General features: G+C 38.3%; 4 protein-coding genes across 7 annotated transcripts; 2 read left to right on the top strand and 2 right to left on the bottom strand.

Moving 5' to 3' along the window:
* Positions 1-19519: 19519 nt before the first annotated feature.
* Positions 19520-20453, bottom strand: Or5b21 (olfactory receptor family 5 subfamily B member 21). Its single transcript, XM_026406517.2, is given in 3 exon segments — positions 19520-19695; positions 19698-19884; positions 19887-20453. Coding segments are annotated over 3 exon segments (930 nt in total).
* Positions 20454-38347: 17894 nt separating this feature from the next.
* Lpxn (leupaxin) lies at positions 38348-72040 on the bottom strand. Of its 3 annotated transcripts, XM_026406504.2 has the most exons (9): positions 71939-72040; positions 66997-67154; positions 63289-63335; positions 53722-53821; positions 50311-50478; positions 49265-49438; positions 49067-49148; positions 39448-39596; positions 38348-39121 (listed from the first exon to the last, which is right to left on the bottom strand). In XM_026406504.2, the coding sequence occupies exons 1-9, from the start codon at positions 71949-71951 to the stop codon at positions 38852-38854; spliced, it is 1161 nt and encodes a 386-aa protein (XP_026262289.2). In that variant the 5' UTR covers positions 71952-72040; the 3' UTR covers positions 38348-38851. The 3 variants fall into 3 exon arrangements, with proteins under 3 accessions (XP_026262289.2, XP_077653566.1, XP_026262290.1); XM_077797440.1 differs by lacking the exon at positions 63289-63335; XM_026406505.2 differs by lacking the exon at positions 71939-72040 and having other exon boundaries at positions 67017-67045.
* A 2897-nt stretch (positions 72041-74937) lies between these two features.
* Zfp91 (ZFP91 zinc finger protein, atypical E3 ubiquitin ligase) lies at positions 74938-107012 on the top strand. 2 transcript variants are annotated; one of them, XM_026406501.2, is made up of 11 exons: positions 74938-75411; positions 81722-81750; positions 96028-96240; positions 96466-96502; positions 97061-97162; positions 97763-97897; positions 98647-98697; positions 99102-99180; positions 100481-100595; positions 102849-102948; positions 103283-107012. In XM_026406501.2, the coding sequence occupies exons 1-11, from the start codon at positions 75065-75067 to the stop codon at positions 103791-103793; spliced, it is 1719 nt and encodes a 572-aa protein (XP_026262286.2). In that variant the 5' UTR covers positions 74938-75064; the 3' UTR covers positions 103794-107012. The 2 variants fall into 2 exon arrangements, with proteins under 2 accessions (XP_026262286.2, XP_026262285.2); XM_026406500.2 differs by having other exon boundaries at positions 97058-97162.
* An 86-nt stretch (positions 107013-107098) lies between these two features.
* Positions 107099-114169, top strand: Cntf (ciliary neurotrophic factor). The gene is made up of 2 exons (XM_026406502.2): positions 107099-108913; positions 110108-114169. Exons 1-2 carry the CDS (start codon positions 108800-108802, stop codon positions 110591-110593), a joined length of 600 nt encoding a protein of 199 aa, XP_026262287.1. The 5' UTR covers positions 107099-108799; the 3' UTR covers positions 110594-114169.
* Positions 114170-144179: the final 30010 nt, after the last annotated feature.

Here is a 144179-nt window from a genome sequence, read left to right as displayed (position 1 = left end):
CCCAATCTGAGCCATTCTGTCATAGCAGCAGGAAACATAGATAAAGGCACAGCAGCATCTGAAAGAAGCCTTTCACTGACAGTTTTCAGTTAAGCATTCTCCCCAAACAAACTGAAACAGAAATAGTGCAGCATCAGCAAGATGGCAGAGTATGAGATACAAATCTTCTTCCCCCAACAAAAACAACAAGTAAACAATTACCCATGAATGGCAATAGCCTTAGGAGGACTCAGAGGACCATTAAAGAACCAGGAGCAAGACACAGGAGAGCCAAAACAATGGGGAATAACCATATAGAAAAGGACCACTGGGAATATGGGCATAACTGAAATGTCTGGAGATGGCTGGGAACAGAGCTGAAGAGTAGAAGCTGATCAGTATCAGCCATGTAATGGGTGCCACAGTGGTCCCCAGGAATCCGCTATGATGAGAACACTATCCTTTGTCACCACGGTAGCCAACATTCATCCCTACCACAGTACCCCCAGAGAAGGAGACAGTGCTTCACCACCTCACACCCCACCCACAAATAAGGAACCACGATTGTACTCTTCTATGACTGGCACTATTGATACAGCTTTGACTGTTAATAATCTCTGCAATCTTCACCAACACCCACCTAATCTAATACAACTACGCAAAGACTATGCCATTGCACCCTCATAAGAGTCAAAACTGCCACACCCCTCCTAGTCAGTGCTCTACAATCCCCAAAAGAGAGAGCCTTTCATCACCATAACCAGCCCATAACATCTAGAAGAGATCATTGATACACCATTTGTACAGACATAAACTCAAGTCAACAAAACCATGAAAAACCAAGTAAACACATCACCACCAATAGAACACCAAAAACTGGAGTTCCCAGTTTAAAAAAAAAAAAAAACTTCAAAGAAACAGAGATCAACAAATCAAGAATTCAAAATAATTATTTGAGCAGAAACAAATGAATTGGAGATTACAAAAACAAAGAGAAGATCAATTAATATAAGGATTGGTTTTGTTAAAAGATAAGCAAAACTGACAAAACTTTAGCTAGACTCAAATACATAAAACAATACAGAAATACAAGAGTTAATAAAAGACTTCCATTAACAATTATATACCAACAAACTCAGTAACTTAAAAAAATATATATGATTTACTAAAACTGTGTAACTTACAGAGACAGATCATATAGAAAATATGGACTGGCAAAACCAAGTAAGGACATTGAATCAGTAATCAAAAACTTGCCAACATGAAAAGGCCTAGCACCAGAGCTTCACTGATGAATTCCACCAATTACTTTATAGAAAAATTAATGCCAGTTATTCTCAAATTGAAGAATCAATTATTTAAAGAAAAATTAATGGCAATTTTTCTTAAATGCTTCCAAAACATTGAAGACAAAGGAACACTTTGAAATTTATTTTATGAGGTCATCATTACCTCCATGCCAAAAACAAAAAATGACTTTATAAGAAAAGAAAATTACAAGTGGATATAAATAAAATGTTAATATAATATAAATAAAATGTTCTCAACAAAATAATAAAAACTGAATTCAGAAGCATATTAAAAGGCTCTTACATGATGATCAAATAAGATTGGACTGCACAGATGTTTCAATATATGAAAAATATTAAAAATGGCATGTCACAGTAACAGAGTGAAAACATATTATCATCTCAAAGTAGAAAAGGAATTTGACATTCATTGTCTTTTTATGATGAAATTAATAAAAGGACACAAAAAATGTATCTCAACATAATAAAAGCTATATGTGACAAGCCCACAGCTAAAATCATTAGAATCAATAATTCAATAAAGTTATAGAATGAAAAATCAACATACCAAGATTAGTAGCATTTATATACATTAAGAAAAACTCCCTAAATAAAAAGTTTTTTAAAAAATCATAGTTAAAATAGCATGAAACACAATAAAAATACCTGGAAACGTGTTTAAACAAGTAGGTGAAAATCCTGGACACTGACATTGTGTAAGTACTGTCTGTGAATTAATTGCCAGTTGCATTTCTCAGAATGTTTCTCCAGCATTAACTGATGTATGGCTATGTGTTACAAAGCTTTAGATGCCAACACAGTATGATGTTAACATGAAAATGTGCATATCAGCCAAACAAACCAAACAAATAGCCCAAATATAGGCCTCTTCTCAGACAATCCATAGTTGGCATGGGCACCAAGAACACACAATAAAGGATAGACTCTTTAATACACAGTGCTGGGAAAACTGGATACACATATGCGACCACTTCTTCTCTTACACCACTCACAAGAAAAAACTCAAACCAACCAAAGATTTAAAGATCTGAAATTTAAAACAAAAATCCTAAAACACGGGGGAAATCTCCTTTATATAGATTTCGTGAATGATGAATTTTTGTTAACTTTTTATTTTATTTTATTTGGTTTTTTTAGATATGTATGACAGTGGAGTGTATTTTGACATATCACACATATTATACATATTACACATACATTAGACCTGTTACACATAAAGCATAACTTACTCTAATTAGGATCCCAGTCTTGTGGTTGTACATGATGTGGAGTTTCACTGGTGGTGTATTCATAGGAAAATTATGTCCAATTCATTCTACTTTCTTTCCTATTCCCATCCCCCCCCTCAATTATGTTTTTGCTATGGCACCGAAAACTAAAGTCAAAACAAGTGCAACTGTGTCAAACTAAAAGTGTCTACCTGGCAAACAAAACAATCAACAAAATGAAAAGACCACCTATGGAACGGGAGATAATATTTGCAAGCCATATATCTGGTAATGGGTTCATATCCAAAAACTTACAAGAAATTCATACAACTCAATTGCAAAAAATAAATAAATAAACCAATTTAAAACTGGGCATAGGACTTGAATAGACATCTTTCCAGAGAAGACATACAGAAGGTCAATCAGCATGTGAAAAATGTTCAAAATCACTAATCATCAGGGAAATGCAAATTAAAATCACAATGAAATATCTTACAACTGTTAGAATGGCTAAACAAAAATTCAAAACACAGAAAGTACTGGTCAGGATATGAAGCAAAGGGAACCTTTTTACACTATTGGTGGGAATGAGGTCTTCTTGTGGGAATCCTCATAGACTTGAAAGAAATTGTGTGTGCAGGGTCCTAAATAAAGTTCTCAAGGAGCTATTTCAAATATAGCCACCCCAAGACTGACACCTGTCAATCATAATTGGCACTTGGTCTTCTATTTCATCTTTTCAGACTTTCCATTCATTTATTGATCGCCCATTGCTCTTTGGCTAGAGATCTTCCTTTTATCTGGCTGGAGCCATCTTTTCTAATTAAAACTAAATAAAAAATAAATTTCCTTAAGTATTACTCTCACTGGATGGAGCAGGTTATATTTAAAGTTTTGGGTTTTGTGTTGTTTTTGTTTTTGTTTTTCTAGATCTGAAGCATGCTTCAGGTAGACCTACCTTGAAAACAGCAAAGCATTTTTGTTAGCAACTAGGCTTTCCCCAACATGTGTCTTAACCTGTATGATGACCCTAAGATCTCAATGACTTTCCCAGAACCTCTTTCAAACCCAGGGCTCCATTTTTCTCTACTTGTCAAAATGATCTTTTTCTACTTCATAACTTGAGATATTAGAAAGATTTATAACATAAATATATTATGCATAAATATTTTAAACTAATAAATGAATAGCTTCTTGCTTTATGGCCTCTATTTAACAAAAACTTGTTCTTAAATACCCCCATGTCTTTTCTTAACATAAGCTAAATTCATCACAAAATGTCTGGGAGATTAAAACAAGTTCCTAAGACATAAAGTCAAACAGCAAGAACCTGCTCTCTCTCTCTTTTAAAAAAAAAAACAAGGCTAAAAATGACAGAGAACTGAGAAGGAAATTGACAGAGTCTAGAATGTAATACAAAATCTCTGAGAGAAAGCTGGACACGGCAGCTCACAGCAACTTGGGACAGTGATGCAGGAGGATTACAAGTTCAAAGTCAGCCTCAGCAATTTATCAAACAAGGAACAAAGGGAGGGAGGTACTGAGGGAAAAAGGGGAAGGAACAACCCCTAGAAAAACCCTAGCTGCTTTTCTTCAAAAATAAAATTGCAAACTAATCTTAAAATTCATAAAGACATTCAAGGAATCCAAAATCGCCAAAACAATCTTGAAAAAGAAATAATTGGAGAACTTAAACTTCCTAATTTTAAAACTCACTCTGATGAGAAATCACTTTACTAAAGTCAAAGAGACACATAATAACCAGTTGAAGATTTGTAATATTGGAGACCTCATTCATTTCTGAGTATAACTCCTATGTATATGGCAAAAAGAATTAAAATACTTACCCATAACACAAACTTATACACAAATGTGTATAGAAACATCAGAGCCAAAAGTGCAAAAAAACCAAATGTCCATCAATTGATGAAAGTATACCCAAATTGAGGTACATTATGTATTTGAATATTATCCAGTTATAAAAAAAGAAATAAAGGGCTTTCAGACATGATAGCATAAAAACAGAAAATGGATTTGTGATTTTCAGGGTTTATGTGGGGGAGAATGGAAAGTTACTGCCGCCAATAAGCCTCCTTTCAGGTGACAGATTTAGATAGTGGTACTGGTTGCATTACTTTGTAAATATAATAAAATCTACTGGGTTTTACATTTTGATGCATGAATTTTGAAGCATCTAAGATATTGGTAAAACTGTTAAAAGAAGAAAAGAATGAAGAAAGAAAGGAGGGAAGGAAGGAAGGAAGGAAGGAAGGAAGGAAGGAAGGAAGGAAGGAAGGAAGGAAGGAAGGAAGGAAGGAAAGAAAGAAAAAAGAAAGTCTGTGCTGTAGTCTGAAGCAATTCAGTAGAATTCAGTACAGTACATGGATAGTTCCCTAAAGCAAATCAGTAAGTGAACATGTTATAAAAAGAATGAGATGGATAGCTTACCACCTATGTAAGTTTAAAGTTTATTTATAAAATAACTCTATCATTTTCAAGGAAATGCATATGCCTAAATATATTAGAGCTAATGTCTTTGCCACAGAAGGAATTGAGGCAGGGTTGGGAAGTAACATTAAGGTGAAATGTAGATAAATAATAAGATAGAGGGGCAGAGACCAAAGAAGGCCATCAGCTGTGGAGCATGACTAGCTGCACTTTATGACCCTGTGTTCTTCATCCCCACAAACAGTGCTTGACACTCAATAAGTACCTGAGTGCCCACACCACATAATTCTTTAGGCAGAAAGCAGTTCTCTCAAAAAAATGGAAAAAATTACGAAGTGAAACAAGTGTTTTATTCTCAAATGAAATTAAGTTGGCTCAATATAAATCTGACAGTGAACATGAAAGAAATTCCCTAACACAAGATCCACTCAGTTACCCAAGATATTCCATGGAATAGAATTTATCCATTCTGTCCAAAAGTAAAGGCCAATAGCAAATTTTGGAGGGTTTTCTTTCATCTCTCAGGAATTTTTATAAGTTTAGGTTTTATTTACACTACAGAAATGTGTCATTGGAAACAGCCACACATCTTTGCCTTGGCAGACATTCGTAGACCTGGCTACAGGAATGCTCCAAAACGTCTCAAATAAGAGCTGAAGTTTCCTAGAGTGATAAGTAACTCCGTACCCTCATTCCAACACTTAGCCCCTTCTTCATCCAGCTAGATGATAGCATTGCAGAAGTTAATTTGATTGTTTCTTAACATCAAGGACTTACAGGCTCAGCTGGTGAGTACCATTCAGAAGAAATGGAAGAGTATGGTTCAGGGAACACAGTTTTCATGGAATATAAACTTTCAAGCCAGCCAGCAAGTTTCAATAACAAATATACTTCTATCAGATATTTAGAAAGTTGTGTGGTACCTTTAAATGTTGGTTTCCATCTTAAAATAATAGAAATTATAGCATAAGCTTAATAAGTATTTTATGAAAATTAAATAAAACAAAAAATATAAAGCATGCTTATAATCCCAGCTACTTGGGGGCTAAAGCAGAAGGATCACAAGTTCAAGTCCAGCCTTGGCAACTTGGAAAAATCAAGCCTCAAATAAAGGTCTGAGAATGCACCTCAGAGGTAGACACTAGCATGTGCTACATATATAAAGCACCAAAAATAATGCTTGGCCAGAGAAAATGATTGGCCAATGTGAGACTCCTTCTCCTGTTTTTCCTTTTCTTTAAGAAGTAAATGGTGTGTAAGCCTTGAAGGACATGCAATTGTATTGGGAAGATTTGGAAAAGTGAAATGAATATTCTGATTCTTGTATGATAAGAAGTGAAAATATATATTGTATAATTTGAATTACATGCCAATGGACAATCTTCCAGTTGCAATCTGGGTAAATTTATATATGAGATAATGAAGTTTAAATCAATATGACTTTGTATAAAGTGATTTTATTATATTTATATAGAAGTAACTTTTTTTTCCATGCAGCAAGAAGTAACTATGGGAGAGAGGCGGCCTGGTAGGGCTGAAAATTTAAGAGCTACTTGAATCCTCAGACCAGTAGGCAGGGAGTTTAGGGTATAAATACTTCAGCATCTCTTTCCTCCTTCCTTTTGATCACCTGCTGGCCAAATACATCAAGGGGCCACAAAAAAAAAGAGTCTAGATAATGTGGTTCATGAATTGAACCTCCTGTGACATGGAGGACCAGAGAGAGAAGCACAACAGAAATAAAGAGGCACAAACAGAAAAAGCAGCATGACTTCAGTGAACTACATAAAATTTAACCTTCACATATCAATTCATCAATGATGTCAATCATAGGATAGTCAATATGCATGCTAGGGTCTAGAACATATTAGGTGCTCCACACATGTATGTTGAAAGAACATACCTGTCAATCATTCAATCAATGAACATCAGAAGTTTGGGGGGAATATATTGTCTTTATTATTTTTATATAGTAATGGTACACATTTATAAGGTACAATGTGATATTTTGACTCAAGAATATACTGTGTAATGATCAAATTAGGGTAATTATGATATCCACCTTAAATTTTTATCATTTTTATACTCAGTACATTTAAAATCGTGTCTTCTATTTTGAGACATACAATGAATTATTGTTAACTATCGTCATCCTGCTGTGCAATAGAGCAGCAGAACTCATTCTTCCTATCTAACTATAACATGAAGGGCCTGCCTAGAATAGTCAAGCTAGTGCCACCCCACCTCCCACAGTGAAGGCTGTGCTTCACTTATAATCTGAAGTGTTCTTTAAAAGAGTTTTCTTGGATGTGGACTGACAAAAACACTCCCTGAATGAACCAACACTGGTGAGCAAATAATTATAGACATTCCATGGGTTTTTTAGGGTATTTTTCTGTTTTACTTAAAAATATATAAATTATTCACTTCTGACTTACCAAATAGTTGCAGAATTACAGAGTGTTTCTGTTTCAGAACTCCCCCTGCCTTTCTCTCCCTCTATCTCCCCTCCTGGTCTTCTTGTTTGTCTACCTCTTTCTTTCTCTCTCTCATTCTCATTCTCATTCTCAATCTCTCCCTCCTGTCTTGTAGGTGGGATAGAGGACAGATTACAGGAAGCTGCAACCTGTAAGAAATGTTAGTCTTTACGAAGGAAGAAATTCTACCACGTACAACAACGAGAATGGACCCAGAGGAGGTTATGCTGAGTCAAATCAGCCAGGCACAGGAGGCCAAAGACCACTGGATCCCACATGCATGAGCTGTCTATCACGGTCAGACCCTTAGAAAGGAAAGCAGAGTGGTGGTGGAGTTGCCCAACAGAAATGAAGTTTCAGTTATGCAAGTTCGATAAGTTCTAGAGATCTGCTATGTACGCTGTGCCTAGAGTTAACAACACTGAATTGGACACCTAAAAATACATTAGGAGTGTAGATCTCATGTTAAAGAAGAAAGAAAGAAAGATGTTTACTTCTGACCTAAAAGACAATGACAGAACATTTATGCTTAAATTTGCTTTCTCTCTCTCTCTCTCCTCTTCCCTCTCCTTTCACTCCTGCTGTTGTGTAGGATGAGGACAGATCAGGGGGACTTTAAGCCTGTGAAGAATGACTTCAGCAGCAGGTCCTGGAAATAGGAGAACGCCTCCTAAATCAGAAGAGAGCATCTTAAGGTTCTGTACCTCTTGCTAACATCTCTGTTGAGACATGTTTAAAACACCTCACAGCCAAGGAGAGAACTCACCAAGCCTGGTGTGATACACAAAGGTAAAAATACAAGTGATGGCTCAGACAAAAATAATTTAGAATGAGACCAAGGACGTTAAAAACTAGGCTGAAATGTATGACACTGGTTTCCAATTCCTCCTCCCTCATAAACTATGGTAGTCTCTGGGGGTAAATGACGTTACTAGATTAAGTCTATTACAGATCACTGCTGTCCTCAGTTAACTCCTCAGTAAAAAAAAAAAAAACAAAATGATATGATAATACCCATCAACTAAAACACTAAAAACATTTGCTAGTGTGTACTAAGCTTTACTATGAATTAGAAAATGGTCTATAACAATTAGGTCATGAGACTTCTATAAGCTTCGTGAAAAAGATACTATTATGATTGCCACTTTAAATATGGAAATTATAAGAGAGGAATTTTAGTAGTTTCCCCAGGATTGTACCACTGGTAAATGATAAAATCATATTTGAAACCTTGGAGTTTTATTTCAGGAGCCACAGCCTTAACTACCATGATTAAGTAAGATAACACATGTTATAGAAAGCACTCAACACATAGAAGTGATTACTATTATTTCATCCAACTATTGCTTTCATGCATTCTACGCTATTCTGATCCCATGATAGTCCACAATAGTATATTTCTTTTTTGCATCAAAATTTATTTCAGTCTTGGTTGACTTTATCTATCTCTGCTCATATGAAGGCTCAAAATTCACTCAGAGAATGTGATTTTCTCAATTCCTAAGAAGACTTAGCATCTCTCCACTATGCTCTGAAAAGTTCAAGCTTCTGGATTGAAGCCTCTTGTCTTCTGTGCATTCATGTGTTCATCATTCTAAGAGGAGGTTCATGAGAAAAAAAAAATTAAGACAACAGCTTTGGCCTTCCTAATTGAAACATGGCTTCTCCATTTATGAGAAATTGGGGTTTGACACTTTTCTCCCTGATCTGAACTTTCTATATCCAATGCCAGGTATCACTTAGATTTTCTTTCCATAAAAAACCTGTGAAATATTGGTCTCAAAATAAGTTTGTTGCCAGGAAATATTTAAAATTTGAAAATAACCTTAAAATACTCCCCTCCTGGGGAGTCACATGCCCATCAATCTATTAAAAATGCTGAGAAGATCCATTATAAAGCAATAGGAATGCTTTTTCCTAAGTAACCTAACTTACTCCCCATAATGCTAATGCTTGGGAAAATATCCAATATTAGACAGATGAATATAATCCATGAAATTCCTGAAGTGTGCCCCTCTGGGAGCATTGCATCTCACAATTACTTATACTCTTTTAGCATTTCATACCAACTTTCAGGAGAGCTCATATATAATTTGTCCATTTTCATGATGCCCTTTCATTCACTGGAATGTCCAAAAGGTCATGTGGTTTGTTTTTTGTTTGTTTGTTTGTTTGTTTGTTTGTTTGTTTTGTTTTCCATGTTTACCTTAAAATACTGTCAAAGTTTCTGGAATGTAATAATTATCAATAAATAATTCTTGAACAAGTGAATAACACAGAACCTCTTGTTTGTTTCACTGATAGTGAGTAAAGTAATCATTAAATATTCCAGTTAGTCCAGGATTAAGGGTCCTGGATGTGAGACTCTTAGTGCTGAAACCAGAAAGTTCTGGGGAAACCAAGACAAGCTGGTCATGCTAGGTGGCGGTGACTTTTTATAGTTGTTGATTTGGGATTTTAGTTACACTCTTTGTTCCCCATCTCTCTATGTTTACAAAACACTAAACAATGACCATGAGCTACTTGGTTTAATCCTCACAACACTCCCAGGAAACAGGTATATGCTTTTGCCCCCATTTCACGGATGAGGAGATTAAGACCAAGGTCTCACGTCTTGCCCAGGATCCCAGCCTTATCTCACTGTCTGGCTGTACAGCCTACACCCCCTAACCTCTTCACTCCCCTGCTTTCCAAAATGAATTCTGAAGGTGCAACAAATTGTGTAACATTGTGAAATCCGTCTTTAAAAAATAAGAGCTCAGTTATTCCTGTGGAAAGCACCGTGGACAAGCATAATCCACTCCCCGCTGGGTGAGATAGAAGTGGGAGAAAAGAGCCTGGGAAGCCATCCTCTTAACACTAATCCAAGAAGCGAGAGAATTTGAATATGAGCTTTCAATATGTTCTACACAGGGCCAGCAAGCTGAGCGCTATTTTTAGCTCTAAGTTATGAAATACAATCACATGGGCAGGTGGCCTACATTCTCAGTCTTATATGTGGCGAGTGTCACAATCTAAGTGAGAATGCTGCTCCACCAGCCGGGCTTGGATAAGGCAGCTGGAGTCCTCCAGACAGACTCTGGTCCTGCTGAGCAGGAGAGCTAGCTGATGCTGGGGAGTGGAACACAGAAAAGTTAAGGTCAGACTCAGTGCTGTCACTCGGGCTACGTGGTGTGGGGACAGCCGCAAGGTTCTTTTTGTTTTGCCTCAGTTTCTTCCTCTGAAAACCAGGTGATGATAGGGAGGTCAGGATAAAGTCGGAGCCTTCCAGAGTCAACCAAGGAGTGGACTAGAAGCCTGGTTCTACCACTTCACACCTATGTGTCTGTCTCAGCTTCACTCTCTGTAAAATGGGAAATTCGATTCACAAATCACAGGTTATCATTTAGTAGAAGTTGGAGACATTTCTCCAGCTGTTTGGTCGTCGTCTGTCAGTCACTTCATATCTCTGAGCCTTGGTTTTACCAACTGTAAAGGTAGGATAATAAACGACACCAGGGTGATTGTGAGAAACAACTAAAGTGAGAGGCTTAGCTGAGATCACATCACACAAGCAACCCTCAGGAAATGGTTGGGGATAGGGTGGTCTCTAGAGTTCTTTACAGGAAATGGCAATTTTGAGCACACTAACCTCAAAACCTTCTTACTTCAAAAAACAAGCCTGGAGATTGAGAATTGTATCCCTGAAATAGTTAGAAGCACAAATCACAAAACCTAAGGAGGTAAAACAAAATTTATTTATTTATTTATTTATTTATTTATTTATTTATTTAGTACCAGGGATTGAACTCAGGGGCACTCAACCACTGAGCCACATCCCCAGCCCTATTTTGTATTTTATTTAGAGACAGGGTCTCACTGAATTGCTTAGCACCTCGCTGTTGCTGGGGCTGGCTTTGAACTCACCATCTTCCTGTCTCAGCCGCCTGAGCTGCTGGGATTACAGGCATGTGCCACCGCTTCCAGCTAAAACAAAATTATTTGAACATCAGATGTTCTCATAGAACTGGGTGTGAGGGAGGAAACCTCACAGATTGGCTGAAAGAGACCCCGAGGATGTGATCCAAGGTGGCTTACCAGGGTGTGCACTCAGGATCAGCACCTGTGATACTAGCAGCAGCTGCAGACAGGAGCAGAAATCCAGCTGAGGTGCAATTGCAACAAAGACACAGCCAACCTTCCAGGGACCTGGGGAGCTAGGACAGCCCTCAGGCTGTCTCAACAAAACAGGACGAAGGAGCCAGATCTCTGTACCCCTTCATGACCAGTCCTGGATGCCATTAACCTGAGGAAGGGATCACAGCCTGGGAGAGGTGGCAATTCCTGGAAGGAGTTTGACTGTGAGAGCCAGCAGGCTCACCTTGCTTCCCCATGGGAAACGCTATTATTGACATAAGAGGTGCTTGGAATTGAAGAAGGGACGTGTGAAGATATAACAATCAACTAGGAATCTACAGAGAAGAGGCCGCTGCCATTTACTTGAAAAGCAACTTATGGGCTCCCAGACATGTCCGTCCTCTTGCTTTGGCTACACTCACATATGACTCAGATAGAAAGTGGCCATAATCTGAACAGGGAACAAAGGGTGACGGTATTGAAAACATCCAGTGAGAAGCAAACCAAATGGGTGCTCACAAGCACGGAAGGGGGTTGTGGCTACCCGCCAGAGCAGCTGTGTTATGTGAGGCAATGTGCAATGGCAGAATGCAGTTCAAAATCTGGCTCAGCCACTTCCTGGACAGGAAACTTTAGGAGACCACTTCCTCCCCCCATGCTATTTCCTTGGTAGCATATGATGGTAGAACAAATAGCCCAAAGGTCTCTTTCACCATTTATGAAACAAGTGTGAATCTTTGTTATAACTGTTAGCAAAAAAAAAAAAAAAAAAGGACTACAAAATGGATGCCTTTATAATTAATTCATTTTCTGCTAAGTTAAATTTTATGGTGATACTTTCTCTGCATTATTTATTTTCCTGCTGATTTTCCACCTGTGATAATTATAGACTTCTCTGGTATTATCCAGGGCTTTTTTTGCCCTAGTCTTTAACATTGTACATTTCTGCTTTTTCAGCCTCACGAGGTTAATGACTTATCTCTTGTTCACTGTAGAGTGTCTGGGAGACTACTTCTTACATGCTAGAGACATTGGTCTTGTTTTATTAAAGAAATCAACTCCCATTACTTTAAAAGGGGGAGGGGGAGGAGGTGATTGAAAGGATACTAAGAGGTTCATAGAATCAAAGGAAAACTGGAAAATGTGAGGAAATAAGAGCATTTCAGTGCGGCTAAGGAACAGAAGTCAGAAGCAAAGAAACTGTCTTCTGTCTGGAAGGATCTGGACAGAATCCAGATTGGAGGACATGAGCTCCAGTCCTCCATGCTGTCCTGGCACGACCTTTCAGATCCAAGTTTAGGGAAGTGATAACTTTCATGACCTGAGTGCAGAACTGGTGTCTGCCAGTCCATCTGCCTCCACGTATTTCCCTATCGGAAGCTCTCTCCAGAGGGCGGGGTAGGGAAGTTCTCCTTGCCTTGGCAAGACGAACTTGAGAGCTCTTCTCCCACCAACCCATAGAGTTTGAGATCAGTCCCCAAGAAAGTCAGGATGTTTTTAAGAAGGAAAGTGAATTCTGGATGCACAAAATAATGACCAATGTCTGCTGCTAGACCAGGTCCTCGAATAAGTTTTTAGATGGATGCGTGATCACACATAAGCTGACCAGTTCCCCTGACGGGAACAAGTGTTTCATTTTAACACAGGTGCATAGGCAACTCTTCTAAATATTCTCCCACAGTAGTTGGGATCCTCCCTTTAACTCTGATGTCTGTCTGCATGATATCCACGATTTCTTTAGTTTAAATCTGTGGCTTAAATTTGAAAACCTTAATCTGAAAGAGAATACCTGCTACAGTCAGGCTCCATCACATCGTTCCAAACTTATTTTCTAGCGCTTCTTTTCACAGATGTTATGTAACACTCTCTGCTAATGCAGCTGCCTGGCTTCCTTCCCATTTTGCTCTATCATTTTTTGTCTAAAACAAAATACTCTCTTCTTTAATTTCCTCCCACCCTGAGATTTATCTTTCATTACTTACCATATTATATGTATCTTTCTTTGGGGTTTATGTAATTTACTATATATATAATTAAAGTTACTTATGTGCAGGTCTTATCTCCCCCTTTCATTTATACTATAAACTTCTTGAATATAGGAACTCTGTTGCATGTAATTTTTGAACTGAGAGATATGTGTAGAAACACGTGTAGCAGAAATTTATATGAACTTTTTGAATATAGGAGTTATGTATGGTATACCTTCTAGAAAATTTTTACTGTGATGCATTTTTAAATAAATATATGTACATCTATATAAATATTCAGTATATGTGCGTGTACTATGGGTGTTTGTGTACATATGTGCACTAAACTTTTGCTGGTTTAATATATTAAAAATATCTTCTCTCTCTCTCTCTCTCTCTCTCTCTCTCACACACACACACACACACACACACACACACACACACACACACCTTGTGAAATATAGAGTGGCAACTGAGAAATTCTACATCATGAACAGGGAGTGAGATCCTTGGGCTTGGAGCTGGAAAGCTCAGTGGTAGGATCCTACAGAAATTCCTCTATGGAAGTATGTTTCTCTGTGGGGATGTTTTTATTCTCAGACTCTACATCTAATCTCATGGAAAAGAGTCCCAATCACCTGTAGAAGTAATGGATTGAGGAATTAGTGGTCCACTCACTTAATCTGAATGGTCTACTTTCTTTCAAGTTCCTGCCAACATGCTGTGTCCAATCCCATTTCCATACCCAAGTTCCAGTGTTTGCTTAAGAACACCCCGTTCAGCTCTGCTTATAATTGCACTACCAACAGCACTACTGTAAGATAGGGTAGCAATTTTGCAAATGCTTTCCTGCCAGTTATTTCATTCGAGTCTCAGAAGAGCTTGAGGAGGGTAGGGCTGGGGCTTTGATGTCCACTCTGATGGTGAAGAAATTGGCTCCGAGACAAGAGGTTATATGAAACAGAGAAGCTGTCTCTTATCTTGGAATTCTGTGGCTCAAGTCCTGCCTCCTCCTAGGAACCTGCCCTGTTCAGATGTTTCTTTTTCTTTTTTCTTTCTTTTTTTTTTTTTGTTGTAGATGGACACAATATTTTTATTTATTTATTCATATTTCTTTTTTTATCCTTAAAGAGCTCTAGTTATTATTCTCTATATTACTCACTTGACAATGGACACGAATGCTGTGAACTGTTATCTATCTAGAAATAGGTGCCTTGTCCCACTGCATTATTTATAAGCTGCTCTTGAAGGAGGCACGATTGTATATCATTTGGTTTCCCCACAGACCTCACACCACGCCTTTACTGCAGCTTGTGCCAGTGAAGAGTGGCTGGAGTTTGGCCCCTTCTGTGGGCTGCAGCATTCAAAGAGCCAACTCCAACCACGGAGACTGAGCACAAATATTCCCTCATCCATTCCTGTTCTGTGGAGTACAGGGAAAATTCCTGCTGGCAAGGTTATTGAACACTTGAGTCATTAACCTCAAAGTGCATTACATCAGCCAACACATATTCAGGAAGCTTTGTTTTGCTGAAGTGGGAATTACATCTTAGACTTTGACATTTCTTTGTGTTCTCCAGAGCACCTTCCACATGATAAGGATTCATCACGAAAGACAGTAAGCAATTTGAACATCAAATATGACCTCTTTTGAAATTCACCAAATAGATGGCTGCTTTTCTTTTCTCAGCAGATGAGGTAGGGAAGACAAAGAGGTACAAATCTTCACTCCTCTTTTTAACAGTAGTCAGGTAAGTAATTTCTCAAAGTTTTGGTTTCCTCAACTGCAAAACTGAAACCCCAAAACCGATTGTATGGTGAACAAATGAAAAACTTAGACATTTTTAAAAATTAGCATACTACAGTGATACATGCCTAGTCATGTATATAGCAGTATACAATTCACAATAGCTGAACTATGGAACCAACCTAGGTTCCATGAATACATGAATGGATAAAGAAAATGTAGTATATATGTGCAATGGAGTTTTATACAGCCTTAAAAAATGAAATTATGTCATTTTCAGAAAAATGGGTGGAACTTTAGGACATTATGTTAAGTGAAATAAACCAAAGTCAAAAGGTCAAGAGTTCTGTGTTTACTTTCATAGTTGAAACTATGAAAACTAGAGAAGAAGAAAAAGCGGAAAAGTGAAAATTTTTTTAAAAAATCAGCAGAATAGAGGAAAAAAGACCAAGGGGTGGGAGGAGGGGATAGAGAGGAAAGGACTGGGGAATTATTTTGATCAGATTATAATGTTATATTATGTGTATGTATGAATACCTAATAACAAATCACACCACTGAGTATAAATATAATGCACCCAAAAAATGTGCAAAAAAAAATAAGGATGTCTTTTGACTCATCAGTACTGCACAGAATACAGAGTATCAAAAAGAGTCAAGCAAGATTTGCTTCTCTGTGAGTTTAACAAGCACGTTAAACTGTGGGGCTCAGGCTTTCAATTGTAAAATGTGAGAGTTGATTTAGGTTGTTTTGTTTATTTTCATTAATTTTCTTTTTAATTGACACATAGTGTACTATTTGGATTATTTTTAAAGATTCTACAAGGATTAAGGAGTCCATGACTCTGCAATTTCAGCATCAATTGTCAAGGAATTCTAACGTTTTAATTTTTTCACTCCTTATACCAAAAGCCAAACAAGTCATCTAATGCACAGAGACTCATATTATTTTTTCCAAAAGAATAATCCAACCTGATATATGTAATTGCCCGGATGTATGAGTTTTCACGGTTCTGCTTTGGATGTTTCAAATAGGAAGTACCTTGTAGCATGGCCTGGAGTGGCAGGTCTTTCTCACAGCTCCTCTCCTTCATTCCTGCAAGGAGAGGGAGAGTTGTTAATCACCACGTGGGCATCCAGTCTCGGTTGACAGATCTCCCATGTGGAAGTGGAAAGCTCCCCACTGTAATGTGTGCTCTGCCTACCGACACCTTGCTAGTGACAAGACATCTCCTTCTGAGAGCTTCTGTAAGTGAGCACTCATGTCATGCCAGCTTGAAATGAGTCCACTGTAGAACTGGGAGATTCAAAGACAGAAAGTTGAACAAGGGTTGAAAGTAAAGGCTTGGGCTTGGATGGGATGGTGGGAGTGAGGGAGCTGAGAATCAAACGGGGAAGTGCAAGGTCAGCTCAGTGAAGGGCTAGCATAGGGCTCTCGGCCCTGCTATTGAACTTTTATCTTTGTTATTTTATTTAATTATCACACCTAAAGATTGGGGATAAATTTTGAACTTTTCACTTCTTTGTTCCTCAGGCTAAACCCAGGTTCCTCATGATGGGCATGTTCACATACTCATTTCATGCTATCGTCACAGTTTACCCTGTGTGTTGGGTGCAGAGAGGCTAAATGACATCTCTGAAGCCAGACAACTGATGAGAAGAATAAGGATCTTGGTCCAGCTCTTGATACTAAAACTAGTATTGTTGTATACCCACTTGCACTCAAATATTATCCTTTTCTGAGGTGATTTCAACAGAAAATAGACCTATGTAGGCATCAGGTCTTTAACTCTTAGAAGATGCACACCTTTCGGCCTCACCTGGAATGTAGGGGCATAAAGAAACACACCCAGAAACTCACCTTCCTGTGTCTTATAACAGTTATGACATATGGATTCCAAACCTCTGTCTTTCATCCACATCTAGAGGCTTAGCTATGAGGAAAGTTTTTGCTCGGGGTAAGCATAGAAGAAGGAAGAGAAGATGAGGATGAAAAGGAGGAAGAGAAAACAGAGAGGGGAGAACAGGAAGAGGAGGAAATGTCAACCACATCAAGTGGGGGACACAGCTGAATGGAGTGGAATGCACTTGGTGCTATGGGAGAGCTGCTCCCAGCTCATCTCCAACTCTAGCACTCCGGAGCCATGGAACCTCCCCTAAGTCCTGGAAGGACGCCTATGTACAGAACATCCTGGTCTTTAGAGGCTGTTCTTCTGTGTGCTGCTGCATGAGGCTACCTGCTAAAGAGGAGGGGAGGCAGGAGAGACAAGGCAGCTACAGGTTGTCCGGACCATGGAGTCAGAAGCTCCTGATCTTTCCAGGTGATGGTGGCCATGTGCCAGGGAAAACTTTTCCTACAGGTTGGCCACCTGTTCCAAAAGTCCTTCTTTGTTCCTTTCTCCACCCGACCTATGATTTACCCTCCCCAGAAAGAGTCTGCCCTGTGAGTGATAGTGTCCGAGAGTCTCAAAACTAAGTTGATCTTCTAAGCCACCTGATTTAGACAAGGACGATTTCTGGGCTTCACATTTAAACTAAAAAAATTAATTTGTTTGCTTTGGGAGAGTTTTTGTTTTTCTTTTTACATGCCGAAGTCCTGAACTGCATGGAGACTTAGATTAATTATAGCTAAAAACACCATCAAGCAGTTGATATGTGAGAAGCAAAATGAATCGCTCTCTACCCACGCACACACATTTGCTCACACCATTTAGCACATGAAACAAGACCTAAAGGTGGACTAGCACTGTGCATTATCACATCACCCATCTTAAGAAGTAAGTTTCCAGGCAGATTGTTTTTCTGGGCAGATTTTTTAACATTCTGATAGCACCTAATTACAGAGCATTAGAAGGCAACAAGAATCCAAAAGTGAGATGAATTACTAAAAAACAAATAATGATAATAATAAGTAAAAGCAAAGAGGGCCTAGAAAACTATTATGTGTATCCATAATAGACTTATCGAACTTAAAGGTAATGTGAAATGTAATAATTTAATTCAGAAGACAAATATCTTCTTTCACAGCCCTTGGAAAAACTGCTTTTATTCTCCAAATCTTTTTCGAGCTTTGGTAATTAAGCTAGACAGAAACCAAATGCGTAGAACAGAGCACAGTTTCTCTAAAGAAAGGTATGTTTCTTCAGGTTAAATTATGAGTAATTCACCTACTGAAACTGCTTCATCCTTCCATATAAAAGGCAGTTTGTTTTTAAATAATAGTTATTATTATTATATAATAACATAATGATATAATATAATAATAGTGATTTACCAGAATGACCTCAGAACTTCAGTTGAAGGAGATGTAGGATAGTGTGGCACAGAACCTGTGAGAGAGTGGAAATGTAAGTGGGGCTGAAGTGTGGAAGGATTTAACCCCAGATCATCTGTCTTTTGGTCCAGTGCCCTCTCCTTGAAATTGCCACCTTTGCTGAAACCTTAAAGCCACTGAAGCGGGGCACATAACTGTAATCCTAGTAACTCAGGAGGCTGAGGCAGGAGGACCATAATTTTGAGGTCAGTTTTAGTAACTTAGGAGGACTCTATCTCAACATGAAAAATTAAAAAGTGTGGGGATATAGCTCAGTGGAAAAAGTGTCCCTGGGTTCAATCCCCGGTACCATAAAACTAAATAAATAACATGATCACTGAAGCATCTTTTGTCAGCATTAAACAATTACATGTTAATCAGAAATTTGACCAAAAAATAGTTTAAGGAAATGGAAGTGCTAATTATCCTAATTGGATCTTTACCTATTGTTTAAGTGTATTAAATTATCACACGATAATCCATAAATATATATAATTGAAATAATCATTAATTAAAAAAAGAAACTAACTTTCAAATCCATAGGCCAAAGAATTTCAAAACACAATACTGTGCATTGTGGTTGACAAATATTACAAATGAAGATATGATCCTTATTCCGAATTTAATAGTGAATGGAAATTATCTTACAGTTAAAAATAGGGAGGGGAAATTCAGTACATTCAGCTATAGCCTTTAATCTTCTGCTTTAAACCACATCAAGAAGCTAACGAGGAAGGGTCTGAATGTCCCAGGTAGTTGTTCTCTAAACCTAAGATTATCTTCCTGAGTGAGACATTTCGAGGTGCTGCTTTTCACAACTTCTCTTCACTGAGGAAATAACCACTGTTCTTGGGGAAGAAAGAACCGAAATCGCCCAGACCTCAAAAGCCATGAAGGCATTTGGGTCTGAGAGACGGTTTATCCCTTAGTTTCCTGACTTCTTCCTGCTCACACTTCAAGATTGGGGATTAATTTTGCTGAATATTTTCCAGAGTGCCCTTTTCACTTCTTTGTTCCTCAGGCTGTAGATCAAGGGGTTCAACATGGGAATCACTACAGAGTAGAACACAGAGGCGACTTTGTCTGTGTCCATGAACTGGTCAGAGGTGGGCTGTAAGTACATGAAGATGATGTGCCGTAGAAGATGGAGACGGCGGTGAGGTGGGAAGCACAGGTGGAGAAGGCCTTCTTCCGTCCTTCAGAAGAATGCATGTTTCGAATGGCCACGTAGATGAAGAGGTAAGAGATGAGGATGACCAGGAGGGTGAACAAGACATTGAAACCCACAACAATTAAGACATCCAACTGGCTGGTGTGTGTGTGTCAGAGCACGCGAGAGCCAGGAGCAGGGGCTTGTCGCAGAAAAAATGATTAATTTCATGAGGCCCACAGAAGGAGAGACTGAAGGTGTCTGCTGTGTGGGTGGAGGCATTGAAGAAGCCACAGACGTAGGAACCAAGAGTCAAGAGTGGGCACACACCCGCTGTCATGGTGGTGGTGTATTGAAGAGGCCTACACACTGCTGCATAGCGGTCATAGGCCATGGAGGCCAGGAGGTAGCACTCTACAGTGGCAAAACCCACAAAGAAGAAGAACTGAGCGGCGTATCCATTATAGGAGATGACCTTGTTCCCTGTGTGCATTGCAGCCACCATCTTGGGAGCCACAGCTGATGAGTAACTCAGATCTACAAAGGAGAGGTTACTGAGGAAGAAGTACATGGGAGTGTGGAGACGGGAGTCTAAGAGGATGATCACCATCATACCGCCATTCCCAACCAGAGTGATGAGGTAGATGAATAAAAATACCAAGAGGAGCAGCACCTGAAGCTTGGGGTCATCTGTTAATCCTAACAGGATGAACTCTGTCACTTCTGTGTTGTTCTCCATTGAAGTCAGCTTGAATTCACCTGGTGATTAAAGAAAAAAAAAAAGGCAAGGAAACTCAAATAAAATTATAAGAAAGGATGATAGAACAATATAAAAATAGAAAACTGGGCTGGGGATGTAGCTCAGTGGTAGAGTGCTTGCCTGGTGTGCTGGATTTTATCCCCAGCATCGCAAAAAGAAAAACTAATATATACCGAGAATGTACTCAAGTAAGATACAGGCTACATCAGTCTATTTTACTATAGTGTTTAATCCAGTGAGATAGGTGCTATTCTGCCTGCTTCATAGATAAGAAAATTGAGATTAGGTGAGTTTACTATTGGGAAAGTTTATCTAAGAAGTAAAAGTCAAAATCAGTTTATCCTTTTATGTTTCTCAATCCAAAGTCCATGAACTCGAAGGTTGAATTCTTCTACATACTCACATGATAAAAATACAAATTATGATTTGGATGTGTCTGACAGCATAGTACTTAAAATTTTACTGAGTTTTTTAAAATCCAAAAGAGAAAACTATGAAGTAGAAGTCCATTGTTCTGAGTCTTTTTCATTCCACTTCAAAGTATAGATTCACTAAAGAGTCTCTGAAATTTTCTGCGTCTTATGATTGATAGTATTAATTATAGAAGTCTTAATATCTGTATGACAGATACTGCTCCAAGGTCTCTGCCTGCATTTAACCCATTTAACCCTCATTCCAACAAGTTGGAAAGAAACTTATTATTTTCCACAATTTACACAAGGAAAAAAAAACTGTATTTATGATAATCTTCCACCTTTAATTTGTAATTTATACTTTACCTTTATAAACAATGCTCCATGATTGAAAACATGTAAACAGAGTACTTTTCCTTCTTACTTTAGTCTATTTCCTGTTGACAGTCTATTTTATATCTAGTTTCCTTTTCCCAACTACTATCTTCTCCTGAAATTGAGAATCTTTTCATTGGAACTCCATGGAGTGATATTATTATATAACAACAACAAAAGTAATCACTAATAATCACAGTGATACTACTACAAATAATAATAATAATAGTTAAGTGAATAATAATCAAATTCACATAAGTGAATAAGTGTTGGAGGTAGAATTAAAACACTTCCCAAGCATAGTGGCATTCACCTTCAATCTCAGCTACTTGGGAGCCTGAGGTAGGAGAATCACAAGATCAAGAACAGCCTGTGCAAATTAATAAGATCCTATCACAAAATAAAAAGGGCTGGAAATGTAACTCAGTGGTGGAGAGCCCAAATTCAATCCCCAACACTAAAAAAAAAATTTTAAAAACACAACTGCCGCAGTCCGGCTGCAGCAAAATAACCAGGGGGTGACGAGGAACTTGTGTAGATTGATACAGCAGGAGTGGGAGCCGTTTATTGTAGGACAGGAGGGGTATATATACATTCCACACAGCTTATCTTAATTAACATAAACTAGATACAGCAGTCAATCAATAAGGAATCTCCACACTTAATGGCTCCCTGGCTTTATTTCACAAACCACTCCCTCTGCAAAATGCCAGGCGCCATCCTGACTTGTTTACAGACTCTAACACACAACAAAACAAAACAAAACTAAAACCCTGGAGTGTTTGATACTAAATCCAGAGATTTTAAGGTTTTGTTTAAGGTCTTTGTGTGTTTATTCCTCAATTAAAACTGAGTGTAGGGGCTGGGGATGTGGCTCAGCGGTATTGCGCTCGCCTGGCATGTGTGCGGCCCGGGTTCGATCCTCAGCACCACATACCAACAAAGATGTTCTGTCCGCCGAGAACTAAAAAATAAATATTAAAAATTCTCTCTCTCTCTCTCTCTCTCTCTCTCTCTCTCTCTCTCTCTTAAAAAAAAAAAAAAACTGAGTGTAGCTGGGCACGTTGGTACATACTTGTCATCCTAGTGACTCAGGAGGCTGAGGCAAGAGGATCATGAGTTCATTGCCAGCCTCAGCAACTTATCAAGGCCCTAAGCTACTCAGTGAGACTCTAATAAAATATAAAAAAGGGCTGAGGATCTGGCTCGGTGGTTAAAGTTCAATCCCTGGTGCCAAAAAACAAACAAAAAACTGAGTTTATTCCCTCAGTTGAAACTAAACTCCTATACAATATATTGCTGTTAGGTAGTAATATACACTTACTACATAAATACCCATTTAATAAATATAAATATATGTATATATGAATTCATATATTTATGTGTATATATATCCACCTTGTATCAGAAGCCTTCGTAGTTGATCCTGCTTACATTTAAGTCCTCCCTTCCCTGAACCCTCAGAGCTCTTGATTTTAGCTGATTATTACACAATTAGTTGGGCAACCACCCAGCTCCTCAGCATGCTCTGCACTCCTGTATTCATCTCTTCTGGGCTCACACAGCCTACCCCTTAGGCACATAAATAAATATTTGCTGAATTAAATAGACCATCAATGGCAAAGTATTGAAATATTTTTTCAGACTATTTAATCTCATATCAAACAGGCTATTGTTCTCTTGTCTAGCTGGGTGCACACTTCCTGCCAAAATATTAGCTTAGACTTATGGAATGAAAAATATTCAGAAAGAACAGTTTGTTTGGAGACAGCAGGGCTTGGAGAAAGGCTTATGTGCTAATTTTAGAGCATTGTCTCCCCCCCCACCCCACCCCATTGTTTTTCCTCATCCTGAGTTGTTCACAAGCTTTCCCTGCCCCTGGTAGCAGAATGGGCAGGAGTGAGCTTACAAAAGGGAAGAGAGGAAAGAAAGAGAGAAAATGGAATAGAAGGGGAAAAAAGTGCTTTGGTTCTGCTTGGCCTCAACTGGTCTTGGAGAACAGCTACAATCAGATTGGTGAAGAAAGATTTTCTATAACACATAAAGAAGAGGACAATCCAGCTTGTCCTGTTTGGACAATCATGCAAGCCGTGTGGCTGGTTTCCCAAGACCTGGCTCAGCCAGCCTGGGAGGGCACTGAGACAGAGACCCTGATAATACTCCGCACCCTCCCTTTCACCTTTGTGAGGAATGCTACAGTAGAAACCCCGCAGGTGTCATCTCGCGCCTTCTTTTTTTTTCCTCCTTCGAACAACTTCTTAGAATATCATGTTTTCATCCTTCTTTCACTTTGTAGATTTCCATCCGCCAGTAAGCACTGTCCGTTACATCTATCCAGCCCTTTTAACTTTTTGACAGGTACAATATTTTGTCACCTGTGGTAGGCAGTGTCCTGATCTTACATATGTAGTGTCCTCTAGATCACACGACTACCTCATTGTAAATCTGCACACTTTTCCAGGACCAGATTTCTCAACATCAGCACTATTGTCATGATGGACTGGATAATTCTTGGGTGCAGAGGAGCCGTCCTGTGTATTATAAAATATTGAGCAGTTTCTCTGGCCATTAGCCACCAGATTCTAGAAACACCACCCACTGCCACCAATTTGTAATAACCAAAATGTCTTCAGACATTGCAAAATGCCCTAAATGTCTCCTGAGGGGTAACATTTCCCTTGGTTGAGAACCAAGTTTTAGAGTGTGTGTGTGTGTGGGGGGGTGGGGATTAAAGAAGTTCTAGAGTTTCTAAAACATTTGTATTCATATCTTCATTCAATAATTATATGATTGAATAGATAGATAGAGATATGGATGTGAAGAATCTGACACATTGAAAGATGAAGTGAATAGTTCAAGGTCTAAAGCTCCATCCAGATCTTTCCACTCATTTGTAGGGGGAGTCCAGGAAGAAATAACTTCTGGCAAACTATTGTGATTCTTTGACTAAGGAGATATCAACCCTTTCATATCACAACCAACCTCTTTTCCCTGACACATGATAAGATTTAAAAACACAGAAAAAAACTCCAAGAATGAAATGTAGCTGACTTGAAGTAAATTCCAATTTTTTTTTCCAAAACACCTCAAGGACTTAAACAATCATTAAAGGAAGGAAAGAAGGAAGGAAGGAAGGAAGGAAGAAAGGAAGGAAGGGAGGGAGGAAGGAGAAAATATTACTGACCATCTGAGTAATACAACATGTTCCCCATATTGAACTGTACCAGATTGCTATCTTTATCTAATATGAATTAATACCCAAAGTTCTTTCTGGATTCTCTTTATGAGCAACCCTTTCCTTGATGCATTATAGTTTCTGTTAATAAACCTGACCAGATCCAGAGCAGCAAGAAAAATTTTATATTCAGAGGAGAGAGGAAAGGCCTCTTATACCCAGCACCACCCCTAAAGGATTGTGAGGCCTACATCCAAATCCTAGTGTCGCTGCTCTGTATCCTCCAACCCAAGTTCTGTAGAGACCAGGCTTTTTTCATTGAGCCTCAAATAAATATCAAAAGAATTCTTGAAAGAAAAAAAATCATTGGAAAAAATCTAAGGAAAGTGTATTTAAAACTGAAAAAGCATTTATAATTTAAGAGATTATTATCATTAGAAAGGAGGAGTCTAAGCCATCCAGATAGTTTAGAATAAAAAGTCTCATTCAAAATTGCTTATTGGGCTGGGGCTGGGGCTCAGTGGTAGAGCACTTGCCTAGCATGGGTAAGGCACTGGGTTTGATTCTCAGAATCATATATAAATAAATGAATAAAATAAAGTTCCATTAATATCTAAAAATATATTTTAAAAAAAATGGTTGTAAAGGGGGTTGAAGAATCGCTCCCAGTCATCACACCCCATTTGGCAAGTTCCAAAGATTTTCTACAGAATGACTAAACTCCAGGAAGGAAGAGACAAGGGCTGTGTTCTTTGTCACTGCTTTGTCTGTTATCATCACTGCCTAGACGGGTTGCTGGTACACAGTGGACTTAAATACCTGTTAAGTGAATTAATGGAGTAGAATTTCAGCAGTGGAGTTAGATCTTTAATGTTTTCTGGTTTGGGATTATAAACAAGTCAATTTCCCCCCTGTCCAGGAGGATGAAGTAAGATAAAGTAAGGGAGAATCCAGTCACTGCCTAGCCTATGGTAGGTGCTCAGCACAAACTAACTTATTAACAACAATATGTCGATGTCTAAGTGAATGTGTTTACATAGTAAGCTCCTTTTGTCTCCATTCTTGTGACACAAGGCAGAGGAGCTTAGCAAAAATAGAATTGAGAGTCTTGTACCTAATTGTGATCCCTTTTCTCCCAGAAAAACCCATTACTTCTACCTACAATGTGAAGAGTGCTGCTTTTGAAAAAACGGAAAACATACCTATGTCCTCAGGAATTATTAGATCTGAATTCAGAGTTACCTTCAACAACTGAAGTCTGACAAAAAAAAAAAAAAAAAAGAAAGAAAGAAAGAAAAGCTGGTTGGGTTCTGAGGAGCTTGGATTTGAAGTTCAAAAGATTTTCTGAGGAGACGTGGTAATGGTGTAAATGCACATCAGCTGCTGTTGCAGTTTGCCTGAGACCCTGAGTGAGTCCCACCCAGCTGTGTGAGAGGTCTGAGAGCAACCAGAACTTGGTGCCTGTGTAGATTTAGGATCCTCTGGAGAGAAGTTCCCAAAGGTCTCCACTCCAATCTAGGGCTCAATGACATGCAAACCAATAGTCAAAACAACCTTTCCTGAGGGAACATTACTGGGATACCAGGGATCCTCAAAGACTCCTCAAGGGATAAAGGGGAGCCCCAGTTCTTTTGGTCACAGGCTATGATTATTGATGAGAAATTCCCATCAGAAATATCCTCAAGGACTGGGGTTGTGGCTCAGCGCTCGCCTCGCATGAGTGAGGCACTGGGTTCGATCCTCAGCACCACATAAAAATAAAATAAAGATATTAAAAATACGTATATATCCTCAAAAGAGTGTGCGGGAATACGTACTCTGCACTCAGCCCAACGAAAATTTCCTACATTGGAAGTTGGCTCTTCCTCTAAGACAACATGGGGAGGAATTTTTAAAACTTCATGAACAAAAATGTTTATCAAAATCTCCATTTTGCCTAAACCTTTCTCTGACTACAGAACTTCGAGTTCAAAGTGCTCTGTGAATCATAACACTTTCGGGAAAACTGTTTTTCAACCAACTTGGTTTTCAATGAGTTTAAACATGGAGCTTACAAGAAGCAAAGAATCTTATTTACTTAAAAAAAAATGTTAATCTACTTGACTAATATCCATGGGATGCCTCCTACATTTCAAGTCCTCATATGTATGCATAACTCACTTGGTGTGAAATTTCACACAACTCTATGAAAAGTGGATTATCTTTCCAATTTCACAGGTGTGAAAACTTTGGTCTATACCAAGCACATAGATCTTTTTCTAATGTTGTTCTCCAGTGAAAGGAATCAGGGCTTTTAGGGAAGATGGCTAGTTGTAGGATTGCTGAAGGGAACACACCAAACAAGACTGAAGCAGCTGGCGGTTCCAGAAAGTAAGAATGTGGGCAAGTCTGTCTGTCCCAGAGTCCCTACACTTTCACATTGTGCTCTCCTGCTCCTTTTAGGAGTCTATTTAGAAAAGCAAGATGCTCTCAGCTTCTAGAAAAGTGTCCCCCTTCTCCTAGCTTCTACACAAGTGTGTGTTTCAGTATGGTCAGTTGCAAAACGTGAAACCTATCTACCAACTTTTTTCTTTACTCTCATGAAAATATTCTCTTGCAAAAATTTGCTGCTAGAATAAGCTGAATTTTTGGATAAAAGAAGAAATGAGAAGTGATCAAGTAGGAGTCAAGCTAGGTGATGAGGAACCCAAGGGTATTTTTTTGTACCAGTCCTAGGATTTTGTAGTGTCCTGACTCATGTGTGCAACTCCAAAGACTTAGATTTCCTCCTTGTTATCTAATGTGGCTAACACAAAACTTATAGAAAGAAAAGAAAGAGAGAGAGGTGATTGGTATTCACCTTTATTAGTACTTAATATTCTAAAAAATTAAACAGCGTAAACTGAAGTTTATTAATACTGTGAAGTACAATGGCCCTGGGCTTTGGCATGTGAGAATCTGCCCCTTACTGAATGTACAACTTAGGTAAGTTGTCATTAATCTGTTTACAGCTTATCAGTGCCCTGTGGTGTGAAATGATATATCCTCTTATTTTTCCCTCCTAAAGAAAGTTCTCAATTCCCAGGGGGTAGGAAGCTGATTTGACTCTTACCTCCAAACAGTTAGACCTTTGAGTTTTAGGGGGGAAAGGTAAGGGAAGAGCCAGTTATTCTGACTTTTGGATTACTTCAAAACCAGGTGACAGATTCTGTCCATCCATCTTTGAGTTAATGCTGCCACCTTGAGGTCATCTCGGGTTTTTCATGCAATGAGCTGTTCCCAGTGGTGGGGCTGGCAAAAGAAAGACATCTTGCAGTGCTACTTAGAAAGGTCTTAAAGGAAAAGTGCCTTAGAATTACAAAAAGAATCAAAAAGCTACCTGTATGGCTAAACACTTAATTTTATGCCACATAGTACACTGCACACTTAGGACCTTACCGATCACCTAGAAGTTACGGTTCACAGGGCACCATAGGCCAGAGGGGACACCTACAGTCCTGGAGCCATAATGCCGTGCATAGTTCAAATCCCTGCTCCCTCCTGATGCCTTGAGGGCACATACAAGTTACTCAACTTCTCCATTCCTTCCCCACTATGAATTCCTAAGAGAATTCATAAAGCTACTAGGTGTGAAGAACTGGAATCCTGAGCTTTGCCATTGTAAATATCTAATATTTTGCTAAATGCACAACTGATCAGCAGTGCAATTGAAACTGTGGCTCCAAAAATGACGTACTTCTTTCTGTCCATCAGCTTCTCCAGAATTTCCTGGGTGTCTGTCGACTCCTTGGTCCCATTCAGGTATCTGCATTCTGGCATCCTCCTCTCCATTAACTAAAATGAGCACTGTCTAAAGTTAGCTCCACTTCAGGCTTTCCACCTGAATCCATCCTGTCTTCTTCCAACTTCCCATCTCGGAACTTCCTGTGCTCCTTTCTGTAGAGTGCTTCTTCCCTCTGTAGCACTTAACCTATATACACTTCGAGCACTTACTCTCTGTCCCTTTCACCCTCTTGCTCACTCTTATCCCATTGTCTAAAAACATGCTAAAGTTTTTTTTTTTTTTTTACAATTCCCAAAACATCCCTTCTCCAAAAAAAATTCTCAAAAAAAAAATTTCAACCATCCTAACATACCCTTGTTGCTATACCAGTATACTTCCTTCTACCATCAAAATGATTACAAATGGTCCACACTACCTCCCACTCTGTCCTCAGTCCACTGTGTCACAGCCCGAGCTATTTCCACCCTCCTCCAAAACACACACACACACACACACACAGTGAAAATATTCTTAAATGTAATGTCAGCTCTGGTTTCACAGAGGGACAAACCCCTTGTGATCATAATCACTCAAGACCCTGTGCTCAGAAACATCCCACACTTGAAATTTAATACCCTGTAGTTACTATCTTCAAATTCATGAAAACTTTGTCTTCAAATTTGTATTTTTAAGTTGAATGGGATTACTGAGCACGAACAGGTAGCCTTAGCTCCTGTACAGTTACAGCTGCTGCTCCCTCCCATTCTCCCGTCAGTCCCCACAATGAAATCATTGACTGTTTGTTGCCTACAAAATAATGTCCAATCTCCCCAGCCTAATAGTCAAAGCAATCTAGCCCCAAACAGCTTTTTCAGGTTTTGTTCCTCTTGATAACTATCTACTTTCTATCCAAGGAGACCCTGAAGGACAAACAGGATCCTCAATAGACTATCTGCTTTCTCCACCCACCATATCATGCATGCTTCCCTTCCCCTTCCTTCCTGCAGTTCCCTCTGGGTGGAATGCCCCAGTTTTATCTCTTTCTTTTATCTCTTTCACTTCTAGGTTCAAATGAAAACCACCTCCACTGTGGGGTTTTTCTTTTGAGGTTATGAAAAACCCTATGTGTGTCTTTCTATTTATAACACTTTGCCAAATTGCCCTGCATTATTTAAATCTGTACATTGTTTCTTCTTTTGTTTCCTTTCCCAGAACCTAAAACTTCAGCTTCTCCCACTTCCACTTTCCTACCTACCATACTATGCACTACTGTGATTTCTGCCTCCTGGGAAGAAATCATCCTGTATGGACAAGCTAGAATTAGGTACTGACTGTGTGACCTCTTCTAGGCTGCAAATTCTTTGAAGATAGAGATAATTCCTTATTGGTCTAAAGTTCCCCTGAGACCTAGAAGAGTACCTAGGTCTACAGATTCTACAAACCACGGATTCTACAAATCACACCTGATTCTCCATTTAGTAAACTGAATGTGGCACAGATTCAGTTAAGGAACCCACTTCAGGAAAATCTGTTTTAAACTCAGGAAACTAACGTTCAGATCACCGGGTACAGTAGTTTAAAATAGTACTGCATGTTCTCATTAGGAACCAAAGTTGGAAATTATGAATTTGTAGATTGATAAACCCTGAGAGCTATTTGTTAGTTAAAAAAAAAAAAAACAGTTTAAAGTGGTGCGTTCAAACAGACTGTTCTCCCACTTTGGACAAGGAAGCCAGCATTGTAACTCATAGGAAAGCATGTTTGCATATGTAACCACAGAGAAGATGGGCCCTCCTAGTTCCTAAAGATAGCGGGGTCATCTGGGCTCCTGTCTCCATCTAATCCCTCAAGAGCCTGCTTTACTTACTTTATCTTCAATCTCTTAAATCTCCAATATCTCCATCTCTCCAGCACTTTTATTCTGATCATATTCAAAATGTACTTCTCAGCTATGATCATCCTTAGAGCTATCTTCTAACCCACTTTCATTTTCACACAGCACCTCCAAAAAGTGTTCATATTACCTGAGTGAATGAACAAATGTTCCAAAAACTCGATATTTCTGAGAAGACAGAATTAGTAAGCAGTGGAGCTGGGAAAGAAACTTATACCTGAGGTCAAGACCCACAGAATACAGATCCTCCCACTGCTCAATGGCAACTCAAATTGCATGATTTTTTTTAAATTGGAGAATTATAATTATACATGGTATTAGGGTTCATTTTGACAAAATCATACTTGCAAGGAATTTTATTTAAACCCTCATTTCCTTCCTCCTGTTCTCTCTCCTCTACTTTCTTTCTTCTACATATACATAAAGGTGAAATTCCCTTTGATACCATATATATGGATATAACAGATCATGTTACATTCATTCCACTTTCCCCCTTCCTTTCTCCCTCATTCTAGTTCTCTGACTCCTATTCCACTGATCTTCCCTGTATCCTTATGATATCTAATCCCTTTTCCAACTGCCTTCTTTCCCTTGCTTTGCTCTAGCTTCCACATGAGAGAAAACATTCAGCCCTTGGTTTTCAGAGTCTGGCTTATTCCCCTTAGCATGATTTTCTCCATTTTCATCCATTTGCTAGCACATACCATGACTTCATTTTTCTTTATGGTCAAGTAAAATTCAATTGTGTGTGTATATATATATATATATATATATATATATATATATATATATATCACATTTTCTTTATCCATTCATCAATTGACAGGCATCTGGGTTGATTCCACAATTTGGCTATTGTGATTTGTGCTGCTATAAATACTGAGGTGGCTGTATCACTATTATACGCAGATTTTAGATCTTTTGGATAAATACTGAGGAGTGGGTCATACAGTGGTACCACCCCTTAAAAAGCACATTTTTAAGAGTGCTTTCCAGAGTGTTTACACTAATCTGCAGTCCCACCAACAATGTAAGAGTACCTTTTTCCCTATACCCTCACCAGCATTTATTGTTATTCATGTTCTTGATAACTGCCATTCTGATATGAGATGAAATCTTGATGTAGTTTTTACTAGCATTTCCCTAATTGCTAGAAATGCTGAACATTTTTTCATGATTTCTTGGCCATTTGAAGTTTGTTTAGTTCTTTTGCCCATCTATTAATTGAGCTGTTTGTTTTGGTTTTTGCATTTTTGTTTTTATTTTTGCCATGGAATATTTTGAATTCTTTATATATTCTGGATATTATTCCTCTGTTGGAGGAGTAGCTGGCAAAGATTTTCTCCCATAGGCTGTCTCTTCACTCTTTTAATTATTTCCTTTGAAGGGTAGAAGCTTTTTAATTTGATGGCATCTTGCTTATTGTTGTTTTTTTTTAAGAGAGAGAGAATTTTTAATATTTTTTAGTTTTTGGTGGACACAACATCTTTATTTTATTTTTATGTGGTGCTGAGGATCAAACCCAGTGCCCAGCGCATGTCAGGCGAGCGCGCTATCGCTTGAGCCACATCCCCAGCCCCTTGCTTATTGTTTTTTGGTTTTATTTCTTGCATCTTAGGGGTCTTGTTGAGGAAGTCAATGCCTGCACCTATATGATTATTGACCCTATGTTTTCTTCTACTAGTTGCAAGGTTTCTGGTCTAATTTCTAAGCTTTTGGTTGATTATGATTTGACTTTTGTACAGGGTGAAAGATAGGCACCTAAATTTATTCTTCTGTATGTTGACCTCCAGTTTTCCCAGAACCATTTATTCAAAGAGCTGCCTTTTCTCCAACATATATTTCCAACAACTTTGGTAACTACCAAATGGATGTAAAAAAAGTTGGGCTTATATCTGTGTCTTCTATTCTATTCTACTAGTCTACATACTGAACTATTCTAGTCTATTCTCTGCTAGTACCATACTGTTTTTGCCAGGATAGCTCTATAGTGTAATTTGAGATCAGGTATTATGATGTCTCCTGCATCACTTTTCTTGTATAGAATTGCTTTGGCTATCAGTTATCATAGTAGAGATCTTTCATCTCCTTGGTTAGATTAATTCCCAAGGTTTTATTTATGTTGTTGTTTATCATTTTTTATATAAATACTTTTTTATTTTTTTATTAGTTGCACATGACAATACAATGATCTTGACATATCATACATTTGAATCAAATGGGGTATAATTTCTCATTTTTCTGTGTGTACAGGTTGCAGAATCACATTGGTTATACATATACATATATACATAGAGCAATACTAGTGTCTATTTTATTCTTATTCATTTTACAGTAGAATGAATTTTGATATATTGTACACAAATGGACCACAACTTCTCATTCCTCTGCCTGTACATGGTGCAGAGTCACTCCAGTAGTGTAATTATACATGTATAAAGGGTAAAAATGTCTTTCTCATTCTACCATCCTTCCCATTGTTTATCATTTTTTTTTAAGATTCTTGTGAAGGGGATGGTTTTCCTGATTTCTTTATCAGTTGAATCACTGTTGGAGTATAGAGAAACTATTAATTTATCAATGTTGATTTTGTATCCTGCTATTTTGGTAAATTCATTTATCAGCTTTAGAAGACATCTGGTGAAATTTTGAGGTCCTCTAGATACAGGATCATGTCAGCAGTAAACAGTGATTGACTTCTTTTGTAATTTGTATCCCTTTAATTTCCTTCTCTTGTCTGATTGCTCTAGCTAGAGTTTCTAGAACTATACTAAATAGAAGTGGTGAGAGTGGGCATCCTTATCGTATTTCTGATTTTAGAGGGAAAAGCTTTCAGTTTTTCTCCATTCAGTATGATGTTGGCTATGGGTTTGTTGTATATAGGCTTTATAATATTGAGGCAAGTTCCATTTTGCTGGTGTTTTTAACATGAATGGTTGTTGTACATTAGCAAAGGCCCTTTCTCCAAATGCATCAGTTTTAAATGAGCCACACACCAAAGACCATAATTTTCCCATTTGAGATTCATGTGATCAGGAAGAATATAGACATGAATCTTTGCTACTCTTTTAAGTAATAGTGACCATAAAGCTTTTCCTTGTAATTTCCCTTGTATTCGGGTTAGACTGGTGGCAAGCAGTGTAAACCTTGACATTAGAAGGTTCATGGATTCTTCTGCCATGATTATTCTTCCTTGACCTATGTTAGCTGTTTTCTACCTAAAGAAAGCAGCTCACTGGATGGATGCTTTATGCCATGGAAATTCACTCTTGAGCATTACTTTGTCAATATGTTCCTGCAAAGGAAGATTATGAGCTCAAACTTAAGCTCTTCTCTTTAATCTCCCAGCATTTTCAATTCCGTCAAGCTTTCATCCTGAACTTTAAAAAAGACTACTAAAATCATACAAAAACAACTAAAAGCCTGCTATGAATTCACGGTCTCCATGGAAATGCTAGAGATAGATGCTGTGTTGATGTCTTCATATATCTCTTAGACTATTTTGTTAATGCCTTTTATGTATGGTACTTGGCAGTTTACAAAGCCTTTTCTCGCTTATTATCTCAGTTAATCCTCACAGCAAATCCACATGGAAAGTATTACCCTCATTTAGCATATTATAAAACTGAAGTTTGGAGAAGATAAGTGGCTTAGCCAAGCTTTAAACCATTTGTAAATGGTAAAATCAATATTTGAATATCAGTTTGCCTAATGCCAAGACCCCTGTTCTTGGCACTATAACCCAAACATCATAGCCTAGAGAAATGGGTTACCCGGATATATTAGTGCCCTTCCTTATCCTGTAAAAATTCACCTCATGGTCCACATCTCTTGGAGGCACTTTGCACTCTTGATATAGAGCCCAAGGAAAGCATCTACAGCAAGGAATTAGCAAATTATGGTTACAGTTCCAGCTTTACAAATGACCTTGTTCTTCTCATGTAATTGATCACTTTTTCATAGATAAATAGAAATAATTACTGCCCATTCTCTCCCTTTATCTCCTCTACCAACACTACTCTAGATGAAATACAATAAACTTCCTAAAGCCAGGAACATCATAAAACTTTGAAAATGAATGACTTAGCACATATTCAAAGCACATGGTGATTTCCAGTGATTTGAGGATGTTGGCAAAGATGGTTTTTTTTTTTTACTCCTCCATAATTTTTCCCAACTAGTATTGTCAGTTCCCCATATATATTTAAGTCAAGAGAGCCCTCACCAGAAACCAATTCCACCAGTCCTTCATCTGGAGCTTCTAATTTCCAGATCTATGAGAAAATAAATTTTCATTGTCCAGGACACTCAGTCTATGGTATTTTTGTTATGGAATCCATGCAAACTAAGACACAGTATAAATGCAAATCTGTTTCTCTTATTATTTTCTAATTTTCCAGTCATACATTACTCATCTCACCTTTATCCGGATATTGGACAGGAACAACAATTTCAAGAATACATGTATTTTATTCTAAATATATGAACTACCCACAGGGTGTCTTAACCTTAAAATACAGTTATGTTTCACTGCTGTAGGGTAAAAATATATTATTTTAACCCACTAGGTTTTTTATGTTTTTTTTAAAATATTTTTTAGTTGTTGGTGGACCTTTATTTATTTATTTATTTATGGTGCTGAGAATCGAACTCAGTGCCTCACACATGCCAGGCAAGTGTGCTACGTCTGAGCCCTAGCCCCAGCCCCTAACCCACTAGTTTTTAAGATGACATGCAATGTAGTTTTTGTGCTCACATTGAGTTTATTTGTTCATCTATTTATTCATTCTTTCACTACACTTTAAACTGATAAAAGAGAGAATATGTCCATCTTGCTTACTCAAAAAATTTGTAACAGAACCTCAACTTAAATCAGTTTAAACAAAGAAAAAAAAACTTATTTGCTCACATAATTTCCCAGTCTAAGGTTAGATTGTTGATATGGTAGAATTGAGTGGGCATCTTAAAAGAGAAATCATGGGGATAGGGATGTAGCTCAGTGGTAGAACATTGTGTATGTGTGGAGGCCTGGGTTTAATCCCTAGTACCATACAATGAAGGAAAAAAAGAAAGAAATAGAGGGAGGGAGGGAGAGAAGGAAGAGAAAGAGGAGGAAGAGGAGAAAGAAGGAGAAGAAGAAGGAAAACACAGCCTCTTCATTACTTAGTCTTACTCAGAGGAAACTCTGTGTTGGCTTCTTTCTTAGGCAGGCTCCCCATTGATAACGACAAAGATATTTCTAAGCAGCAATGGATTTTTATTCACAGCTATTATTTCAACAAATAAGATGCTCCTTTCCAAATGTATCCTGCAAAGGGGTTAGGGAACGATACAATTGACTTTGCTAAGGTCATGTGTTTATACTTGATCCAATAACTTACCTTAGTCCAGGAGAACAAGGTCGTCAGACATTGGTTAGACACAGGACTATGTCCATTTCAGGAGCTGAAAGTAAAGTCAGCTCTTCCTAAACACAGGCACAAAACATGGAAAATGCAGTTTCTTGTGGAAAAACTAGACAAGAGGGCCAAGGGCACAGAAAACTAAGAAATTTATTCCCACTCTATTGGACATCCCTACTTATGTCCATTCCCATTACTTACCACAGTCTGTTGAAGTAAAAAAGCATTCAAATCTAAAATCAAGTTCTCCTGAGTTAAGGCTTAAAGAAAGTCCTCTTTGATGTCTTGTTCCGCTCATTCTCAGCTAGAGTCTTTCTATCAGCACCTGTGATCTGAGCGATTTCTCACGGGAACTGGGGTAGTTATCCCAGGTAAAAAATGTTCCTCCCAGAACACAGCATTTGTTAAGTTTTGGTAATATTTGAAATAGGAAGATAAGATGGATTTACCTCACTAGGATGCCAGGAAGTCTATGCAGTGGTCCAGAATCCATGGTCTCTAAACTTAGGCAGAAATTATCTTCCCACGGGATATTCATTGAGGCACTATGTATCTGTCTCTGTTCCTACTGAATACATTTGAGATATTACAGTCTTCTGGCAAAGGTCTAAAGTTGCAGCAAGCCCAAACCAAGCACTGGCTTTAAGCTGAGAATTCTTTCTTTCTTCATCCTGTGAATTCTAATGACTGCTTTCCCTAGTACTTCAGCGCTACATCGATGGCAAGTTCTGTGTGGGGAAAACCTCTGCTGTATCTTGAGGGCAGGCAGTCACTTTCCAGTTTCCTATTTTAGTGGCTACTGCCACTTCTCTTTTTGAAGGTCTGCTTATGACTGAGATGCTTGCTTCTAAAGAAATGAGTTTCCCTTTCTCTACTTTATTTCATCAGGAAGTTCTCTTTTCAGATTCCCAAACTGAAGATGCTTTTGATGCTTTTTAATGCCATGTTCCTAAAGGAGACCAGCACCACACATGGTTCTCATGATGACATTATTCCTAGCTCTCCTCTGCTTTTGAATTCTGAAAAGTTCTCAAGGCATGTTTCTTCAAGGCACTGGCAACACTACTTCTTACCTTCTGTCTTATGTTGAAACTCGAAACTCTTTTTAATATTTTTGCTTTTGAACATATGAATTCAAGACTCATTACCTACTTCCTCCTTACCAATACCTAGAGTTTTAAATATTCCTATCTCTTCCCTTCCACAGAGCCCTTGGGTTTCCAGGACACTTAATATATCCTCGAATTCTGGGAAGGGTCCAGTTTGGTTTAAACCAAGCTGCACAATCCATTTCTCCGGGGGGGGGGGGGGGAACAGTAATGGGAATAATGGGAATGTGACCTAAATTTGTTTAGTTAGGACAAATTTCAGAACTTTTTCTCACAAAAGTTTAAAAAAGTATGTTTCTCCCTCCACTGGTCATGGAAACAGGAGCATGTGTCTGGCAACCATCCAATAACTGTAATGGAAGGACATGATAGAACTTGTATGAAAAAAAGCAATGGATGTCTCTTATCACAGTATCATCTTGGATATCACCTTTACTTCAAAGAATAATTGGCCAAACTAATTGAGGAACTTCTCTGATAATACAGTTCTGAGCTTAAGGCATATTTATTTCTCTCTCACTCACTCTCTCTCCTCACTGGTGGAAAAGTACTATCCCTGGAGGGTGGATTTTATTTTTCAAACACCTAGAAATTACTCAGATTCAAGAGTAAATGAGTAGGTGACCAGCTTGAATAATAGTATTTCTGTGTTTTTTAAAATATTTATTTAGTTGTATATGAACACAGAGTATCTTTATTTATTTTTATGTGTTGCTGGGGTTTGAACACAGTGCCTCACACATGCGAGGCAAGAGAGAGAGCTTTTACCAGAGAGCTAAAGCCTCAGCCCTTTTTTTTTTAAGGAAAAACTTTTTACTTATGAATGGTTTCCCTGTTACTAAACCATTTGTCCTTGTTGCAGTATCTTTTTGAGCAAATATAAACCACTTTGTTTTAGTTTCAAGAAGAAAATGTTCTTGTGTCCTAGTGAGCTCCAGCTTTTCTATGATATTCTTAAATATTTAAATTCTAAAAGAATCTTAAAGTATCTAATTCTTAGAAAAATATATAATAAAACCAAAACTTTAAGCACCTGAACATTGCATCTCAAGGCTAAAACCCAAGTTTCCCTTGACAAATTGCCAACGTGACCATGAACACCTGCATGTGCACATGACATCATAATGAAGACTTGTGAAGAGGGTGCTTCGAAGTGGAAAGTATTCTTTGCTTAGTCTGGTGCGTTCAGACAGTGGAACAGGCTAGAAGGCAGATGGCTGCATATCTGTGTGGCCCTCCCACATGCCTTACACACGTTCAAAGTTCCTATTTTATAGAAGTAACTGTCACTACTTCCTTTTCTCTCAAAAACTCCCTTATTATACATTCTAGCAGAGGAGATAAATCTTGGCAAAAATCATTTCCATTTAAGTTATCCAAGAAATGCTATTCCCATACCAATCTAAAGATGACAAATTCGCCCCTATTTTTTTAAATACCTCCAGTAAAGAAGTCTTCATTAGTAAACTATTTCAGATTCCAGGATTCTAAAAATGATTTTTCTGTCATAACAATTATACAATTATTTTGAGGACTATGTTAAGATATAGAACATACCTTATTCAATTTTTTAAAGAAGGATGATCCCTTGACAGGCTTTTATAAGGAAACGGATAGGATGTAAGAAAATCAGATTCTTTAAAAACGTATAAAGTGCTGGGCATGATGGTGACACTAAATGAGGCCTCAGATATAACACAGGAAGCAGAAAGTTTATCTACCAAATAAATAAGACAATGAGTCATCAAAACCACAAGCCATTTTATTTATCAAGGATGTCAGTTAAAATCTATTTCCCCATGAAAAAGAGAAATACATTGAAGGGAGAGGCAAAGAATTAAAGAGTGGTATCATGATTCCTAACAGCAAGGACAATGACACAGCAGTGATTATTCAGGGAAACAAGGAAGCTTGGAGCAGGACATATCTGAAGGCCAAGGGAGAGCAGGGCCACCAGGAGAGGTAGAAATTAGAAAGAGAAAACCAGAGGTAGAACAAAAGGTGCATGCAGAAAATATATCTGCAGAGGGACTTAATAGTAAGACGTAGGTCTAAATCCAAGTTCTGGATTAAAAAGATATAAAACTAGAATCCTAAAATAAAATTTCTAAGTCTAATCATGTAATGTTTCGATGTCCCCTTATTTACTCATCACCTTTACATTCTCTATAAGCCTATTTAAGCAAAGGGTCAGTAACAGCAAATATACTCTCTCATCTTGGTTTACATTTTCTAAGCCATTTGACAAAGTTGTAGATTGGTTGAGATCAGAGTGAGAAGAGCTTATTGAAGCAGGATTGACAATAGGTCTTGTCATTCTGCTCCCTGAAGATGCCCTTTGACAACTGTGTCAGGCAGAATGCACACACAAAGTGCTCAGGGTGGAATTTATGACCCATGGCACTGATGCAGCGACCAGTGATGGGCTGCCCACATCCATGGCAGAGGGTTCCTCGGCGGTGATGATAGTGGAGCTCACAGAATGGACGTCCATCCAGTTCAAAGAAGGAGCCAGTAGAAAAAGTGCTGAAGCAGTCCTAGAGGTGGAAAAGGGGCAGAAAAGGAATGCATGTGTCAAGAGGTGAAATATCAGCAAAGTAAAATATTCAGATTTGAAATTCCTGTCAAGTTATCTCCTAATTGTGGTAATTTAACTCCAGGTCATTTACAAATGGAGTTTAGATTGCCCCACTTGCAAAATAGATGCAAATGGCTCACAGCAAATGCTGTGATTTATTTATCCTTCAGGAAGCCCACATGAATTCCTCAACTAAGACCATGAACCTTTTACAAGTTGTAGCTCTTCTGAGAGAAGAGAACCCTAGATTTCACCTAAATCCAAAAGACAATGGAAAATACAGACCCCGCACACAAAGCATTCTGGGTGCCAGACATTGTCCATAGCTGAAAGGTAGTTTTCCAACACTGGGCGGTTGCAACCACCACACTTGGGTGAAAACATGGCTAAGAAATCTTTTCTGCAGTATGGCTTCTTGTCCTTCTCATGAAAGCCTGCAGAGATAAAATCAAAGATTCACAGTTGTAAATTTGAGCCCTGAAAGCTAAGTCAGAAGCAGAGATGAAATCAATGACCTAACCTCTCCCAATCTCAGTGTCCTCATATCAAAACAGGGTAATTACAAATATCTTCAAAGGGTTCCTGGAAAAAATAAACAAGACAATGCAGATAAAGTGTTTCAGAGTTGTGCTTGGATCACAGGAAGCATTTAACAAGTTTGTTAAGGACCATTTTTCCTCACTGCCTTTGTCCTGAGTATCCTTCACTCTGAACAGTTTTGCCCCAGATGTGATACAGCTGACTTCTTACCACTCAGGAATCAACTCAAATGTCATCTTATCAGGAAGGAATGTCTTCAGTTTCTCTTTATCACTTCATCTTTTTTCATTGTTCTTAAGACATTTACCATTATCTGAAAGCATCTGCCATCCCTCACTAAACATTAGCTCTCAGAGAAACAAGATATTGTTGATCTTGTCTCCATTATAACCCCAGAATATAAAATGACATTTAAAAAAGTGCTTAATATTTTAAGATAAAATACTACAAAATAATAATTTTTAAATGAATGCAATATCTCAATATAATAATTCAAACCACACAAATACTTAAATTAAAGTGGATTGGTTTCTCTTTAATCTGGAAATAGGCTCAAATATTTGAAATGCAGGCTAAAGATAAATATTTAGTAACATAAAAATACATGAATGAATGACTTATGAATGTTGGAAAAACATCAAAACAATGTCTAAGAGAAAGAACAATGTGAAGAGAAATATTTGCTAATTATATTCTAGAAAAACAAGGCTAATATAAGAAGCTCCTAAATGTACATATTATTTGGATTATTGTATCAAATTGAAAAGTGAAAAATTGCCAGGTATTGTGGCACAGACCTATAATGCCAGAGATTCTGGAAGCTGAGACTGAAGCATTACAAGTTTGAAACCAGCCTCAGTAATCTAGTGATACCCTGTCTCAAAAAATTAAAAGGGCTAAGAATGTAGCTCAGGGGTAGAACACCCTGAGTTCAATCCCTACTACCAAAAACAAACAAACAAACAAACAAAACAACAAAAAAAAAAACATTGCTTTGAAAAAGTGAAAAGTATCCCTAAAAAGTGAGTCAAGTTGAAACAAATTAAATATATACACAGCAGATAATATGACCAAAGAAAAGAAAATGATTCATTCAAATGACTTTAAAACAGTATTTTGACCATATAGTCCTAATGGGTGTACATTTTTTAAAAAATGAACTACAAAGAAATATTAAATTGCTATTATGCACACTGAAATTTTGCTAATAGAGTAGATTTTTAAAAATGTTTTTACGGGCTGGGGATGTGGCTCAAGTGGTAGTGCGTTCGCCTGGCATGCGTGCGGCCCGGGTTCGATCCTCAGCACCACGTACAAACAAAGATGTTGTGTCCGCCAAAAACTAGAAAGTAAATATTAAAAAATTCTCTCTTTCTCTCTCTCTCTTTTAAAAAAAATGTTTTTACCACATACAAAGAAAGGGGTAACTATGCAGGAGAATAAATAGGTTAACTTGCTAGGCTATTTTTACTATGTATATCAAACATCCCATGCTGCTTTATGAAAATAGTGTATCATGATCAAGTGGGTTTCTTTAAAGGGATGCAAGGTTGGTTCAACATACACAAATCAATAAATTAAATTCACCACATAAATACACTTATGGACAATAATCACATGATTATCTCAACAGGTGCAAAAAAAATGCTTTTTGATAAATATGTTTAAAGTAATACAGAAACTAGGGATAAAAGGAACTTAGCTCAACAATTTAAAAGCTATATGTGACAAACCCAAAGCCAATATCATACTGAATGGAGAAAAACTGAAAGCATTTCCTCTTGAAACAGGAACAAGAAAAGGATACCTACTTTCACATCTAGTCAACATTGTCCTTGAAACTCTAGCCAGATAAGGTGAGAAAAGAAAATCAACACACATGAATCAATCACTTTCTTATATTCCAATAATGAACTTGTTGAAAAAGAAATTAGGAAAACTATTCTATTCACAATGACCTAAAAAAAATACAATATTTGGGAATTAATCTAAGGAAGGATGTCAAGGACCTCTACAATGAAAACTATAGAACACCGAAGAAAGAAATTGAAGAACACCTTAGAAGACAGAAAGACCTCCCATGTTCTTGGGTAGGCAGAATTAATATTAATAAAATATCAATATTATTAATATGGCCATACTACCAAAATCATTATACAGGTTCAATGCAATTTCCATCAAATACCAATGACATTGTTCACAGAACTAGAAAAAGTAATCCTAAAACTCATTTGGAAAAATAAGAGTCTCAGAATAGTCAAAGCAACCTGAGCAAAAAGAGTAATTCTGGAGGCATCACAATACCAGACCTCAAAATATACTGCAGAGCTATAGTAACAAAAACAGCATGGTCTGGGCACCAGATATGAAGACCAATGGAATAGAATAGAAGACACAGAGAAAAACCCACATATATCAGATAACCCAATTATCTGATACTAGACACAGGTGCCAAAAACATTCATTGGAGAAAAGATAGCCTTTTCAACAAATGGTGCTGAGAAAACTAAAATCCATATGTAAAAGGATGAAACTTAACCTCTCTCTCTCTCACTCTGCACAAAAGTAAACTCAAAGTGAATCAAAGACCTAGGAATTAGACCAGAAACCCTGAAACTGCTAGAAGAAAATGTAGATCCATCTCTCCAATACATTGGCAAAGGAATAAACTTCCTTAACAAGACTACAAGGGAGAAGATCTTTGCCATCTGCTCCTCAGATAGGGCATTAATACTCAGTATATATAAAAAATACACAAAACACCAAAAAATCCAAATAACCCAATTAATAAATGGACAAAAGAACCAAACAGACATTTTTCAAAAGAAGAAATACAACTGGCCAACAAGTGCATGAAAAAAATGTTCAACATCTCTAGCAATCAGGAAAATGCAAATCAAAATAACACTGAGATTTCATCTCACCTCAGAATGGCAATTATCATGAATACATAATAAGTGTTGGCAAGGATGTGGGGAAAAAGGTACACTGATACATTGTTGGTAGGACTACAAATTAGTATAACCACTCTGAAAAGCAGTATGGAGATTTCTCAAAATGGAATGGAATGGAACCACCATATCATCTGGCTATTCCACTCCTTGGTATATATCCAAAAGAACTAAAATCAATATACTCTAGGGATACAGCCACATTAAATGTTGACACAATTCACAATAGCCAAGCTATGAAATTAACCAAGGTTCCCTTCCACAGATGAATGAATAAAGAAAATTTATACACAATGGAGTATTATTCAGCCATAAAGAAGAATGAAATTATGTCATTTTAAGGCAAGTGGATGGAACTAGAGCAGACCATGCTAAGTGATATAAGCCAGACTCAGAAAGCCAAAGGTTGAACGTTTTCTCTGATATGTGGAAGCTGGTCCAAAATAAGGGTTAGGGAAGAGAGAGAAAGAGAAAGGGAAAAGGCATGGGAGGGGGAATTCCATCAAAATAGCAGACGAGAGGGCTAGATGAAGGGGACTGGAGGAGGCATTAAATAAAGAGGACTGGGATGGCATTAAATAATCACACAGACAGAGAAATTACCTTTTTCTTGGGATTCAGTGACAGCTTCTCTGCCCCAGCTCCCACAAGGGAGGCAAGGGAGGTTGGCAAAAAATAAAAAATAATAAAAAATAAAAGAGAGAACATGCCTAAAATCATCCTATTTACTTTGGGGAAAGACATTTGAGAAAGTTCAACCCAAATAAGGCAAGGGATTGGGTTTCAGGGGGTTGCTTGGTGATGTCTTGTGGTAAGCAGATTGACTGACATCTTAGAAGGTCACACCCATCTCAGGTGCTGTGTGGGATCAAAGGCACAGCAAGAGAAAAGGACACATATATGGCACAGCCCAGTCAGAGAAGCAACATCTTCATGTGCTCAAATGCTCATGGCTCACACACACAGCCCATGGCTGGCTCACGACAAGGCACACTATAACTTAAGAATCCATAAATCTGAATAAATGTAAAATATTTGTAAGAAAAAAATTATGTTGCTTATTTAAGTTAACAGAATAAGTTACATCTGAAATTTTCTGTGAGGTCTTTACATTTAAAATAAGAATAATAGAATACACTAATCCATCTTCAAACACTTGATCTTCAAGCACCTGTTCAAGTGATCATTCCCTCTACATGTGCACGCACATGCAAGCACGTTTGTGGAGCTGGGAATATGAACTCAGGGCTCATGAATGCTAACCAAATGCTCTACCACTAAGCTACACCCCCAGTCAACATTCTCTTAGCTTTAAAATTCACTTTTCTGAGAGACCCAGATGGTTTAGTCCTTCACTTAACTAAGGATTCTGCTTCAGAGAATAATTGACCCAACCACCCTATCTCAAACACTACCTAATCAGTTGGCTAGTTTGATTATTACTCATCTCTTTAACTGGAATGTATTTACCATGACAGCAGGAACTTTCTTTTCTGTTACTTATCCCTAGGACTCACAATAGTCCCTGACACATACATAGTAGTTGCTTAATGAATATTTTTGAATGATAGACATGAGACTAATAATAGAAGAGCAAAGATGAGATCATCAGCTCCAGAAATTTGTTGTAGTTGGAAAGCTTCAGTTCAGCACTGACTAGAATATGTATAAATAGGGAACTTTTCTGTAAGGAATTCTCCTTAGTACTTACTGGGGGGAGGCCACCTAAAATAAAAATAATCAGCAATCCACTGTTTCTGCTGAAGACTCTTAACTATAGTACTAAATTAAAATTAGATCCTTTCCAGCAATCCCTTGAAGTGAGTTTTAACCCCATCTTTAACCCCAAATGAAAAAGGAAGCTTAAAGAAGTTACTCATAACTACTCACTGGAGAAGCTGAGATTCAAATAAAGGCCCAATTTCAATATCATACTCCTAACTTAAACACATCCTGACACTGATCTCTCCATGGGAACAAACTGACAGTTATCAGCTGAGCCCAAATATCATAACCCAGTAGTTTTATAAATATAAGCACTCTATTTGTATCTCACTAAAATAACAGGCAAGTAAAGCATACACAGTGGACCACATAGCACCTACCCAAGAAATATTTCCAGAAATCTATGATGGTATGGTAATGGCCAGGTCACAAAATAACAATAGTTACAGCCTGAGATTGTGACTCAAATTATGTAGCTGTTGTTTCTCCCTTAGTTATTGTTACTTTTTGACATGGTTTGCTCTGTTAAAGCCATGTCTGCTTAAAAAAAAAAAAACAGACAATTTATCAGAACTCTGAGGCCTACAGATCCAAGAATCCAAACTAGTAATTTTATAGGCTACTCTATGTTCCTCCTTCTAAATGCTTGAGACACAAAGGAGCTCACTTTACTTTCCTCCCTTCAACCCCCCAAAAGATTTCTAGAATCTGTTCTAGAGAAAATGAATACAGGAAATTCTACTATCTAAACAAACACCCACTGCCATCTTTCTTGATTTTGTGGCAGAGTATTTCTTAAACTTTTGCATGCATCACTCATCTAAGAACTTGCTAAATTAGATTACTGGGTTCTCTTCATCCTGCCCCCATTTTTTTTTTTTTTTTGCTCAATAGGTATGGAATGGGGCCCCAGATTTTGCATTCTTAATAAGTCCCTAGGTGATGCTAATGTGCATAAAGCAAAGGACACAAAATTGAGCTTGCCTATAAGTAGGTACTACATGGGAAAACTGTAAGACATGCCAGCTAACCTAGGAATGACCCTCCTCTAGGCATTTACAGGGCAGTTGGTCTCAAGAGTTAAGAGAGCATGGAAGTTACAGCTACTGTTTCAACTTGGGTGACTCTTGGGAGAGGAATCAAAAGCAATTAGGCAAACTTGCTGTGATGCTCCTGCATTTAGTAATCCAATAAAGTGGGCAAGTTTCCGTACTTATTTTCCTAGAAGCTCTCTCTGGGGCCAATTACCTCTGGAGGACGAATGTGAAACACTGACAATTAAAAGTGTCACAGAGAGAGGGAGGGTGTTTATACTATGGTGAGACTTTAGCCACAGGGGAAATTAGGGAGCACCTGCATGGCCTGGATAATGAACAACTAAAATGAAAGACAGGTAGGCACTGAGGACCTAGTCCCTCAGGAGGATGCTGAGGATGCTAAGGCCCAATGTGCTTAGAAACTTGAGCCTTAAAGAGAAATTCTTTGAACTGAAGAAAAAAATGCAGATGAATTAATTTCCCAAGAGACTCTGTGGTTAAACTGTCATTACTGAAACTCTATGTATGACTATGTGACTTGGGGTAAAAGGCAGGATGTCACCTAATTAATGGACTGACCATATGGTAGGATACCATACCCATCTACAAGAAAGTCAGGCATAGAAATGCAAATACTACTTAACAGGAGCTTCTGATTAATAAATGGTCCTTTCTGTCAAGTGTCTCCATTAATAAATACGTTTTAAGTATAGATTTGTGCTTCTTTAAAGTCATAAATGACTCAATCAGTCTTGTCTATTTATAAGAGGCCAAAGTCAAGAACAATGAAACTAGCCACCTGTGTTATGCTTTCTGGTCATCCTATGTACTGGACATTTTTCTTTGGTAACTAACTTACATCTCTATCTAAAATATGTCTATATCCTGCTGTTCTGCTTCTAGGAAACTTCCATATCACAGTTATCTGTGGGCAGTATTCACTTGCTGATTATCCTACTCAACTAACTCTCAACTTCTATGGTTACCACTACAATGTAAATTTACTGTGACAAGCCTCAATGAAAAGTGATGCTTCATTGAAGGGCAATCTTGAAACAAAATACCTAATGATTTGTGTGAAATGCACTGAGCAAGCTCCAGTGAACAAATTACCACAAAGGGCTTTGCTAGTGGATTGTGTCTATTCCATTGGTCTATTGTCAAATAAAGCACATCACATTGGTACTACAAAAGTAAAGGGATCCAATAACTGCACCGTCAAGGGAAAGTTATGTTGTAGAGAAAATATGGAATTTGCAGAAATGAGACCTGAGTTTGAGTTCTATCTCCTCAACCATGACTTTAAGAAAATAACTTTACTTTCCTGAAGTTCAGTGTTTTCATCTACAACTAGGTAAAAATGAAATAAAACTATTCTCAAGCTAGGTATGGTGACACACATCTGTAATCCTAGTTGCTTGGGAGGCTGAGGCAAGAGGATCATAAGTTCAAGGCTAGCTCAGTCACTTAGTGAGGCCCAAAGCAACTTAGTGAGACTTGTCTCTAAATAAAAAATTAAAAGGATTGGGGATGTGGCTTACTGATTACGTATCCTTGGTTCAACCCCAGTACTAGGAGAAAGAGAAAGAGAGGAGGGACTTCAATAGGACTACTCAGAGAGCTGAATATGTGTGCCCTGTTGTTAGTGAGACACAGTTGATGGTATCTGACTCATCCCTGCAAAATGTCCATAGGGGAGAGCACGGCTGACACAGCCGACAGCAGCTGAATATAGAAAAGTAGCTGCAAGTGAGGTGCAATTCCATTGGCTGATGGAGAAAAGGGCAGGTTCCCCAAGGTCTTACATGAAAAATTGAGTGAAAGAGATGATATGAAACCATTTTAATAATTTCTAAGGAAACACCAGAAGGGAACAATGAAAAAGCCCATGAAAAAAGAATCTCTAAGGAACCAGTCCTCAAAGAAATATGACAAGGACAGAGTAGCCAGCAGTACACACAGTAGGCCATCAAAAGAGTTCACTCCAGGACCTGTATTTAATCCATAGAAGGAGAGTTAAACATTACACAGACCCAGAGCAAAAACTCAATTTAATAACAATACTTTATGAGGTAGGACTTGCCTGCCTTCTGTTCCCATCTTTCACATTTCAACCCTAATTGGCTTGCAATTAGAGTGAGGGTGGTAGGGGCAAAGGCAGTTCAGGAGAGGTGAAAGGCCAGGTTTAAGGTCCTTCCAGGAAAAAAGAGCAACTTTTCCACTTTAAAAAATCTGGAAGCTTTACTACTGACTCGTTTACTACTAAATCAGACACTGTGAGACTAAATTACCTAAAGACTTAATTTTTTATTTTTTTATAGACACAATGCCTTTATTTTATTATTTAATTTCATGTGGTGCTGAGGACTGAACCCAGTGCCTTATGCCCACTGAGCTACAACCCCAGCCCAGGACTTTTTTGTTTTGTTTTAAACTGATGTTATACCTAAAACTATTTATTAAGGTGATCAGAAAAGACATGCAATTGGCCAAGTTTTTATTTAGGAAGAGATGAGAACTTTCCTCTCTAAGTTAATTCTAAAAGGATGGAAAGTGACAAATAAAGAAATTTTCAAATTCTATGTATGAGTCACAGTTGTTCAAAAAACATTTAAAAAATGAGCCTGTGGAGTACATTTAAGAGTTAAGCCATAATAATCATGAAGTAACATTTGACTTTTTAAACTATGCATTTGTATCACTTTGATTAAAAAATCAATTATCAAAAATTTTAAGAGGTAGGGATGTCATCTAGTACCAAAATGAGTATGTTATGGTTTGGATCTGAATTGTACCCAAAAGTTCATGCTAAAGGCTTGGTCCCCTTGCAGCAGTGTTTAGAGGTGGAGCCTTTGAGAGGTGGTTGGATTATTAAAGCTCTGACCTCATGAATGGATTAATCTATTTATGGATTCATAACTTAATGGGCTTTGGGAGGTGGTGGAAACTTTAGGATGTGGGGCCTAGTTGGAGGAAGTAGGTCACCGGAGATATGCCCTTAAAAGGTACATTTTGGCTGGGTGCAGTTGCACACGCCTGGAATCCCAGTGGTTCAGGAGGCGGAGGCAGGAGGATTTCGAGTTCAAAGCCAGCCTCAGCAATTTAGTGAGCGGCTAAGCAATTCAGTGAGACCCTGTCTCTAATAAAATACAAAATAGGGCTGGGGATGTGGCTCAGTGGTTGAGTGCCCCTAAATTCAATCTCTGGTACCCCTCCCACCAAAAAAGGGTACTTTTGTTCCTCTCCTCTCTCTCCCTCCCTCCCTCCCTCCCTGTCTCTCTCTCTCTCTCTCTCTCTCTCTCTCTCTCTCTCTCTCTCTCTCTCTCTCTCCCTACTTCCTGGCCACCATGTTGTGAGCAGCTTTGCTCTATCATGTACTCCCTGTTCTGCCTCATCACAAGCCCCAAAACAATGGAATCAAGTGACCATGTATGAATCTGAATCGATGACATAAAATAATCCTCTTCTCCTTTAAGATGATTTTTCTCAGGATTTTGTCACAACAATGGGAAGCTAACAAAGGGCACTTTGATGGTACTGGTAGAAACTAGGACTGCTGCAGCAGTGAAAAACAGGCTCCAAGGAAAAGCACTGCTGGCCTCCTCCTTACCACCAGCCCCTGGGGTTTAAGATGGAGCCTCCCAGTCCTACCTTCAGCACCAAACACCTCTCCACAGTGAGAGCAGAAGAAGTGCTCTGGGTGCCATGTCTGGTTCATTGCTGTTAGCACTTTCTAAAAAAGGAACACAGAGAGAGACATTAGAAGACTGCAGACCTGTCAAACATTATCTGGGTTCTAAAGAGTGATTAAAACCTACATGAAACCTGAGAGGAGAGAGATTTACTTACATCCACAATAGGAGCAGCGCAGTAGGCACAGCGTGGAGAAAAAAGGTGGTGGTAGTCTTTGGGGCAGTAGGCCAAGCCACTCCGCTCGAAGAAGGGACTGGAGCCAATCTCTTCTTTGCAGTGAGTACAGACAAAGTGCTCTGGATGCCATGACTGTCCTAGGGCATGGATCATCTAGGGGATGACATAAAGCCAGAAATGGAAGCCCAGCAGACTACTTTTAAGGACTGAGGTTGCACAACTCTGTAGGCCACTGCATTCCACGTAGACAACAATCCCTGGACTTATAGCACACTTGAGGTGGTCTCTTGTCATGCTTAATGAATAGTAAAAGGGTGTCCACTTTCCTGACTGATCACTCTGATAAACATGGGTACATGTTCCTTTTCATTCTACTGCCTCAGAAAACAGTAGAAAAACATAGAGCACACAGGTGATAGAAGAGAGATAACTCCAGTTTTCACATGGAAGGGATCCTTGGAAGAGGAAAGGGCCAACTGAGTTTTAACTCTTCTGCTCTGCACTTCATCTCATGCCCTACAGAAAGCCCTCTACAAATGGATCTGGTAAAGGATGATTCAGAGCAGGACTTTGTGGCTATGATTTGAAGACACATTCAGCTGAAAACTAATCAATTTAGATCAGAAATGTTTGAACAAAGGGAGCAGTGAAATAGGTTCCATCAATAAAGATGATAGAGAAAAATGGTTAAGAACTCAACCTCAGGCATCAGATTCTCCTGGTTTCAAACCTCACCTCTGTCTCTTACTAGACTGTGGGCAGGTCAGTTGATGCCTCTCAGCTCTCAACTTCCTTGTCTTTACAAAGGGAACTAGGGGGACCATTAAATAATGGCTGGTGGGACCATTAAATGAGGAAATACTTATAAAGCACTTAGCTCTGTTATCAGAGCACTACAAGTGATCAGTAATTATTAATGCTTATTTAAAAGTCTTAGGATATAAGTAGAAAGTACTTTCTTTGGCAGGGCAGAGAGACAAACACACATATACAAATGCTATAGGTCCAGACTTAGCTCATCCCACCTTCCCAGCAATCGGTTTCTGGCAGGAAGCACAGTGGCCCTTGGGCACGGTGGCAATCCCAAGGTCCTGCAATTCCTGCTCCAAACCCCCAAGCATTGAATCCAGGGAAGCCTTGTGATCCTGCTTGTCTGGAAACTGTTTCTTGCTGGCATCTGCCTTCATCACAACCTGGTACAAGGAAACCACAAATAGAGTTAACTTTCAAGTACTTTTGTTATAGTTTGTATGTGAGATGTCCCTCAAAAGCTCATGTGTAAAACAATGCAAAAAGCTTACAGAAATGATTGGATTATGAGAGCCTTAACCCAACCAGTGAACAAATCCCCTTTGGGATTAACTCAGTGGTAACTGAAGGTGGGTAGGTTGTGGCTGAAGGAGATGGGTAACCGGGGCATGCCTTTGGGGTATATATTTTGTATCTATCAAGTGGAGTCTCTTTTTGTTTTCTGATCATCATGTGAGCCACTTCCCTCCACCACACTTTTCTGCCATGATGTTCTGTTTCACCTGGAACCCTGGAGAATGGAACCAGCTGTCTATGGACTAAGACCTCTGAAACCATAAGCCTGTAAATAAACTTTACCTCTAAAAAATGTTCATATCAGGTCTTTTTTTTTTTTTTTTAGTCACAGCAGAAGAAAAAGCTGATTAAAACAACTTTCTTGGTATTTTCTACACAACCCAGGATGCTCACCTCTACCAATAGATTTCTTGGTCTTCCCTTAACTTTCCTCTAAGATCCGGAGGAATCCAACATTTTAATACCAAGAGAAATATTTTCACTTCCCTTTTATTCTAAATTTCTAAAGCCAAATGAAAACTGACCAACCTTCTTCTATTTGTAAATCTTTTCTGACTGTAGAAAATTGAGTACATGAATATGATATCCTCTCTAACTCTTATAATGACCTAAGTTGACAATTAGTCCGGTCTTCATTTTATTTATGTATTCTACAATCTTGGTTGAATACCTAGTTTGTGCCAATCATGGCCCTCAGCACTTGGAATAAATCAGTGTACAAGACAAAACAAGTTTCTAGCCTTATTGATTTACATTCTTTGGTACACAGTAAACAAACAAACATGTTGTAATGTCAGGTAAAGCTATAGATGGAGGATGAGATGGTGAGGAAAAACTGATTTAATGGGCTAATCAGAGAAGACCAAATATCACTGAGGAAATGATATTTGAGCAGATTATTTGTGTGGTACTTAGGGACCCAGAAATATAGACAGCTGTGGGAAAGCATTCCAGAGGGAGAGAAAGCACTGAGGAAGGAAACAGTTTGGCATATTAGAAGACTTTGCAGTGCTGGGCTAGAACCCAGGGCCTTACACATGCTAGGCAAGTGCTCTCTACCACTGAGCTACATCCTCAGCTCCTGATACATTAAAAGAAAAGACAAAAGGCCCCAGGTGCCTAGAGTTGAGGGACTGAGATTGAGGACAAGATGATGGACAGAAAGGCTAAGATCACATGGGGCCCTCATGGTAAAGACTTAGGTTTTATTTCAAGGTGATGGGAGCCACTGAAGGATTGCAAGTATCAGAGTGAAAGAATCTGGCTGACAATACCCCTGTAATGGTTCATTGCAGAACTAAGTGTCCATAAGCCATAGGGAAGCAGGGAGACTATTACATATTGACTTAGGCCAGTGTTAGAGAATGGAGAAATGGTCAGATAAGACATGCCAATAGACTGGATTTTTTAAAAGCAAAATTCCAAGTTAGTTATTATAAGCCAAGCAACCGGAGATTCTCAAATTTAAAAAAAAAAAAAAGGGATATTTAACTTGTCTCTCACCACTACGTCCTCATTCTGCATTGTCCTATTTCCTTCCAATTGGGCTACTACTACCTTCTATCTAATGCTTAGCTGATCAGAAGCTACTATGGCTCCCTTGCCTCCACATCAAATGTGCACTCATCAGAAGGACATTCAAAGCCTCTCATCTATTGCCTTCACTTTACCTTTCCAGTCTACCTTTTATTATGCAGCAAAAGGCCTCTTTGTTCAATGCCAGCAGGCTCCTATGGTCTTCTGATCTTGATGGTTACTCTCTACCTTCAGACCTCTACTTATTCTATTTTGCTGCCTGGAATAACCTCATATTATTTCACCAATAATAATGCTAATTTCCTTTTTCCTCTATTACATAATACTAGTTAATGTTCAAGAGGTAAGTAAGGCTAACATCTGAAGGCCCTGAAAGGGTGACCAATATTAAGAATAAAAATAACTAAAATTAAAAAACCACAGTATAGCTGTATCTACATCTGTATCTACCTCTTATGTGTATATTCCAGAATACTTTTAGATAAATAAAAAGCAGGCTACTAGATGACTGGAGAGACAAAGATAACAGGAAAATAGTTTAATGTAAACTTGTTTGTACTTTTGATTTTTGTACAATGTGAATGTAAGGTTTAACTAAAAACAAATATTTTAAATCTAAATTTAAATATAACAAGAAACATGCCAAATCAATCACAAAACACAATATCATAATGTAAATTTTTTCTAGCATTTTCAGATATACAGCATAATGAGCCAGTTTACCCAGATTGACTACAGATATTAGCTAATCAAAGAACATTAACTTATTAAAGAAAGTTTGCTTGAAATGTTCATTCATTTGTCTCTCTAATAAATATGTGTTACTCACTATGTGCCAGGCATAGCAATGTGCTGGGCACTATGAGTCCCCAGGTCAGTCACAGAGATAAGGTCCCTGACCTCTCCAATCACACACATTTTTAATGCCTTAAATTTTTTTCATAGTTATGTCTTGAATGTATATCAACTCTCCAACCAGATTTAGAGTGGTTGAATCCTCTACCTTACGAATTCTATATTATATTCCTTTAATAAATTCTTAAGTCCATTTATTTGATTTCCATTCTCTTCCAGGACATGTGAGCCTTTATCTTCCTACTTTGATCTCCCCTGCCTTGTCTCATTGGCCTCTTCTGTCCTGCTCAGTCAGGTCTCCCTAACAGTTCTTAGATACATATGCCCTCTGGGCTTGTTGCAAATAAAAGTACTGCTCATCTCATCTCTTTATGCTCAAACCCCATCCCTTCTTCAGAGTCAGCCCCAAGTCCCATCCCCACCTCTCCAGTAAAATCTGAGTAGCTCACCAAATCCCTAAAGTTTGCTCCACATATTTTGGCAAACCACCTTTTACTCTATAGAGGCTTATGCCTCATTTTACCAAGCATATTCCAAGCTCCTTGATATCAAAGCCTGCACCATATTATCATTTGTTTCCAAATAACACATAGTACAAAGTTGAGTTTCTCCATGAATTGAATTTAGTCTAGGAAGGCAGAACTGAGTTCCTCAAAGAATTGTGCTTCTCTGGGCCTCCTTTATCTTTAAGGAACTTAGCTCATCCAGATTGCACCCACCTTGGCCTGCATTTCACTCAAATGGGCCATGAGTTCATCCAGCTGAGCAGCTGCTGAAGTTTTAGGAAGTGGTGGTGATTCCTTTGGCTCTTGAACTTCACTATAAAGAAAGAGAGAAAAAATGATATAAACTTATCAAAATTCAAATAAATGTTAAGTCACACACAAAATGCACTTTTAACTATTAACCCCTGAGGCGTAAATCTAAAATCAGAAACAAAATGATCAAAAAATAGCTCTTAGATTAAAAATCTGAACAAAGTCTCTATGCTTTTTGTCCCTGGTCATCTCAAAAAATGATGTTTTCAAGTGTGTAAAGGAAAGGGCTTAACATGTAATTGAGAGGGTATTTTCCCTCAACTATGATGTACCAAGCAGCCACTAAATAAATCTTTAAAACCATAGCCATACATTTTTAATTTTTAATCATATTCTTTTTAAAAATTATAAGGTACTATATCTCCCCCCTCAGGTACTGTCCAACAACAAAAAAATAAATAAAAAATAAATAAATAAGAATATAAAGCAGGCATTAACAAGCTAAGGTCCATGGGCTAATTCTGACCATGTCCAACAAATGCTGCCTACAGGTGTTCTCTGCAAGGCTGAGTAGTTGCTACAGATACCTTTAGTCCACAAAAAACCTCACATGTTAATTCCTGGTTCTTTGCAGAAAAATTTTGCAAATCCTTGGTATGGAAAATGGAGATAATGTACATCATGGTGATTCCATATTTAGATAATTGGGAACAAATAAAACATTAGCCTAAAAATAGAATATAGGAGCTATTTAAGTAACTACATAATCATTAGTAAAACTAACCAAGTATGAGGAATCAAAATAAGGCTCAAGTACAAATTAAGCAAAAATTATCTACTTAAGAAACAGAAGAGTACTTCTATATAATTATTATGATTAAAAAATAATTAAAACTGAATGTTCAAATAATTTATAAATAGCAATGAGAAAACACACACACACACACACCCTTGGAGTTGAAAACAAAGTGTCACTGAAAGAAAAATATATGAATGTAGTTAAGTCAAATACTAAAAAATAAGAGAGATCACAAATAAAATTTTTAACTCAAGGCTCTAAAAAAGACTCCTAAAATACTTAAGCAGGAGTTAAAGCCTAAATTAATGAAGCAGAAAACAAACAAGGAAAAAAAATGATAGCTTTTGAGGAATATTGTACAAAACTTCCAAGTATAAAGAAAAATATGGAAAATGACCCAATTAATTCTATGAATATTACAGAAACTTGATACTAAAATTAGACAAAGAAAGAGCATTGTGTGTGAGAGAGGAATCTTAAAGACAATAGCAGAGCTTGCTTTGGTGACACATGCCTATTATCCCTGCAGTTCAGGAGGCTGCAGGAGGATCACAAGTTTAAAGCCAGTCTCTGCACCTTAGTGAAGCTCTGAGCAACTTAGTGAGACTCTGTCTCAAAATAAAAAATAAAAAGGACTGGGGATGTGGCTCAGTGGTTAGGCCCCACTGGGTTCAATCCCTAGTATAAGAAACAAACAAAAGAAATATGTTTTTTAAACAATCATGGCTAAGTAGTGTTTATGTCAATCATCCTGAAGGGTTCAAGATTAGGGAAAGGGATAATATAATTCATTATGCTAACAAATAAGAGAAAAGCTTTCTAAACATGTCTATAGATACTGAAAAAGCAGTAGAAATCAAATTTAATGATCATTCCTATTGTTGAAGATTAAGGAAAAAAAGAAAAAGTCCTTAACCTGATCAAATGTATCTATAAGAAATATATACTAGCCTCCATATTTACTCATCAAATACAAAACACATTTTAATTAAGACATAAGCAGAACACCAATATTACCATTATTCCTTATTTTCAATATTATTCCAGAATGTATTACCAAATACATTAAAAATAAAACAGTATTTGAAGAAAAAAAGCAAAGCACTCTCACTTTTATTTTCTTTTAAGATAGGTAATATGATCACTGACCTAGAGAATGTAAAAAAAAAAAAGTGATTGAACAGCTATCAGAATGAAGACAAAACACCGGAACCATTACTATATACAAGAATAAAATGAAAGAATGAATTTACTATCAACCAGCACTAAGCAATTAGAAAATTAAAAGGGATCCATAATACCAAGATAAAATTACAAAATATTAAAAAATAAATCTAACAAAAATGTAAGATTTCAATGAAGAAAAACACTGGAAGACATAAAAGTAGACCCACATATATGATTAAAATATAAGCAAAGGATCTGAATAGCCATTTCTCCAAAGAAGACATACAAATGACCAAAGAGTATGTGAAAAGGTGCTCAACATCATTAAACATCAGGAAAATGCAAATCCAAGTTACTACGAAATGCTATCTCATACCTAGAGGATGCCTATTATCAAAACATCAAAGATAAATATTGGGGAAAATGGTAAGGATGTAGATTGGTGCAGTCATGGAGAAAAAGAGTGGGGGGGCTGGGGATGTGGCTCAAGCGGTAGCGCGCTCGCCTGGCATGCGTGTGGCCTGGGTTCGATCCTCAGCACCACATACCAACAAAGATGTTGTGTCCGCCGAGAACTAAACAATAAATATTGAAGAATTCTCTCTTTCTCTCACTCTCTCTCACTCTTTTTTTTAAAGAAAAAGAGTGGGGAGGTTACAATAGAACCATTAAAAATTGCTGGCATATGATCCAGCAATCCCTTTTCTAAGCAGATACACAAAGGAAATGAAATCACCACCTGATAAAGATATCTGCACTCCCATGTTCTTTACAGCACTATTCAGAATACCCAAGATATGGAAACAACCAAAGTGTCTGTTGATAAAGACTTAAAATGAAATAGATAGGTAGGTAGATAAGATACATACATACATATGTACATACATACAAATAGATATGTACTGGAATATAACTCATCCTTAGAAAAGATGGAGTTCTTGCCACTTGCCACAATGTAGATAAATCTGGAGGACATTATGCTAAGTGAAATAAGACAGACACAAAAAGAAAACATTGCATGATCTCACTTACATGTGGAAACTGAAAAAAATATAGAAACAAAATAAAACAAGTGCTGTCATGAGTGAGGTAGGGGACAGGAAATGAGGAAATTAGGTCAGAGATTACGAAATTGATGTGTAACCCAAACAAGTCTAGTGAACTAATGTACAACATGAGTGCTATAGGTACTGTATTTGGGATTCCTACTAAATGAATACATTTTATCTGCTCTTGCCACAAAAATTTAAGAATAATCATAAGATGATGGGTATGTTAATTTGCATCATTAAAGTAATCATTTTACTATCTATATGTACCCACAGCATCAACATGCACAACGAGCTTTAAATATTCACTATAACAATTATTTTAAAAAAATACCCACACAAGCAGAAATGCATGCTATGATGTCACTTTCCTTCAATTAATTAATTCAAATAAAACCCTAATAGAATTATTCAACCTATGAAACAGATGCTAAAACTCAGGGCTAGAACTAACCCAAGGAAAGTTAAAAAAAAAAAATGAGTTGAAGAAGGAAAATCTGTTCCAATAAATGTAACATCTTATAAAGTAACAGTAATTTCTCTCTCTCTCTCTCTCTCTCTCTCTCTCTCTCTCTCTCTCTTTCTCTCTCTCTCATTTTGCTCTCTCCCTCTCTCTTTCTTCTCTTTCCCTGCTCTCTCTCTTTCTCTCTCTTTTTCTCTTCCTTCCCTGTTAAATCAGATACCACTCAATAAAGATCTTTTGGTCGCTCAATAAATAAATAAATAAAGTGACAGTAATTAAATGTGTGTGATATTTATTAAGAAATAAATAAATATGAAGGAGAAGACTGTAAAACCCAGAAACAGGATCTTACATCTATATGATAAATGTGGTATTTCAAATAATCAGAAATAGGCTATTGAACTCAGGAATAACAAGGTATTTGGAGCATAATAAATTTAGAACCCCCACACACCCTAAAGCTGAATAAATGTGGGACAAATTAATAATACATTTTTTTTGTTGTTCTGAAGATTGAACCCACAGGCACTCAGACACTCAGCCACCAAGCCACATCCCTAGTCTTTTTTATTTTTTATTTTAAGACAGGTCTTGCTAAGTAGCTGAGGGCCTCACTAAGTTGCTGAGGCTGGCTTTGAACTTGCAATCCTCCTGCCTCAGCCTCCCAAACTGCTGGGTTTACAGGCAGGCGTGTGCCACCATGCCCAACAAGATACAAAAGATACCTTAGCCTAAAAATACCACCATAAAATGGAGAATTTTTTTTTTGTCATTTAGGGTTGATGAAATCTTTTCTAAGAAAGGCATAAAACTTTGGAGTGAAGTCAAAAAATAAAAAATACTGATAATGCCAATCTTAAAAAAATACATGTAAATATTTAGAACATACATAATATTTGAAAATTTGTAAAACTTCTATAAATTGATAATAAGAACACCAACTAATAGAAATCTGAACAAAAGGCTTTTAAACAGGCAGGTTTCAGAAAAAGAAACTCAAATAAATGTTTATCAGTATATAAAAATATGCTTAATCTCATTAATCTTTAAATAAGCAATTTAAGGCAGTGAAATACAAATTTATATCTATTAGTCAAAATTATAAAACCTTAATAACATGCAGTGTTGGAAAGTCAGGATTATACATACACATATGCTTTTATATACACCATGAGTTATATAGGTTTACCTTATCAAAGCAACATCTATCAATTATTCAAATAGATATGTTTCAATTCAGCAATTTCACTTCTAAGACGCTATTCTACAGAAAAAAAATTGAATACAGACAGACAAACAGATAGAGGTGGATATATGTACAATATACACAAAGATATAAGAGCAATACATATACATATATAAATGAAGATATATGTTCAAAGAATTTATTACAATAAGGTTTTTTTTAGCAAACTGAAAATAAACTAAATGGAGCTATAGCCAAATTTTGGTTTATTCATGCTACAGAATAACATACTGCCACCAAAAAAAAAAAAAATGCAGACATAGCTTTATATGAACTAAAAAGGATTTCTAAGATATATTGTTAAATTATAAAAGCAAAGCCCAGAACAATATGAAAAGTATCCTCCCATTCATATAAATTTGGGTTGATGATTTTTTGCGGGAGGGAGGGTACCAGGGATTGAACTCAAGGGCACTCAACCACTAAGCCACATCCCAGCCCTATTTTGTATTTTATTTAGAGACAGGGTCTCACTGAGTCGCTTAGCGCCTCACTTTTGCTGAGGCTGGCTTTGAACTTGCGATTCTCCTGCCTCGCCTCCCAAACCACTGGGATTACAGGCATGCATCGTCGTGCTTGGCTCATTCATATAAATTTGAAGTACATATAGTAAGTGTGAATATGTGCACAAAAGTCTGTAAAGAGGTATACCTCCCAGCAGTTACCCATGAAGCTAGTAATTAGTTGGTGGAAGAAAGACTCCAATGGGAAGAGGGGTATCTGACTTTTTAACCTTTATATTTTGGAATCCACTGACTTTTTACACATATGAGTTTGTGAAATATTTTTGTATCTTGTTGTATTTTCAAAACAAAACAAGGGTCATATATACTAGAAAAATAGTAATGTACATGGCCAACAGATGAAGTGGTAGGCATGGCAGATGGGGCCAGCTGTAGTGAAACTCACAGGTGTATCTCATTTGTTATCTAGACACAGACAGACACACACACACTCTCATATATAATGATTGTTTAAACAATCTGCAGTAAAATAAATACAGTCACAGTATGGAGATCCTTATTTAAACTTTGTTTCTATGTAGAAAACTTAAAATGAAATATAAAAAAAAATTTAAACCATACATATACCCCCTCTGAGGAGACAATTATTTTGTACATTTTAGCAGCTATCATTGCAATTTTTTATAATTTTGTCTAATTTTAGACAATTTAAGTGGTATTCTATTCATTCGTTATGCACGTATTTATCCATGTTTTGTAACTATAACAACAGCTAGCATTTATTGTGTGCTAATAGTATGACTGACCCTTAATAAAGAGAACATTTGTTCTCTTTAAATCTTTACAACAACCTTAATTGCTAGGCACTGTCATCCCAGAGGAGAAAAACTGAGACTGAGAAGAAGATAAAATTTTTTCTCAACAAAATACAGGTGAAAGATAAGAATTTGGGACTGCAGGCTACAAAGTTTGTGTTCTCTATCTTCCAAAATAATGCTTAAAGGCTATATGATTTCCAAATATATAATGTGCTATAATTTATCAAACCAAGTTTATTGTTAGGCACATAGATTTCTCATTTTTGCTAATATAATCAATACTGTTAAATAAATACTCACACCCATTTGCAATTATTTCCATAAAGTTAATTTTAGGAAGTGGAAAAACTAGGTCAAAAGGTATCACAGATAACTGGCTCTGGAATCAGTTCTTAATAAACCTTAACCAAGAGAACTTAGCTAATAAGTCATCAAATCAACACTAATGAGAGAGAGAGAGAGAGAGAGAGAGAGAGAGAGAGAGAGAGGAGTAAAACCATAAACAAGAGAAAATATTCTTTCACGAAAACTATTTCAAGAATGAAAACATAGCCTTACTGCTTTACTTATTATTATATATGTGCCAGCCAAGAAAAGCATAGAAGGAAAATGTTACCCTTCTCTCTTAAGAAAAAAGGACTCATTTGGGTTCATGTTCCAACGCTAGCTTAATTATTTTTCAGTATTTAACAAGGAAAATATGAAAGGAAAATTAATATCTCCCTTTCTTAAAACAAAAAAAAATTTGTCTTTTAAGTACTGCAAGGTCCTCTGCCAGATGCTAATGTTTTATTTTTGTTTTTAAATCTAGGAAGGAATCGTCAGGTATATAAGTGACTGATTCAGTTCTTCTTGATACAGAGCTCTTCCGCAAAATCTTTCAGTCATAGTCCCTTAGTACTTGCCACCACAGACATGCTCCTGGGAAGCACATCCTGCGGCTCTGTGTCCAAGCATAGAATAATTGTAGTTTCTTATCAGGATCTGCCCATTCTTAATCACTTGTACTTATTCAAAGAATCCCACTGGTTTTTAACTGGAGTCCTACTGCAGCATATACAAAGAAATAGATCACTGCCATAATACTCTAATAATAAATGAATCAACCACATAATATTCTAAATAAGAAATGAGACCTTGCAAGGGGGTAGGAATGATGGTGGAATGAGTTAAGACATCAGTACCCTAGGTACATGTATGACTTGAATGTTGTGAAAATACTTTGTATACAATCAGTGACTTGAAAAATTGTGCTCTATATGGGTAATATGAAATGAATTGCATTCTACCATCATGTATAACAAATTAGAATAAATTAAGAAAAAAAGAAATAAGACCTTGAAGAGTTGTAATCATCAACTCTTAAAGTGCCCACTGAGGGAAATGTTCCTAGAAAAAAAGGAACCTCAAGTCTTTGAATTGTCCCCTAAATTTTTAAAGATAGTAAAAGTCACCAAAAATGACTATGTCACCAGAAATGACTTACTTCATTACTCAGAGATCTTATTAACACAAATCACAAGACATACATTTAAAAGAATCTGGACTTCTTAAGGAAGGAGTTTCATTGTGTTGGAGTTTTTCCCATTTATTCTTCTGTTCCATTTTTATGAATTGCTGCTCCCTTTTATTATCAAAATTATTATTTTTGTTCATGTAAAACATACAATTCTAAATTATTGCTCATATTACTACTGATGTACAACTGTTAGAAATTTATTTCATTACTATATTCACAGCTGGTATTGAACATTTTTTTCAAGTTATATTGAAAACAAGGTTCAGTTCACTGAAGCAAGCCAGAGTAAATGGTGGAAACATGCAGAGATCAAGATTCTGAGTCTAACTTTCTATCTATGCATGCTAGCATTCCAGGCTCTGAATTATACTGCCTCTGGGATTCACAAAAGTCTATAAAATATTTACAAGTGGATTTTATATAACTCTTCCACACATGCCTACATAGCAAGTATCATTCAGAACAGGGAATGTATCAAAGTCCAGTCAGGAAAACAGAAACCACAGTGAGTAAACAAAAGGAATTTAATCAGAAACTTGATTACACAGGTGATGGGACAGCCAAGAAGCAAAAGAAGACAATGAGGTAACTCAGAGATTAGCCACAGCAGGAATTCATCACAGCCTTAAACCAAAAGGATAAAGAAAAGAGGAAAAGCTGCCAGAATGCAAGGGCCCAGGTCAATGAGCTGGAACCACAGCAGATCTGTCACGCTCCAGCTGAAGCCATAAAAATGTAGCTGATGACAGATATACTGTGGAAAGACAGCAGCTGGGAGAAATGCCCTGGATTTCCTCCTCTGTACCCCCCAATCTCTCCACAGTGCCTCATATTGGTCACAGGAAGAGCTAACAAGAAAGCCTGAACTGCAGAGTCAGCTCCCTGTAATATGGAAGAAATGAGGGGGAATGGGCCAAGGATTCTACGCAGAGCAAGGGGTGTTGATAAGTTAGTACTGGTGTTGCTCGAGCTGGTTTTCATGTTATGTATTTGTTCACTTGTATTTCTACCTTCCTTCCTGCCTTCATGGATTTAAGAAACCGAGTATTTTACTAAGAACTTTTTGTGTACCAGGCACTACTTTCTTATTGTTTTGCTTCATTTGTTTTTTTTTTTTTTAACTGGGGCAGGGAGGGGGAGGTCAGGGGAACAGCTCATCCCACAAGTTTCTGGAACTAGAACTAAGTGGCAAAACATATATTAATAAACTGGCCTCACCCTGACCAAAGTAGAAAATGCCCTCAAGTGAAGAGTTTTATTAAAGACTTCTTATATTGAGTCCTTCTGCTGTCTTTGCCTTGTGTGAATGTATTACTGATTCTGATTCTGAAACCAAAATAGTGTAGTAGAACATGCAAGAATTTCTACTATCTAATATTGTAAGCCCTTTGAACTGTTTCCCAGACAGTTGTCTGATGTTAAAAACTACAAGCTATGACTGAAGAGAGAACAACAACAACAAAAAAATGGCCTTTAAAAATTTTCAGACTACCAATTCTGCTTGTGTCAGGAGAAAGTATTTAGTAAGTGAATCTGTTTCAGTATGTAACTTTCACTAAAGGAAACTTTTCACCAGCTAAATGAAATTGGAAGAAACATTCAAGAAAGAAGTATATATTCAAGTCTGCCATGGAGCCCCACTATCTGATGTTGGAATCTTCCTTATGTTTCTTGGGTATGTTTTCTCTTATGTGAACTACAGCACATATCTGGACTAGACAAGCTAAAACATCTGTGGTGACTCTGGGACTATTTAGACTTTTTCAGATGGCAAAGGAAATAGCAGAGCCCACAATCCTGGACAGCCTGTCTGGAAGCCAGGCACCTGGAGAATCTGCCAAGTCAGGTGAGCAGAGTTCTACATCTGCTCAAAGAGAAAAAGGAGGAGCGTAGAGGAGTGATAACCATTGACACTTATAAACCAACTGCTCAAAGAGTGACAAATCAAAGTTATTATCTAATATCGTTAGTTTTTTACATATTTAGTAAAAATAGAAACCCACCTGTAGACATTGGGCTCCTGGATACTTGTAGTATACACAAGCTGCACCTAAAATACATAAGTGACAAAGAAGAGCAAAGAATGATTTCTGTTGTTAAAATATTGGTTCTTATCAACATTAGGAGTTACAGGATGTTTTTTGCTTCTAAAGGGGACTGATACACACCTTTAATACCAGCAGCTCGGGAGGTTGAGGCAGGAGGATCACTGAGTTCAAAGCCAGCTTTAGCAATGGCAGGCGCTGAGCAACTCAGTGAGACCCTGTCTCTAAATAAAATACAAAATAGGGCTGGGGGTGTGGCTCAGTGGTTGAGTGATCCTGAGTTCAATCCCAAGTATCCCCCCTAAAAAAAATTAAAGTGGACTGATAGTTCTGAGATATCAGAGTAAATCACTGAGATCTCCTTTCCTAAGACACAGGAATTACCAACCCTCCTGTAGAGAAAGGCCAAACTTTATAGAGTAGTTGGCATGAAAACAAATACTAGCAGTCCCTCCCTGCCTGAAAAGCAATGAAATAGAGAAGTACACCCTCCTCACATAGGAACCATAAAACAAACAGAAGGGCAAGAGTAAAGCCCCTTTATTTAACCACTCAGGATGGTGCCGAGAGTATAAGCTACAACACAATCAAACTTGACATTGGAAAAGAAATATGTGTGAATCCATGGTGATTCACTAAATAAATACTGAGTACCTGTCATATACCAAGACAGAGGATATAGCAGGTCAAAAAACAAAACATAACAATCACATAAAACTGAACGTCCATGGGCTGGGGATGTGGCTCAAGCGGTAGCGCGCTCGCCTGGCATGCGTGCGGCCTGGGTTCGATCCTCAGCACCACATACCAACAAAGATGTTGAGTCCGCCGAGAACTAAAAAATAAATATTAAAAATTCTCTCTCTCTCTCTCTCTCTCTCTCTCTCTCTCTCTCTCTCTCTCTGTCCTCTCTCACTCTCTCTTTAAAAAAAATAAATAAATAAAACTGAACGTCCTGCTTCTGGTGGTAAGAAACTGATAAATAACAAATTAATAGGTAAAGTTAATCAGGGGGTGCAAGATGCAAAGTAGGGGAAAGATTGCAGTTATAACTATATTAATCAAGTAATCACTGAGTAGAGGTGCTTGAGCAAGAACTAAGATGAGGAAAATACACATATATTAGTGGTAACATGATTCATGTGGAAGCAATGACTATAAAAAACACTCTGGAGCGTCTTGTGGCCTGAGGAGTGGGCGCCAGGGAAAAAGGGGCAAGATCATGTATACAGAGTGGCAATTTAACCTACTGTTCAAAGTGGGACACTTTTGAGGGCAAAAGGGAGTTCTAAAAACAATTCACATATAATTTTTGAAATATGTATTTTTATCAAAAATTTAATTTTTATTATATTGGTGAACCTACAAAATAATTCTACTCAATACTCATTTTCTAAATAAAAATTTCTAAAATATTTTAAATGACTATATTTACAAACATTAGGGCAAGTTTAAAAAACTCATCTGAACATTTAAATAGCACAAGTAAATTAATTATTCTTGATATATGGTCACAAACCTTAATCAGTTTCTTAGCATTGCTGTCTCTGACATCGTGATATAAAAATTTTTTTGGAAAATATATTCCTTTCAGAATGGTGCTATCGTTCTCACAAAATTGAAATCTCCTTCAAGGCTGAATTTTATGGTTAATATATTTGAATTGCTGATAGTTTTAATTTATACCTGCTTGTAGACCATAATGTTTTTAACTGGTCTGAAGAGACCTTTGCTGTGAATTTGTACATTCAGAGCAAATTCTGCTAAATGGAAAATATTCTCAATTCTATTTTTTATGCTGAAATGTGTAAATATTTTGGGACAATATTTTCACAGGTGCTGCCTTTCTGCTTCTCTTTCAGAGCACCTTTCTTCAATAATATTCTTATAAGCCAAAACTTTGATATACTTTGACAATTTTATTTCATTCGGTGGAGAATATAAATTTATTCAATTAAAATAGGGATCAAAATCTGATTTTTTCAGAAACACAATTTTCAAATTAGTAATTAAACCATTGAACTCTCATCTTTAGATTTGTTCAATTCTCAGCTTTTGTAGCAAGAAATCTAAGCTGCAACTTTTTCAAACTCATTACTCCCTAAAAGCTTCAAAAGCAGAATTTTAATGCTATTTCACTGAATAATTTAAGATTTCAAACTCTTGCTTTTTGGGGAGTGGAGGAATACCAGGGATTGAACCCAGAGGCACTTAAACACTGAGCCACATCTTTAGCCTTTTCTATTTTTTTTTTTTTTCATTTTGAAATAGGATCTCCCTGAGTTGAGCATAACACAGGCTAAATCTGGGTTACTTCATGAACTGAGACATTTCCAAATCGAAGGATGACAGGCAAGACAGCGAGGAAATATATACAGCCATGTAAAATTGTGTCCTTATATTCAGTATCAGCTTCTGTCACATGTTTTCTACATCAGTTACTTATAAACTCTATGTATATATACTAATATTTGTAAATTTGAAAAATTTTGGTTTCCATATTGATTAGTAGACTTTGAATTTTGTTTGGATGCAGTCGTGAGTTTTGTGCACATCAAAAGTAATTCTGAGTACATTTCTGTTCCGTAGGTTTTGAGTTAGTAAGAACATTGTTTTTTACCACAAATCTGTGCTTCACCAACATTTGTATTTATATTATCACCACAAAAAACAATATTTTATCTTCAGTGTCAAATTTTTCAATTAAACTTACGATAACCTCAGCAACATCAGATGTTTCCTTTTTTTTTAAAACTAGAGAATGAACTTCCACATAATCCAATCCTTTGAATTGGATGAAATACAACCAAAACATTTTTGTAATTAACAAATTTTCTAGTGGAGACATCTGATAATATTGATATAAAACTGACATTATTTGACGGTTTTTAAAGGGAAACAACTCTTTAATCACCACCACTTCAAGTACAAGCACAAGAAAACTTGGAATGGAAATGAGCAAACTTGATTTAGAAGAGTCATTTGATACAAAGGGAAAGGTGTGCTTCACACTGACACGTAAACACACCTCCTAGAGCAGCTGCATGTTTAATTATCTAAATTTGTCTTAACTTTTGAAGTAGATGCCAATTCTTCTCCACCATATTTGTGCCTTTTGGTTTTCAAAAGGACAATGATATCTCTACTTGCTCCCATCGTGGATTTGGTAAATGTTGACAAATATTTTGTGAAAGTCACACATTTATTAACAGCTTCTTTGAGCAAATAAAACTGTAAGTTTTGGCTTCATTTAAGCTAACTTCTAAAAGGCTTTGTTGTAAAGTTAAAAAAGTGTTGCCAAACAATAAAACAAATCCTTAGAGCTTGACAGAAGTAAATAAATAATCTGCACTAGAAAGAATATTCAGATTACACTATACTCTATGACAAGAATGCTTCACTTCTATTTCCTAAACATCATTTGTATAACATTAAGCCACAACTTCCCATGTTTCTGACTGACTCCGAGGTGGCTCTGTGCATGTCACAAATAACCACATGGACAATGGCAGGGCATGAGCAGGTATACAAAGTGGCCCTCACAAATTTTCCTGCTACCACCTAAGATCAGAGAAGTCAGCTGTTCCTGACTGCTTGTGCTTGAGTTCTTAGCTTTAAGAGCCAGCAACTTGTACATTCAAGGTACTAGAATAAATGAAAAGTTACCGAGGAGGGATTTGTGTTACCCTGATGGGGCAGGATCTTTGAAGCCTCAGCAAGGTTACTCTCCTTTTTGGAATGCTGATCCAGGGAAGGATGAGCTGGGTTAGAATATTCATCATTGTCCTGGAGGGTGGATTGTTCCAATTCCTCCAATAAAGCATCTATATAAGAAATAAGAAAATTATAACATAGAATAAGTCTCCAGAATTATTTTCTCTTTAACCAGTGTCCCCATTCATCTCCTTCTCTTGGATAAAGTTATTTTCAAACACCTTCCCTTCCTCCTTATTTCACTTACACTGTGACCTGTTATACCAGGATATAGTTAAAGCCTCCTTATATTCTGGCTTCTTATTTCCTATGGTTGCATTCAGTATCATAGTCTCACTCTATTCTCTGACTTCTTATATTGCAAGTATTCATTTTATTCATTCATTAGGGCAGACCACCCACAAAGATCCCCAACTAGGAAAAGATAATCCTAAATATAAAGATAGATCCTAAATATGTTTCTTATCAGAAAAATATAAGCAATTTTATAAACATCTTGAAAAATACCAGGGAAGTAACACATTCTTAACCCTGGTGATTTTTTTTTGCTGTTGTTGTTTTAAATTTCAAGAATGATTCCAAGCAAATAAAAAATTCTCAAAACAAAGTGTAAGTATTCTTTTAGGGTGTGGAGAGAATCAGAAGTTGAAGAGAAGACAGATATTGCAAAATCAAGATGTTGCAATTCAAATAGTTGGGACTTGTTTCTCTTGTAGTTTTCTTGGGAAAACTTTATAATTATTTATATTAGCACTTTTCTGTTGTAATGAAATTAATAATAATTAATAAAAATTAACACACACCAGCCACAGTGCTCAGAAGTTTACACATTTCATTTAATTGTCATAACACTTTGAGGAAGATGATATTATTGTCCTTAGTTTTAAGATTGAAAAAGAGACAAAATAACCAGCATAGGTGCAGAACCCAGGACTTGAATCTGGGCTATCTGATTCCCAGCCCCCAAACAAAGTTGGAGGTCATAGTCCCCACTTCTCACATGGATTCCAGGTCTTCTTGAGCAAGACATTGTCTCTGAAGCTGTTTCCTCATCTACATAAAGAAGTAGTTGGATAGAACAATATTTTTCAAATTGTGCATAAAGACTCATTAGTGGATTACTAGTGGATTTTTTAACCACAAGTTAAAGTTTGTAAAGCAATGAATTATATTATTTCTAAGAACCTTCCTAGCTCTGAAGTTCTCAAATAAAGAAAATGAACTTCACAGTTCATTCAAATTAATAAACACTGATTTTCATTTATGTCAGATTTGCGGAGTAAAGATATTTCTTAAAGGCATAGGAAAAGATCTAATCGTATTTTACAAAAAATTCTATGGAACTTTCTCAATCATGCATACCACAAAATTTTGACATTCATGCACCATTTTATAAATAAGAAAAATGACATCAACTCTTCTGGTCAAATTACCCTTCAAGAATAAAGTAATGGGAAAAATAGCAGGGAATATCTAGAGATTAAAAAAGACTTAAGGGCCAGGCTCGGTGGCACACACCTGTAATCCCAGCGGCTTGGGAAGCTGGTAGGAGGATCGCAAGTTCAAAGCCAGCCTCAGCAAAAGCAAGATATAAGGCAACTCAGCAAGACCTTATCACTAAGTAAAATACAAAATAGCACTGGGGATGTGGCTCAGTGGCCAAGTACCCCTGAGTTCAAATTCCCAGTACCCAAAAAATAAATTAAAAAAAAAAGACTTAAGGGATTTATAACTAACTTCAATATATGATACCTATTTAATCATTAAGTACACTTTAAAACACTAAACTTTTATACACCTTTGAACACTGAATAGTCAATAAATACAGTTAGTTTATTCTAGGTGTGATAGTTTTGAAAATATTAAGTGATTTCTGTTAATTTTAGGTGTGATAATGATATTTCATGATATTGAGAGAAATCACTATTAAGTCTGTTGTGAGTGTAATACTGCTCTTATGGTATAAATATACTCTTACATTAGCAAATCTGAGAAGTAGCTTTAAAATGATACAGAGATGGAAAGAATAGGTGGATATATAGAGAGAGGTATATATATATATATATATATATATATATATACATATATATACACACACACACACATATAGGTGTATATAAAATTGATTATGTATGTTCTACCTTTGCATATTTAAAAATTCCCTTATTATAATGCAAGATTTTTGGTTTTTATTGTCTCTGTGTGTGTGTGTGTGTGTGTGTGTGTGTGTGTAGTACCAGTGGTGCTTTATCATTGAGCTCAACTCCCACCCCTTTTTGGTTTTTATTTTGAAACATGGTCTTGCTAAGTTGCTCAGGTTGGCACCCAAGTTGACATCCTCCTGCCTCAGCCTCCTGGAATTACAGGCCACTATGCCCAGCCTATAATGAAAGGTTTTAAAGAAGAACGAAGAAAAAGAAAATTAAGAAAGAGAAGTAAAACTTTTTGTCTCAGAATTTCATTAGCCAGACTCAATACTAAATTTCAGAATTGCAATTGTTTATTATATTAAAATATAGCCTCTTTTTAATTTTCTACGAAGCTTTGCTACAACCAGAAGTCAAAGTTCTTCCTAGATTAATAAAATGCATTTACAGTAAAAATTGCAGGAAGCAGGAGACCATACTGTGAAGCGCATGGAAGTATCAGCTATCAAAAGTCACGAAAACTCTCCTGAGTCATGAGTTAACAAGGCTTTCTCTTCCTGTTTCCTGAAGAGTTTCTGCCTTTTGCCAGATTCTGTAATCTGAAGATGACTCATTTCAGTATGACAGATGAGATTATTGGGTGTGGAGAGGTACTAGACTAAAAACCCTTTAGTCCTCTCCCTAGTGCTTCACCATGGAAATCAGTACCTACATTTATATGGAAGGAATGCAGTGAGGGATCCTGGGAGTCTCCCAAGGTTGAAATGATCCATAATACTCCTGGTTCTTTTTATCTACCATCCTCGTGTAATGAGGATTTAGGTAAAACCTATGGGGCTACAAACTCCTAACCTCTAAGGCAGTACTGCAGAGGGGAAAGATTTGCTCACCTAAGTCACACTATTCTCAATGGTATTCCTTTGCTGAAGCGGGAGGGAAACAGTCTTGGGGTAACTATGGAGCTGATGATAGTTTGAAGAAACTGATGGGGTACAGCCATCAATAGCCCACTGGATAATCTGTACATGTTAGCTTCCAGAGTACTTGGTACTTTCTACATTTCTCAAAAAGATTTCTTTAACATCCATCCTGCTCAGTAAATGCAAAACTACACAATTTCTTAATGGGGTTATTTCATTGACCAGAATACCTGAACTAACACAATTTTAGTACAGGAGAACACCTTGCGGCTTAATTGGTTTTGATATCAGATGCTCCTGGGAGTAACACTGAACAAGTTATTATGGTTTTTTACCTGAAAAAAAAGTAGATAATATCTATTTTAGAGGATTGCTGCAAATACTAAAATGATTTACAATATCATCTAGTTTAAGCCAATGTCACTGAATAAGTACTAGTTTTCTTTGATTATCTTAATGAAATTTGGTACCCTTTAAAAAAAAGAAAACCTGATGGGACTCAGGCAGAAATGCAAATTCTCCCAACACTCACAATTCATAAGAATTTGTATTCTATCCCAGGTTCAAAATATGCTACCTCCTATCAAGTGTGGTGTAGTAGGCCTGTAATTCTAATGGCTTGGGAGGCTGAGGCCAGGAGGATCCTAAGTTTAAGGACAGCCTCAGCAATTTATCCAGATTCTGCTTTAAAAAAAAAAAAAATTAAGGCTGAGGATGTAGCTCAATAGTAGAGAGTTCCAGCTTCAATCCCCAGTACTAGAATTTTTTTTAAAAAAGTCAATCTCCAGTATCAAAATAGACTTTACTTCAAAACAGTTCAATATTTATTAAACATCAACTTTTTTCTTTTCATTAACATTTCTCCCCTCCTGTTATTTGTTCTTGTTCCTTCCTCTTTCTCCAGCTCTGAAATCACACTCCAACCAACATTTTCTTAAAGAAATTGTACAAGATATCTAATTTATGGTTGTTGTTTGCACTCTTGACATATCTGTGAACACACACAAATCCTAAACACTGAAGAATTAATACAGCTTGAAACCTTGGTACAAGTTCATGGCTCAATATTAGGAGACTGCTGCAACCCCCCCCCCCCAAAAAAAAAGGTTGGCAAAGCCTACTGAATGAGTAGCAAGAATGAAAAACTTTGCATTACTCCAAAGCTTGAAATTAGTTCCACTGCCCATTTTTCTTACTTGCCTCAAAGTGTAAGGAGGAGGTATTATATTTTCAGGCCACAGTAATCTACTCCTTCTGGATTCCTCTGAATAAAAAGCTTACCAACAAAATCACTGTAGTTATAGTACTATGTCTTCTTGATTTAATACTATGCCATAGAACAAATAAAACCACTCTGGCCTTTCTCCAACCTCTGCGGATCCTTTTTTCTTGTACTTCTACCTCATTTCTCTTCCTCATAACACCATCTCCCCCCATTTTCTTCCTTTCACATGGTTTCTCCACAAATCACATCTCTGCAGTTGTCTAGCTGTGTAGTCACCCTGTGATCTCCAGCAGTCCCCAAAAGGGAAAAGCCCACAATAAAAACTGACAATTTCAGTCACAAATCTGTCCAGAAGTACTTGTCCCAGAGTTCACACTGTAGTAAGCACCAAACTCTCTGCATATTGTGCCACTGCAAACAGTAAACTTACTGTTGCCCCAATCATAATTCCTCATGCTCACTCTTGTCTGGATTGAGGATAGATGCGAAAAAAATCTTCCAGCACTATTCCCTGTCTGACTGCAAATACACCCCACCATACATGGAGATGGTGGCCAAGTCCTCATCCTCTCTGTTTCTCCTCCAAGATACTCCTCACTCACCCAGCTCTTCCATTGTTCCACACCCAAGATGTTCTGGTCTCACAGGTAATGAAGAACTGCTTTGGCATGTGGTGAAGAAGAGGACCACAAAGGAACTAAATGAGACCGTCTAAAGCAGCCTCTACAACTTTTTTTGGTTCCTGTATTTGCTTAACACTTCCTCTCTTTTGATTTGGTGAATTTCTTCTTTTCTTGTAGGTCACAGTTTTTAAAATGGGACCAATATAGGAAGCAGGTTGGAAGGTTTGAGTTTTGGTAGTTCATTGGTCAGGGTGATAAAGATTCAAAACTAATTTAACACCTGCTATGTGCCAAAATTCATCTTGAACTAATGGGAATGGCAGGTATACACTTGTGGGGTTTTTTCCCCAAGTGTAGATAGATAACTCATGTGACTAAGAAACTGCTCTTTTTTGTTTTTTTTTTTTTTCTGTGAAGCTGAGGGACCATAGAGGCACAGCCACCTTAAAATTTCAATCAGCATTAACCAACACCAAGTTCTTTACTAAATTATTCATAAATTAAATTTACTTGCTTTCCTGTATAGTTTATAAGTCCTTTAAAAGCAGGGCAGAAGTTGGATTCTTGACCACTGGCTTATTCAGTGGTCCAAAATGCAAACATCTATGAAGTAATGAAAAATAAAACTGGAAGGTTTAAGATACAAGGTACTAGACTGTGTGGACATTTGAATTAAACACAATCCCCCCCTTGTGACATTACCCTGTAGCAGTTTTTGTTTTTTTAACTGACACTGTGATTAATTTCTTATCACTGTTATTTTATTCAATTGGGTGAAATAAAACATTTACTAAAGGCCTACCATCAGGCAGTAAGGAACTGTAATAATTGCCTCTTAAAATACATTTTACCCAGTTTTTAGCAGTGAAGTAGGTTCAAGGAATCGTAATTTATAACACACTAGGTAGCATTTCTACTTACAATAATCCACATTTTAGGTCAAAGCCCATGATCTTTCTTCTAAAACACAGTGGTCTTTTGCTTGTTTGTTTAAGGAATCATTCCACTGTTTTTTTTTTTTTTTTTTTGGGTGGGGGCAGATATTTCTCTGTATTACTTTATGCAGCCATTGGATGTCAGTGCTGTTTTAAAAGTCTGCTCACTGCAAATACTGAAAAATCCCCCAATGACACTATGCTAAACGTTTTTACAACTGGAAATGACATTAGCTCTATGAAAGTGCAAAACTCAGTAGTGAATTATAAAACATTTGCCTAATCTTAAGTGGTAAGTAAAATACTGGAAAGAAAAAATGTACTTCAGCAGTTATCTGCAGTTCAATTTAATGATTAACGAGAAACTTGGAATTGAATCCCCAGATCTTCTTTCCATTTTCCTCCTTTTCAGGATTTTAACCTAGGATACTTTATTTTCCAGAGGTAAAGAACTATTCTTGCAAATCGTTCCTTGATTATTAGGGATTAAAGGAAGGAATGGGAGAGGACCACGGCATTAATGACTACAACTTGAAGATCATCAATGGAAACTCCCTTTTGACGCATCAGGAAAACAATTTGCTTGCACACGCTAGCGAGCAGAAAAATAACTTCTGACAAAGCTGCGGTCCCGACCGTGCATCCTGTGCAGCAGTAACATTTATAAACCTCAAACTTCCGGGTGGGGAGTTTAGCTTCTCCGAGGTCACTAAAGTCACGCTAATGTCCCTTCTCGTCTCTCTCCAGCTCAGGGACCACAGCCAAGCCAGGCAGTGACGCCAGCTCCTTGACGCCTCAACATCTGGCAGCAAAGCCACTTTATAATGAATTCCACAAATTTTATTAAAACTGAACTGAGTGGGGCATTGCTAGACCCCTGCAGACCCGATGGACGCCGATTCGCTCCCTGACCTCCAAGGGCTGGCAGGAGAGCGGGTCAGACACAGGAAGACAAGACGAATAATATAAAATGAACGCTAGCCGGCCCCATGATAAACGTCATTTGAACAAACCAAAGTAAATAAGGATTATGATATGGCCACTCCGGAAAAGCTACGCTAACGCCAAGAAAGCACCAAGAACTGAGAGATAGCCTTCCGGGCAAGCCTTCCAGCAACCGGCTCAGCAGCTGAGCCCGGATGTAGGCAGGCGTCGCGGCCGAACCCGGAAACGTTGCCTCCGGAAAAAGCAAACTACCTTTCCCGTCGTGACTTGGTCAAAAACTCCCAGCATCCTCTCCGCCTCTGGTTTCCTATCATTTTTCTTGAAGCGTAGGGTAAGTACGACTTCATTTCCCAGGATGCCCTTGGCCAAATTATCCCTGCGCATGCGTCAAGAGGCGGGCCCACGTTACTCCGCCTCCGACCTACCGCCGCCATTTTTTCGGAGACTTTCATCCGGCAGCCGACGGGGCTTTTTTTCTTAAAGGAGAAGCGACAGCTCAAAAAAATTTCCCCCTTCTCCCCGCAAGACCTGGCGGCGTTGGGGACAGAAAGGACAGAGACAGGGAAGTGGGGTAGGGGTGGAGGCGGCAGAACGCCCAAGCTACTTCTCTGGTTTAAGGAAGCTTAGAAACAGCCCTTGTGGCACTTGCGGCTCCTTAGGGAGGCAGGTGCGCGCGCAGCTAGTCCGGGGCGCGCGCAAGGCGGAGAAAGAGGTACTTTTTCTAACCACCCGCCTCCCTCCCTAGATCTACCCCTCCCACTGTCCCTAGCGCGCATTGAACTCCGGAGGGGGGAAAAGGTCACTTTGTGATTGTCGCGAGACGAAGCCGTTTAACGGTGAGACGGGTGCGCGGGGAAGGAAACCTCGCGCGCTCCCTTGGAGCTGTTTCCTGATTGGCTGAGGCAGGGGTTGGGGGCGGGAACTTAGTACGTCGCTGCGTCAGGGACCGCGGGAGTACGGGCAGGGAGGCCGATCCTCTTCTCCGATTGGTCCGCTGAGCGTTTGTGGCAGGCGCGCGCGCGTGCCGTCAGCGGTAGCGGGTCTTGAGTGGCAGGGGGCGGGGGGGCACCCTCGGAGCGGGCGGAGGGGAGGGGGGAAAGGAGCTCAGGGTGAGAGTGAGCCGGACGCTCCGGGAGGCGAGGGGGGCGGGGGGAGCAGCGTCGCGGCCGCCGCCGCCTCCGCCTCCACCGCCTGGAACGAGGGGGTGGGGGACGGACGAGCCCCGATGCCGGGGGAGACGGAAGAGCCGAGACCCCCGGAGCAGCAGGACCAGGAAGGGGGAGAGGCGGCGGCGGCCAAGGCGGCTCCAGAGGAGCCCCAACAACGGCCCCTTGAGGTGGCGGCGGCGGCGCCTGCGGGGACCACGAGCAGCCGCGTGCTGAGGGGAGGTCGGGACCGAGGCCGAGCCGCTGCGGCCGCCGCCGCCGCCGCTGTGTCCCGCCGGAGGAAGGCCGAGTATCCCCGCCGGCGGAGGAGCAGCCCCAGCGCCAGGCCTCTCGACGCCCCAGGGCAGCAGTCCCAGGCCGCGAAGACCCCGTCTCCAGTTCAGGGCAAGAAGAGTCCGCGACTCCTGTGAGTACCGCAGCATTTCAGGCGGTGGTAAAGACCCCCCTCTGTCTGCACGCAACCCTCTCGGCTCCCGTAGCGCCCACTCCACGTGACACCCTGCCTGCTCTGCCCCCTGCCGGCTCTGCACGCCAGATGTCACGCCGTTTCCCGATTTGCGGTCTATCGCTTCCCTGCACCCTGGTGTCCTCTACCTGTCTGGCCACTTTCCCGCTCCCTGAAATCACTCTTTGTATGGTGCTCTCTTTTGCTCCCTGATGACCCCACCTCTTCCCTGCCGCCCGCAGGCATGTCCCTCTCTGGCATCTGCCACCCCCTTTGTCAGCCTATCGCTTTCCCTTCGGCTGCTTTCCAGTATTACATCACATCCCCATTAGGAAATCAACAGCAGGTTCCTTGCCTTCAGGAATGCCCCCCCCCCAATTAATTAGCCCAAGAACCAATTCTAATAGTATGTTTATGTTTTTACTCTCCTAAATTGACAAATTCATTTTTCATTTTTTTGTAAGAATTTGATACTTCTCGTCAGGGCAAAGACGTATAGAGTATTTTGTATAACTAAACTAGGTGAATACTTAATTTTTGTTTTTACCAAGTAGCATGTTTTTTCTTTAGTTATGCATGTATTTTAATAGGAATGTGTGCTTCATTCTTAAGAGAGAGTCTGGAAGGAATTATTACCTAGAGGTAATAGAAGAACCACAAACAAATGGCTTGGAGCATAAATATTTTAAGTAATTTAAATATAATGTTTACATATTAAGAACACTGGAACACACAAAATTTTAAATTACAAAGCTAATCACATTAGCTATTGAATTTATTGCTGAGAACGTCATTTGTGTCCTTAGACCAAGTGAAAAAAAAAACTAGTAAAAGCAAAGAAAATTGAAAGCAGTGTCAGTTTTAAGTTTCCATTCCTCCAGTAGAGAGAGTGGCAAGGTTTGACTTGCACTACACCCAGTGCATTTAAAGCCTAAAAGAAACTTGTGACCTGGCATCCTTGTGTTAGAAACCTCAGGAAAAGGAATAGAATTCAGAGGTATCATTTTGGTAGAGAAGTGCTTTCAAAGTTCTGAATGCCATTTAAGTTAATGTAACTTAGAGAATTTATTGTATAAATTGCAGTTCTGTGGACAATAAAAATTTGTATCTAGAAATTTTTCAGCTGCAGTTGGAATTCTAATTGCTGTAGATGCATTTCGTGTTCATAAAAATTTTAAAGTTCTATACTTAATTTCTTGTAAGTTTCAGAAGATAGGTATTATTAATCTTATTTTGATATAAATTCCTTTGGTGACTTTTTTACCTGTGCCTCAGGTACTGTATTTCACTATATAATTGTGGCAGATTTCATGCCAATTTTTTTGCAAAAAGGTGGGGGGTATGACCATTATACAGATTTTTTTTTAAGTGCTGGTATTACTTAAAATTCACTTGTTAACTAAATAACTTTGGTGCAAGATTAGGATGCACAGAATACTTGTGAATATATGTTAGAATTAAGTAGCTCAAATCTGTGCACATTTCTTTGTGACAGTTTAGAGGATATATTTGTTTAAAACAAGTTAACACATTACTTGTTATTAATTCATGCATTAGAATCAAAATATTACAAAAGAAACTTAAGAAAATTTATTACAGTGTTGCAAAATACGAATTTAGGAAATTTAATCTGAGTCCTATCTTGCTGGGTTATCATTGGTTTTTTTATCTGATGTGAAGTCCTCAGTGCCTCAGGAAAGGTGTGCTTACTGATGGTACTGCAGTGTTATAAACAAAATCTGTTTTCAGAAATACACTGACAAGCATATCAGTACTACTTTTTTTTTTTCCTATTTTGTGTTTTTTTATTTCTTACATACATGACAATAGTGGAATGCATTGCAATTATAATTATCCAATCACAGCACAATTTTTCATAACTCTGTATATAAAGTATGTTCACACCAAATTATGCCATTATACATGAGCTCTCTTATCATTTTTTTTCTTGCATTACAATTCTTAACAAAACACATTTCTCTTTTACCACTATATAAGATAGTGTCTCATTGATAACATTCCTATGAGACCACATTTGTTTCAGTGACATTGAAGGATATTTTTATGTATAAGCATAATGTTTAGGGACTTGCTATTACATGCCTTAAGGAGAAGATATTATGCAAGATGTTGATTCTCCTTATTTTTCTATATATTTAAAGTGATTTCAATAAAATACCACATGACCACTTTTAAAAAAAATGAAATTCACTGACAATTTACATGTACTGAGAATTCTAGGCTTACAACTTGCAGTGCATAAGAAGACATCCTTATACCACGGTGAATACATTGTTATTGTTCTATTTACATTTTTAGCAGTGTGAGCAACAGAATTATACCATGTAATGATTGCATGATGAAAGTTATAAACCAATTTTTGTGCTAAAAAAATCAAGGTGACGATTATGTGGTGAAATATGGTATGGGGGATACTCCTATGATGTGAGTTTGTAGGAATTAGATATCATATGAAGACCTTCTTATGTTTCCTGGCATATAGTAAGTACTAAATAAAACGATGTATTGAGTACTGGTGATATGGTATAGGTATGAGTAGTTCGTAATGGTGTTCTTCATGTCAGTTCTACAAAATGTATTATACATGAACGAAGTTAATACTTGAAATAATTTCAAAATTTGCTTTCATTTTCACCTAACATGTTAACACATTGGTGTTAAATACACCTTTATCTTAAATACAATTTTACTTACATTAGTAGTTATATAGGCTGTTATGATTTTTATTTTCCCTAACTTGGCAAAAAGTACTAATGAATCCTTTTATTTCCACAGTATAAATGTTAAAGCAATTGAATTTAGATGAAGAGAATTTAATTCTAAGTGTTCCTCCCTCTCATCTAATATTATAAAAGATAGTAAAAGTAATGGTATTCTTTTATAGCATCAGAATTATCTTTTGACTGGACTTAAAATTATACAATTTTATTAGATTGTTAAAATAAAAAGCTTTAATGATAGCATTTATACCTTTTCTATTTATTCCTTGGTGTCTGGGAATCAAAGGAGTCCCAAAGAAATTAGCTTGTCACCCCTCCTTGAGCAATAACTGGGCCTGATACTGTTCTGAGCTGATAGCAAAAAGGGCGATTACACACAACCCTTGTCTTCAAGGAACTTGCAATGAAAGGGAAAGGTGCCTTGATCAGTGAAGATTTGTTAAACATGTATGCATGGTTTCTAGAATTTCATTCACAAAGCACATTTTTAAGCTAATTTTTTCTTAGTCCTTTTGAGTATTGAGTTTCTGCTTACTTAATTATAACCTGATTCATCTGTTTTCCAAATAACATTATGATAGTTTTTAAAGGAGAGGTTAAAAATTTAATCCCTATTAATTGCTTATTCCATTCAAGTTCTTTTTCCGTATCCTAGCTTTTTAAGCTGCAAAATCCTAAGCAACTGTTTTAACCCATATTTATTTTTCTCAAATAAAGTGAAGCAAAGTGTAAAGCTCAGTAAATTTGAATTAACCAAACTTCTGTTCCTATCATAGGTAAATTATTTAGTAGTTTAAAAAAAAAAGCATTGGGTTTAAATCAGAAAAGTTCAGGTCCCAGCTTTATAGTGCTAAGTGGCCCTGGGCAAGTCACTCAGGGTCTTCAGATCTGCTTCATCTGTAATTGATATTTTATGAACTTATAAAATGAGCTTTATGGTTGGGTGATAATTAGGTTATAGTTTCATAAACTTTAATATACATATATCCTCAGCTTTTTTTATTTTTTATCTGGAGACAGGATTTTGCCGAGTAGCTTAGGGACTCACTAAGTTGCTGATGCTGATCTTGAACTTGGAATCCTCCTGCCTCAGCCTACTGAGCCTCTGGTATTACAGACATGCACAACCACTCCTGGCTGAATTTATAATTTGTTTATTCACATTGAAATGTTTAGGAGTTAACAGGGAGAGTAGGAAATGTTTATAAATGAAGGGGAATAAAGAAATTTTTAGTGAATTCATTCAAGAGAAAGGCAGGAAATTTAAATGATAGTCATTATAAAGTAAAGTCTAAACAGCTAGTTGTAAGGAAAGATGTACTGAATTTTAGCAAAGTTTATGCATTCTTATTACTTAATAGTTAGACTCATCATTTGCTGTATTTTAGCCAGTAAAATTATATACATACAATTCTTGGGCTGGGCCTGGGGTTCAGCGGTAGAGCGCTCACCTAGCATATTCAAGGCACTGGATTTGATCCTCAGCATCACATAAAACGAAATAAATAAAATAAAGGTATTGTGCCCAGCTACAACTAAAAAATATATATATTTAAAAAAAGATTCTCAGTTTATATATTCTCATTTAATCTTTTAAATCATTATATAAGGAACATGGTAACATTATTTTAGTAATTTTGGATGTGATTTTTCCCCTGCTTTAATGTTAGAAAAGACCTTGCTTTTTACTAATGTGAAAACAATGAGATTACTAATATATAAAATAGCTTTTCATTTTGCTGTACAATATATGCATATCTTGTGTATTTCAGATTTTTAAACTTTATTAACATACATTTTAAACCTTTATAAGTTCAGCTAAAACTGGAGTATTTTTAATGGTCATCTTTCAGGTTCAGATAAAAGTTGCACTTGAAGGAAAGGCATTGCTTTTAATTTGTGGTATATAGAATTCTATTTTGCTGCTGGCTATGCTGGCACACGCCTGTAATCCCAAGGGCTTGGAAGGCTGAGGCAGGAGGATCTCTTCAAAGCCAGCCTCAGTAAAGCAATGTACTAAGAAACTCAGTGAGACCCTGTCTCTAAATAAAATACAAAATAGGGCTGGGGATGTGGCTCAGTGGTTGGGTGTCCCTGAGTTCAGTCCCCGGTACCATAAAAAGAATTCTATTTTGTTGTCCTTTTAGGGGAGGAATTGATAAATTTTAATAAAGTAATAATTTTTAGGTGGCATTTTTTCCTTATGTTTTTGCTATTTCTCTTTTGAGGGCTATGAATATGAGAAGAGGCAATAATATCCTGACTTGAAAAAGCTTAGAGCATTGTTTCCAGAAGGGTTCAATTGTACAAGACTGGAATCTTGAGTGATCCAGGATCCTAGAGCAATCAGTATGGTGGTAAAAACATTGAACCATTTCAAAAATTTTTCAGAAATTTAGCTTCTATTGTTTTTTTCATTTAAAGATAAGAAGATTGATGGTTATCTTATATTAATTGCACATTTATAATATAAAAGAAAGTTATAATCTTTGAAAAATATATGGAACAAAACGTGGTAACTATTATTTCTAAAGAGGACAAGTCTTATGTATTATTTTGTGGCTTCTGTATTATCTGTAAAATAAAAGGATCTTCAATTGTATTAGGTTTACTTGGAAAAAAAGAAAAATGAAAAACCTTTGTATTGTTCAGAGATGCTATATGGCACCTTTATGGTAAAGATCCAAAGCCTCTTTTGAATTTGGGTAATAGGTATGGAGGAGTTCACCATGCTATATCCATGAGTCATATATATATGACAGAAATTTTCCCAAGTTAAAAAACATAGGAATTTTTTTTTTTATCTGTAGGCTTATGACACTTTATACTACTGCATCTAATTTGAAAAGTGCAAATTATATTTGTAAAGTTCTTCTATTGCTTTTGAAATTAGATTTTGATTTAACAGTAATTTTAGGGTCTTTTTAAGTTTCCAACCTTTTTATTATAAAAATTATCAGATCTACACAAAGTAGAGAAAAACGGAATGCCAATATTTAGCACCTAGATCCAGAAGTTATTGAGATTTTTGCAATGCTTGCTATACCGACCCCCACCCCACCTGCAAAAGTATTTTAGATCCTCTCCCCAAATGTTAAGTCATTTCAAGCATTTGTATAAAATAAGGACATTCATTGTTTTCTATAACACTTAATAGAACAAAATTAGAAATATTTTCCTTGTGTTAATGTTTATAATTAAAACTAAAATATGTTTTGAGTAATACTTTAATTCTGTTCTGTCAGGTATTATAGCCAACTTCAAACTGTTTACATTAATTAAAATTAAAAATTCAGTTCTTTAGTCATACTGTTTAAGTGTTTAGTAGGCCTATACAACTGATGTATTGGACAGTGCAGATGTAGAATATTTCCATCACTGTTGAAAGTTAGTTGTATTTTACTCTTGTCCAAAACTGCTTTAGATGCTTTCTGTATCTCTCTGGAGATGAACCTAAAAGATATAAATATGTATGTTTTCAGGAAATGTGCAAGATTGCTCATTTAATGTTTGATTCTTATTTCTTTCAGATGTGTAGAAAAAATAACAACCGATAAAGGTAAGACTTGGTCATTTTTACCTCTCTTGTATATGTATGAATGACACTGTGTTATAATCTGGTAGAAAGTAGAATAAGCTTCAGCCTAATTTAAAAAAATTCCCATATAAAAGGAAGTTTTGTTCAGTAAAACATTAGTGAAGTTGATAGAGCCTATTCAGATGTCATCAATCAGATTTAGATAGTAAAATATCTTGACAGTATTTAGAAACTCAACAATGAAGAACCACAATTTTTGGTTTTTTTTTTTTTAGTTGTAGGTGCACAACATGCCTTTATTTGTTTAGTTTTTGCAGTGCTAAGGATAGAACCCAGTGCCTCACACATGCTAGGCAAGCGCTCTGCCACTGAGCTACAGCTCCAGCCCAGGAACCATAATTTGATGACAGTTTATTATAATTTTTAAAGCTATTTAGCCTTTTTTTAAATGAAGTAATGAATAAAGAAGTAATACATAGTATATAGAATAAAGTGTAGGCAGTGTCTATACTGGTAGAGACTAAAATTTTGATTACAGTTTGAAGAATACAGAAAGAAAATGTTCTAAGATTTCTGCCTGGTGAACAATTAAATGAAGTTATTAGGTCGTTTCTATGTAATGTTTTAGCCAATTAAATGTTTATTGAATCTAGTTTTCTGTTTGACTTATGAAGGAAAGCTGATGTTCACTTTTTTTTTTCTAAATACTTTTATTTAAGAGATTTCATTCTGGCTTTGTAGGTTGAATTATTATAATTACTGCCACTTGATTGAGCCAGTAGCCCATTGATTACATTTTTCTTTTCTAGTTGTTGGTTGTGTTGTTTAATGTTAAACTCAAATATGTGGGATCCTCCTTAAAACTGGAACGGTATACTCTAATTTGTATTTCAATTATTGTATATGCTTTGACTAACAGCCAGTTTCCAATACCTGGAGTCTACTTAATAGTTGAGAGTTGACCAGTGGTTTTGTTTTTGTTTTTCTATGTGATATTGGGGATTAAACCCAGAGACACTTTTACACTGAGCTACACACCCAGCACATTTTATTTTTTATTTTGAGACAGTCTTGCTAAGTTGCTAAGGCTGATTTCAAATTTGGGATACTCCTGGTAGAAAGTAGAATAATCTCCTGAGTACCTGGGATTATAGGTAGGTATCACGATACCTAGCTACCTACCAGTTAGTTTTTTATTATTTTTTTTATTGGTTGTTCACAACATTACAAAGCTCATGACATATCATATTTCATACATTAGATTGAAGTGGGTTATGAAGGTCCACTTTTTTAAGGTCCACTTACAGCCTGCTTATTTATTTATTTCCGTGTGTGTGTGTGTGTGTGTGTGTGTATGTGTGTGTTCAGGCAAGAAATATTACATACTAGGCAAAGTTTTGTGTAAAAAGCTTTGCATGATTATTTTGTCTGCTCAGTTAAGTGAAAACAGTAGTTATATCTGCCTAGAATGGAAGGTCTTATGTTCAGAGATAATTTTATAGATTTCTATGATGTAAAATATATATATATGTATATAGAGAGAGAGAGAGACAGACCATAATCAAGTACCAGAGCAGTTCTTATTTAAAAAAACAACCTGCCTTCATCAGAGCTATAGTTACTTTATGTGTCTAAAGAAATTACTTTGGGTTGACTTGAGGACAATTTATATAGAAATTTTGAACCCCCTTTTGGGGGCAAATGATCTTTGTGTAGATAATATTAAACCAGAAGTTGGCATGCTATTTAGTTTTGCAGCTGTGGAAAGATTACAACTTTATTCTGGGTAATTCAGTCTCAAAATCTCATCTCACTTTAATCCACTAGTTAAATAATCTGAGTCTGTGTATTCTCAAACTCCCATCTCCGTGTCTTCATTAATTCACCTGTTAAGAGTAGCTGCTCAACCCGAAGACCTGTATCTAACATTATAGGAGAGATTAGTGAAAAAGTCAGGAAGATTCTAGTACTCACTTTTTCCTGTACTATTTGATATTTACAGTTCACCTCAATTCTTTCTTGTATGTCAAAAAGTTACCTGTAGACCCTGGCAGAGTCTTCATATTCAGTCTGCTGAATTTTTATTCATTTGTATTTCAAAGAAACTTTTTGACAACGTTTTGTTATTTTTTAGAAGTTATGACTCTCTTTTATTAATATTATGATATTTTTATGATTGTTTTTACTCGTATTTGCTCCAAACAACCAGAAAGATATGCTTTCCTTGAATTGAAAAGAAGAACCTTTGACTTGTTTCAACAAGTAAACAGTATTGTACAAAGAAAGCAGCATTCCATGATTTTTAAGTTGCAAAGTGCTACATTCACTTTTCAAACTAAAGAAATAATAAAGAAGCATTATCATGAATTTCTGTTCCTACTACATTTATTTAACCTTGATAGGTGTATATAAAACAAATAGAAAGGTACTTTGCTAAGTAATGGTTATTAAATTTATTCAAAAAGTGTAAGTGAAATTAAATCAAAGCAACCAATAATGTACTCACAATAATAAAGTAAAAGGGTGGTTTATCTAAATGTTTATCTAAACTTATTGGCACCTCTGCTTTACTCATAATTTTAATTTCTTTTAAAAACTATACATAAAACCTAATTTTTTCTCCTGTCTTTTGGGTTCTTAGTGAATAATAGTTAAAATTGCTTACGATTCAACATAAAAATTGAACATTGTGATGCTTTAATGTTTACTAATGGATGTTTTAGGTGTTTCCTGGAATAATTGTCAATACTAGAGTTAAGTAAATGGGCAGTGTTTTGTGTTATTAATGTTAGATAGAATATACTGTAGGTTTTCTTAGGAATTTTTTTCTTTTTTAGTACTATGCAGTATAAATACCAAAATGTACAGCAATTACCTAATTTATTTTACTATGAAGCCCTCTCTAAAGAATATCTAATAAAACCAGTTTATGGAAGACATTTTGGGATAATTGTTGCTTGAAAATTTTACTGTATTAAACTTTGGGACTCACCTTTTATTCAGAATAGTTCTATTTTCAGTTACTCTTGTTACAGAGAGGTGATCTTTGACAAAGATTAGTCATTAGATGAATTCAGAACATCTGGAAACTAGATTATTTAGGACAGTTTAACTCTTAACTCTTTGGCACCTAGTTTATTGTGTTCAGCAAATATGTGTAATTATTACCAAAACATTAGCTTGTTTTTCTTTTTATTCCCTCTGCCTTGTATCATATCCTCAGATATTTGTTTTAGATTAATTTAGTCTAATTTATAGATTTTGATCTCTCCAATCCCTGCCCCTATGACCACCGCCACTCTTCCTCCTCCTGGGGTTTGAACCATGGGGCTCTTTACCACTGAGCTACATCCTCATCCCTTTTCATTTTTTATTTCGATCAGTCTCCCTAAGTTGCCAAAGCCAGCTTTGAACTTGGATCCTCCCACCTTAGCCACCCAAATAGCTAGGATCATAGGGATTCACCAGCATGCCTGGGTACTTGATTTTTAAAAAAATTAGAATCAATTGGTATTCAATACTTTTTACATAATTTTACTTTCAATATTTTTTTATTTTTGTTGAAATACACTTTATTAATTTCTTGTCCTTTAAAATCAGTCTCCTGTATCACATTGTTTTCTTTTGTAGACATGCAACTTCACAACATAATATTGTTTCTTCTATCCTTTAAAGATGCATCTCATTTTCAGTATTGTTAAAACAATATTTGTATTATTCCTCAATTCATAGAACAGGCACTCTAGTTTTTTTTATCTCACTCTAGCAAGGAAATCTCACTTTGGCAATTTTTACCATTTGAGTTTCTATACAGAATAAGATGTGCAATATACTCAGGACATGGTCTTCATAATTCTTGAATAATTTTCAGTATTCTTAATCACCTTGTTTTACTAACTATAATAAAATGCTGTCAGTTTTGAACATAAAAGAACTGTGGAAGGAAATTCTTTGGTGAGAAAGGGCATGTATAAACCCAATCCTAACCCTTAAATGTGCTATTAGTTTTAGTTGACGTATTCTCTTTTACATATTAAATTGTATTCTAAAGTGAGCTTAAAAGAAAAAAAAATCTCTTCTCCTGGTTTCTCTTAATACTGCTTAATATTAATTCATCAGTATTAATAATTCAAAATGGAGTTTCTTATTATAGAAAACAATCAAAGTGGGCTAACCATAGATATATACAGAGTAGTCTAGATAGATTTTAGAAACTGAAGTTTCTGACTTTGGTATTGATACTACTCAAGCCTCAGAGCTCTGACAGTACATTAAGTAGGCTTTTTTTCCTTTTCTTTTTTTCTTTTTTTTTTTTTTTGGTAAGTGGATACAATACCTTTATCTTTATGTGGTGCTTAGGATTAAACCCAGGGCTTCACACATGGTTATAAGCACTCTACTACTGAGCTACAACCCTAGCCCTACATAGGCATTTTATTTTTCCTTCCTTACAAGCCCTTTATCATAAGCAAGAGCCATATTATTTCTCAGTATGAGAATGAACTCAAACATCTTGTTCCTTGTTAGGGAATGGCCCAGATCATTTAGTCTATTTTCTAGTTCAAACTTCCAGATCTCCTATATTTCTTCCGCTCTTGTAAATCCTTAGAAGTAAAGACACACAATACATGCGGATTATGATAGAGGCTTAGAAAGACTTATCATCTTATTTCACTTATAGGACATTTTGTCAGATAAATGGGTCTTTCACAAAAATAACAAGTTGCCCATTACAATTCAACTTCTGACACATTTATCTTTATTCTGCTATATATAATAATTATACTAAGATGCCTTTTCTAGTAAATACCTCTTGAGAGTTATAGCAGCATGCTTTGATGGAAGAAAGGGAAAACTAATGTCCTAGGTGGGTAAATTCATACCCAGACTTTAAGAATCCAAAACCCCTAAGAAAAACTCACCTACACATGAGGACATAACATTGTCTTCATTCTAAGATGATCTGAATGGACAAGACTCTCACAAAAAGGAATCAACTGATTTAATGCCTCTATATCCAAGAGAGATCAAACTCCTGAATTAAAACTAGCCAGATTAATCTCACTACATTCAGGCAAAGGCCCCTTTAGCATTTAATTGTCTTAGAGCAAAACTGTGCCTGTCTTCTGCCTCCCTATTTCATTAAGCCTGGCTAGCTTCTTTGATTCTAAACTCCCAACTCGTAACCTATTTGTTGATTTGTGTGTAATTTTGCTGCTTTGTCAGTTTCTAAACCCTGTTATTTTATTTACTGTAATCTTTTGTAAATTTTGGTATTGTCTATTGCTGTATTTTTAAAAACATCTAAACATTTAGTGACTTAAAGAACAACCATTTAATATTTTTTATTTGCATATTTCCTCTCTTCATTGGTCTTTATCAGTCTAGACTTTTTATGTCAAGGTGGTCTTGGACAGTATTCCAAAATGCTGCAGGCAATTTCTACAAAGCTTTTGCCATCCCACGAGATATAAGATAAATGTATTCTTTTAAAAAATCTATTTTTTTTTTAGTTTATCTGCAAGAAAAATTAGAAAATTGAGATTACAGAATTAAAAAATAGTACAGTTTACAGTGGTATTGATAATAGTGTAACAATAGGAAATGCTATTAAGAACACATCTTGGAGAAATGACATACTCTGCAATAGATTATGCTGGGAAAATTGCCCAGCCACATGCAGAAGAATGAAACTAGACCCCTTTCTTATCTTTATGAAAATTAAATATATATAAAAAATTATCAAGTTGAGGTGACAAATGTTTTAATTAGTTTGATTGAATCTTTATACACAATCCAGATACCACATTGTACCTGACTGTTTGGAATGAAACTCTTCCAAGTTTCTCCATCCTTTATCAGCTAGCCACTGAAGGCCAGGACAGAGGAGCACCAGCATAGGATCTATTGACATAAGTCTCTTGTAGGGTGGCCTTGTCCTTTCACAAATCTGATGGCAGGCATGACTTCAGGGATACAACTCAAGGCTAAAGTTTGGTAAGACCAAGTCAGGAGTGGGGCACATCTGGAGAGCACACATAGAATTTAGCACAGGCAGGGAGGGAGAAAGAAGAGAACATAGCAATCAGCAGTAGATATTGAGGAATGGGTGTGAGTCACTTTAATTTCATGGGTAAATGCTTGAAGTGGGGAGCCTGGACTGCTAAGCAGGAGAGCTCTTATTTCTGACTACTCAGGCCATTTGGGTATGATTTAAAACTGGTAACTGTCAGGAATGAAAGCCCTGCCTCTGGTAAAGCTAAATCTGCAAAGTGGATGCTGAGGCAACACAAAATTAAAAATGTTCACCTCACCTATAAGTAGACATGATTTTTGTCAACTAAAAGCAAATTTTAAAAATCAGACTAACCAGCAGATGAGAAATTCAAGTCATAGTTGGTATTTCCTTTTGAGAATAAAATCCAGAGGGGTGGAAACAGTCTGTTGCAGTCTTGACTTTCTTCATGAAATATCAGTCTCTGTTTTTAAGGCTTTTTATCTATCTTGTGTTTGACCAAACAGCTGGGTACTGCAGCCTAGCATATTGATACACTTAGCCATTAAATTCATATTCTTAAATTTTTGACAAATTTTATCATCACTTTTTGATAAATTTGTTACCTTTACTTAATTATATGTTTGGTATTTCTTAACCTTTTCTGTTTTTGTCTTGCTTTCTCAAAATTAGATTTTTTTCCAGCTTAATTTCAAATCTTCCAGGTTTTATTTTTTGCTCTTATATATTTTTAGATTTCCAAGAGGGTTTTTTTTGTTGTTGTTTGTTTGTTTTTAAGTAGTGTACTCTTCTGCTGTGGTTTGAATATCTCCTCCAAGACTCATGTTGAAATTTTTGTCAATGTGGTGGTATTGGGAAAAGTCAGGTAGGATGTAATTAGGTCATGAGATCAGTGCTCTTCTGAATGGATTAGAGCCTTTATCACTCGAGTGGCTTTGTTATAAAAGCAAATTTGCCTTCCTTTGCTCTCCCTTGCTCCCCTCTTGCTCTCACCATGTGATGCCTTGCAGTATGTTATGCAGGAAGAAGGTTCTTGCAAGGTCTGACATCCTCGTATTGGACTTCCTAGCCTCCAGAACTGTGAAAAATAAAGTTCTTTAACAATTACCAGTCTGAGGTATTCTGTTACAGCAACATGAAATAATCATAAGACATTTTCTAATGATGTCCTAGCCTCCCATCGAAGGATGCATTTATACATTTGTTTTTTTCCTGTATTTCTTCAAAGTTTTTTTTCCCCCATTCATTTAGTCTGTCTTGTATGTGTATATGGTGCTGGGAATTGAACCCGGGGTCTTGGATATGCTAGGAAAGAACTCTACCACTGAGTTAATCCCCAGCCCCTGTTTAGTTTTTCTTACTAGAGATTTTCCTCAAGTTTCTGGTTCTGAGGTTAATAGAGATAAGAAACTGATTTTCTTATTTACGCGACAGCACCGATCACTTCTGATACTAGATCTGTGGTGATGGTTTCACCACAAACCAAGCAGTCAGTTCTGTAGAGTTCTGTAAATTGAATTCAGTTTTGACATTCAATTTAATTCTAATATTAACTACCTGGACATAGCATTAGATCCCACAGGTAAAAGGTTTAGTTTCTCACGCCCCGGGTTGTTTTACCTGTGTTTCTGACCACTGTGAAATGGAGTTTCCACAGCCCCCTCCTTGGATTTAGCTGCATTGCTAGAGTGGCTCATAGAACTCAGGGAAACACTTCCCTTTGATTATAAAGGAAATGACAGGATGCAGAAGAAGAGATGCATAGGGCAAGGAATGTTGAAAGGAGTGAGGGGCATCTATACCTTCTGGGTGCATACCCTCGAGACCCTCCACATGTTTAGCTATCTGTAAGCTCCTTGAACTCAGCCCTTTGGGGTTTTTATGGAAGTTTTGTTATGTAGGCACAGCTGGCTAAGCCATTGGCCTTTATTTATTTATTTTTTTAAAGAAAGAGTGAGAGAGAGGGAGAGAGAGAATTCTAATATTTTTTAGTATTTGGCGGACACAACATCTTAGTTTGCATGTGGTGCTGAGGATTGAACCCGGGCCGCAGGCATGCTAGGCGAGCGCACTACCGCATGAGCCACAGCCACAGCCCCAGCCCCAGCCCCAGCCATTGGCCTTTAATGATCAACTTAACTTCAGCCCTTGCCCCCTCCTGGGAGGTTGGTGGAATGAGGCTGAAAAGGCCCAAACTCACCATACCCTATTCTTTCCTGTGATCAGTCCCATACTGAATCTACTTAAGGGCTAGTACTAGTCAGTTTATTAGCATATAGAAGGGTATAATTCCAGACATTCCAAGGAGTTTAGAAGTTATATGCAAGGAGACAAGGATAAGGACCAGTGTGGTGTGTATTTTGCAGTACTACACTAGTGTTCCTTGATGTTCTTTTGATGTTTGGAAGAGTGCTAAAATGCTAATTGGAAATGCTGTATGTATGTGTCAGACTCCCCCCCCCCCCTTCTCTTCAGGGATAGTTTGGGAATAGCTTTTCCATGAAGCAGTTCATTTTCTTTAGAGATTCTTGTATCTCTTTTCTAGGTAGAATTGGTGGGGAATGAATGAGACAGATCCTCTATGATCCTAACTTTTGCTTCCATTTAACTACCTTTTTTCTCTGACTGTATTTCACTTCTGCCCTCAACTGGAACTGTTAATGCCAGAGCTCTGTTTATTTTAACCCCTCCTAAATGGTAAAACTCCAAAAGGCAGCATGGGATGAAGAAGTCTGGATGTTAAATTTACTTTAAAAAACTTTTCTAACTGTTCTGCCTCTTTTGATTCTTCCCCACATATATATATATGTATATTATAGACATCTCTATATGTAGATATCTAAATATGACTCAACAGTTCCTTAACCTTTCTGAGGTTGTTTAAAATGTATTTGCTTGTTTCTTTTTCGCAGCATTTATTTGATCTTAAAAATCACTAAGTACTCACCCTGGATTTGTTCTTCTAAATCTTTGTTGAAATCACACAGCTGATATTGTCTCCTTGTGTTCCTTTGACTTTGCAATTTTTAGTCACAATTCCTTTTCTGTCATTTTAGCAGTGTTTTAGGAGAAAGCAGAAACAAAAGTGTGTATTCAGTTTGTTCTGTTTAACTGGAAGCCCCCTAAACACCCTTTAAAACCTTGATTAATTCTGATAATCATTTTATTCCATCAAACCTATGTGAATGATATTCATTCTTATTAAATCTGTTTTTGTTGTTATTTGGTTTGTGTCTTAAATCTTGAAATTTGAGGAGTGGATTAATGTTTGAATTGGATATGATTTTAGTGATCATTTCCTATAAACTTTCCTTTTATACGTGAAGATATTGAGACCAAAGAAAACTTAAAGATTTGGTGTGTCTTCGTTTTTGCTACCAAACAAACATCATAAATTTAGTGTCATAAAACAACAGTTTATCTCTTTGTGACTCTGCTACTTTTCTGGGCTAATTGGGCATTTGTTCAGCAACTGAATGGGCTTGTTAACATATATAGAAATTGTTGCTAGTTGTGGGTTCTCTGCCACATGGCCTCATCTTTTAGTAGGCTATACTAGCTTCTTTATTACGTGCCACTCTTTATGAAAGGGCAAGCACCACTGCAAAAGTGACTTCATCCTCTGCTTATGTCCCCTTGAATCTTATATTTCATCACTAAAATTCTCTAACTTCATATTTAGTTCCTCATCAAATTTTAATATCACTGAAAGTCCCATGCTTTGCCATGAAGCTGATTAGAAAGTTGATTAGTAAACATGGCATTAGAAAGGACATCAGTGATCTTGGGAAAATTTAACTTTTCCATGCCTCATTTTGCTTTTCTATAATGAGAAAAAAATAACTACCTCATGAGGTGTTTTGAGAATTTAGTGTGTGGTAAGACTGACTGATCACTTGGTAATGTTAAGGACTTATTAAAGTTGTTATTAACTAATTAACAACTAGTCGAAGTGCTAGATCCATCCATTTTAAGTGAATTTGCTTATGTACTATATTTTCACTATGTATTGGTTCACAGTTTTGATTTTTAAAACCAGTGCGTGAGGAGTACAGTTAACTTTCAGTACCCTTACACAATCCTCCTCAACTCACTTTTCATTTCCTAGCTCTGTCTAGCATCACCTATTTCTCATGTCTCTAATTATTGCCATCACCAATGTTACTACGCTTTCTAAAGCTATTATTTGTGACCTATTTCAGTAGGCTTTTAACTGGTCTTAAGACGTCTATCCTCTTCCTGTCTAGTCTTCAGTCAGACTAAACATTAAAAATTCAAATCTAATCATGCTACCTCCTTACTTTCTTAAACTCTTTTCATGGCTGTAGGATAAAGTGCAAAACCCTTCAGGGACCTTCTTAATTAGACTTTCTGAACAGTGTTATAAATGATGACAGTTTGTGCCATGTTTCCCCTTCTCCAAACATTTAGGTCTTAACTTTGATTTCTTAGTTCGGTATATTATATGCACTGTTTTTCCTTTCTGCTTGTATCTTCCAGCTAAGTTCTTCTTTATTCTTTCTCTTTGGGCGCCAACATCTTTTTTTAAACTTAAGTGTTGACCTAATTGTTAGCTAAAGAGACCATTAAGTTAAATAACACTGTTTTTAAGAGCTGTGGGTTCAGAGAAAAGCATCTTTCCACTTTCTCAGACCTAAACTAATTCACCTAATGCCTGTACTTTGAAAGTGAGTAGTATTACTTTGTGATTTTAGGGTTGATCCTAAATTTTTAATATCTGTAGAAATTTTGTGAAAGTTCAGTAATATTTGTTATCCTTTACTTCCTTTTTTATCAGTGCTCCAGGGACTAATATCTGCTTCAAATAGTAAACAATGAGAGATAATTAGAAAAAGAAAAATCTAATTTGCATATTAACATATATATGTAGGTATGAGTGTGTGTGTGTTATATAAACATTTGTTGATTTATATGTGATTTCCTTGTAGTTACTTGCTCTCCTCATCTGTAAAGATTACTAATTATTTTAGAGTTATGGTAACTAAATTTAGATAAATTGAAAAAAAAATACTTCTGGCATTACTAAGTACCTAAGGTTTGCTAGTTTCCCAGAATACTCTCTTTTTTTTTTTTTTTTTAAAGAGAGAGTGAGAGAGGAGAGAGAGAGAGAGAGAGAATTTTTAATATTTATTTTTTAGTTCTCGGCGGACACAACATCTTTGTTGGTATGTGGTGCTGAGGATCGAACCCGGGCCGCACGCATGCCAGGCGAGCGCGCTACCGCTGAGCCACATCTCCAGCCCTCCCAGAATACTCTCAATAGAGATGAGAAGAACTTTTAGTTTGTTCCCCAGTATGTCAACCAAACACACCCTGTTTGATTCAATTAAATATTAGTTTTATTTAACTTTTGTAAGCTGCAGTTAGCAAAAGATGGCAACCTGTGGGTCAAAAGACCAGATCATATTAAGATGATCCTTCTAATTTGAGGTATTTTATCACAACCAGGTAGCTATCATCACTTGGAATTTGATGCATTAGGTTGCTTAGTGTTGTCTTTGGCTATAAAACTGAGAATCTCTTGTATCATATTTTTTTAAAATGGTCCTTCTGGTAGTATCAGTTTCTCATTGTCTCAATTCATCATATTACCTACTCTTACTTGGTCTTCTTTTTTAAGAATATAAGTTGTATTCAGTGTTACTATATATTGCTCATAGATTGACTGGCCTAATGTCTTTCTTCACCTCAACTACTGTGGCTTTTTTCTCTTCTTGCTATTTATATGTCATGGTATCTCCTCAGGGTTAACTGCTATTGTGAGAAATTACTAGAAATCATCTTTAAACAAGACAAATTTGTTTTTGGCTCTTTTCCTATTTGGTCATAATTGTTTATGCTAATATATTGTCAGACCTGACTCTGTATGTATATGTATTGAGATGGAAATCACTTAACAAAGACTTAAAAAATTAATCATTTTAAAGCATGCAATTTAGTGACATTTAACACATTTGTAGTATTGTACAACCATCTGTCCCGTTCAGAGCATTTTCATTAGGACCAAATAAGACTGATACCCTTTTAAAAGCAGTCATTTCCCCTTTTCTGTTTCTATGAATTAAACATACCAAACATCAGAGGCTAGCAACCCAGTATACTCTTTCAAAGCTGACTAGGTGCTTTGGCTTACTGTTGCTTCCTATCATTGAAAGAAAATATTTTACTGTTAGCCCAGGAAAGATCAAAATTTAAAACTGAATGTCTTATCACTTTTGTACTATAATAAAGTCAAAGAATTGGAAGTTGTACCATCTTAATTTGAGAACTGTCTGTATCATGTTTTTCCCTTCAGTTGTTTTTTTATCTTCTAAATGATTAAAACACTTGTCAATATATAGTATATTTGTATCATGTAATAGTTTTTAAATTAAAGTATATTTTGTCTAATATTAATATTAGTATTATTAATTGAATTACCTCCCCCTAAAGTCCTAACTCAGGTAACTGTCAATGTCAGATCATCATTTGAGAATGGGATCTTTTCAGATAAATAGGTCTTCGTGATAATTTTTTATGGCAGCACTAGGAAAATTAACATACTGCCAACATGATATAACAAAATACCCAAAAATGTGAGTGTAGTTTGGGGATTAGGTAATGTTTAGTGGCTGATAGTATTCTGAAGTGTTCAGTTGCCTTGAAGTAATAGTTGACAGGAATAGTATTAGAGGTAATCTGCAGAAGCCTTGGAAGGAAATGATGAACATGTTGAGCAGTGGAGAAGAGGCAATCTTTGTTATAAAGTTGCAGAGAACTTCAGGGCTGAATTGTGCTCTATCATTGGGTGTAAGTAGGGCTTGTAAGGAATGAACTTGGATGTTATACCTGAGATTTCCAAGCTAAATGTAGATACAACCTGAATTCTCCTTGCTGCTTATACTAAGATATAAAAAGAGGAATGAATTGCGTAGCAAAAAGGGAACCAGCACAAAAACAAAACAAATAACCACTCAATACTTTGGAATGGTTTTAGTCTATCCATATAGATAACTTATGGACCCAACCTACCATCTCCGCAGCTCCCAGTATAAAATGCAGTAATCAAGGAAAGATTGGAGGACCCTCTGGTTTGATGACTGGGACCCCATGAGTTACACAGGAGAGACTGAAAAGAATTTTTGAGAATTTTGTTCTAGCAGAAAAGGACAAAAATAGGGTGAAATGAAAGAACAGTGATTGTGACAGTAGAACCATAAATTCAGAGGCCAAGTTGTAGGAGACTTCCTAGGATCAGAAGGCAGGCTGTTGCCTCAGTGGGTCAGAGTACAAAGTACTTATGCACAGAGGGTTATTATTGTTAGACCTTAAAATAAAATAAATAGGGTTTGCTTTGCTATTACTCACACTAACATCTATGTATTATAGTGTTTTCACAACCTTACCAGTATATTGTGTTAAGTATTTTGATCATTATGAGCATGATGGTTGAAAAGAAGCAAAAAATTGGGTATTGCCTTGTCGTTTTATTTCTTGCTTGTTGTGAGTAGATAGAGCTTTTTTTGTCGCTCATTTATTTGACAGCCATATTTTTATACCAAGGTGCCATTTTTCTATTGGGCTGTTAGATTTTGCTTCTAGCTGAAATGTATCATCTTGTGACCTCAATATGTACTGCCTTTATCTAGGTCTAGGCACTCCCAAAAATGAAAGTCAATTTCTAATGTTGACTTTTTATTACTTGTTGTTCAGGAGAGTATCACTTCATTTACCCTTAAAATGTGATGAAATGTAGACTAACAACAGATTGTGTGTGTATCTGTGTGCAGTATCTCACAGGACATCTGAAACAAAACAACACTGGAGCTGGACTTTGCTGTGGGATTGCTCTATGGATCAATTAAAATTCATAGTGCAGTTCTAAGTAAAACTCTTGATTAGAGTCAAGGAAAGGCAAGGCATTGTTTTTAAGAAATTCCTTGCAACATTGGTTATTAAAACATCTAGAACTGTGGTTCTTTCTTTTGGTTGCCTCTTAATATAATCTAGCTAATGGCTAGAATTCCATGAATCAAATTATTTCAGAGTATTTTACATATAAAATTACTGCTTTGCAACATGTTAATGATGTCAAGGAGAGGTTTTATCTAGTATCCTCATCTTGTTTCTAATATTTCAGTAATAACCTGGGTGTTTTGTTTTTTTCCTTTAGAAAACATTTAATTTCTCCTGATTATAGTTCTGTTTATAATTAGTAGATATATAGAGATGGTTATTGGTTAACCATAAACTGAAAAAGAATGGCTCACCTTTGGTTCTAGATCCTAAGGAAGAGAAAGAGGAAGAAGACGAGTCTGCTCTCCCTCAGGAAGTTTCCGTTGCTGCATCTAGACCTAGTCGGGGCTGGCGCAGTAGTAGCAGGACATCTATCTCTCGCCTTCGAGATACAGAAAACACTCGAAGTTCTCGCTCCAAGACTGGGTCATTGCAGCTCATCTGCAAGTCAGAACCAATTACAGATCAGCTTGATTATGGTACATTAATAGAATATGAATACTTAATACCCCAATTTTTTAAAATCTTAAATGTAATGTTGAACATTTATCTAAAAATTAAAACTTTTAAGGACAGGTTTAAGGAGAATTTCCTTTAGATAATTAGTTTTCTATAATTACCTCATACAGTTGTTTGACTTAAATCTTTTGTCTGCATAGAGAAATATTAATATACAGATTGTATTTTTACTTTTATTTTCCTAGAAGTTGCAGAAGAACATCAGTCTCCTGGTGGCATTAGGTAAAAAAATGTTTTTATATTTCTTATTTAAACCTGTGGGTACATAGAACACAGTTAATTTAATGTTTTGGAAGTTGCTTTTTACTTTGAGCTCTAAGATAAATTAACTTGTTTTGATGTCATGTTTAGATTTAATGTTGATCTTAATTTGAGCTTAAACCATGTAATTTTTCGTTGTGCAGTTCAGAATCTGTGTCTTAAGTGTCTTCTATGGTTAGGCTTACTCGATGCTAGGCACTAATGTGAAATGTGGGTGTTTTGACCACTGTTTTAAAAATATAAAGTCAGTTTTGTTTTTTTTTTTTAAGTTCTTAGTGCCATCAAACAATTGTCACTATCTTTATTTAATAAAGTGATAGTGTATCTAGGATTTGTATGGTTTGCCTTATTATTAGGGAACAGTAGTAGATTACAGTCCAACTAACTTGTAAGGAAAAAAATTTTAGATAACTTAATGTGAATTTTTATTTACCTCTAAAATAAATTACCAAATACAGAATAGTTAGTCATGATCATTATAACCAGAATTTCTCATTTCTCTTTGCTTATTTTTAGTAGTGATGAGGAAGAGGAGGAGGAAGAAGAGATGCTAATCAGTGAAGAAGAAATACCATTTAAAGATGATCCAAGAGATGAGACCTACAAACCTCACTTAGAAAGGCACGTCTCAGATTTTATTTTATTCTAGACATGTCAGTGAAAAATGGGGGGGCCAGGGGGTTATAGCTCAGTAGTAGAGTGATTGCCTAGCAAGTGCGAGGCCCTGGGTTCAAATGAATGAATGAATGAGAAAACACTGTTGTATGTTTTTATTTTGTTTTGTTGCCTAACTAAATAGGTATAAAAATAATTTTAACTGAGTAATTAATATTCACTTGTTTTGTAAATCTGACATTTTTTCACTCCTACAGTTCTGATTTGCATTTACAGAATTTTAATTTGATCTTATCCAAATTATTAGTTGTGTGTATGTTTTATCTTACCAAGATGTGATGATTTACATGGATACTTAGAATTTGGGGGTGTGGGACTTACCTGTCTATACAACTAAAAGGAAAATTGATTTTTTTAGGTTTCTTTAGCCTAGGGATTTTCCCCATGAACTTCAAGCATATACATCATTACTGTGCATTTGAGGAACCTTTGGATTTCATAGGAAATCGCAGTTTGTGAGCTGAGGATCTTAACAATGATTCTGTGCCTTAACCTTTGAAAAGGTTCTTTGCAGAATGCAATTTTGAATTGCATTTGTGTTTTCAGGGAAACCCCAAAGCCACGGAGAAAATCAGGGAAGGTGAAAGAAGAGAAAGAAAAGAAGGAAATTAAAGTGGAAGTAGAAGTGGAGGTGAAAGAAGAAGAGAATGAAATTAGGGAAGATGAGGAACCTCCTAGGAAGTGAGTTGGCAAATTTTATTAAAAATGGAAGTCTAACAAATTTTGAAGCCACTAGTGGAATAAAGCATGTACATACTTCAAAATATACATTTTTTTTAAATTTAAAAATATCTAGCCTCAAGTAGCTGATAGTTTCATTGGAGAAGTTTTATTGGAGAGACCTTTCACAAAAGCTTGAAAAATCTTCACTTTAATTCAAAGCAATAAGAAGCTGAGACACTGGCTTTATGGATGTAGAGGGAATAGAAACAACAGGGAAAAATAGGGCAAATATGGGTCCTTCAAAGTAGAGCAAATAAGCCAAATGTAATAACCTCAATGCTATAAAAATTTTCTGTGTTAGCAACCACATTTCATTTTTTGTTATATTGCAAGGGAAATTTAGTTTCCATTTGTAGGATTTTAAGATAATAAACTTTTTAAATCTATTTTTTAAATTTGATTAATATAAGTGATGAATTTTCGTTCTAATGGATCATGACATGTGATTCTGTAGTAATGCATAGTTTATGGAAGGTGTGTGTCTAATCTGTGATACAGACTGATTTTGAAAATGAAATCACTTCAGAGTAAAATGTTGCTAATTTACCAGATACATCTTTGATCTTATGTATTCTGTCTTATCCTTTGTGTTGGCAACCTGCTCTTTGTCCTCATGTCATAGGCTCAAGTATATGCCTTCGGCCATCCTTCACCACTATAAATTTCAGTCTAGAATATGTGGTCAGTTACTCTTTCTTTAATTATAGGAGAGGAAGAAGGCGAAAAGATGACAAAAGTCCACGTTTACCCAAAAGGAGGTGAGGAATTTCTACTCCTGTTCCTGTGTACCTTGTTTCTGGTGCTAGGTACTTTACTAATAATTATTTAGCTCTCATAATAATCCTGCAGGGATGACTTAATATTTTCACTGAAGTAGTTTCATTAACATCCATAATATAGATCCTGTTTTATTTTCATTGCAGAATGTTGAAGTTTCTGAAATTCTTAGTACTTCCTTTACTTTTTGAGGGGTTGCTAGTTTATTTGTGCTGATTTTAAACTATGAAACATTTGGCAATTTTGGGTTACTTCAAACACAAATTCTTTGCAAGTTGTATACTAATAAAGAGGTTATAATCCTTCATAATGTAAGATAGTTATTTTTAATAGTACATGATGATACTTTTCTGTTCTTGATCTTTCTCCTGTACTGTGATAATAGGAAAAAACCTCCAATTCAATATGTCCGTTGTGAGATGGAAGGATGTGGAACTGTTCTTGCTCACCCTCGCTATTTGCAGGTCAGTGAAGTTGTTACGTAAGACAGCCTTAAGTAATAAAATTATTTAATCGTTCTTAGTTCATAGTACTACTCAAAACAAAATAACCTGAGACTGGGTAATTTATAATGAACAGAAACTATTGGCTCCTAGTTACAAAGGCTGAGTATGGCCTTGGTTCTGTGTCATTCCATAGCAAAAGGTAGAAGGGCAAACAGTTCTTTTTTTCACATTAACAGCTTCAATCCATTTATGAGGGCAGAGCGTTTGAATACTTCCCATTGGACCCTGTCTCCTAATATTGAGGATTATGTTCCCAACACATCAGCTGGCCTCAAGCAGCTAATCATTTCATTGGAGAGACCCCTCTCAAAATCTTGAAAAGTCTTCACTTTAATTCAAAGCAGGGATTTAAGTCCAAATGAGAAGTCAAGACAGTGGGAATAGAGGGAGTAGATGCAGAGGGAATATAGACAAGAGAAAAATAGGGTAAATATGGGTCCTCAGGATTAGAATGCATACAGCAAATGCAATACCCTTTAACCCATTGTGTGTGGGTTTTTTGTTGGTTTGTTTGTTTGTTTGTTTTTAAGACAACATAGTACTTGGGCCCAAATAGAAGGATTTTCTTAGAATTATCAAATATTACAGGATTTCCCAAACTTGTGATAGAAAAGTTGATTGTAACAGCACACCAAGACTCACAATAACAGATTTTATTTTAATGTGTATCCAAAAAAAAGCATGTCAAACCAGTGATTTCTTAGAGACTGTGCAAAATGAATAAAAAATTTTAGTTTTGTTTTTGTTTTTCTTCAGTGAATAGTTGTTTAAAAATTGAGTAGTGGGACAGCTTATATTTAGGTCTAGAGAAAATATGAAAGTGAAATACTGCTTAGATACCTATTCGATGTTTAGCAGCAAGTGTGGCATAAGACTGGGCCTATTTTGGATTGTGGTTCTGTAATGATAGCTATTATTGGAAGGTGTGTTTGCTGCATTAAACTCTGTAAAATATGTGATCCCATTATTCTCACAACAAAATTATAATTATTGTCTCCATTGTACAAATGAGAGCTGGAATTTAAATATGCGAGTACATCTCCTAAGATTACTCTGCTTGTGAATGACAGGTCCAGATTGGTACCCAGGTCTATATAATTCATAGCCTATGTTTTTAACCATTTTACTATACTTCTTCACTATCCATATACAAAATATTTGGTTTACCTTCAGCACTTTCAACCTAGTTGAGAAAAGAGCATTTAAAAAACCTTAAATTTCTTTTCTATTCCTCTTAACTTTTCTTTTAATGTTTTAGCATCATATTAAATACCAGCATTTGCTGAAGAAGAAATATGTATGTCCCCATCCCTCCTGTGGACGACTCTTTAGGCTCCAGAAACAACTTCTGCGACATGCCAAACATCATACTGGTAATTTTTAAAACAAGATTTTATCAAGTAGCCAGGTGAACTCAACTTTAGGTTGGCAAATGGATAGTGATAAAATTTTTCTTAAAAGAATCTGCAGTCAAGCATGGAAGAAAGGTTTGATAATAAAACAAATTTTACAAAGTGTGATCAAACTTTTGAACTTTTGTTGACATCTTTGAGAACTTAACAACTAAGATAATGATCCTTTTTTAGTAGAAATGGGATTTTAAAATTTTTTTCCAGATATTTGTAGTAACTGTTTGCAGGGTTAAAAGTGGGGAATATTGGAGAGAAAGCCTAAACAGTAAAAGAGGCTGGCTTATAATTATGGTTAATCATAAATATCTTCTGGGACTTATTGAAATCAAAAAAGCTAGATTTTGGGATTTGCGTGCAAACTCTTGTTGGAATTGTCAACTCAAAAACAGAATCTGAGTGCAATATATATTATAGAATAGATTCATTCTATTCATTTATAGCCATTGACAATCTCAATGAAGTGAAGCTTATAATGCAATTTGAGTCAGATATTGGTGGCATATAATACTAATGTGGTAATTCTCAGATACTTTATTACATGCTAACCTTTTTGTTTGGGGAGGATAAGGCTAGAAATTTTTGTAGAAATAAGTCCTCCCCAAGATTATACTGACTAGCATACTTTTTAAAATTTGTTCTGTATGCATGACTTAGACATTTTACCACTCCTCAGTTTCCCTAACTATAAATTAAGATACCATTATCACAGAACTACTGTCAGGATGAAATGAGATCACATATAAAGTTCAGGTCACTGCACGGAGCCTGGCACATGATAGACATTTTTGAAACATTGGAATTTAATTTGGGTCAATCTACTATCTTTGCTTCATACCGTGTTTCTTGAAAGAAAATAGTATCCTTACTTTGTGTCTTAAATGTGATTTTTCTGCTCCTCTGTCCCTGTTAATATTGTTATATCCAATAGAAAAAACATTTCTGACAGCCAGTTTAGAATATTTCAGCTATCATAAGTGTACTGTGAAAAGAAAAGCTGTTACTAGTTCATTCTGTTCCAAATGTTTATATTTAATTAATACAATTTTAATGTGTCACTCTTCCCTTTCCAAATTAGTGTATATGAACTCCCTTTTCTAGTATAAATTATTTTAAAAATGGATTCCCTACCCAGATTTGCCATGCTGTTATGGAGCAGAACAATTGGACAAGACTTTATTGAGGCTAATAGTTGTCATTATGTTAGGGTTTGGGGGTTTTTTGTTTTGTTTTTCGTTTTTCTTCCATTCAGTGCTGGGGATTGAACCCAGGCTCTTGCACATGCTATGAAAGCACTCTGCCACTGTTCTACACCCCAGCCCTGTCACTGTTTTAGAACTCTGCATTTTTAGACCCTGCTATACAGTGGTGGAACACAAACCAACCAACATTGGCATTACTTGGGTTTTTGTTAGCCATACAGAATCTCAGGTCTTGCCTCAGACATGGTGAATCAGCATGTATGTGTGTTTAATAAGATTCTTAGGTGTTCCCTATGCATGTTTAAACCTGAGAAAAGAAGGTTTTAAACTATTTGGGAAGTAGTATTGGATTTAATTGTCTATAGTTCATCATTTAACTTATGTTCATATTTTCACTGTGACTATATCCAGTAATTTTAAATGGATCAGAAAATATAGTGAACATTAATTCAGCAAATATATATTTAGCACCTGTTTGTCCATTGACTGCCTAATCAAGTAGTAGAGAAATAAGTGCAGTATTCTTTTGTCCCATCAGTTTCATACCACATTACCAAATTTATCAAAAATGTTGGGGGGAGTTATGCAGTAACAGAGGTAGTTAAATGCTGCAAAAGGTGTAGGGGAGAATAAGGTCTAGAAATATGAGTACTTTTTTGCATATGTTTGAGAGAAATTTAAATTGTGGTAACAGATATAATTACTATTTGAGATATGGATCAATTTTATTTTTTTATGGGGGGAGTGGCATTTAAAGTTGAGATTAGGATTTCAGCTCTCATTTCTATCTGTGATTTTTTATTTTTTATTCTTAAACTACTGAATATATGGACTAAAATATCCAAATAGCATATTTCTTTTTAAATGTTTATTTACTCAAAGTGTTTGATATTGAAAATAGTATCAGTTTTACTCTAAATTGACCTACCTGATCACCTGCTCATTTGTTTTGAACTAGTGGAAATATTAATAGGGTGTCTAAATGGAAAGCTAACCACATTTTTTTGCTTCTTAGATCAAAGGGATTATATCTGTGAGTATTGTGCTCGGGCCTTCAAGAGTTCCCACAATCTGGCAGTGCACAGGATGATTCACACTGGCGAGAAGCCATTACAGTGAGTATTTACTGGCAAACATCTGGATGAGAAGTGCGTACACTCCACATGAGTATTTTCCTCTTACCAACATCTCTCCTGCCACTTTTATTAGCTTTTGTCAAATTAAAGAGTGGGAATTGTTTAGGGCAGCTACTTAGTGACCTTTTTCTTCGTTTTACTTATTTTTCAAGTAAACAAAAGAAAAAAATTGTATTTTCACCTAGTTGTTTCCACATCCTTCACTAGCAGTATATGTTACTGATTATTTGATATATGCTCTAAATTCTCACCTAACTTTTAAGTAAGAACTTCGTTTCTCTTAATCGCACATTTTATCTTCCACTCCCCTTAGATGTGAGATCTGTGGATTTACTTGTCGACAAAAGGCATCCCTTAATTGGCACATGAAGAAGCATGATGCAGACTCCTTCTACCAGTTTTCTTGCAATATCTGTGGCAAAAAATTTGAGAAGAAGGACAGCGTAGTGGCACACAAAGCAAAAAGCCACCCTGAGGTGCTGATTGCAGAAGCTCTGGCTGCCAATGCAGGCGCCCTCATCACCAGCACAGATATCCTGGGCACTAACCCAGAGTCCCTGACACAACCTGCAGATGGTCAGGGTCTTCCTCTTCTTCCTGAGCCCTTGGGAAATTCAACTTCTGGAGAGTGCCTGCTGCTAGAAGCTGAAGGGATGTCAAAGTCATACTGCAGTGGGACAGAACGGGTGAGCCTGATGGCTGATGGAAAGATCTTTGTGGGAAGTGGCAGCAGTGGGGGCACTGAAGGGCTGGTCATGAACTCGGATATTCTCGGTGCTACCACAGAGGTTCTGATTGAAGATTCAGACTCTACTGGACCTTAGTGGAAAGGAAGACTTTGGACACTGGGACAGTTCAGACTTTGTATTTAAAAGATAAAAAGGACAAAAAAAATTTAAAGCATTTAAAATCTAGTAAAATAACTGAAGGGCCTGCTCTTTCCATTGTGGATCACAGCACACACAAACCCCATCCCAAGAGCTCCCTCTGTTCTCCCTCTTATAAAATTGATGTTGCCTTTAAGAGAAAGGTAGACAAAAAGCAGCAGCAGCTCTAAAAGTGAGGGTTAATCCTCATACTCGGTTCCAGCCAGCAGCAGACTTCTGCTCCATTGGCAGATCCCCTTTCCAACCCGTAACTCTGATGTGCTCTGGATCAGCTTTTGACTCAATAGTATACTACTGTCCTTTCAATCCTATCTTCTCTTCCACTGCTGCCCTATGGTTCTGGCTTCTACCCACTGCAACACACTTATCCTCAAATACTATATAATTCTAATCTCTGGAGGCTGGCAGCTTGACTTGGCACTTTAGGGCCCCTTAACAGGATGTGCTGTTAAAACAGCACATGTTTCTCACCCCTCTTTCTCCATTCCCTACTGGGTTTTGGAAAGGAAGGATACATGTGGACCACCTCCCTCCTCTTTGATCCCAGCACCTCATTCCCCCTCCCAAACCTTCATATGGCTCTTAATGGTGCTTATTTGCTTGGAAGCAGGCTCCCAAGAGGGAGGGGGCTGCCCTCTACACAGTCTTTTTGACTGTAAGATAGGGCTGTGTATTAGTGAGACAGTGAGAAAAGTCCCAGGCTAATGGCAGAAATTTGCACTTTGAACATGTGTGTTTTTGTGTTGTGGAACCTGAGATTCCTTATTTATTAATGGAAAGTCTGATTTTTGGGGGGGGAGGGTCTTCGTTGCTATATTTTGTGGGGCTGGGAGAGATTAGATTATTCTGACATGGGATCCTTTCCACAAGAGGTACTTTGAAGGCAAGGCATAGGGTTGAAAAGCACAGCCAGCCTCTAAAATCATAGCTCTCCAGTGGCCTTTAAAGAAAGCTGGTCCTCAGCACTAACAAAATCACTACAATAGCCTAGTGCTTTTTTTGGAAGCCTTCTTAGGGAAGGATAATGGGTTTGTGGTAACCAATGTGGCTCTTTGAGATTTTAAGAGCATTGAGATTTAAGGAATTTTGAGGGGATGAGGATGGTTGTTCAGGTCTGAATTACAGATATGAGATTTTTTTTTTTCTTGTGAATTTCCTTTTGTCTCTATCATTTCCTTTTATATATCACCCTTCTTGCCTGTTGGTTGTTTTGGGTTTTTTTTTGTTTGTTTGTTTTGTTTTTTGCTTTGCTTTATCATTGGTTTGCGGCAGCTCCCTATTAGACACTGTTAGAGAAAGAACAAAGTGTAAGAGTCCTAAATAAGTCAAAGAAAACTGCTGATTTGTTTCTCTTTTAGTAACACCTCAGAAAAGACTTCAGTAGACAAAGTTAGGCTATATGATAATGGCTTTGGTTTTCACCTGAAGTTCTGGAAATTACCACTTCCCTTCAGATAGATTTTCATGGGGTGTGGATTGCTTATTACTATACATGGGCGTTTTTGTACAAGCTTGTAACTTTCAAAAGACTAAAAACTTATTTTATTTTGACTGATTTTTAGAGTCTTAGAAGGGCAATTCCTATCCTATGTACCTCAGAAGCCAGAATTGAAAACTTACCCTATTTGTTTATTGTCAGAAATGTGTGATGGCTGTTGGAAAGAATGAAGTTTTGCTGAGAACAAAATAAGGAACAACTTGTTTTTCACAAACACTAAAACTACCAAATTTGTCAGTTTTCTCTTTATTTTTTCCAAAAGGGGGGTAACAATGTCATCTCTGAAAGAGGCTTACTGTACACCCACTAGTGTCGGTGGTTGGGATGCCAGGGAATAGGGAGTGAGACACCTACAGTAAATAGTCTTAAATGCACTATTGTTTCAGAGTGTTGCAGATCTGCCATCTCTCCAATGTGAGGGTAGAACATGGAATAAGGATAGAAGGGATACAGAAAAGATAGAAGGGATGCAGAATATGCTTTCCTGCCCATGGGGAGGGGTTTGCAGTTTTAATTTGGTATGTTGAGTAGATTTGAAAATACTAAGATGGATTGAGTGGGTCTACAACAAAGTTCCGTTTTATACTGTTTCACTAACTAGCATCTATATCCCACACTTACCTTTTTGTCTTTGTCACACCTAGACTTTGTCTTCATGAACTTCACTTGCACTGGTTAGTCATCAGATATTTTAGCCACCTATACAAAAGCAAACTGCATTAAGGGGGGGAAAGGCACTTCTCTGGGATGGGGGAATATGTTCTCCTTTGTATCACACTCCCCTCCCCATAAAAAGCAACTAGTTAGTTCCAGTTGGAAACTCCTATCCTTCCCCTTTGTTGGGGGTGGGAGTCCTCTTTCTCAGCTACCACTTGCTGACAATAAATTATTGTAGCAGTTTGCAATAAATTTTAAAATATTTTTCATGGAGTTTATATTTTTCCTTTTGAGAAAGGAATGCTAGCATAGTAAAGAGTCTATAAGTAAACTATCTAAGCCCCATTTATGTTCTGCTCCCCCTGCCATTGTTTATTTCATTGTCTTTCCAAGGAGCTCTTTCAATCTTGAAAATCTGTATTTCATACTCTTTATTAGTCTGATTTTGTTACCTTTTTAATAACTTGCCACGTCATGTTCTCCAGCTTGAATTGGCATTTCTAAATTCTGATAATGTCATTGAGATGTCACTATTCGGTATTTCTAGAAGATGTACTTCTCCCTTGCTTGTGATTGCCCAGGGTTATTTTGAACAATCTTAATATGTTTCAGACAGTTTAGATACTGACTGGGAGTACTGGGAATAAGAAAATTATTTAGGATAGAAAGCATCCACATAGAGCACTTGAACCTCCTTTGTACCTGTTTGGAGGGAAAAAAAATCATAAAATATACTACCAACCTAAATAAGATTATTACAGTCTCATTGTTTGCAGTACCATTTTTCCTCCTGTCTTTCCCACTTTCCAATGTACTCAAGAAAATTGAAAAATTGTAATGGATCAATTGAAAATTTTTATTTCCTGAAAGCCTTTTTTGCCTATTATAATGTGCAGGACCCTTCTCCTTTGATGAAAGAGATGGGTAGTTAAGATACCTGAATCTAGGTTGAAAAGGTTGTGTAAAAAGAAATTATAATAAAAGGGATACTTTGCTTTTCAGATCCTTGTTTTCTCTTCACCTAGGTAAGGCATACCCACAACAAGTATGTAAAGAAGAAAATAAAAGTTGTCCTCCTGGAAGCAACTTGTCTTCCTTGGTTCTACTGAGTTAAGTTATCCTATGGGTGAAACAATTGCTGCTAAATGAGAAAACAGTGCTCTTGGCACATTTCATATTCAGTGTACCATTGTTTGCTGGTACACAACTGATTGCTTTTTCTGAGAATCAGGCACTTAACATTTGACTCAGTTTAGCTCTTGATGTTTAATGCTGGAATGCCATGTGATTCAGTTATCAACAAATTTAGAAACTTCTTTGATAGTAGCTTTCCACTAGAAAAAGTAGCCCTATATTGACCTAATAGTGGGGACATTAAGGTTGCTGTGAGATCATTAAATCACTCTAATGATGATTTAAAAAAACAAAAATCCTTAATAGCATATTACACCAATGCTTCACAAGACCCGATATCTGTGTGGAGTCCTAACTCTTAACAATAGACACACAAAACTATAATACTCTATAAACAGTCCCACTATAACAGCTTGGCTGGCCTCAAATTTTCCCCCATTACATCTCTATTTATATTGTTAATCTATGTAAATTTGCTCCTGAAATAGTGTGCATTTCAACTCATTGCTAGCATCTGCAGTATGAAATAGTGAAAGCTAGTCAGTCCATTTGGGGATGAAACTTTTGAGACTATCCAATTAGCATTATCCTGAGTTAAATGCAATACTCTCCAAGCACCTTCTAAATCTCCTGTCCTCATTTCAAAGCCCAGCACATTCTCTTATTTTGTTAAGCATGTGGTATGACTGGGACAGGGAAGAAGAAAAAGCATGTTGTCACTTGAGTGAGACTACCTAAGAAATGTTACCAGGTTGGGGTTGGGTGTTTCCTCTGGAAGAGAACAGGCCTAAACAGTACCTTCTACATCTGTGGCTACCATGTTTGAGATCAGAGATACTTAGTTGATTTTTTAACCAAGTATAAATTAAAAAATACCAAAAGGATCAAAAGTGAAAAGATGTTGCATTTTTAAAGAACTTATTTCACATTACCTTTCCTTGTACAAAATGAACTATCTATAAAGAATTGGAAAGTCAGTGAACAAAACAATTGTAGAACCAAAGACATCTACATAAATTTTAGCGTAGTTTATTGTAGATTTTGTGCATGTTATTTAATGTCTTAAAGCTTAGTTTCTTAGGACAGCTAGTATTTACCCCAGAATTACTCTAAGGATCAATGAAGTTGTTTTAAAGCCTTTAGCAGAGTGTCTAACCCTTGGTAGGTATTTGATAAATGGCATCTACATGAATAATAATATTTTTTGGCCACTTAATCAGGCCAAGAAAAGAAAAAGACATGGGGAGCATAAGGGAGGATGATGATATAGTGAGCTTGATTTTAATCATATAAAATAAGATTACATTAGGAAGGGATGTCCTGAGGATTAGTGTGATAGTGACTTTGTTGCTAAGTACATAAAGCAAAACAATGACATAAAAACAAGTGTGCTAAGTACTGAGTGGAGGAGAGACATGGAGGCAGACGCTGCAGGGGAAAAAAAAAGGCTGATTAAAAAGGGCCCTTTGATTCCACAGGCACAAAAATCCACAGCCAGGAATTTGCTGCCACCTCTGAGTCAGGCAGGGGGTGGGGGTGCACAATCCCATTAGAGAATGCCCAGTGGATTTAGTCTGTGAGAGTCACATTTCTTATTTGGACCAGTGTAGACAGAAGCAAACCCAGCTCACTTGTTTCTTGGGACAGTTAGGGGATGGCTTTTGCAGAGCATTCACCACGGACCCCTTGCCGACGGGACCTCTGTAGCCGTTCCATCTGGCTAGCAAGGAAGATTCGTTCAGACCTGACTGCCCTTATGGAATCTTATGTAAGTCGTCTATTTTCCCATCATGTCTTCTGACCCAGCTCCTTAACATCATATTCCAGACCCACAACCAATTATGAAAGCCCTAATCACAGTCATTCATGTATTGGATGCCTATTATATGACATGGCCCTTTCTAAGCTCATGTGAGCTTATTACTGCCTTCCTCCATGATGCTTACGAGTCATGTTCCTTGAATGAGAAAATATATATGGTGGTGTAGGTAGGATTGGCTCTGTGTCTTGAAGGCTGTTCCTAATTGGCCTGTATTCTGAATTCTTCCAGAATAGATTAACCTTGGGCCCTCTAAGTTTGTGTACTTCACAGGCATTGTTATAAATTTTTGAGCTGTGTAAATGAAAGGTTTATATGATTAGGCGGAAGAACAGTATGAATATGGAAGAAATTTTTAAATCCAAACAATACCTATATAATATTAGCCACCCACTTTTCAGTACTACACACCTAAAGTGTCCTAGTATCTGAGTGAAAAAATAAACTATCAAAATAAACCCCTGGAAGACTCCTGGGAAACTTGTGAAATTGTCAAATTCTAAAGGTGTTCTGGGCTGGTTTGCTGATATAGGGGATCCCTATCAGTCTCCACCTTAGGTTTACCTTGGAAATACTCCAGACCATTGTGGAAAGTTCTGGATTTTTGTTCTCTGAGAATTGGTTTATCTTTGAACAACCTTGTCAGTTAGAAATTAGACTCTGATTACCTTTTCTTTTGAAAAAAGTAAAAATGTAATTCCTCTTTTTTTTTTTTTTAAGAATTGATCTCACATTCAGAGTGGGCAGTGGGAATAAAGAGATTAGGAAATTCTAAAATAGCTACTTTAGGGTTTCCTAGATTTGGCTAGTGTCTTCATGTATGTTTAAAATACTTGAACTCTCCAGTATAATTAAATATTTCAGTTTCTAGAAAAGAGTGGAAAATCTTCTAAATTAGTAGTGTATTTCACCCACTAGAACTTAATGAAAGCAAAACATTCTTCCAGGAAAAATGCAGATATTCCATATTGGATCTTCTAAAGTCCAGTTATGAATCCTGAGTAGAGTTTCTGTTCTGGACATTTTATTTTCTTTACAACTTGGATCCTTGACCAATGAGGTAAATGAGGTTTCATATGTGTTAAATAATATTGTTGAGGTGATCACAGCAGATTATGCCATGTTTCCTGTGACTTTGGGCAGGTGAAGCATCAGGGCCTGAACAAGAATGTCAACCTGGACTCTGTGGATGGTGTGCCCGTAGCAAGCACTGATCAGTGGAGTGAGCTGACAGAGGCAGAGAGACTCCAAGAGAACCTCCAAGCTTACCGTACCTTCCATGTTATGTTGGCCAGGCTTTTAGAAGACCAGCAGGTACATTTTACTCCAACCCAAGGTGACTTCCATCAAGCCATACATACCATTCTGCTCCAAGTTTCGGCCTTCACCTACCAGTTAGAGGAGTTAATGGTGCTCCTGGAGCACAAAATCCCCCCAAATGAGTCTGACGGGATGCCAGTTGTTGGAGATGGTGGTCTCTTTGAGAAGAAGCTGTGGGGCCTAAAGGTGCTGCGAGAGCTTTCACAGTGGACCGTGAGGTCTATCCATGACCTTCGTGTCATTTCTTCCCATCAGATGGGGATCCCAGCACATGAGAGCCAATATGTTGCTAAGGACAAGAAGATGTAGCAGTTAGCCTTCTCTGTCTTCCTTGCTCTCTGTTCTGATGGAATATACATAGTTTTCTGGGGCCTCGTTTTCCCATCTTCAGTTTTTGAAAACTTTTTAAGACCACAAGCATTTCCGTCAAGTAGGATTGGAGACACAGACAAATGGGTAGAGAGGTTTACATAGCTTGGGGTGTGGGTGTGGGTGTAAGACAATGGGAGCAGGGACAGCATCCTTCCACCTTAGTGTTCTAACCATTCTACCCACTAAGTAACCTTTACCATTGTTTAACAACATTACAGATAGAAGAGAGAAATATCTCAAACTCTAGTTCTGGAAGATTTCTGAGAAGACTAAACCAATGAATGGACTCTGTACAGTCATTCATACTCTTAGATAATAAAAATAATAATAGCCAACACTTACGGAGTCGCTGCTGTATTAAGGCAGTGAACCAGAGGTCTTACATATGTTATGTATAACCTGTACAGCAACTCGTGAGGAAGGTGGTGTCATTCATCTCTGATGAAAAAACAAGCTCACAGAGACCATTAAGGTCATGCAGTGCCAAGTGACATACTAAGTTTGAACCCAGATCCTCACTGTAAAGCCGATGTACTTTTTACTTTAAAGGCTTGATTATGAAACTGTCACTGACCTTCTGTCTTAGAGGGTTGGAAGGTGTAATCATCTATGTACAGTATCCTCCGCACTAAAGAAGCCCTTACACACTCTCATAAGTCAGCTGTTAAGTGTTAAAGGCAATATTCGTTGCCCATGCTTAGCAAAGAAGAGAAAAGCTGGAGATCGTAGAGCCCATTTCAAAGATGAGGCCTACAAGACTTCTGAACCTTAGCAGTTGAAAATGTGCAGTGATACAGCCTGGTTGAAAGTGTCTGCTGATGTTCTTGGATATTGGGTTGGGCACAGTCTATACCAGCTTACTTCACATTCACTATAATTGGCAATCCAGGGATATAGATCCAAGCATTTGTAGATGATGGGTGGAATTCTACCCAAGTTAAAAAGTCACAGGACTGTCACTTCACATTCTCTGAACTTAGTCATGAGGAGAGGGTGAGGCCCGCTTTTCCAACTGGGAATGCCAGAGAGTCTGCAACAATATACAGCAAAGGCTCCAGGGGATGAAAAGCCAGTAAGTATGGACACGAATGGAAAAGGCAAGGCCCATGTTCTAATGGTGCATATGTGATAGGTAACATTTAACTTGTCATTAAAACCCAAGATCTTAGATGGGGGACCTCAATTTTATTAGTCAAGGTGTCTTTACTCTTAAGTGAACCGTGAGTCAGAAGGGCCTAGCTCCCATTAGGTCACTTGAGGTGAGGATGGGTGACTTGACTTGTATCCTTCCCCACGTGGGTTCATGTCCAAATTCCATGAAGTCAATGTTGTGAAAGTTCAAGGGAAGTAAGTCTCTGCCTTCTTAGAATGCATTTATGGAAATATGTGTGTACGTGTGTGTAAAAGATCAATAGTAGGTTGGAATTACAATCCCTGGGTTTAAGTATTGGGGAAATCAGTGAAGGCCAGAAATAGTTTCCAGGGGGAAACAGGAGTTGTGTCACAGAGGTTGGCTGAGTACAAATAGGAAGAAATCATAAAGAAGGAAACCGAAGAGTTGACTGCTAGAAAAAAACTTGGGCAATAATAAACATTGGGGCCCTGGCTGCCAGCAGAGGCATGTTGGTTTTATTTAATTGGTAATATGGGTATAGATACATAGTTACCCAATATATGTTGTTTGTTTCATTCAAGCTTTTCCTAATTTAAATGGTTTCTTCTGCCTACCAGCAGCATTTTCAACTAATAATATATCTGCTTGCTTTGTAAAGCTCTTAGATTTATGCAGATGATCCATTTGCTTAATAAAAGTGTGAATAAAATTTCTTTATGGGGGAATAACTGATCGTAAACTTTCTGGATATAAAATAAGTGACCCTTTTCCAAGTGTTTTTATCGTCAGCAGATGTGACAGAGTGGACATCTGCAGAAGTGTCAGAAACCAGCAGAGCTTGGTTTAAGTTCTGCTCAGTGGCCTCTGGAGGAATATTTATGTATAAGAGGCAGATTTGAAATGGCAGCAGGTCTGGAAAAGGTACAAGCTTTAACTCTGAGGACATAGCAGCCTATCTATATTTCAGTCAGCTCACAGAAGCAGGAAATCTTTACCAAGTGCATTTCTCAGCACTGTGCTAAGAGCTGGGTATTAGTTTCTCCTTCAAGAAACTTCTAAGTGCCTGAAGAGAGAAGCATGGAGAAACCCCTTAGAAAAAGACAAAGGGAAAATGAGTACTTAGCCATGTAACAAAAGCAAACACTCATGAGATCTAAATGTTAAGCATTGCATTGTGTTTACCTGAAATGGATAAGTCAAATTGAATAAGGTACTGGCAATGGGCCATTCATTGGTCCATTATTCTAGGTGTGTATTTTATGATATTGATAAGAGATAACAACTACGCTGCATGAGGAGAGGGCCTCACCCTCTCCTCATGACTAAGTTCAGAGAATGTACATAAGTTTTAAGGATCCACAATCCAAAAGAGATTTTTGTTCTTTAGATTTTATTCCCTTGTTTCTTAGATCTCTATGTGGATAGAATATCTGGGAAAATCAATTGATATAACTATATAGAGTTATAGTTATGATGTGCATTAAATTTAGCTCCAAGCCTGTATTTCCACAGCCACCGGAAAGTCCTCTCTGCAGGGAGAGATTGTTGTCCTGAGTCCATCAAGGAATTGCATGCATGAGAGCTGATAAATTTTTCTTACATTAAAAAGGTTATTTGAGAAAGGCTTGCAAAATTAGCACAAACCTGATGGCCAAGCATTGAATAACATTAGTTTTAAGATAATCAGGTACAAGGGAAGTGAGAGTTTTAATAAAAGTGGAAAGCCATAGCCCTGACATTGCTGTTATTTTGGGCTGCTATGGATGAAAGCCCAATGGATGACTCATTGTGACCACTGGTCAGATAGGGAGAGAACAAGTATTTCAGGGTGACATATCTGAAAAGTGGTTTGAAATGACTTTTGCTTCTGAATCCCCATCTCCTCACTGGGTACCCAAGCATCGTCTCTCTCTATAAAAGAGTAAAAGATGTAGGAAGAGAAAGACCTCCACCATAATGGGGAAGGGATTGGTGAAGAGGAAGGGGAGGGAGTAGAATCTAGACTTGATTTCAGCTGATGTGTGTGTGTGTGTGTGTTTTCATATGATACCAATGTGGTGTTTAGTGCAGGGCATTTTTTTTAAAGGAATAATTTGACCTCCCCCCTCATCTCAACCTCCACCTCAAGCCTCAGACTTAAGAATGAATCCTCTGAATGTTGGACAGTTAAAAAGGGAAAAGTGGTAAAAAACTTGACCTCAGCACAAAAACTTCAATAGAACTCAGGATTACAGATAAAAACCAAGCAAAAAAATAATTTGACTATTTGATGAAATGTGTATGGGGTGTGAAAAACCTGTCTGCTTTGTAATTCATGACATAAAATATATATCTCAAGTCAATCTATTTTTAGCACATAGGAAATAAAAGATGCAAGAATGGCTAACAATAAAGTTCTCTTCTCAGCAAGACCATGAGTAGCTTCTTTTATTTCTGTGTCTTTGGATGAACAAGGGGAATTTCAAGTGATTTCAACATTGGATGAAATGTAATCCTCCCAGCCAGGGCCAGGCTCAATGAAGCGTGCTGGGTAAATCTCCATGATGCCAGGCCACTGGGCAAAATTCCCAGGCCCAGTCAACCTAGAAAAGGTTGATTGGCCCTACACCATCAGACAATGCTGCTTTTCCTTTGGATAATGCAGTCCTATCAACTAGCCTGCAAATGAGGATTTCCTTGTATGTAGTTTAATTTCAAATATATGATCCCCAGTCTAATCTTTGACTGAAAGAAAAAACCCTTGCATAGCCCATGTCTTGTTAGTTCAGAAGTAGAAATTGTGGAAAATCACATAGGGAAAAATTTGAAAAGTTGCTGATTTTGTATTTCTATCCACATAGTCAAGATGGTATGAGGGCTGGGATTGTAACTCAGTGATAGAGCGCTTACTGAGCGTGTGTGAGGCACTGGGTTTGATCCTCAGCACCACATAAAATAAATAAAGGTATTGTGTCCATTTACAACTAAAAAAATTTTTTTTAAAAAAAAGATAGTATGAAAGGATCATGCATTTATTTATCACATTAGGCAGCTCTGTGCCATTTAATCCTTAGAGATGCTACCTCCCCCAAATGAGGGAAATGACCATGAGCATCAATTTGCCCAAGTTCATTCCTCTAGCGTTTGACAGAATGAAATTCTAATACTGGCTTCAAAGTTCACCCTATGACATGGGACACGTAGGAAGCAAGCTCATCTGACTCTAAAATCCATCCTCTGTCTTGGGAATTCAGTTTTCCTTAGATAAAGATAGTGCAGACTTGTGTTAAACCTTGCTCTGTAACAAAGTAGGTAAGTTTCCAAACTGAGACAGGTCTGAGTTTCCTCATTCGTGGAATGGAAATGATTACAAATAACTAGCTTCCCAGTTGTTACATAGTTCAGACAAATTAAGTACCTGAAACAACTTATAAATGACACACAAACGTCAAGTCTATTTCATGTCTCAAGTAACCTGGATTCAGGTTAGACTGGATTGAGGAGTGGGCTCAATAGAGAATGCCATTTGCTTCCCAGGATGGACCTGGCCATAGCCTAGACTTTGCCCTGTTGGCCTTTGGTCAGTCTCACAGTCTCCAGGAATCATCCCCCTTCTTGGAAAGTTGAGGCCCAGGCAGTTCACTGAATCCAGAAGATGGCTTTCACAGTAGGTGGGGTCAGACAAGTCCTGGAAAAGCCTGGCAGGCTCTCGAGAGAGCCAAAGAAACAAGCAAACCCCTGTGTTTAGACCTAGATTCATCCATGTATTCAACATCCTCCACTTAATACAGGAAGGAAAATGAACTTCATTTAATTCAATTTCTTCATTAAACAATACAAAGAGTCCAAAGAAGTTGGACATCTGCCCAGGTTTTCTGGCTGGAAAGTGGAAGAATGAGAATTGCAGTATAAGTCTGTGGTTCCCCGATTGCACGCCCACACTTCTTTAAACTGACTGCACAGGAATCATCTTGTATCTCTATTTATGTCCTTGCTCTCTGGCATCCAATGCCTTCTTGCTACCTTACCTCTAATGAGTCTTTGGAAGCTTTAAGACTCCAGAGCTCCAAACCCTTTGGAATCCTTCAGCTCTCTAGCAACTCATGACCCAAACTTCTTTTGCATCCCCAAATCTCACCTGTACCCTAAGCTGATGGTACTATATCCCATACCTCACCTGGTATGATGGAGAAGAGGGACACATTCTGAGGTAATGGCTAAATATGCTATTCCTTCTAGGGTATGTGTCATTTGAAGAAAGCCCCCAGGGAAGATGTAAAATAATAATAATAATAATAATAATAATAATATGCTGAGGCAGGGTCTTCAGATCAGATCAACTTTTATGCCACACCAATAAGCAAAGGGTTAGGACTAGTTTCTTTTCTTACCTAACAATTCCTGACCCCTGTACCCAAAGCTTGAGGTGGCAGAGGGTTGGGGTTATAAAAATATTAACTTGAGAGGTCACTGGACAAAAAGCCCAGTATTCCCAATCTGATTCTAAACTCTAAAGCTCAATCTTTTGGAAGTTTGCCTTCCTCACTCTAACCAAATTAATCAGAAATACATATCGACACCTACTTTGAGCCAATACTAAGAATACAGAAATAAATAATAATGATATTATAAGCCCACGGTGCACAAATGATGGAGGCAGGAGATGGGAAACAACCCTTGGATCAGCAAGCTTTCCTTTATTCTGCAGAGAAGTCAATCCATCTGGCTTGGGAGAGCTCATTTTCTGGGTATGGGAAATGGTCCCCAGGTTACAGAAGGAGTCTGGACTTAATAGTTTACAATGACGGTGAATTAATCATTGGAGACTGCGGTCATGCAGTTTGGACAGTCATGACTGAATTTTGCAGGTTAAAATTGTAACTCAGGAAGGGAGTTGTAAAAAGTTTGAAACTTATTGTCACTGGGAAAAGCTCACAATCTGGTGTTCACTTAGCTCTGGGGGCTCATTGTTACCCAGGACTTCACTATTTGCTCTTCTCCTTCCGGGACTCATTGGCAATGGGAAAGGGTGAAAGTCCAGGACCCAGTGTTTTGGTATTCACCTCCTCCCTTCACAACCCATTGTGGTTGGGAAGGAGTAAATATTTTTTGCCGCAGTCTGGCTGGGCAAACTAACTGGGGGATGACAAGCAACTTGTGAAGATTGATACAGCGGGAGCCGCTTTATTATGGGACAGAGAAGTATATATACCCAACTAATTACACACAGCTTAACTTAATTAACATAAACTAGATACAGCAGTCAACCAATAAGGAATCCTCATCATCTTAATAATTATACACAGCTTAACTTAATTGACATAATCTAGACACAGCAGTCAATCATTAAGGAATCTCCATCATCTTAATGGCTGGCTGGCGTTACTTCTCAAACCACTCCTCCTGGCAAAGTGCCAGGCGCCATCTTGACTTGTCTGTGGCCCTCAACAATTTATTTTTGGTGGAGATGCTGGGGATGAACCTGGGATGGGATGAAAGTTTGCTTTTTCCCTCTGGGACCATTATTACTGGGAAAGGATGTACTAGAAGAGGTTTAATGCTTGGCTAATTTCCATTCCCCCCTCCTGAGTTACACTGTCCCTCCATTTTTCCCAGGGAGCTGTCTTGTAGGAATATTATTTTCTATAACCCTTCAGATATTGGCATAATGTGGTCAATTTCATCCACAGTTCCTTTTCTTTTTCTTTCCTCCCCTATCACCTTTGATTCCCTTTCTCTTCTACTGTTCTCATTTCTACTTTCTCATTTTTTTTTTATATTCCTTACTTATTTCTAGCTTCTACATATAAGAGAAGACATTCAACCCTTGGCTATCTGAGTCAGGCTTATTTCACTTAGAATGATGTTCTCTGGTTCCACCCATTTACTAGCAAATGCCATTCTTCCTTATGGCTGAGTAGAACTCTGGTGTGTGTGTGTGTGTGTGTGTGTGTGTGTGTGTGTGTGTGTGTGTATCATGTTTTCTTTACCAATTTGCACTAATAAAAAAAAGAAAAGAAAAATGATAAGGTGCAAGAAAATGATACTAGCAAATATGCATACAGTATTTATTATGTGCCAGGCATTATTCTAATTACTTTATGTGTATTAATTACATATTCCTCACAAGAACCCTGTGAGGCCGGTGTGAAGATTCTTTTCTACAAATAAAGACATGTACTCGAAACACAGCCTCTTGGAAAAACTACAGGTGCACAACCAACTCTGGTTTGTAGTTGATATGGATGACAAGGAGCGGTGGGGGCACAAAGGACGGAAGGAGAGAGAAAGCACTTCTTCAAAGAGGCAGTTTGGAAGTCCCGGACTGAATTGTGCAGGTTAAAATTGTGCAGGTCAGGGAGGGGCAGGCAAGAACTTTGCAATTAGAAGCAGCAGGACTAGTCCGGGCTTGGCTACTGGAAGGCATGGGGCATGTTGGGGACCATTTGACATTACCAAATATCAGGGTTCTTTGAGCGCGACAGTAGAAGACAAGACTGGAGGAGGGGGCCAGGACACCTTGAGGAGAGGATCATTGAAAGGAATTTGAAGATGCGGTGTATTGGGATCAACCCTCTGTTTTAGAAAACATAAGAAGCATGAAGAAGATGCTAGAGTTCATCTATTCCTCCCATGGGTCAGTCACCTTATATCAGAGAAAACATTTGGCATTTGTTTTTTGGGGATTAGCTAACTTCAGTTAGCATTATCTTCTCCAATGCCACCCATTTATCTGCAAATGCCATGATTCTATTCTCTTTTATTGCTGAGTAAAATTCCATTGTGTATATATGCCCCATTTTTTTAACCCATTCATCTACTGAGGGGCATTTAGGGTGGTTCCACAGTTTAGCTATTGTGAATTGTGCAGCTATAATATTGATGTGGCTGTGTCCCTGTAACATGCTGTTTTTAGATCCTTTGGGTATAGACGGAGGAGAGGGATAGCTGGGTCAAATGGTGGTTCCATTCCCGGTTTAAAGAAGATGCTAGATAATGCTCAAGGTAAGCTATGTTTTATATTTCTAGAAATGCTGGAGGCACCAGGATACAGAGATGGGCATGACATGGTCCCTGGCCTTTTGAAATTTGTATCCAGGTGGAAAAAAAAAAAAAAAAAACATGCCACACACAGTCGTGTGATTTGGAGAGTGAAAAGAATGAAGTAGAAAATCAAAAGTGGGATGGAGAACAACTGAGAGTAGTAGCCAGGAAGGCAAAGAGTGGGAAGCCTAGAGGGACAGTCTTCTGGGACCTGGACCCTCCACCCAGCAGTCACGAGTTGCTCAGGAACTTTCTGACAACATCCTAGTCAGGGAAGACCCAGAGGAAAGGGTGGTCCCACGCGGGAGGTCTCATTTTCTATAGAGTTCTGCTTGGGGGAGCCTCAGAACAGCCGGTGGAGACAGGATACAACCAGGGCATTTAGGAGTTTGTGCCCCACACCCAAGAAAGCGTCAACTTGACCTTCTCTAACCACTTTTGTCCCATCATCCTAGATGTGAGAATCTCAGTCCTACAGTGAATCTCACCATCATGTACAAGACACTAACTTAAAAAAAAAGAGCAAATAGCAGAAAGACCAGCAGAGTAGAGGGGAGGGAGCAAGGGGAGGGGGGAGGGGAGGGAGCAAGGGGAGGGGGGAGGGGAGGGAGCAAGGGGAGGGGGGAGGGGAGGAAAAGGGCAAGTCCTGGGGACTGAATTAGAGCAAATTATATTTCATACCTTTACAATTATGTTGAAATGAACCCTATTGTCATATATAACTAAAGAGAACTAATAAGCCGAGTGCCATGGCACACGCCTGCAATCCCAGGGGCTCAGGAGCCTGAGGCAGGAGGATCCTGAGTTCAAAGCCAGCCTCAGCAAAAACAAGGTGCTAAGCAACTGAGTGAGACCCTGAGTTTATAAAATACACAATAGAGCTGGGGATGTGGCTCAGAGTGCCCTTGAGTTCAACCTCCAGTAACCCCCAACCAAAAAAAAAAAAAAAAACCAACCAATAAAAAGGGGAAAAAAGCCTTAAATGTTGTATATAATTTGTAACTAGAATTATATTACTATAATTATACTATAATTACTATAATATTACTATAATTATGAATTAATTGTAATTAATATAGTCACATACCTAAGCTCTAGATTATTATTTCCAGCATACTCCAATGCACCCATGTCAATTTCATTGAAATATTTGCAGAATTGAAAACTTGGAGTTTAATATAACTCAGGGGGTTACATTTCACGTGGGATGTGCATGATGCTGAGTCAGCCATAAATAGACCTGGGTAGAGGAAAGAAATCATTAAGTGCAGAGCCCAGGGGCAGGAAGGAGCTTCCTCTCTTCAAGGAAATGAATGAAGGCCGAGATGGCTGAAGCCAGGCCAGCAGACAAGCAGGGCCAGTGGCCTTCAGCAAGAGACCAGGAGAAACACACTTGGTGTTAAGCAGTTGAGTTCTTACTTGTTTTAGAGTGGAAGGCTGCAAATCATGGGGAGCTGTGGGCTGTCTCAGGGAGACAGCTTAGCCCTTCTATAGGGTTTAGGCTGTGGCTGGGTGACTTGGGGGACGTTGAAGGGAGAAGAGCTTTACTCTAGATTGGTCGCTGCTAGAGAGTGGGTGCAGCTCTTTCCCTGTACATGAAGGCAGAAGCTCAGTTGCCTTCAAATTTGGGCTTCCCCGATAGCCCCCCACTGTAAGAGGCATTGCTGCTGGCTGTGCAGGGCGTCAACACTGCTTTACAAGAGGCACTAAATAGTCTGCCCTTGTCCAAAATGGCTGAGCACATGTTGCTCACAAAACTCCCCAAACCTCCAGCAGGCAACAAGCCCATCTTTGTGTGCTTGTGTGCAACTGTATGTCCACCTGGAGACCCTTTGTGCAGAACACCAGGTCAACCCCATTAAGGTTGATGCCAACGAAAAACTTGGGGCATAGGCATGCCTCTGTAAATATGACCAAGAGGGAAAGTTCCATAAAGCGGTTGGTTGCAGTTGTGTAGCAGGTGAGGAGCAGAGCAAAGAATCCCCAGGCCGAGTCAATCCTCATGGCTTCATATGCAGGAACAAAAGAAATGTGGCTCATGTTCCTAAAAAAAAAAAAAAAAGAAAAGAAAGAAAAAGGAAAAAGGGGCAGCAATTCTACAACTGCATATTTGGTGGGTGGTAAGTGACCTTGCTTAACCAAATTACAAAGTAGGCTGTTTTGTTCCATTTTATCAAGGTCTTAGGGTAACTCTGTCTGAAGTTTTTATTCTTTGAGAATACTTAGATTGTTGCGGCTCACTGAGCTGTGAGCCTCAAGCCCAGCTTGTAACAATACTGCAGTCCAGCTGTCAACACGGGACCAGTTCTGGATGTCAGGGGCTATTTTTCTTTTCACTAGTGGCACAATTATGCATAGAAAGAGATCTGGATTTATCCTAACTGCAGAGCACAGACAATAGATATACAACCAACTCTGACCAAAGTCAATGTGTAGTTAGTACTGGATAACAAAGCGCAATGCCTCCTAGATTAAAAAAAAAAAAAAAAAAAAAAAAACTTTCTAGCTACCACATTGCCTATTCTTTCTGGCAGCACCCAACCCAGAGCAAATAGGCTTCATTGAATCCTTCCTCAAACTAACCCAAGTCTAAATCCTATCATAAATCCCTCCTGACACTTATGGAGAGGCCCCAAAGTCCGCCATGATGTGCTGCCTCCTCATGGCAACAAGCCAATAAACCCAACTGTGTTTGAGTGCAGGCGTCGTCCTGGTGATGGTTGGCTAAAAGGCACTGCCAAGAGAGACCATTGCGAAGTTTTAAGCAGGAAAGTGACATGAGGGAGTCTATGCTGTATTTTTTAAAAGGAGCACTCAAGTTGCTTTGGGCAAGAATGTGGAAGCAAGAGATCCAGATGATGAGAACCTGAATTAAAACAGCGAAAGTTAGGCAAGAAGAAGTGAGAACAGCTCTGGAAAATCTGACCGGGAACTTGGCAGGGACTACTGAGGAGAAGAATAGTGAGTTTTAAAGAGGGAGGAACCAAAGAGAACCCTCTCCCAGATAGGACAGTGAATAAATTAGGCAGGAAACAAAAGAAGGGAGTAAATTTGGGGTGTGGTTTGGAAGAGGAGAAGTCTGGTTTTTAAAATCACTGAATTGACTATGGAGAACCGGGAGCAGGGGAAGGAGAGGGGCATGAATGACGAGGAAAGCTGGAGCTCAACCCCCAAGGGCCTTGAGCACCAGGCTGACCCGTTCAGACTCATCCTGTGATGTAGATCCACGACTCCCCTTCAAATCAGCATTCAGAGAGTAAGACGGGAGGAAAGGAAAAATAAGGCAGAATCGCGGAGGGTCAGGTCAGTTCCCTAAAGGGGACTAACAGGGTCCCCTTGTTCACATCCAATGCAGATGCTTCTGATTATGAGACGCGCCAGAGCTTTACTTTACCTAAAATATATCAGGAAAGCACCCACTTGACATCTCCCATCTTGGACAGAGTGGCATCTCCTGAGAAGGGTATTTTATTCCGTTTATTCTCTTGCTGTTCCCATCTCCTTCTCCATATGGATTTTTAGTTATCTTTCCATTAATTATGAATTATCTAAGCAGATCAACTTGTAAAGAGAAGAGGTCTGTTCTGGCTCACAGTTTTAGAGGTCTCAGTCCATGATCAGCAGGGCCCTTTGTTTTGGGAAATCTGGTGGCATCATGACAGGTGCACATAGCAGAGCAAAAACCCCTCGCCTGGTGGCTAGGGAGCAAAAGAGAAGAGGAAGGAGCAGGATCCCACCATCCCTTCAAAGCCATGTCCCCAGTGATCTCAGGGTCTCCCAGTTGGCCCCACCTCCTCAGCTCTACAGTTTCCCTCCAAGAGTATCCCATGGGAAACCAAGCCATTAACACACGGACATTCAGGGGACACCTGAGATCCAAACTCTATCAATGGATAACTTCTGTTCACAAATCAAGATCCAGATCACAGCCACCTTCTTATGAAACTATCCCCCATCACTTTCCCCTATCTCATTGCCTTTCTTCTTTGCCACAACTGCTCCTCCTCCTCATCTGCCACCATGACTGCTCCTGCCACTGACAGCTACATGTCTCCGCTGCTAACGATACCCTTGAGCATTCACACTGAATTTCTGGCTTTGCGCACAGCAGCTCTTTTAATCCTCATGACAACGGTTGCCCTTTTTTTCCCCCCTCCCTGGTCCTTCTTCAAGGCCCAGCTGAAATCTCCTCCCATCCCTCCCAAGATCTCTCCCAGAATTCACTTTTCCAGAGAGTGTTATTGGAAGCCACATCACGTCTTCACAGTGAGCAGTGTATAGTTTGTGTTCACCTGCTCTCCTCAACGGTGAGCTTTGATGAGACGCCTTGGTGTCTTTTGAGGTAACTAGAGCTCTGCTGCTCACCTCCACACATCACGTCCATCCTCAGAATGATCATGACAGCTCTAAATGACAGGCCGGGCATTATGAAAGGGGTTTCCTTGCAGTGTCCTGTTCAAGAGTTGCCACCATCTTCCGACATCAGTCTCATGACTGTCTCCACTGTGTTAGTCACCTTTCCACTAATACAACAAATCCTGGAGATTATCAACTTATAAAGAGAACAAAATTGATTTTTGGCTCAGGTTTAGAGGTTCCAGACCATCACTGGTTGGCCTTATTGTTTTGGGGTGAGGAAGCACATCGTGGTGGGTGTTTGTGGTGGAACAAAACTGCATACCTCCTGGCCAGGAAGCCGAAGAGAGAAGGAAGATGGGGTCCCACAATTCTCTTTAAGGTCCCCCCGTGACCTACATACCTCTCACTAGGACCTACCTGTGAAAGTTTTCACCACCACCCAATAGCACCACCCTGGGGACCAAGGCTTGAACACACGGGCCTGTGGAGAACATTGCAGATATAGACTTAACAGAGGAGATTAACTCTTAGAGAGGTGAGCTAGTTTGCTTGTGGTCCCAGAGCTGTGTTGAGACTGGAGCCCAAATCTGTCTGATTTGGCTCTGGGGTCCCACTCTTGAATTAGCTCAGCATCACAGATTTGGAGGTTCATATGTAGAAAATCCCTGTTCCACAGGGCTTTTCATCCGTTAACTTATTTAATGTTCTCATGTAGCCTAGGAATTTGACACATTAACTTCATTTTATAGAGGACCAAACTAAGGTACAATTATCAGTTGATGTACATGATTCAGACCAAGCCCAACAGTTGTACTGCCATGCTAAGCAACAGTATCCCTTAAAAACTACTTAACTTCTCTGAGCCTCAGTTTCCTCCTCTTTGGTAAAATAAGTGCCCAGGAAAAGTCATTTTTTAAAGAATTAAAGGAAATAATCTTTGTGAAGGTAAATGCTTAATACTTAGTACTAAATATTATTATTCTTTTTAAATTTTTTTTTAATATTTATTTTTCAGTTTTCAGTGGACACAACATCTTGATTTTATTTTATGTGGTGTTGAGGATCAAACCCAGTGCCCCACGCATGCCAGGAGAGCACGTTACCGCTTGAACCACATCCCCAACCCCATTATTATTCTTTTTAAAAAAATTTTTAATTAGGTATATATGATAGCAGAATGCACTTTGATTCATTGTACACAAATACAGCACAACTTTCCATTTCTCTGGTTGTACACCATGTAGCATCACACCATATGTGTAGTCATACATGTACCCAGGGTAATGATGTCTACCTCATTCCACTATCTTTCCTGCCCCCACCCCCACTCTCCTGCCCTTCCTCCCCTTTTCCCCAACAGAGTTCGTCCATTCTTCCCATGCCTTCCCCCCATGATAGATCAGCATCCACTAAACAGAGACAACATTTGGGAATTTGGTTTTTTGGGGAATGGCTTACTTCGCTTAGCATGATATTCTCCATCTCCACCCGTTTACTTGCAAATTCCATAATTTTATTCTCTTTTAATGCTGAGTAATATTCTATTGTGCATGTATACCACATGGTGTATCTATAATTCCTAAATAAAATAGGAATTACTGTACTAATCCACCTTAGGATGTGTTAAGGTTAAGTGAAAATGTATTAAAGTATCTATAAGTGATGGCGACCTGTTTCAAGACCAGTAAGAGTCAGGAGGACACCTGCTTGTATCAATCAGATGAGTAGATAAAATTGTTCTAAATGTTCCAGAGTTATCTGGCTTTCAATTGCCTTTTCCTCTAAGAATTCAGAATTGGTACTAGTATGATATCACCAGTATCCTGAGGAAGCCTCTCTTATGTATTCCAGTTTGCTGCTACAATAGTTGAAACATTGACAATGCTTGGGGTCACCCAGAAGGTCAGGGAGCTCCCAGCAACCCTATGGGACCACTTTCCTCAACCACCAGCATCTTGGATACCTCCCTGTGCTCCTAAAATTGGCTCTTAAACTTTGCACCTTCCGGGGGGTCCCCGTTGGACTAGGTTCTGCTTGCCCTGTGGTTCCAAGATGAGAGGGTAGTTTACATCTTTATTTTATTCTTGGAGTAAGTTCCCATACTCTGGAGTCAAATTGTAATGAGGCCTATGTTCCTGGAACCTTACAAAACTGAACTGCTGCCCCAAGATTCTTTCCTGCGGTCAGAGGAGTCCTCTGGCTTACTTGAGCCACACAGAATTTTTGAGGCAAATATCTTCTGATTATGTGGATGCAGGTGAGACAGGATTAGGGGAAAGGAACAAGATTTCCAAATGTAAGTATCATGAAGCATCCACTGAAAACCGTGGCTCACAAATCAATGACCACACTTTTAAATATATTTAACACTGTGAGATATATGTATATACATACATATGCACATAATATATAGTAATATATACTATATACAAAATATACATATATTATATACATATATAAATATATATATATAAACCATACAAAAATGTCATGTTTTGTGAGTCAATAATGATTGGATATGAGCAATATTATATGATCAACTTTATATTTAACTGAAAGTTTCACAAAACAATTCTTAAACATTTATTTCATACAAAGCACTGTTTTCTTTTCCTATAGCATTTTAAAAGGATGTTGACCACAACCCAATGTATTTCACAGTCTACAAATAGATCAAGCCTTGTTTAAAAAACAACTCAGACCAAGCATAAGAGAGAACTTTGAGTATTTGGGTAAAAGGCAATGATATCTTGAATTTTATAACAATTGGAAAAAAATAAGTATTCCAATTTCCAAGTTAAATCAGATGTCCCAGGGTCAGTGACAATTCTGTCTTCTCTGTTGATCCATCCTTTCATGCCAAGACCACCAGTGATACATCTGTATCTGAACAAAGTTGGTAATATTTCGTAACAAGGAGGGCAGCCCAATGTAGGGACACACTTGATGAACTGTGGTACTTCTCAGCAAGAGGGTGTTAGCAAGGGGACTGTTAAGGATTTGAGCTTGGGCTGGGGATGTGGCTCAAGCGGTAGCGCACTCGCCTGGCATGCGTGCGGCCTGGGTTCGATCCTCAGCACCACATATAAACAAAGATGTTGTGTCTGCCGAGAACTAAGAAATAAATATTAAAAAATTCTCTCTCTCTCTCAAAAAAAAATTTTTAAAAAAAGGATTTGAGCTTGTATTGGCTGATTTGGAGGAGGGATTGAGCCAATTCTGTGGTTGGGTATCTTGTTATCTAGATGGCAGAAAGAACAGAGAGGGTTAACCCTTTCATTAGTACAGTTGGTTGTTTTAAAGTTTGGACAGTTCTTGTCATTGTGCCCTCTGATCAACCTGGGGCTTGGTGGCCATTTCAGTGGCTCTCTAGTTCCCCTGTCCTCTGAAGTTTCCCTTCTTGAAGGACCTGAAACCATAGCTTATCCCCAGAGCAACAGCCCTTACCTGCGAGGGTGCCCACCCAGGTCCCAGTAGTAACTCTACTGTTGAGTTCTGAGCCAGCCTGGCTCAAGAGATGGCCAGCAAGGTTGGTCATTGATGTTAGCCTGATTGTCAGAACCTTGCATTCTCACCCTGACCCACTCACTGGCCACTGGAGTGTACTAGGATAGAGGGTTCTATGCTGTTGATCCAGAGTGGGCTAGGAAAAATGGAAACATTCCCACATGGTTGCTCAACAGCACCCCACCTGAGGCAGTAAAGAATCTAACAGCCACTACTGAAGTAGGCCTGATACGCTGACTGGACCCCACTGGGCACTTCATAGAGTTTCATTGGACTTTCTTCATAGAATATCTTCTTCAGGAGTCCAGGGTTCTGGTCCCTCATGAAACCCACCAAGAGTCTGGCTACCAGACAGTTGAAGAAATCCAGAAAGGGGAATACCTGAGCTACATCTAGTTCTAGGTCACCACTGACACACACCTGGGGGTCACCAGAGAACATTAATAGGTACAGGTAGGAGGGATGTTCCATCCTAGGTTCTGGTGAGCAGGTTCAGGTTGCAGGGGCTAGAGAGCCCTTCAAGGAGGAAACCCATGGGTGCCATGCTATACTGCTCCTGGGTGGCACACACAGTCTGGCCGCACTGCAAGGAGAGGCAGCCCTGACAGCCACACTGCTGGCCTTCAGGGCTGAGGTGCTCCCAGTCTTCAGTGTGCTGTGTAGAGCACTGACTCTGTAGTTTTCTGGGCACGAGGCGTTGTCAGTGAGCAGGTTCAAGGGATGCAGGATGCTCAGTGTCTGCTTGAACATGGTCTCACGCTCCTGGAGGATGACCTTAAATGTGAAGTCATAAGGACTGCCCACTTTGCCTGGCCTCAGACTCCAGCAGCTCTGGTCTGCCAAAGGCCACCAGTCTGTTGCCAATGCCCTCTTGCCAATGCCCTCTTGCCACTCCTGTGAAGGGGTTCTCTGGCTGAGTGTCTTGGAGCTTCCTGTGTTCTGTGTGTAGTTCTGGAAGAACTGGCTCTTTGTCTGCCACAGGAAGCCTCTTTTCCAAGATCGACCACCTGAAAGAACATAGCTCAGGAGGCCACAGTGAGGTTGCTCTTCTCTCTGGCCTGACTGTCCACCTCACTCGGTCCTCCTGTGTCACGGTAGCCCTGCCTCCACATGGCTGAGGATGTGTGTACCATGTCCCAGCTCAAGCGTCTCTGCCAGCTACTCAGTCTTGTGGTCACTGAGCATCAGCACTTGCTGCTGGAAGGCAGACCGGAAGTCAGGGTTCTCATGGAACTTCACAGAACATGTGCTGAGGTGGATCTGCACCCTGCATGTGACCATCTACGACTCCAGGTTGTCTGCCTTAACATTCTGGAAGTCAGCAGAGAACTTGCCACTGAAGCTGAGGAGGAAGAACTCCGCATGGATGGAGACTGCCCAGGTGATGGTGTAAGTATCAGTGCGCTCTGCGTCAGTGTCCATGATTCACACTGTGTGTCTGCAACATCACGTGTGCGTGGTTTGGAAGGAGGGACCCACCATCCTTTGGCCCAGCCTCACTTTGTGCAGCCTGCTCCAGCTGCCTCCTGGCAATGTCCTCAGCACCTGCAAGTTCCATACCTGCTTTCCGTCTTGGAAGCCTGTCCTCATCTTGCCACCCCCCGTGGAGAGCAGGACCTATAAATGAGCAAGGCACAAGGGCATGGCTGGAGGAGAGGTTTGCTTTGGCATCTGCCCTTAGCTTCTCTGTGGCCAGGGGTGCCGAAATATGTGACCTGGAAGCTAAAATATGCTTAGCCACAGGGTGGTGATTCTGCCCTCCCAGGCTGCTCTCCAGAGCAGAGAATAGCAAGGACATCTCTTATCAGAAGCACACAGGGAGTTGAAACTGGGACAGATTCCAGGCTTTGGATTGTACCAAGGAGGGCTGATGGCAGGCATATGGCCCATGGGCCCTCTGGACTCAGGTCTGTGGAGGACATCAACCTAACATCTGCATTTATGAAGCACTTAATATTTCAGTCTCCCACTTGCTCCTTACCGTAGCCTGTAAGCAGGGTCATACTACTGCAATTGGCAAATGTGAGGTTCAAGATCAGGCCATGAACTGGCCAGGAACAAGCCCACGTCCCAGGCCTGGAAGTCTGGGTCCCTCTCCTCCCTGAGGGGCTAGGCTGGGAGACATGGGGGCTGGGGGTTACCCTCGCTCTTGATTTCCCTGTGGTCCTGCAGCAGGTATTTCAGAAGGGGGCTCAGGGCTGCTCTAAGAAGTGAGGGTGGCTGTGCTAATGCTCCAGAGCCCTGGGGCACCAGGAATGCATCCCACCACGTTACACACCTTACAGTGCGGAGCCCAAGGATTTTCCTCCTGTTCCTCCCCCCCGCCCCCCGGAGCCCTCTGGGAGCTCTTCCTTTGCCTGAGACTAACAACTGCTCTAAGCGAGACCCTGGTCTCAGTGCTGGATGCCATTTTAACCCCTTATCATTCTTGTTTTATATATTCAGGAACCGAGACCCAGAGAAGACAAAGTGCCCAAGGTCCCTGAACACCACAGAGACAGTATCTGAATCCAAGTTCATTTGATATCACCAAGGGCAGTTTCCATTCCCTGATCTCTATCTGCTATTTCATTATCAGGATCTTGCTTTTTATCCCTCCCAGGGCTTTGGCAGATAACCGGCTCTTGGAAAGGGCATATGGAGTTACTCCTGGCTAGGTCTGGTTGCAGCCTATGTGGGAGCAGAGGTCTTCACTTCCCACCACATTTGGGGAGAAGCCTGGATTGGCATCTGGGCTCTATTATTTAACAAGAAGCCTCCTACCCCTCCTGACTTTTACCACAATCCCTCCTCCCTCCCGGGTACAGGATGAGAACAATACAAACCTCTTCAGGCTTGATCTGTTGCATGTCTGAATGCCCCGAGGTATGCCTGGCACACAGCAGGGTGTTCTTTCAGTAAAGTGGGATTTGACTTGCACTCAGATTTGTCTAAACCCCAGGTCTGGTGGTCTTTCAATCCAAAGGCTCCTTTTGATCTGTATTTTTATTTAAAAGTAGATATTTTAATTCCTTTATTCAATAGTTTTATTGGACAATCCTAAGGTCACTTGGGATGGTTATTTGCTGTTATCTGGGAAAAACAAGGGTTTTCCTCCTTCTCGAATTCCTTCCTATGGAGAGACAGGATGGAAGGATGTACACCCACCTGTTCCCAGAGGTTATCTCTGCTCCTTGACATCCTGCCCAGGCCCCTAAGAAAAAGCACCTCAGGGCATTACAAACCCAAAGGAGTCTGGAAATTCATCAGGTTTGGTTAGATCTCTTTCCTAGCACCTAGGGCTGGTTTGTGGGCATTTCTTAGCTGTGGAGGAAAGAGAAAATAAACATGTTTTGGCTGAATGGTGGCTAAACATTTGCTGACTTGGATCAGATGCCGGCAGGAGGAGGGCCAGGAGAGCTGTGAGGATGTTTTGTTACCAGCCCTGGGCAGCCCTGGCTGAGGCCGAGAGGTTAGGACGGGTCAACTGGTGCCCAGCACTCACATCCCCCAATTGTTCTGAGGCAGCGTAAGGAATCCACAGGCAGGCCAGCCTGCAGAATCAGACACTGTGGCCCCCAGCAACAGACCTTGGAGAAGAAGGATGACTTCCTTTCATGAAGGCACAAACAAGACCTTTCAGCTACTAACTTTTAAAAATGACAACAAGTGCTTGCTGTGGAAAATTAGAAGGGGGTTGACCAAATCATGCTGGGTGTGTGCCAGTGTAGCATGGTGAGTTCCACTTCTGTGGATACCTATAAATATACACAATTTATAAAAATAACAAATAGATGGGGGAAGCCAGTGGAGTAGAGGAAGGGGAATGGGATGGGTGGGGGAAAAGTGGGGGGGCAGGTACTGGGGACAGAAATGGAGCAAATTATATTCCATGCATGTGTGATTATGTCAAAATGAACCTCACTATTCCTTAGAGCTACAATGCACTAATAAAAACATTTTTAAAAGAGTAAAGAGTTTATATAAAGTGAAAAAGATCCCCTCCAGCCAGCTATGTTCCTCAGAGATAACCTCTGTGAACAGGTGGGTGTACATCCTTCCAGATGTTTCCATAAGTGCAGGTGTGCACCCAGACACTTGTACACAAACTACTCGACACGAATGATACCAGGCCATGTGTGTTTTTATCCACATAGAAACTGATTCCCAGAGAAAGGAAATGATATGAACAAAATCATACAAAAATAGACATAGCAAGGTCCCTGTCTCTTGAACCCTCCCCGTTCTCTTGGCCTGTGCTCATTCGAATTGACCACCCTGGGGGACACAAATACACTTATTCTGGCAGACAGATAGGGGAAAGAGTTGCAGGTTCAACCAATCACAACTAACAAAGGGTGCCAAGGGTCTTCCTAAGGTTACTGGCTAGATATTTGCTCTGCACACAGGGGCCTCATTTTATACTCGCCTGCTTGGGAAGGAATAGGTGAATGATTAAATAAGGATACAAAGTGGTCTTTTAAAAATATTTTAACCTTTATATTTTTCTGTATTTTTTTAATTGGTACATTATAGTTGTACATAATTGTGGGATTTGTTGGTACATATTTCTATATGCACAAAATATAATAATACAAAGTGATCTTAAGTGATACTCAAAGGAAGGAACTCTTTCAGTTGGAGCACAATGCTTTTTTTTTAAAAAGATTTCTAATTAGTTTTACATGACAGCAGAATGCATTTCAACTCATTGTACACCCATAGAACATGATTTCTCTTTCTTCTGGCTGTACACGATGCAAAGTCACACCATTTGTGCAATCTACATGTGCATAGGATAATAATGTCTGTCTCATTCCACCATCTTTCCCACCCCCATAATCCCTTCCCTCCCCTCACTCTCTTCTGCCCAATCCAAAGTTCCTCCATTCTCCCCTAGCCCCTTCCCCCTATTATGGATCAGCATCTGCATATCAGAGAAAACATTTGTCCTTTGGTTTTAGGGAATTGGCTCATTTCACTTGGCATTATAGTCTCCAGTTTCATCCATTTACTGGAAAATGCCATAATTTCATTCTTCTTTATGGCAGAGTAATATCCCATTGTGTACAGGTACCACATTTTCTTTATCCATTCATCTGTTGAACGGCACCTAGGTTGGTTGCATAGCCTAGCTATTGTGAATTGAGCTGCTGTAAACATTGATGTGGCTGCATCATTGTAATATGCTGATTTTAAATCCTTGGGGGTATAAATCAAGAAGTGGGATAGCTGGATCAAATGGTGTTTTCATCCCAAGCTTTCTGAAGAGTCTCCACACTGCTTTCCACAGTGGTTGCACCAATTTGCAGTCCCACCAGCAATATACGAGTGTACCTTTTTCCCCACATGCTTGTCAACATTTATTGTTGTTTGTGTTCTTGATAATTGCCATTCTGACTGGGTAAGATGAAATCTTAGAGTAGTTTTGATTTATTTGCCTTTCTCAAATTGCTAGAAATGTTGAATATTTTTTTCATATATTTATTTGTTGATCAATTACATTTCTTCTTCTGTGAAGTGTCTATTCAGTTCCTTTGCCCATTCATTGATTGGGTTATTGGCTTTTTTGGGTGTTGAGTTTTTTGAGTTCTTTATATATCCTGGAGATGAGTGCTCTATCTCATGTCCATGTGGTAAAGATTTTCTCCCATTTTGTAGGCACCCTCTTCATGTTATTGATTGTTTCCTTTGCTGAGAAGAAGCTTTTTAGTTTGGATCCATCCCAATTATTGATTCTTGATTGCATTTCTTGTGCTTTAAGAGTCGTGTTAAGGAAGTCAGGTCCTAAGCTGAAACAATAAAGATTTGGGCCTACTTTTTCCTCTATTAGGGGCAGGTTCTCTGGTTTAATTCCTAGGTCCTTGATCCATCTTGATTTGAATTTAGTGCAGGGTGAGAGATAGGATTCTAATTTCATCTTGCTGCATATAGACTTCCAGTTTTCCCAGCACCATTTGTTGAAGAGACTATCTTTTCTCCAAAGTATATTTTTGGTGCCTTTGTCTAGTATGAGATACCTGTATTTATGTGGGTTAGTCTCTGTGTCCTCTATTCTGTACCATTGGTCTACCAGTCTGTTTTGGTGCCAATACCATGTTGTTTTGTGACTATTGCTCTGTAGTATAGTTTAAGGTCTGGTATTGTGATGCCTTCACTCTTCTTGCTAAGGATTGCTTAGGCTATTCTGGGTCTCTTATTTTTCCAAATGAATTTTATGATTGCTTTTTCTATTTCTATGAAGAAAGACATTGGGATTTTGATAGGACAGTGTTACTAATTGCAGCATTACCATCTGCATATTTTAAAAATCAGGACCCCATAAAAGGGGAAGAAGCAATAACAAAAATGGAAGAAGCCGAGAGGTGGGGTTTGGGAGAGTTCAGCATAACTGCGTTTGGGATATAGTCCTGCCTCTAGAGGTTCTATGACCTTGGACAAAAGTTTTCATCTTCTTGAGCTTTTCATTTGTAGGCACCTATGAATGTAAGGAGGAGAAAAGGAACAAAGAGCAATTTAACTGGGATTAATTTATTCGGGATTATACCAATTAAAGCTCAAGCAGGCTGAGGAGTTTGAGGGACTTTTAATCTAGGAAACTAAGAGTTCAATGTCAAAGGCAACCCCTCTCAGCTTCTCAGGAGACTGAGGAAGGAGGATCTGCAAGTTAGAGGTCAGCCTTAGTAATTCAGTAAGACCCTGTCTCAACATAGAAAGAAAGAAAGAAAGAAAGAAAGAAAGAAAGAAAGAAAGAAAGAAAGAAAAACAGAGGGGTGTGTGTGAGGGGGCAGTCCTGAGGATACCACTCAGTAGTAGAGTGCTTACCTAGCATGCTTGAGGCCCAGAGTTCAATCCTCAATGCTAAAGAAGGAAAAAAAAAAAAAAGTAACTCCCTGGATCTTGAATCCAAGAAGAGATCTTGAGGAATTTCTCAGTTAACTTCTAAATAACTCATGTTCCCTATGTGTGCACTCTACCCCAATGTATCACCTGACCAAGGAAACTACAAGCTTAAGGAAACGGCTATGGCTATAACAATTAAGTGATTATCTCAAAACAGCTAGTAGAGAAGATTTTGAATGTTTCCAACACAAAGAAATGATATATGTCTGAGGTGACTGATATGCCAATTACCCACCTGATCCATTATACATTGTATACATGTATAGAAATGTCGCACTATACCCCGTAAATAGTTACAAGTACTACATGTCAATTAAAAATAAAAACATATTAAGGAAGAATTTAAGAACCTACCAGGTCCCTCACTCTTCCATCTAAAGTCACCTGGGAGTCCCTGCTGCCTGAAGTCTCCCTGCCTTTTTTATGATACTTTTCCTTAAGGATTCATCAGGAGTCTGCCTCACTTGATAATGGATGTACACATTCTCTGTTCCTTGGTTTTGAGAAAACCCAGAACCATCAAAATGAGGAAATCTGGGATGGAGAAACAGAGACAAAGCCCTTGTTGTGGTGTGGATATGAAGGAGGTGCCCCTGAAAGCTCATGTGCAAGAAATTCAGAGGTGAAATAATTGGGTTATGAGAGCCTTAACCTAACCAGTGCATTAATCTAGTGACAAAATAATTGACTAAAACAGCCCTGATCTTCATCACTGTGTTCTCAAAATGCATAATTGATATCTCATCTTCCCTGGAAGATTGTTGCAAACACCCAGCAGGTGTCTGTACCACCTGAAAGACAAATGGGATCTTGATGGCCCCAGGAAAAAAATTCAGGGTTTGTTTTGCTTATGGTATTGATTTCCAGTTAAACCTATTAAAAATCGAATTTCTGAGTTTCATTGAATCAGAGCTGTAGAAAATGAGTTCTACATGAGAACCCAGCTACCTACAACCCACAGAATTTGTGTCACATTCACATGACATAATTACTCCATTGTCTCCATGTGAAACGAAACTCTCCAGACTGAAGGAATCTCTGAAATAAAAGGGTTTAGTGAGCCATTACAGATACCAGCAAGAAAAGGTCAAAATCCCAGCAACTCAGGAGGCTGAAGCAGGAGGATTGCAAGTTCAAGACCAGCCTGGGCAACTTAGCAAGATCCTGTCTCAAAATACAAAGGGCTGGGAATGTGGCTTAGTGGTACAGTGCCTCTGAGTTCAATCCCCAGTAATGCACGTAAACACACACACACATACACACACACACACACACACACACACACACACACACACGCATAAACAAACCAGGTCCATGGATGAGCTCTGCATGTCTAGTGGCAAGGCTGGGTAGCAGTTGGAAATAAGCCCACTGGATCTAAAAACCCAGAGCATTTTTATAAGCAAAATCTCTGGCAAGAAAATATAAATGATTTACATTGAACCTACACTTGCTATACAAAAGAAGGGCAGGATAAGGAAAAACGGAGAAAGCTTTAGGACAGAAGTGCACAGGAAGAAGTCCTGTGGCTTCTGTCTTCGTTGGGATTAACAGTCAAGAAAGTTGTAACTGACAAAGTGGTACCTGGAGGTGGGCCACTGGAGATTGAGCCATGGTTTCAACGAATATTTAAGAACATGAAACAGGCTTTTGTCTGTTTTTCTCCTGTGGCTGCTTCCCATATCTCTTTTCCCCTCTGCATTTTGGCTTTTGTAATTAAATGTAAAACATCTTAGAATTTCTTTTTTTAATGAAGCAAAACTTTACTATTCCAGGAGAACCTTTGCTGACAGATGGCTTGATATTCATCATAAAAGCTTCCCAAATACCCATCAAATCTTCAATGAAAAGCCTCCATCGCAAGATTGTGTGAATTCCTTGCCTTACTTTGCTTCTTCCACCAGCCTTGGCCTGTCGTGTTGTGATCTTTGCACACTTTATATCAAGACCTTCCCTCTCTCCACTGAAGAGACTGCCTTAGACCAAATTTCCATTACCACAAATTCTAACCTGATCCTCCAAGACACTGCCACCTGTCTGCTGAGACAGGTTCTCCTTGTCTCATCAACAATTTGTTGTTAGTTAGTTAGTTAGTTAGTTGTTAGTTAGTTCAGGAAAGGGCATCAAACGGTCCCTAGGAAATTCTGTGGCACAGCTAGGTTTAAATATTGGATAAAACTAGATCCAAATTGCTGAGCCTAGTGCTCAAGGTCTCCAGCTGTCTGACACTTGCCTCACCTTCAAGTCAATTGCTCATCTACTCTGTTACAAACCATATAAACTATGCTGTTCTCTTGTATTTTATCAGCTTTGTGCTTTCATTCATTCATGTTTTATGCTCTGTTTATTCTTCCACATCTCAGCATCTTTTTGTCACCTGTGTTGTATCTGGTCTCCAAAGATAGCCCCCAGCAAACCACTCATCCAGGACTGTTTTTCTGAGAAGACCTGGCTCACAGTGGATCTGCCCTGGTCCTGTGACTCACTTTAACTAGTTTAATATGGCGGGCATGAAGCTATCTCTGTACCTAAGAAGACCTGGAAGCTCACACTTCTGGGAACCTGATCTATTCAGTTACTCTGCTAGAGAGCGAGAGATCATAAGACTGGAAAAAAGAAGAGCCCAACTCTGCCCTCATCTTGCCTCGCCTCAGCCTTCATGTTTACCTCACTTAAGTCTAGATGACAATGTAAACAAGTCATTCTGGACTTTCAGACCCAGCTGAGCTCCTGGACAATGTGCCATGGATCAAAAATGGCAAACAGCTGAGTCCATTCAGATCACGGAAGAGCGAGGTATAAAGGACTGTTGTGATTATGCTAAGTGAAGTTAGCCAATCCCCAAAAAACAAATGCCAAATGTCTTCTCTGATATAAGGGAGGTGACTCAAAATGGGGTAGGGAGGAAGAGCATGAGAAGAAAATTACCTCTAGATAGGGAAGAGAGGTGGGAGGGAAGAGGGAAGGAGACCCACTTCGTTATACAGAATACAGATATGACGATGTGAGGGAAAAAATAAAAAATAAAAATAAAGAAGTGGATCACATTAGATTGGGTAGAGAGAAGTGATGGGAGGGGAGGGGAGGAGAAGGGGGAATGGAAGGACAGCAGAATAAAATAGACATTATTATTGCTGTAGGTATATATGTGACTGCATGACCAATGTAATTCTGCAACCTGTACACTCAGAAAAATGAGAAATTATATCCCATCTGATTCAAATTTATGATTTGTCAAGATCATTGTACTAATTAAAAATCATTGTACTAAAGATCATGTGTAACTAATTAAAACAAATTAAAAAAATAAAATTTGGAAAAAAAATAAGGCCCTGTTGTTTTAGACTGCTAAAATTTGCTGGTTTGTTTTTATGGCCCTAGAGACTAAACTCAGGATCTTGCACATGCTGAACACGTGCTCTACCATTGAGTTACACACTCAGCCCGTAGACCACCAACTTGTTTGATGGCTTGCTATGCTGCAATAGATTACCAAAAACCCATTTTCAAAGCCTCCTTCAAGAGCTACCTCTTTAAGGGCTGGGGATGTGGCTCAAGCGGTAGCACGCTCGCCTGAACTAAAAAATAAATATTAAAATTCTTTCTCTCTCTCTCTCTCTCTCTCTCTCTCTCTCTCTCTCTCTCTCTCTCTCTCTCCTCTCCTCTCTCTAAAAAAATAAATAAATAAATAAATAAAGCAGTTAATAGCTCAGGGGTTTTATTAAAAAAAAAAAAAAAAAAAAAGAGCTACCTCTTTAAGAAGCTCCCTCTGTCTTCCCTTCCACAGCTGCAGGTGGGAACTACTTTGTTCCCTGCCAAAGTCAAACAGAGACACTCAGCTTCCCTCCTGGAATCTCCTATTATTTCCTGGCCTCCTCCAGAAAAGCATTCCATCAACTCAATGTTTTATGGCCAATGGGCCTTTTTTTAGGAGAGACTGGAAATTTATAAATTCCTTTTCATTAAGGACCAGAAGAATTTGTGCTGCAAAGTTACCTAAAGCAAATCAAATGTGCTGCCTACAGAGAGTAGCCCTGACCACCCAGGAAGGGGATCACAGCTTCTGATCATGACAGCTGCTCAAGTGATGGTTTATCTAATGGAAACAGAGAGAACTATTGAGAAAATGTGGAGGTCTGACCGCAGGGTTAAAAAAGTGGAGGGGAGTCCACTCAACCTTTTTGGCTTATGGTACAGCTTTTGGACTAAATTGTTACCCACCATCATACTTTCTGCCTATTTTGGAAAAAAAAAAAAAAAAAAAAAGTAGTGACCATAAGGTGAAAGGCTCCCCTAGTGGGGAGCAGCTGATTTTATTCTGGAGGGTGGGAGTGCCACACTGCATCCACCTCAATGACCAGCAGAGGGCAGTGTAGACACAAGAGTTGCCTCCCTGAGATGCTCCTTCCTCCAGGAAGTTTTAAGCAGCAGACAGGGACATGGCTTTGCCAGCTGTTTTGGAGATGGAATGACTCTGTTTGGCTGTAACATGATATGCACATGGGACAAGTCTCCTCTTCCTTGATCAGAGACTTCCTGTCTGGCATATCCGATGTATCTGCAAGTGGTGCGATCCTGTGTCCCTTCAATTTCTGCCTGCCTCAGCTGCACCACATGCTTACCACACAACCTGGTGCTGTGTGCCTAAGGCTAACTAAAGGATAGGGAAGGAACAAAGAAACCAGCGCACTCATTTATTGGGCAAAGTCCCTGTGAAGAGCAATCTGGCTACTTGTGCAAAAGCCATGACTTTGTTCACACTCTCCTAATTTAACCTGGTTGTTTTCAGGTCTGGGGCTCATCCCGAAAGTATGATTCAAAGGGAAGAAAAATATTCACATTAAAAACATTTAGAGTTGCATTTAAGTGTGGCACACTGCTCATGTATCCCCCTGCAAGAGAGAAACTGAGAGGTGAAGTTTGCTGACGGCCTTCAGCTGCTGCCCACGTGGGATCTGCAACAGCATTTGCTCCCCAAGCTGCTTCTAGAAGACTGGAAGAAGCTTCTCTTAGAAACAGCTCTCAGCTAAAGCTTGGAGGATGAACAGGACTTGCTCAGACACCGAGTGCATAGATAAGAGTTCTAACAGCAGCGTCAGTCACAAGCTAGTCTGGACGCAGGGTTCCCTTCTCTACCTTGGGTTGTGCTTTCGCGGGATCCATCTTTCCCACAAACAATTTACAGAGGTTCCCACATCCTGAATCTGTCAAAGGCCTCTTGTAAATCCCCTGGATTCTTAGAATAGGCTTGGAAGGTGTCAGTATAATGAACAAGGCCACCTGTCATTGCCTGGATGGGTTGAATAAAGAGAAAAAGGAAGGATAGATTTTGAACACTGGAGAATCTAGGCCAGCAGAAAAACTGATCAATTCCACTTTGGCACAAATATCTCAGGTTCCAGGTAGAGAACTGTCATTCCTACTTGCTTTCCTGTCCAGAGGAGGACAATTAAAACTAGGCTACCTGTCCTCCAGTACCTCACACTTCAGTGGGTCCTCGGTTTACATGAAAAAGGGCACCAGATGCTATGGGAGCCCAAAGGATAGGATCAGAACATGGGAGAGGGCAGTAGAACATTCTGGAAATAAATCCATAGACTCTGGAGGCTTCCAGTATTGGATTCTATCTACAGCACATTCACCAGGTGGTGTCTGCTTGAACAGCTTGAGTTACAGGAAAATCACTGTCTTTGAACACAACCCAGTTCTGCTGGTAGGAATTGGTCTCCATGATGACTTCACATTCCAATATCAGATTTGGAGACACAGAAAAATTCTACCTCTAATTTCCATCTCACCAAGCTTCCAGTGGTTGAAGAATAAACAATCTCTTATGTAATAATACTTATTATTATTGAACCAACCCCTACTATAGATGAACTACTGCTAGACATTTAAGATGGTATCCAATTTAATCTTCGTAACCTCCTGGTGAGAAAGGTCCTGGTGTTCTCATCTCCTCCCTCCCCTATTCCTTCCCTCTGAGGCTTAGAGGAAATGAGGAACTTGTTATTAGTAAATGATGGGATTGTGGTCACATCTGGGTTTGTGGGCTTCACATTTTGTACTCTCTACGCTGTCACTCTCCATGTCTAGGATAATTAAAGTTGGAGAAAAGTGATGTGGAGGGGGAAGATCAATGAAAGGAAAGAACACATTTTAGCTGTTGAGGAAGATGTGAGGTTAAAAGAATTTGTGTTATTTTTGCAGTTGAACTTGACTTCCTTTGGGTCTAGGATGAGGAAGCCACTGGATTTAGAAGGTTGGTGGAGGAAGTGGAGACATGTGTGGTGCCTGAGCCCCTTGATCTTCTGTAGTTAGCGTCATTGTTCCATGTCAGCTTTGGAGTCAGACTCGGGGTCTGAATCCTGGCATGGCTGCTTGTCAGCTGTGAGCCCAGAGGTAGCTTACTTAACTTCCTTTGCCTCAGTGTCCCGATCTATAAAACGGGGAACATAATCGCACTTGCTGTTTTAAGCATCAAACCAGAATGTACACTTAAAAGGATATTTAGCACATGGTAAACCCACTATAAATGTCAGCTATGATGACTGCCACCTCCCCGAGGTAGTGTCAGAGTCAGGTGGGGCTGAGAACTGAAGTGCAGTGCTTTAATTGGGGGGAGGAGAGTAGACATACAGACTTACTGCACCGAGTATTGTTTATTCCAGTTGCTGTATCCTGGCATTTTAAAACTCTTTAAATGGTGGTAAAACACACACGACATCAAATTTATCATCTTAACCAATTTTAAATGTACAGCCTTGTTAAATGCATTCACGTTGTTGTGCGAACACCCTCCAGAACACTTCTCATCTTGCAGAATCAGTATACTTTCCGTCTCTATAAATTTGACCAGTCTAGATACCTCAAAAGTGGAATCATGCAGCATTTGACTTTTTGTGAGTGGCCTCTTTCAGTTAGCATAAAGTCCTCAAGGCTCATTCAAATGGTAGCATATGTCAGAATTTCCTTCAATTTTAGGGGTGAATAACACCCCCCCCTTTGCTCTTCATATACATAGTTTGTTAGCCACTCCTCCATTGATGGGCATGTTCACTGTCTGGCTACTGTGAATAATGTTGCCATGACCTGGGAGTACAAACACCTCTGTGAGACCTTGCTTCCAATTCTTTGGGGCATATACCTAGAAGAGGGATTGCTGGATCATATGCTAGTTCTCTTTTTAACTTTTTGTGGGGGCAACCTCCATACCGCGTTCTGGAATGACTGCAACATTCTGCATTCTTGCACAGTGCTCCAGTTCTTCAACATTCTCACCAAGACTTCTATTTTCTGTTTTCCCGACAGCAGCCCTCCTAAAGAGCGTGAGATAGTAACGCATCAAGGTTTAGACTTGCATTTCCCTCATGATTAGTGTTCAGTTTCTTCACATGTCACTTTTGGTTGTTTGTATAACTTTTTAAAGAAATACCTATTCAAGTCCTTTGTCCATTTCTAATCTAGCTGTTCAGTTTTTTTTTGTTGTTGTTCAGTAATTGGGGTTATTTATGTATTCTGAATATTAACCCATTATCAGATATGTGATCTGCAAATGTTTTCTCCCATTTAAAAAAATTTTGTACAATATTTTTAACTGGTTTCTTCTGGTTATACATAACATTAGGATTCATTTTCACATAGCTATAAAAGCATGGAATATAAGTTGTTCTAATTCAGCCCTTGGTGCTTCCCCTTTTCCTCCCCTCCTCCCTCCCCTATTCCTTCCCTCTACTCTACTGAACTTTTTGCTCTTATAGTTATTTTTTTTAAGTTAGTGTCTTGTGGATGGACATATATGTCTGTGGTATGTTCATATATGTGCATAAGAGAGTGAAGTCAGGGGCCAGGGTTGTGGCTCAGTGGTAAAGGGCTTGCCTAATATGCATGAGGCACTGGGTTTGATACCCTGCACCACATAAAGATAAACAAATAAAATAAAGGTATTGTGTCCATCTACAACTCATCTACAACTGAAAAAATAGAGAGTGAGGTCAGACTCAGTTCACTGTCTTTCCCTATTCCATCCCTCCTCCCTCCCCCTCAACCCTCTTCCTTCACTTCACTGATCTTTGTTTTATTTTGGTGGACTCCCCCATTTCTTCCCTGTTTTCCTTTTCTTGTTTTGAACTAGCTTCCACATATCAGAGCTATCTTCTCCCCTTCAGGGGTTGCCTTTCCACTCTGTATACTGTCTGTTCGATGCATGGACAGTTGTAGTCTGTCCTGCTCCTCCATATTTGCTCTTGTTGCTATGCCTTTGGTGTCATCTTTAAGAAATCATCACCAAATCCAATGCCATGAGCTGAATCCAGTGCTTTTATCCTCAAGCTTGGGGGTCAGGTTTGCTCAGGCAAGAGAAATGACAAATTTCAGAGCACAGTGGATTATAATTTCATTCTTTATGGCTGAGTGTATATCCCATTGTGTCTATGTACCACATTTTCTTTATCCATTCATCTGTTGAAGGGCACCTAGGTTGGTCTGATAGCTTAGCTATTGTGAATTGAGCTGCTGTAAACATTGATGTGGCTGGGTCATTATAGTATGCGGATTTTAAGTCCTTTGAGTACATGCTGAGGAGTGAGATAATTGGGTCAAATGGTGGTTCCATTCCAAGCTTTCTGAGGAATCTCCGTACTGCTTTCTATAGTGGTTGCACCAATTTGCAGTCCCACCAGCAAGGTATGTGTATACCGTCCCACCCACATCCTCACCAGCATTCTTTGTTACTTGTATTCTTGATCATTGCCATTCCGCCTGGAGTGAGATGAACTATCTGTAGTTTTAATTTGCATTTCTCTAACTGCTAGAGATGATGAACATTTTTTCATATATTTGTTGACTGTATTTCTTCTTCTGGGAAGTGCTTTCTTTTCTTTGGCCCGTTTATTGATTGAGTTATTTATTTATTTATTTATTTATTTTTGGTGTTAAGTTCCTTGGGTTCCTTATATACCTGAGATGAATGCTTTATCTGAGGTGCAGGTGGCAAAGATTTTCTCCCATTCTATAGGCTCTCTCTTCATGCTCTTGATTGTTTCCTTAGGCAAGAGGTTTTTGAGGACTCAGAAATCATCTCAGAGCTGCTGGATGTGGGCTGATCTTCTGTAGAATGTGCAGGTTCTTAGGTCTGTGGAGTTCATCCTTTCCTGTCCAGGTATGTTTAAGATGAAAGCGAAAGATACGCAACCATGGGCTGGGCTGTGGCTCAGTGGCAGAGCACTTGCCTCCCATGGGTGAGGTACTGGGTTCGAGCCTCAGCACCACATAAAAATAAACTAAAAAATAAATGCATGCTGTCGATTTACAGCTACAAAATAAATAATAATAATAATAATAATAATAATAATAAAAGATATGCAACAAAAAGAGCAAAAGAAGCAGAAGGTAACTGAGGTTAAGATCATCCAAAAATGGTTTAAAATAAAAAAAAAAGAAGAAAAGAATGAAAGAAAGCTAAAGTCGTTATTAGTCAGACTTGAGGTCTTTAAGGAACTTTCTGGCGAATTTCCCCAGAAAAGGGTTTCCTGTGGAGATCACAGGCTGACTTTCTTCTGGAAGTGGGGCTTGGCAGAACTTGGCTGTGCACTACTCTCCTCTGCCTGGTTCTTCATCTTGTGCTCTGATGATGTGCTTTTTTTCTGCAGGGGGCCCAGGGAAGAGCCCAGAACAGCTGCATCCCTGCAGCATCTACAGAGCAAGTCCCACTCTCTGAACAGTGAGCCTGCCCAGGCGTTTACAGCACAAGAATCTGCAGCATTTCTGAAGCAAGTCACCCCAGAGGGATGATGAGCCAACTGGAGAGTCCGCCAGATGAGGAAGTGTTTGAGTAATTAGGAGAACATGGAGTAAGGAGCAGGTTGGGAACAAGGTCCTCCACTGGTGGAAGGTTGAGAGCAGAGTCCAGCCCTCAGGGCAGGTGTAGAGGACAGTCAGTTGATGAGGATGCCAGGGTGTAAGATTCGAGCCAGAGGAGGATATACCTGAGTCCTCACCCCACCCTCAGCCTCTCAATAGATCATTCATCAGACACTCAGATCTGTCTAAATGACATGTTGTTATCACATGAAGCAATGGACAAGGGGCCCCACCTGATCACCTTTGTTTAATTTGAGATTGAATTTGAGAGAGACTGAAACGGAGACTTATGTCTGAAGAACATTTGAAGAATAAAGTAACATTTGATGGACAGAGAACAGAGATTTAATTTAAGATTAATGAATGCTTTGGGGCTGGGGATATAACGTAGTGGTAATAGGGCACTTGCCTAGTATGTGCAAGGCCCTGGGTTCATTTTTCAGCACAGAAAAAAGAAGAGAGTGAGGCAGGGCGGTGAGGGTGGGAGAGAGAATACTGCATGCTTTAAAATAACACAAGTTGGTGCAACCACTTTGTAAAACAGTAAGGAGATTCCTCAAAAAACTAGGAATGGAACCACCATTGGATTCAACTCTCCTACTTCTTGGTTTATGTCCAAATGATTGAAAATCAGCACACTACAGTGATGCAACCACATTAATGTTTATAGCAGTTCAATTCACAATAGCTAAGCTCTGGAACCAATCTAGGTGCCCTTCAACAGATGAACAGATAAAGAAATTGTGGTGCATATACACCATGAAGTATTACTTAGCC

The sequence above is a fragment of the Urocitellus parryii genome, chromosome 4 (genome assembly GCF_045843805.1).
Source record: "Urocitellus parryii isolate mUroPar1 chromosome 4, mUroPar1.hap1, whole genome shotgun sequence".
NCBI lineage: Eukaryota > Metazoa > Chordata > Mammalia > Rodentia > Sciuridae > Urocitellus > Urocitellus parryii.
The sequence above is the reverse complement of the archived record's forward strand: the minus strand, read 5'-3'. Positions and strand labels throughout refer to the sequence as shown.

Bases quoted from the DNA above. Each gene is read 5' to 3' on its own strand.
- Lpxn (XM_026406504.2), bottom strand. The intron at 53,822-63,288 runs GTGGGTTTCTAT...CTTTCTTTATAG, and splicing joins CAGGAGCCCAATGTCTACAG to TGAAGTTCAAGAGCCAAAGG. The intron at 49,439-50,310 runs GTGGGATGAGCT...GTCATCCCCTAG, and splicing joins AGAAACCGATTGCTGGGAAG to ATGATCCATGCCCTAGGACA.
- Cntf (XM_026406502.2), top strand. From the start codon at position 108,800: ATGGCTTTTGCAGAGCATTCACCACGGACCCCTTGCCGACGGGACCTC. The intron at 108,914-110,107 runs GTAAGTCGTCTA...GACTTTGGGCAG, and splicing joins CTGCCCTTATGGAATCTTAT to GTGAAGCATCAGGGCCTGAA.
- Zfp91 (XM_026406500.2), top strand. From the start codon at position 75,065: ATGCCGGGGGAGACGGAAGAGCCGAGACCCCCGGAGCAGCAGGACCAG. The intron at 81,751-96,027 runs GTAAGACTTGGT...CTTTGGTTCTAG, and splicing joins AAAAATAACAACCGATAAAG to ATCCTAAGGAAGAGAAAGAG. The intron at 96,503-97,057 runs GTAAAAAAATGT...GCTTATTTTTAG, and splicing joins CAGTCTCCTGGTGGCATTAG to TAGTGATGAGGAAGAGGAGG.